We start from the raw sequence: 124,053 nt of genomic DNA on the forward strand, positions 1-124,053 counted from the left end.
TTCACAAGACTGCAAGTGCAGGCTGTTCCTAAGAATTTTGCAAGTCAGGACAACTACAGTGCACGCGAACACACACACACACACACACACACAAACTTAATGAGCTGTCGTTTAGTCCTCCTGTTGGTTAGAGGAGGTACTGCAAACTCAAACGTTTACAGAGCTGTGACAGTGACATCTGACCTTCTCTGCTCTGGGAGGCAGCCAATGATCTGCTTTGCCAACATCAGAGACATTGTTTTTTTTTTTTTACTGCACCTTCAGACAAGAAACTCAGAATTAAGTCATCAATAGGGTTTGTTACACATTTTTTTTGTATGTTTCTCCAGCCATAGAAAATAAACTATTATTGTAACTCGTGAGATAATTAAAATATGGTTTGAAAGCAATTGTTTTCCAATCTGTGACCTTGTTCTTCAATAAGTGTGTGAAAAAAATAAACATTTTGTGCTTTCAAACTCGGAAAGGGTCAAAAACTAAATCACAAACACCTGTGCGATTTCACAATGAATGTTTTATCTATAATAATGAGAACACATGGTCACAAGGAGGAGAATCTCATTCAGGCATAAATTAGCTCAGACAAAAACGCTGTGGAGACCTAAGCCATGCGAGTGATCGTTCAAATTCCACAGACATCTGTAATGTATGAATGGACGTTGTGTGCACAGCTTTCCTGCATTTTGGTCACTTGGATAAATAAAGCATGCACAGTTTTAAAAAGTCAAAGAGCAGATCCAAATATTAAATTGTCTGCGCCTGGAGGACTTGACTGGCTCGACTGTACTGCTGCCATCTCACTTATCCTTTGCAAATCTTTGGAGGAAATATGATAGATGGACTGGAAGTCTTCACAATTTCACTCCCTAATCTCGAAGACAAGATGGAGTGAATTTTTACTGCCCTATTTATCAGTTTTATTGTCAGTCGTCATGATGAATGATACGGTGAGGTGAAGGCTTGGCCATTATTGCCGCCAAAGTGGCAAGCACTTCCTTCTTTAATGTATGTCCCACAACAGAAGCGATGACACATCAAAAGTGTAGAAAATTTATCTGGACCCTAAACCCAAAGTAGGCTTTTAACCAAGAGACAACTCACCATGACTTCACCCATTGGTTTAAGGAGTGTTGTTGTTTTTTAAAACAGTAACCATGTTTGAAAGAGCTGGGGTTTGACTCGACTGAGCGTTGGTCCACTGCACGTCCGTCCACACCTGCAACCAGACACGTCTTGGACGGTAATAGCTGCCAATAACAAAGTCGACTGTTGTGCCCCAGTCTGAAGGACATGAATTTGTAAGATTAAAAGAGGAGGACAAAGACGTCAATGCAAGCAATTTCTTTTCACTAAAGAAATGTGTATGTTTACTCAAAATAGACAGGAAATGAAAAGTGACTTTGGGGGGGGGAACCTTGAAAAAAATAACAAAAGACCCAATCCTCCCCGACCATGACCAACAAAATGAACTGGAAAAAAGCGGTTTTCAAGAGAAAGGCAGTTAAACCACAGAGCTCTTCTGTAAATACAAAGCAAACACATCTACAACTTCTTCACAGGTCAAAGCTGTAGTGTGTAACTTTTACTCCTAAACACAAACTATTGTCAAATGAGTTCACACAATTCTGATTAAAACTCTCAGTATAGCAGCGTTTACATCTTATTCAGATTTAGTTGGTCAGTGACATTCCTGTGCTGCAGACAGGAAGTGAGTGATTTTATTCCAAGCCAGGCAGAGGCAACAGCAACATTGTGCTATGGTTAAGTAAAGAAAGGTTTCAAATGTTGATAATATAAAACATGTCCAGGAGATGCACCTTATAATTTATCTGTATGGGTTTCTAACTAAGTAATTAGAGATTATAAAACAGGCTTTACTAATTTATAGTGAGGAGGACAATACCACTGCCAGCACTAGGTTCTCAGCTTCCTCTGGGCAGCAGAGTCTCCGAGGGAAAGTCAATCCTCCACATACTCCAATTAGGAGATGGTCCATCTATCCATCCTGTCAGTGTAGGACCCTCAGACGGCAGCTTCCATCGTCTATGGCAACAGGAGCGCTCACACCAGCACACAAATCACACACACGTACAGTATATGCTCTGCATCATCCTCTGCTTTACGCACAACACGCTGCGTCTTGCAAACCAGCGCAATCGCCCCCCGATGGCCACTCAGAAAAATACAGGTTCCAGGAAATTCCACGTAAGCTTCACTCCAGTTTTTACATAATACAGTCAATGTTCTTACTGTCACATCACGTCTGTTTCCAAGCATTTCATTTCCCCCATGTTCCTCTCGTGAGAATGTGCAAAGCAAGAGTCGTGGAATTGATCCAAAAAGGTTCAAAATGATTCTAGAAAAGAAGAATAAAATCATTTTCAAGCAGGACATGTTATCAGAAGTGGGAGTGCTGGAAACGATGTGTGTGTGTGTGTGTGTGTGTGTGTGTGTGTGTGTGTGTGTGTGTGTGTGTCAACTCTTCGGCAATCTGACACGAAAGAAATCTCTCTTTCGCTCTCTCTCTCCCTCTCTTTCTGTCTCACCCTCGCTCTCTCAGTTCCTCGTTCCCACAGCAGGAGCACAAAAGGTTCACACATTCATAAACCTTGTGCTTTGTGTGTATGAACGGCCCCTCCCCAGTTAATACATGACTGTACGTCCCAGAAATAGACTGTAGGTTTTGTTTAAAGTGGAACTAATGCACGAGTGAGGAGTTTCCAGTGGGCCTCGACGTGATGGAGACCGGCTTGTGCTTCTCACAGGCAGGACTGTGCTTGTAGCCGAGCCCGTCCTCAAAGATGTTTATGCTTCAGCAAACTGGCACATTCAATTTCCCACGCCTCGCTGTGTATGCAGACATTTCAGATCTGCATGTATACACAAACACACCCAGAGACACACACACACACACACACAGAGAGAGAGAGAGAGGTGAGGGCCGTGTGACGTAAGCTATTCACGTCAGTCTGACAGCTACAACACAACACTGGATTGGTGTTACCTTTTCAACAGGTTGGTCAACAGATTACTGCTTTCCCTTTCTCTCGCTGGCTTAGGGGTGAGAACACACACTTTTAACACCCGTTTTAAACAACAACACACCTCCCTCAGGTTCATTTATGTTTCGTTTTAAAACTGGGATATCACCGCAGCAGCACTACCCAGTCATTGCGCGAAGCATCCCCACCATTTGCCCCCTGTTGCATGTTCAGTGTTTCCAGAACCACGTCAATAAGACGGAGGAGTCACAATTATAAGTGTCTGCAACTATTAATGATACACTTTAAAATGATGGACAAAGAACATGTGTCACAAAATGTACAATTCATTTGTGGTGCTCAGCCTTTTCAGGGAAGTCAAGAAATTGACCAAATCCTCCTGCTCTACCTGTCACCACCACAAGAGGGTGTGAGATCTGTTCTTTGCCTTTACCTTGGAGAGCTGCCATGTTCATAGCAAACACTTCATCACATACAGTAGGTGGATAAATAAAAAAGAATGAAAGAGAGAGAGAATGTAAACATGATAGTAGGTTTCAGCACTTCCCACAGATAAAGAAAAGCTGTATTTGCATATGGATCAGACAAAAGCCTGGTCTAATAATTCATGGTGAAACACCTCCTCCTTCATGTTGCTCCACAGAGGGAAACACAGGCCGTAAAGTTACACAGTCGTGAGCATTGCCAAGGTGCAGTTATGGGGTTTTCTATCGGTGCAATTATAATGGAATAAGGCATTAACACTGGGTAATGCTGGAGAATAATTGCCCTCTCAAACTGCTTGCAGACTTTGTGAGCACACACTGCAGGAGCTTTGGATTAGTCTCACACACACACACACACAGAGAGACAGAGAGAGAGAGAGAGAGGGGCCAGATGGGAGACAGATGTTTAACAGACAGGGTCAAAGAGTCCATACAGCAATTGTCTGCTCCACAATTTTAAGTATTCCTTGCATTGTTCAGATCACCACATCCACATAAATCCAGGAAATGTCCTCTAGAATGACCTTTCTGTGTTCCTCCTCTCTCTCTCACACACACATAGGTTTGTGCAGCTATTCTTCTCAGGACACTGGATTGACTTTCATTCATTTGGACATTATCCCGAACCTTAACCTAACCAGAATACATCTACGTCTACAATAGACCTAAACTTAATCATCCATCCGTCCTCTACCACTTTATCTTCCACATGAAGCTCGAGGGGGGGGTGCTCTGCCAATCTCAGCCGACATAGGGCGACAGGTACACACTGGAGACAAACAACCATCTTCTCTCTACGGTCATTTTAGAGCGTCCAATACCTAATCCCCATAGTGCATGATTTTGGACTGTGGGAGGAAACCAGAGAACCCGGAGAAAACCCACGCACACACGGGGAGAACATGCAAACTCTATGCAAAAAGAACCTTGTTTCAACCGTGTGGCCCCTAAACTCAAAAACTAGGTCCTCATTAAGACCAGGTTTTTGTGTCCAAGAGAACTACTGGTTAGTGTTCATGCCAGAAAATGACAAATACAAGTAGCTACACGTGCACAGACTGTTAGTTATGCTCCCAATACACATTCCTCTCGTCATATATAGTTGATAGAGAATCCATCCAAAATCTGGCCTCGCTTTATCTTTCCCCGCAATGTCTCTCCTCCTTTTCGGGACGTTTCAGAGTATTAAGAGAAAGTGCTGATGATGGGCAAACGAACGCGAGAAGAAACAGATACGCAGATTATGAAACATGAGGAGGGGAGGAGAAGATTCCATAATCTCATTATCCCTGCCCGAGGTAATCCTCGAGGAACAACACCTCCAACACTTTACCCATACCCCCTCGTGTTGCATGATACCTGCAGGGTTATATGCGAGGTAATAACAGGTGAGCCGTTCCAACAAACAAAGATATGTCAGACATGCAGGAGACGCTGCTGCTGGGATCAGAGGGAATTAAGAAGACAATCCTTCATGGAGGAACAGGAGAAATTCCAAAACTCATCACTGGAGCAAAGGTAAAGTCAGCCTTCAGTGCTTTAGCGACACGTTTACACGAGTCCACAACGTCGAATACGTCTTTACTCAGAGGCTTTTTAAACAGCTGCAGATTCCGTCGCTATTATCTAATCACATATAATCACATCATATTCCAGATAATTACTGCGTATCTATGAAACAGGATGAGTGTAAATATAACTCACGTAATGAGTTTCATTATTCTCAATCGAATTACTCCAACATATGCACTTAATTATCATACTATGCAGTGTCGAGAAGTGCTTAATACAAACGCAGCCTCTATTTTTATGAAACGCTATTCTGTTTTATTGGTTATAAACACGGCAGACTTTTCCAAGAAAGGACGACACCAGCTGTGTGACAAATTTCCCCAAGGATGCTGCTTGATAAGCACTATGGTAAAGAGGAAATAAGGAAGGCTTTTATCGAGCAGAGGAAAGGAACCGTGATAAATTTGCAAAGGTTTGACAGGACCATTGTTCAGGGTGGCTGACGGCTTCATTACCTGTGATTCATGGGTTTTTAATTTTCTCGGGCCAATTTTACACGGGTCAACGGGATGATTGAGGGGAGGCGTGTTTATGGTTCTTTTTTTTACTGTTCACACAGGCGGCCAGCAGAGGATGACAGAGGACATATATCAGCCACAGCCGCTTTAATGAGAACTAAAACAGAAAGAACGCACTTTGAATCAGCTGTGTCTGGTGCGACACTTGTGTAACATTACCATGTTCACACATCATATACTGCATATCTTATTTCCTATGAGGGTTTATTTATTTATTTATTTATATATTGAGGGTATCATTTTTCTCCAAACAGCCGCTGGTGTTTCCCAAAATGTGTTTACAACCTATGACCCCATGAGTCACCAAAGGCACAACATCATCCCTCCATTTTTTGTGTCCGATACAGATATATTTTAAATTAATTAATTAACGAGGAAAATCCCATTTACAACGTTGAAACACAAGCAGAAAAACAAACAAAAAGAATCCAGATTAAATTCACAAGCACATTATGAAAAACGAGTGCATGTTGTGGAGTCACTTTGGATTTGAAAGCGTTCAATGAAATGAACTCAGTTAGTTTCCAGTCTTTCTGCAACATGTTCCATGCAAAAGGTGCAGAATTTTTAGCCCAATTCAGTACTGACATATGGAACAGAAAGCAACAAACGATCTTGTGAACGAAAAATCACAAACTCCGATACAGTCATTTATGAACTATGAAGCCATGAACAACGCATTTGTGCTGAGTCATATCAAAGACACCATTCTCCAACTGTGTAACAAATATTCTTCTCCCAAAAAGAGGAAATACAGCCCAAACATGACTCAGCTAAAATGCTTTTACATTATTATAGTCTGTATAAGATTTTCGAATTGTATCAGATTTTCCATTTGTATCTGTTCGATATCCAATCCAGTGATTGAATGCGCTGTAAGCAGCTCATGATGCTCTTCTTAGCTCTTCTTTAGTGTGATGCTTTGCTTTCAACAAAATACGGTATCTGTTCCAGTCAGTGAGTTGCGATATGTGACAAATCTCCCTCTTACCATTCAAATTCATGGTATTTCAGATTATCTTTCTGTGTTATGTCACATAATAGGCTGCATTACTACCTTTCCTCCACATTGTATAGTTTTAACAATTAAAAGAACCTCCATATATATATATTTTTTTTTTGATGGGTCTTTTTCCTACAGGTGACTTTCCATTTCCGCACCCAGCTGTGTGACGATGAACGTACAGTGATCGATGACAGCAAAGTGGTGGGGACGCCCATGGAGATTGTGATCGGCAACATGTTTAAACTGGACATTTGGGAGACCCTGCTGTCCTCCATGAGGATCTGCGAGGTGGCCGAGTTTTGGTGTGACACCATTGTGAGTACTATAAAATAAAATAAATAAATCCAAGCAGTAGCTCCGTGGATAATCTCTTTTAACAATCTTTCAACACAATAAGACAAGTTTTCCATGTGCTCCCATGGTCATTAGCAGAGCTTGAAGAGCTGCTTTACACTACAGTTTTCAGGAAATGAACACACAACCTTCCAGTTGAAAGACAACTCACCCTACCACTGCGCCACCATGGCTCAATCAATCAATACTTTTACTTCTAAAACGTACGTACATTTTATATCAGAAAGCTACTTTTGATACTTTAAGACTTTTACGTAAGTAATATTATAATAGAAAGTGACTTCAAATTGTACCAAAGTCATTTTCTGGTAAGATAAAGATGTACTTATACTCAAGTATCTCTTTTAGGTACTTCATAAAGGACTGTGTGGTACACAAAGCAAACAGATAACACATGACTTTTTTTTTTAAACTGCCGTATCCATGTATATTTGTCCTTGTGAGTAAGTCTTTGTATTCATCCATGTTGTTTGTGTGGAGCCACTTCCTGTTCTAAAAGCCATACTATACTCCCCTATATAACAGATGTGTGCACATGTGTTAGGATGTGCACGTGGTTATGCATGTGTGTATATCATTTGTGATGTGTGTGCGTGTGTGGGTGAGAGAGAGAGACAGATGGATGGATGGATTGAGACACGCAGTCATTAATCTGCAGCTGCTTCACTTTCCACTTAATCAGCTCTGATTCCTGCTGAGTCAGCACTCCTGACTCCTCTCCACTTTGATTAGATTTGATTGGGCTTAGAACATTTATTCACTCCTCGGAACAGCATGGCTGCTCCACACACATGCCACTGGATTTGTTTTACACCACCGCTCCTGTCCAGCAGAGGGCACACCTGCTACACTGAACTGAGACTATAATGTGGAGCAAATTGAATTCATTGAATTTTAATTTCATATAGCAGTTAATCTTTAATCAGTTCAAAGTAAAAAATGGATTTCATTTGTTATGTGTGTGTAGGTAGAGCATGGCCTTTGTGTCACTGTGCATATAAGTAATTATTCTTAAGTTTCCACCAGGGTGATTCACAATTAATAATAAATGCAATCATTCAGTGCTTTGAAGCCTCTGTTATACTTGGCAACTAATGCAACAAAATACATTTTATGAGTGACAAATTAGAAAAACCTGTGATGGATTGTCCTGTCCAGGGTGTACGCTGTGATTTATTATTAGAAAATAGATGGATGACAACAGACTGTCTGAATCTGTATGCATGTATGCTCTGAATCCAGACAAAAGATTCACTTCTTTGTCCTGCACATGAGGGTCACAGGGGGGACAGAGCAAATCCCAGCTGACAGGTGGGCAGAGGTGGATAGTAATGAATTACATTTGCTCGCTTTACTGTAGTTACTGAGTAAAAATGTTGAATTTAAAAAAAAATAAAAACTTCACGCACCAGAAATTTTGAGGACAGGTGAATTGGCGCTAATCAAGGTTCCTGAGTGACCTTTGACCCATTTTGACTGATAAATTATGTGTTTACATATTTTATTTTGTCTGCACTTTAATTTGTAAAGGTTTGCCTTGAAATAAAAAACAATTAATGTGAGATGTGTGTCCCAAAAGAACCCCAACCGAAGTAACTTTTACTCTGAGTTAATTTTAAACTATTTTTTTTAACTTTACCAATACCTACATTTTTCCATGAGTGGGGTCAAAAATGACCCCAATAGAATCAATGCATTTTTGCAATAAACTTTAGAAATGTCTTTAATTTTGGTTAAAGATGATGGTTTTCATTATATTTTGGTCAACAAAAGAGTGATTTATACTTAGGGTAACCCTTTATACTGACAGCCAGAGTTGAGATAAGAATCAAAGGTTCCTAGGAGACTCCATTGGAAATGCTTGGGGTCATTTTTGACCCCGCTTATGGAAAAGTGGAGTAGTGATGCAAAAACTGCAATTTCTCAAAATTAATGAAAAAACTTTGAAAATGCAAATGGCCTCTGTCACAAACATGTTTTATGAGGAATACCAGGAAAATGAAAATACAAAAACCTTTAATGTAAAGATTTTCAAGCATAACAACCCATGGGGTCATTTTTGACCCCACTTACGCATCTAAGGGTTAACTTGAGTAGAAAATAGTGGTACACCCTGGAAAGTCCATCGCAGGGTCAACATACGAAGAGGAACAGCCATTCACACTTACATTCACACCTGTGGTCAATTTGGAGTGTCCAACTAACCTCTGCATGTTTTTGGACTGTGGGAGGATATCTGAGAACCCATGCATCCATGGGGCAGAACAGAGAGTTAGTCGAACCGGGATACTTTAGCCACCGCACCACAGAGTAGCCCCTAAACAAAAGATTATTCATTATAATTCAGATATATACAGAGTTATTTACTAATTTGGATTGTAATGTTGTCATTTGTTCACTGCCTTCTTCTTCTCTAGCACACTGGCGTTTATCCACTTGTGGCCAAGAGTATGCGACGTATTGCAGAGGGCAAAGACCCCGTCGACTGGCACATCCACACGTGTGGTATGGCTAACATGTTTGCCTACAGCAGCCTGGGCTACGACGACCTGGATGAGTTGATGAAGGAACCCAAACCGCTCTTTTTTGTCCTGGAGCTGCTCATGGTGGGGACAGCATGCAGGTTTAGGGGGGGGGGGAGTCATTAGTGTGACATGTTGTAAAGTAAAGTAAACGTCTTTGTATGGCGTAGGTGCAGCAGCCCAGTGAGTACAACCGGGAGTCGTGGGCTCTGAGTGATTCGGAGAGGCTGAAGGTGGTTCCTGTGCTGCATGGCCAAGGGAACAAGTTCTACAAACAGGGACGTTACCAAGAGGCCACACAAAAGTACAAGGAGGCCATCATCTGCATCAAAAATGTTCAGACTAAGGTGATTACATTTAAAAATAAAAATAAAAATAAAAGAATCAGAATACCACAATGCTTCTATAAAACATGATTCCATGCACAGAATCTATACTATTATGTTTCCCCTACAGGAGAAAGCGTGGGAGGTTCCCTGGCTGAAGCTGGAGAAAATGGCCAACACCTTAACCCTCAACTACTGCCAGTGTTTGTTACGCATGGAGGAATACTACGAGGTCATCGAGCACACCAGTGACATCATCAATCAGCACCCAGGTTTGTTGCCGGTGTGATTCTCCTACGATGCTTGTTTTTCATTACTTTCCACACTTTAAAAAAGGCAGGGTCACAGTGTCTGTTTATGTTCGTTGTTATGCAACTGTAAATTCACAGTTTGTCTATACGTGTCTGACCTCCTAAAAATGTTTGGTGCCTCTAATTCAATGCTAGCATGCACAACCTGATATTGTAGAAGCATAATGATTAAATGTATAAGAAGTGTAAAATGTTGTTGCCAGGACTCTGTCCCTCACCGTGTAAAGTATTGTGTATTTATGACCTGCAGGCGCAGTGAAGGCCTTCTTCCTGCGAGGGAAGGCCCACGTGGAGGTTTGGAACGAGGCAGAGGCGCGGCAGGACTTCACCAGGGTGTTGGACCTGGACCCAGGCATGAAGAAGGCTGTCAAGAAGGAGCTGGCTGTACTTAACATGCGCATGGAAGAGAAGAACCGTGAGGACAGGGACAAGTACAAGGGCATGTTTTGACCAGTCTGAGATAATTCAGTGATGGCATGTAATGAGGCAGATGGGGGTATGTGGCACTGTGAGGGGGTCAGTGAAAGATTAATCCAATAAAATGACTATGAAAGGCCAGTAATTGTACTTTTTACAAATGTTTCATGTAATATGAAGTAGTAAAACAACATTTAATGACAAATCCCGGACAAATTGAATAAAGTTCTTACATATTCAGTCCTGTGCAAAAGCACTCCCAGCTTAGTTGTTCTTATTTCTGTTAAATTCTGTAATCACTGGCTTTTGGATTATAAGCGTGTGTCTAATGCTCAAGCATGTCTTGAATAATGCTGACATAATAGACCTTTTTCACAGCAGATGTTTTTGGACATGAAATCGTAGAACACAGGTTTTACCAGTAACATTATTTAGGGTTTCACTCCAGATTTACGAGAGCCAGGGTCGTGCTTTTGTTCAAGTAGGTCACAATAAAGTGAGCACTGTATATGGTCATATGGAAATAACAAATGTGGCCCTAGACTTTAATTACTTTCCAATCAGACAAATTATAGTCAAATCATTCCACGGGAAACAGACATCCGCCCGAAGTGGTGATTAATGTGAAAACAAATTAAAACCAAGTCCCGTCTCTTGGTCTTGTGAGGGTCATGCCTTTCCACACGGCGGCGCTGTAACCACAGCTATTCCTCAGTTTCAGTGTGAACCCTGCAGGAGAAATGATCCTGAGCAGCGTCACAACTTCATGAGGAGTCTGGGGGCCTATAAATGTAAACGATCTGGCTCATATGTGCTGTTTGTCTCCCTGCAGTCTTTTGCTTTTTGTGCAAGTGTTTACCGCAGAGCCTTCATCCCAAAGTGGTGAGACAAAAAAAAGAGAGAGAGAGACGATGTTATAGGAAACAAAGGAGGACAGACTATAGTACATCTGTGCCGAGGTTTCTAAAAACCACACGAAGAGGAAAAACAAATAATACATGGATAAAATATTGGATCAATGGTTTTACAACAGCTTTGTTTCATTCAAAGAATCACTGACTGTACTGTTTGTTACCCATCACCACCAAAGGTCACAGTGTAGCCATCACTCTGGGAAATGAGGCAGACGCTAATGCACCAGTCTAACAACAGGGGGAAATCAATGGGAGTGGATTCAAGTGAAAAAAGAAAATCGGCATTTAACATCATAAATAAATGGGATCATTTATAGAATAATAGACTAAGAAAATGGCTCATATATGTGAAGTCTGACTGGACCTTGTTCCAGAACATAATCACTGACTGAGCTCCAGTAAATTCTGCATAGCAGCACAATCTGCTACTGGCTTTCCTCCATTAACTTCTGGTGCTGATGTTGAGGAGAGGGGGAAAAAGGGATTGGCGGTGGTGGGAGGAGGAGGAAGAGAAGGAGGAGAAGGAGGAGGAAGAGGAGGGGGTTCCAAGATGGGATATGTCAAGTTATTTGAAGGAGGTGGAAGTAGGAAAGGTGAGAATTTAAGAAAATAAGATGCAAATATCATAGACGTAACATAGCTCTCCCCCTACAAATATCAAACACATGCTCTGTTTGATGTTCCTAGTATTATAATTATTATTATTATTATACTATTGTATAATATATTCACACAGGGAGATGTGTGACCCTATATTATACTCAAGGGGGCGCTGGATCTCAACAGTTTCTCTGGTTGTGTTTTGTACTTTTTTTAAAATTGCATTAATGTTGTTTAGGACAGAAAATTTGGGGTAATAAAACTATTTTTTTTTATTTTTTAAACACATAATCTCATCCCAGAGAGCTGAATCTAAAACAATCAAATACTTCAATTAAAAAAATGTAATTGGTTATTACAATAATCACTTTTGTTATTATTATTGTTAAAATATGAAAACAAAATTTAAAAATAAAACACATAAAAGTCAAAGCAAAACGTAGAAATTTAAGGAATAAGAAGTAAGTAAGAAGAAGGGAGTAAAATAAACAAGTACATACATCATAAAACTAAGTTTTTTTTAATACACAAATTAGTGTATGTTCTAAGCTTTTATTTTGTGTTTCGTCAGCGGAAGTCTTTTGTTCACATCTGGCTACTTGACTGGTCCCAAGTTGAGTCCAGTGTTTCTGCTGCAGCAGCGTGGAGAGAGGGGGGGAGGTGGAAAGAGAGAGAGAGAGAGAGAGAGAGAGAGAGAGAGAGAGAGAGAGAGAGAGAGAGAGTGAGAGAGAGAGAGAGAGAGACTATTTGTAATTGAAAATTGAAAGAGAGAGAGACTCTCAGTGTGGAGTGTGTCTGCTGTGAGAGACGCTGCATCTTCATCTTCATCTGCTCCATCAGTGGGAAGAAAAGAAGCAGCAGTCGGTGAAGCGACAGACTGAGTGAGAGGAGACAGTGGTGGGACTGGATGATCATCACTGCGGGACGTTGGTCCGGATGCTGCAGAGAGGAGGAGGAGAAGGAGGAGGAGGTTTTCTCATCGCATCCTCTTTGGAAATTGCAACTGTGAAGGAAAGTGATTGAAGAAGAAGAAGGAGGAGAAGAAGAAGAATGGTGTTCAGAGGAGCACCTCCTCTCTGATTTCATTTACATAATTTCTTCTGATCACACTCGTGGAAAAAAGAAACTTCAGCTGACGTCTTTTATTATGGAATACCAGCGCCTCATCACTAGTCAAACATTTTGAGGCAGTTTAAATAAAAAAAATAAAAAGATCTTTCTTCTTTCTTTCCTTTTTCATTTTTGAAGTAGTAGAATTGTAACTCACAGTTGAACATATGGCCGTCAACACGGACACCGACTTCCTCAAGTCCAACTTGGGTGAAGGTGGAGGAGGAGTAGGACGCGTACCGCCTGCTGCGGACTTCCTGGAGACAGAGAAGCTGCTCACGGTGACCACCGAGCCCGGGGGCAACGGCATGAAGATGTCCACCTCCTTCCCGGTCAGTGTGGGCAGCGATAAGGGCCTGGAGGCCGACCAGAACGGCCACAGCGTCAGTATGAGGTCGGGCTCCGTCGGGCAGCTGTCCGCCGCCGCTCCACTCTCCCCATCCAAGGCCAGTCTGAGCCGCTCCTCCACCGGGAACGCCACCGTGCAGGAGAGCCCCAAACCCAGGGATTACCTGTTCCTGGTCATCTTCTCCTGCTTCTGCCCCGTGTGGCCTGTCAGCATTGTTGCACTGGTCTACTCCGTCATGGTGAGTGATCACTTTACTAAACTTCACCCATGCACAGATCGACAGGTGGGGCTTAAACACCTGCCCTTTTACCTTAAAAAAATGAATTATTTATGAACGTTTTCATATTTTTCCTATTTTGTATGTGGTCCAATGCAGCGGGTTTAAATTGAAAGTGTTTACCAATGACCTCATTTAAACTTTAGTTGTAATTTCTGCAGAACAGCACTATCACATCCATCCAAGCATGTGTGTAGTGTGTGCATAACATGTTAGTGAATAAACGGTCAATGAATAAATGTAATATCTGTGCACATTTTTGCCCTGTGCATCTAAATCTCAGATTAGTAGGCGATTGAATATAGAAAAATGTGCCAAATGTTGACTTGTAGGCTTTAATTGTCAAGCTTGACAAGCATTAACAAAATGACATCATTTGAAAATAGGTCCTCCCATCAACATGCCAGGCTTCAGACATGTGATCAACTTGATTAATAAGTCAGCAAACTATGAAAAAACAGCTGAGTCTGCTTTTCTGCAGGAATCACTTCAAGTTTTATCACAGTGTTAACACTATGTATATTATATAATATCATGGTAATATTATGGTAATACCGTGTTATCGCTAATGGAATTCCCAGCTTGGTAATAACAACTGTAAGAGGAAAAGAGTTGCTATAACAATAATTTATTAATTATTTTAAAGGTAATATCTAAGGAATAGCTTGTAATAGAATGTCTGTAGGGTACAATCAGAGTAATACCTTCACATCATGATGTCTGTGAATCAAAATTGCTAGTTAAATATTAGAATGTCTAACTATTAACTGTACATTTATTATTACTAAATGATTACCGTCCCATTACCATTGTTGATTACTGTACTGTAATGTAAAGTTCTACACTGTAATGTATCAAATACAGAGGTCCTGAGACTAAAGGGGGAATACTCATTATATATCAATCAATCAATATGTGAAGAAATAAAGAAATAAACCCACCAGCCACTTTAATAGGTAAACTGGACATCTGTCAGGAGTTGTCCTGAACTGGTCCTCTGCTGCTGCCTCTAAGCTGCCGACATGAGAATTAGAATTTTAATCATAATGGGGAAAACAGGCGTTTAGCCTTGTGAGTGAAAGTGCATATGTGCTCTAAACAATGAACTGAAGCCACAACAGGCTGCTACTGCCGAATACTTTCTGATTGGTTTGTGTCTCACAGGGACAAAAAAAAAAAATACAAATCAGAAAAGTTTGTTGCCAACACTGTATACAGCCCGGCTGTAGATCATGAGAAGCGGTCAATGTCAGCCTCAGCCATCATTATGCTCTCCGGGTCTGAAAAGCGGCACTGTCCTGGTGTCACCCTCTGCAGTGAGAGGTCTGCAGCAAAAATGGTGGCCTGATGATCAGGGGAACGTGTCACTCTATGTGTCTCCTTTTGGGATAACAAAAAAAAAAAAAAAAATTGCAGTTACTCTGCAGCGTTGATAATGCGACGCCTTTTCATTTCACTGATGATGCTAAAAGTTTTTATAAAAATCCACCTGTCATGACGCAGGAAAAGCTGGAAACATAATAATGCCATTATTATACATTTGTCTTCACAATGATTCCAAGTTGACATGTAAGAAGTGCCTTAAAAAGACAGAAGCTGTGTTAGTTATAAGTTATGGACTTAACTATGTCAGAATATGACCCCCCCTTCCCTTATTTCTGACCTTGAAAGTCCTCCATCCTGTTATACTCATCCAAGGTGTGATGAGAAAAGGTCTACAAATGCAAATGACTTGTCTGCTGGGAAAAGGGAATCAGGGATATTTACATGACAAGGCACCGTTTTGTTCAGTGCAGTAAAAGTCCCGCACTTTCTATTTCGTCCAATCTCGTCTCCTCACCACAGATGCCAATAAACCAGGTGTTTCTGTGCTTGTGTGAGAAGGGTTCCAAAAAAAAGTGGGACGATATGGATGGGTTATTTTGGTGGAAATCTATTTCATAAGGGAGGCCTGGCCAAAACAGAGCACCGGTTACAGTTTGGTTAGAATACAGAGCAGAATACACGGACATCAGACCAACATATTAAAAATGTGATGCCATTTTAAAAGAGCAGGTGCAATATTTTTACGGTGTATATTTCAATATTAGCGTGGAGGTGATAAAAATCATGACACAAATATGCTTACAGAGGCAGTAATAGGTGAAATATGTAGTTAATGAAGAGAATCTAAAATTGGGGAGCATTAAAAATAAAATAAAAAACAGCCATGCAAACAAAGATGTCAGAAAGGTTGTAAACTATAGGATGTTATTTGGACTTTATAATGTATCTTCCCTTTTATTTCCCCCCCGAAACACAATAGAGGCTTCACAGTGAGGTGAAAAATGACTTGTTTCCATTTGGCACAAACACTGAGTCATAAATTTCTGTAACCACTAAAACAAAACAGATCCTTCTGCGTGTGTTTTTTGCCGAGAACGCAATCAGCTCATGCGGCTAAATCAGGCTTTTTGACAGATGTTTGCATTAGGTGTCGTATCTCCTGCAGTATTCTAGCAGGAGTTCCTTTAACACCATCAGCGGCTCCTCTGTTGTATCAGGATATGACTGTAACTCCTGGTGGCTGACGCCTGCTTAGTTGCGATATGGACCGAGCCATTTCTGTTTACTACTGACACTGTACGGCCGCCAACACTCAGACCCACTGAGAAACAAGGCAAAGAGGCAATGCAGTAAAAGCCATTAGTTCTGTAATATCACTCCTTGTGGGCACTACACACCAAAGGGAATATCAGGAAGTGTCCACAAGACAGCCTGTACTTCACCGAGCCGTCATCATGAACCCACTGACATTCACAAGTCAGCCACTTGGCTAATGGCACCCGGACCACGTGCCAATCTTAGAGAGAGCGGCAGAGAGAGAGAAGCAGAGAGAGAGGTTTTGACAGAGGGCAGAAGAAAGAAGAGTAAAGGAGGGAGAAACTAGAGCTGGCCACTAACTCAATAGAAGGCGAGAGAAGTCAATTTAGTTTCTCTGCAGAGGGCAGATTGCAGCAGTTAGGAAACTCTGTGGCGGCGATCAACGTCCTCTCTCTTTCCTGAGGGTATAGAAATGGGATATGCGCCTTCCAAAGAAGATCAAAACATCTTTCCCTACAAGGGCAGATGAGTGTGTGAGAGAGAGAGAGAAAATGGCCATAAAGTAGTTCCTATCACTGGATTAGAAAAGAATTGAATCAGATACCACATGATGTCGGATAAGTGCAAGTGAGTCAGACCAGGAAAACAGAGGTTTACACCTGCTGTGAACAAATGAATCAAAAGTAATGTGGTTGATACCACAGGATACAGCCCCGGAGCTGCTAAGTGCTAATATTCTCCATTCCTATGTGAAATGGATGCTTCTGGAAAGTTGAATAATAAAAAGAACCAAACCCTTCAACTGCTGTTGAGATGGTATTATGATGCTGTGTTCAAAGGAAACACCACCAACTTCAGAAAAAGGGATGTGTATAAAGCTGCCTTCAATTGGAATATAACAAGGTTTAATCTTCTTTTGGTGTCTTTAACTTTTGTGTCATAAATAAGACATTAGTTTGAAACTCCTGTAAACGTAACGCAAAGATTGTGTGTAAACCGAAAGCAAAAATACACAACGTTTTTGGCTTAAATTTGGGAAGCAATTTCTTGTGGCAAAATGGTTCCTTGATTTTCAACACAAAGGAATTGCGTTATTATAGAAAATGACATTCATTCTTTATGTTCTTCCATATTAACATCTTGCTCCTGCTGCTTCTTTATAACAGTGAACAGACCATGACACGCCTAGAATAGGGATAGGAAAGTTGCCTGTTGCCTCCTTATAAGGAACCTGAAAGCTGCTTTTCATATACGAATATATGGAGATGTTTTCATCATACCTTTATACAGATTCCATACAGTGCTGCACAGCCTTTTAGTATATTCTAGGTCAACATTGTTTAGCCTTTAATCTCTACCCTGAGGTAACTATTCCATGTGGAACAAAAAGATTAAATGAACCCCTGTACACTACCTGCTCAACATCAAACAGCAGGCAAAGTTATTAACTAGCTGCATCAAGGGCCAAATATTACTCCGAAAAAGTGCACAAACACACACACACAGGACTTCAAAGAAATGCTACTATGATTACCATTAGACCTTCATGTTCACAGATCCATATGAACTTCTTATGATGCGTTGCTAAAGTCAGCAAATACAGAAAGGGACAACAACAGTGGTAACGCACGTTGACGATAGAGGTGCCGGTAGCTCAGTGGTAGAGCGAGTCATCTTTCAACTCAAAGGTTGTGGGTTAGATTCCCGGCTCCGCTAGTCTACATGCCGATGTGTCCTTGGGCAAGACATGACTGAGTATGAAAGAATGAATGGCAAAAACTGTAGTGCAAACACCACTCATCTAGTTTGAGTGGTCATCAAGACTAGCAAAGTGCTATACAAATACAGACCATGTTCCATGTTCAGACAGGAAACAGCAGGCAAAGAAACTGTTTTCAGTTTCATCCCCTGAAAGACCAAAATTGGCTCAACGTATAGCCAAATCTGTTGAGGCCTCATGGAGTCTTGTGAGAGAGTCAGCATCTATCTGCACTAGCATGTGATGCACTGTGACAGCCAGAAGTTACATCCATCCATCATCCTCCACCACCACCACCACCACTTCCAGCAGCGGGACCACCTCTAACGCAACTTCCAGCTGGCTGCTGCCACAGATCTCTGACAGATGCAGCATGGTGGGAAGGCTTGCGGCTGGCAAACGCTGAGGATGTGCAGTCAATTGAGGTGACTGGAGAGGCAGGGGTAATAGGTTTTTACTGCCTTCTCCAGCCTATCCCAGTAATGGGAAGGTCCAAACTGCATGAGCTTTATTGCAATCTCAGCAGATTTGCCTGTGAAATATGGACTCACTATGCCTCACTGGATAGAGGATTGTATGTATGTGTGTGTGTGTGTGTATACTACAGGTGAAATATTCTAATTAGCAATCTAATACTGCAGCAGGCTTAAGTTTCCTTCATACTGCTGTTACTAATAATATAATACCTGTCACAGTGCTACAGCCAGAAAACCTGAGACTGCTTAGTAAGTTAGTGCAAGTAATGACACGAACACTAACCCAGGGATGGATGAAACTGAGAATATGGAAAGCAAACACTGTCACAAGTGATATAATGACACGAGTGGCGCTTTTCTAGGGCTGTAATCAACCCAAGAAATTCTTGGTCGACTGAAGCCCTGAAATTTCGACTCAAAATCGACGAGTGGGAAAAGCGCCATAGAGCACCTACTGTATGGTACTACTTTTAGAATGAAGATAAGAGACAGCTACTTTGAACTTTAATATCCAAAGTAAAAACATTTTAGCTACAGTTGAGGTCACCAAAAGACAGATATTATTCAGTGATACAACGTGATTACATTGCTGTTTTTTCCATTACACTCCAGAGTAATGGTGCCAGAGATAAAGTCATAATTGAATGTAGAAATGATAACTCTATAAGTGCACATAAATCCCTCATGCCATTTGCTTGTTAGTGGCTTTTCTTGTCAATTAGCTATCGGGACAGCAGTACAATTCATCAACGTTTTGTTTTTTAATCAACAGCTACTGAAATGATCACTACATGTCGTAAATGAACCGTCGTTGTGTAATCAACTTTACCTGAGCTGTGATAATTGTTTCCCCTACATTCAGTCAACATAATCCTGCTGCCTACACCCCCAGCACCCACTCACCAGTATGTACATGGTGATGCCTCCAAACTACTGGCTGCAAAACGTCAACATGGCACCAGACAAATTGTGATTCTAGAGGCTTTAAATAAATGTTAGTTCAGATTCGTATGGCTAACGTCCCAACCAGTTGTTTTATACATCAAGTAAAAGCTCAAATCAAAGTCGTATGGTGTGCTGCACATTGTAGATGTTCTAATTAGTGATAGTGTTTTGATGCTTCCTTCTCCCGGGGTGTGCTATGAACTCCACAGTAAAGGTTCATTATCTACACAAGTGGTTGATGTGCTAAATGGAATAAGGCACTTGTCATTGTGACCTTGTGTTTTTCTTGTTTTTCTCACACTTAGTTCATTTTAACTGCAAGTTCAAAAACTAACCAAGATATACTGTAAATCTAATAAAACTTTATGAAAGGCATTTTATTGCTCCAAGAATGGGAGTAGTGCCATCATGGGTCCGACAGATTTGATCATCTGAGCGCAGTGAGTGGTTTGCAATTTTAATGGCGAATGAAATGTAACAAGCTGTAGTCTTAAAGTCTTACTTGCGCCCCCTAAAGGCTGAGATGCCTGTCACACCCAAACAGACCAAAGAGTTTCGACAAACAGACGATAAGAGATGGACCGCCAAAAGTAACCCCTCAGTGTAAGAGCCTAGTTCTAACTCAACCTTCTGATAAACATTCTCTATCTATATGGTTTGTGAGTGTTTTAGTAAAGAATGATCAAAATGAATAAAATACATAAGAGAGTCAAAAAAGAAAATAAGGGGGATGAACAAAACCAGGAAATCCAGGAAATATTTGATCAAAATACATACAGTAAGTAAACACTCCTTGCTCCTGGTTGCACGGTCCCTCTGTACCACACTGCTGCTGCTGCTGCTGCTGCTTCTGGCTCTCCATTATTCATGACAAGAGGGAGAGGGAGCACTTACTGACTTACTACCCTCCACCTCCTTCTGTTGGAAGGTAGAGAGAGAGAGAGTTAGGACAATGGACAAGACCCTTCGAGGAGAGAATTTCCCATTCATAAAACAAATATGACTGAGCTTACTCTCACTGTGGATCAATAGAGTCATCAGTCAGGAGAAGCCCCCTCACCCACCTACACACACACTTAATGCTGTGTTAAATCTACTTATATTCTCTAAGCAGATTAAGTGGGCAATGTTTCCTGGAAGGGGCCACACGGTTGGTGTAGTGGTTAGCATTCTTGTCTTTGCAGAGAGAAGACCCGGGTTTGAGCCCCAGTTGGAACAAGGGCCTTTCTGCATGTTCTCCCTGTGCGTGCGTGGGTTTTTCTCCGGCTTCCTCCCACAATCCAAAAACATGGAATAAACATGGTAAAATTGGACACTCCAAATTGACCATATGTGTGAGAGTGAATGGTTGAATGGTTGTTTGTCTCTATTTGTGGCCCTGCGATGGACTGGCGCACAGTCCAGGGTGTACCCTGCCTATCGCCCTATGTCAGCTGAGATTGGCACAGCATCCCTTGGAGGATAAAGCGGTAGAAACTGGATGGATGCATGGGTGTTTTCTGAAAGAGGGTGTGCACTGATTTAGGGTGCTGATGTTTCCCTGTGATTGATAAAGGCTCAAATCCAACTGTGTTTGTACCACAACTTCATATTGTATGGTACAGCGGGCAGTCATTCATTGGAGCTGATGTGTTCTTGACATCTGTGTGACAGAAAATGGCATTTGTATGTGAATGGCAAAAATGTGGTGTAAGGCAGCTTTAAGTGGTCTTGAAAAATGCTTTATAAATACAGACCATTTACTATTGCACTCCTGAAAGTAAGAGGCTGAACCCGATCCCTATGTGTGGGAGATAAATATCTAGTATTGCTTTCAGGAACTAAGAGTGATATGTGCATTGATTTACTTTTTGCCATTGATTTTTTATAATTTAATTAGGTTTTATTCAACAAATTAGCCATTAGAGGATGGTAAATTGTGGCCATTAGTGACAATACTTACAAATCCAAATAGTGATTGGTCAGTACTAAAGGCTTCATGTTCTTGATGCAAAATTAAATGTTTTTTCAGTCTTGACTTGACTATGTCCATGTGAGTCAAGGTGGATTAGAAATGAACATTCCAGTGATGGTGAGTTGGTGTCTTCTGCAGCCTCAGATTTCTATGTTCACCTGACAGCAGGGGAAACAAACACACAGTAGATGTTTGCTGTTGTAGTTCACACTCCTTGAGCATGGGCAAGTTGTCATCTGAGTTAATGTCAAGTCAGGTCTGTCAGGTCCAACCAGTGTGGTCAGTCTCTCGTCACATGCAGCTGTACAGGTATTAAAATGGTTGGTTAAAACCTATAACAAAACCCTCATGCATACTTTCAAAGGATACACAAGCAACTATTAGCATTTATATATCAGTGTGATTATTGCTCTTGAAAGTTGTTCCCCATGTCACTGCACTGTCCCCACCCACCTCCACCCATTACACCAGAGACAACATGGAGACAGAGGTGCTCATGGGAACAAGGATGAAGTAACTAGTAAGAGAGATGGAGGATAGAGGGAGGCTAGTCTCTCTTTGTCTCTCTCCCTCTCTCTCTCTCTCTCCGCAGTGTAATCTTATCTGACACCGAGGCAACCCCTCAGAGTACTGACTGATCAACTGAAGCAAAAAGACAAACAATGTATTATGAGTTAAAGGTCCGGTGTGTAACATGTTGGAGGATATATGAGTATGTTTGTATAAGTGTATAATTACATTGAAAAAACTTGGTTTTGGTTGCAAAAGCAGCGCCAAGATCCTTGACTCCCATACGCAATTAACCTCCTGCTCGATTTTCTCATCGACACAGTTACTTTAGAATACACAGTGGTGAGTAAATCATTCTCAGCGCCCTGTGGTACACACTCTCCAGTATGTGAAGACAATGAGCAGAGGCATTCTGATCCAACACATCCCATAGTCAATAAAAATCTGTCCATGGAATGAAGCTATATATTTATATGACACTATATTTATGGGGAAAAGGTTTAATAAGACATGAGCCTAAAATGTATAATGTAAAGAAAAATGTAGACTGTAATAATCCCATATATCGCATGCTTCACTATGCACAGAAATCATCAACAGCATTTTAGCTGAGTCATGTTGTGGAGCTGTTTATTTCTTCTTTATGGGAGAAGAATATTTGTGACACAGCTGGAGAATTGTGTCCCTGAGACAGCTACGGCCCAAAAGCGTTGTTAACAGCTTCATAGTTTAGATATCGGCCCCAAAAATTGGTATTGTGTCATCCTTAGTATTAATGACATTTTTACTGTGCATATGTGAATGTGAAAACATGATGTTTGGCCTGTGTCCGAGCATGTTGGCATCATAAATGCTGACTGCAGTTTACCTGATGGCAGCTGTTGTCATTAATAGCAACAGTTTTCCTTATGTTACTCATCTCCGACTGCTTTATCCTCCACATGAGGGTCTCGGGGGGGCAACCGGTGCCAATCCAAGCTCCAAGCTCATAGATTGAAAGGCGGGGTACATCCTGGACAGGACACCAGTCCATCACAGGGCCACATAGAGACAAACAGCTATTCACTCTCACAGTCAAACCTACAGTTGATTTAGAGTGTCCTATTTGCCTAATCCTGAAATCTGCATGTTTTTGAACTGTGGGAGGAAACCTGAGAACCCGGAGAAAACCCACACACACACAGGGCGAACATGCAAACTACATGCAGAAAGGCCCTTATGTAACTACACTTCTAAAATAGATTGGAAGAAAGAGAGAGATCATGTTTCTGTTGTGCTGTGCAGACTCTGAATTCAGCACCACAGACAGCTCCTGAAACATTTATCAGGCTTAAAAAGTGAAAGATGGTGCCATAACAAATGCAAGAGCATCGTTTTGCTGCACGGCATTTTTAAATTTAGAGCAAAAGATTTGTTAAGTGGGATTTCTTCCCCCGTATCTCTTTGCTGCAGCTATCAACTCAACACAGTTACAGACACTTTTCCCCCCAACGAGTACGAGTTTGTCAGGAATGTGACCCAAAAAGTAGATGGAACCAACCAACCCACAGGGACACCGACTCAGGCTGCCATCAGTGATGCACAGAAGCTGCATTTATCCACATGCTGCTGCTCTAGATTTCAATATTGCGGGCAGACGCCACACTGTGTAACTTTGCTTTCTTTCTTGACTGGTGTGAGCGTGTGGTGAGAAGCGTTGTGTCATAAAAAAGACACCGCAACATTCATTCACACAGCCACCGCCTGCAGTGTTTTCATGCTGCATGCAGTCGCATGGACTCTAGGGTGAGTCAGCGGAAAGTTGCCGTAGATCAATGCAACGCTCATCTCCAAAGCTCCAGTGTCCGGAACTGTTTTCAAACACTCGACGTGCTCATGTGTGGACAGCGTAATAAAGCAGCACATGAACACATCATTTGCATATACATGGGTATGTGCATGGATAAATTCTCTTAAACCTTAGAGATCTGTTTCTGTAGTGCTCTACTGATTTGTGTGTGTTGAATTTGATTTGACGGGTTAATTTAAAAAAAGGTTTACAGCTTCCATTCTCACTCGCATCCATTTGGTAATATTCACAAAATGAGTAATTGCCAATTAGTGATATATAGAAAAAACTGATGTGTGTGCGTCTATGTGTACATGTATTTGTACATTTTCTGGCATAAACACTGACCATGTCCTGGTCCTAATGAGGCAGAAGCTCATTTCTGCGTTAAGGGCTAAGATTTGAAATGTGGTCAGGTTAAGGTTAGGATTAGTCTAGATCTGAAACAATTACTTGATTAATCGATTATTAATCATTTGTATTTCATCCCATGTGTCTAATCTTGATTGTGCAGTTTCATTAACGAGTGTTTCACACATTTCAAAGCAAAAACAAAGCTGAGTGGACGACAGTGATATCAGTGATATGTGTGCCATTCGTCATTTCAGGGACTCACATGTGAAAAAACAATTACTCACCCCCACATGCATCATCCTGTCTCTGCATCTGCAGCCTGCATAAAAACAGTATACAGTATATACAACATTAGGATGATGTACAAGTCACACCCCTCCATCAATCACAATCTGCCAATCTGAAATAGACAATTCCACCGCACTCTGCTGGGAATAAATTGTTGTTGGCTTTTTACCTCATTGGACTTTATAGCGTTGCGAAGACGAGTCCACATTACTGCACATTTGTGTCCTTTCACATGTGACAAGATGGAGTGCTTCTCGTCTGTAACGAGAACGTGAAGCTGTTTTGTGATACTAGTAACTCGTATTGGTATATTGAAGCTGACTTGTGAGGTGTATTCATCATACATGTCAGCAGATGCAGCCTAAAAACAGAACAGTGTTGAGGCAGATATAGCGTAAATTGTCACTTACTCTAGCTTGTTTCTTGCTAGCACTTGATTGTTTTTCGATGCAACATTTTTCATACAGCATAACAATATCAACTAATGACCTTTTGTGTTCCTCCAGTCCAGAAACAGTCTGCAGTCAGGGGACATAGACGGGGCCAGGAGGCTGGGTCGACTCGCTCGTCTGCTCAGTATCGTCTCCATCGTCCTGGGTGTGGTGATCACCATCGTCTTCTCAGTTTCAGGTACAAAAATTGGAGACATTTTAAGATGCAGTATTGTTTCGGAGTGACCTGCCAAATCTCAACCCAACAAACTGATACTGTTGGAAAATGTCTGACAAAAGAATTGGTGTAACCTCTTCTTATGCTACATAGGAAGGAAAGTCACTTTCAGATAATGTGCTATATGTGCGTCACCACAACATACACAAGACTCAAAACTGTAGTGCTTAACTTTTTGAATATAAACAGATTGTACTGTACATTACATTCAAACATTGTGTTTCACAGTACAGTGGTGTTTAGATCTTGAGTTGTCCAGCGCTACACACATAAAATGATTATGTCAAGACGGACAGAGGCAAAAGCAATATTGCACTCGTAAAGTGAGACAGACAACTGCAAACCGCTTTGAGTATGACTGAAAACACAAAGACCCTGCTCACACAATCATGTCCACTGTCAGCCTGTTTGTGTGTTGCTCAGGAACGCGGACAAAATGTGTCCTCAAACTACCTCTGAATGTGGTTTCTGTGATAGGATCTGAGGATATCATGTGTCTTATTCAGGCCTGTACTTAGCACGAGCTGGCCCCAATCAGACCAGGGTCTAGAACTAATATTACTCCATTACTGTTACGGGGTGATATATGACACTACCGCACAAGCATGAGATGTGTGTATCTCTATGCCCAAACTCAGCAAATTTCCAGGCCATGTATGTGTGTTAGTGTGCGCGTGTGTGCATTGATCTACTGTAGTACTGCAACACATGTAATGGGCTGACTGTGCAGTGAGGGCAGCAACAGTTCAGCTCAAAGCCTCAGCTGCACGAGCTTCACCAGTCAAAATATGAGAGTGATGGTTAATGTGATGTCTGAGCTGACTTCCTGCCTCTGATCTCTGTTTTACAGTAACCCACTGACATGGAGGACTTGAGGGGGGAGAAAACCTGTCAAACCACAAAGCCATACCATGGCTGCAACAAGAAGAAACATTTCCTTACTTAAAAGATACATCATAAATACATCATGACCATCCTAAGAAAGCAAAACAAACAAACAAAAAAAAAACCTCAGACAATTCCTGAGAGTAGGTATTGCAACAAATAAAAGAAAAAACTTATCTTTCAGAGATGCATGCATGCATTAGAATCCAGTAAAATTTGCTTGACAAAAATAACCAAGAACCTGATGTAAAATTGTTGAGGTTAAAAAAAAAAAAAAAAAAAAAAGAGGGAGGGGAGGAAATGCCTGTTAATATGTGGATATGAGAAATCCTACACAATTCCTTTTTGGAATAATGGACTTCATGAAATGAAGCTGATAATCACATGTTTGAGGAGAGAGTCGACGATGAGACTTTTCCTGAACGTTTGAGAAGGGGCTCCTTTGAAAAACGGCAGTTTGGAAGTCAGACTGAGCGGTTGCATATAATCCTCACATACTCCTTAGTGAAATCTCTTGCATTCAAAGCATATACAGCTACAAATATATTTGACATATAGATATATGAACATACAAATATATATATATATATATACATATGTACATTTTATAAAAAATGTTTGTATGCCATGTGGTGCTGGGTTTGCTAAGACTGTCACTACGGCTGCTTGGTCAGCACTTGGAAACTGGAAATCCAAGGGTTTGTTTAAAGGGGCCACAGGGAACACTTTTATTATTTTTATTTATTATATTTTTGGAACTATAAAAAAAACAAGACCAACTGCATGCCTGAATGTAGATAACCAATCCCTATGCCATCATTTCGACTGTTGTTGTCTCTTTTATTATCACGGGCAGGTTTGCACACGGAAGAGTGATTAGTGTACATTATGAGTGCAGCCACTGTTTGAGGACTGTGACCTTGGCTTGTTCTGGTAGGAACAGAAACACATGCCAAACCTTCCTAGATGTTTGAAATCCCTTTCCTTTCATACGCTCATCTTTCAAGTGGCTACTGTCGTTCGGTTTTGTGTCTCTTGTCCATCTTCTGCCCCCAACCACCCGTCTGCACCACCGATCCCCATTTCCTGAAACATTCTTACATTGTTATACATTTACTGTTACATATCAGTGATGCTTTTTTCTCACTCCTTGTATTGGTATGAAATGTATTTATATGGGAAAATATATATGCAATATGTACGCATGCTGTGGGCCACACTGCCTCACACATTTATTTTTTTGTATATGAGCAAGCCTGTGAGTTTGACTGAGTAGCAAAAAGCATTTAAAGAATCCTTCTTTAAAATCCAAGCACGACAGAATTGCCTGTATTCTTCATTTTGTCAGAGAGAGGCCGTGTCTAGTCTCTTGTGGATGCACATGACTGTTATATCGACATGTTCCGGGCTTATGCTACAAGCACAGGTAACATCACTAACAGATCACGTAGCATCATTTGAAGCCACCATGTTCCTTAGGGCATTAGGGCTTTTCTCTCTCTCTCCGAGTTAACCAGGAAACTGTTGAACCAAGTCTCAATGACAGTTGATCCTTGTTAAAGGCCTCACACACGTAATACAAGAGAAAACGTCAGCTACTTAGCACTTTTCAGAAATCAAATTAGTCAGACTATGCACCTGAAGTGGGTCTAACGTGCTTCAAACTGCATATCATCATTGCAAGGCCGATCAACCGCAATACTATGTCAAGTGTTAACACTATAAGGTACACGCTTTTTATGCAAAATGGGCTCCTATCAATTCCATTCCATCTCACAGCTGTACATAATAAGTACATTATTTATCCAAACATCTGAAAAGCAGCAAAATCCAAAGATTCCTCATGTTTACTGACAAACTCAAGACAAAAAAATTGTACATCACACTGCTACCAAAGGGCAACCTGTCATTTTTGTGTGGTAGAGTTGTTCTTTAACATTCAACATATGTGTGAACCTCGTAGCCAGGAGTCAACTGTCTATAAGCCTATAAGCACTGTTCTGTCAGCAAAGGTTCACAAACTTCATTTCTTTATATTGCCCTGTTTCCTTTGCAGTACACTGTATGTGATGTGCCACTTTTTAACTCTGTAGTGTACATTTTTGCATGTGTGGAATAAATGTTACCATGCATGGTCCAAGTGTTGTCTCGGGACATTACTCTACGAGTTGTTGTGCACTGACGGACAGAAATACACGAGTAATCCAAGCCGCTTTAAAGGAAATGCTCTTGAAATGAGTGTTAATGCTTTACCATGGCAACATCTCAGCTTTGTATTTGTCATTTAGCACTAAATATAAAATACAACTAAGTTTGAGGGGAGTGGCAATAATGCAAGTATTATGTCATGGACAAATGTGTTTGGATAGGAACATGAATTGTAGATTTGTAACTTAAAACTGCCATCTGCAATTTTGTGTTTTGGCTAACTATAACTAACTTCCTGTCCAGTGTTTCAAAATGTGTTTGCTGAGGGGAGGCATTTATTTACTCATTAATGAGCAAAGCTCCCTCTGTGGGGCTCTGGCTCCTGATTGATAACGTTTTACTATACAGAGAAACTGTACTCGAAATGTTAAACACACATATTATGTTGAACAAACACGATATTTAACACGTTTGGAACTTCTAGTATTTCACGAACAGCAACTTAAATTTCCCTTACTCGCCATGTATACGTTTCATTCTGCGGCGGATACTATCAGAGCTACAATTTTACAGAATAATACTTTTTATAATACTTAATTTGTAAAATGTAGTATTAATAACAAGTAAAATTCAGCTTCCTTGAGACTGAATGAAATGCAGTGGTTTAACTCTACTGCACTCTGTTGTACTGGGATTGCACTACAATGAAAAGCTGTTGCTTTTATTATTATCTAAACCCTGTACATGCAACAGTGCACAAAATCCCAATTTATCATGGCTGCCGCAACTACAGGCTACCCATGGGTGATATTTTATAGCCAGCTCCCCACACACCTACACCTAGTACATAGGCCTGATGCAATCCTGAAAATACATCAACCCTGTCTGTCATGGATTGGATTGGATTTTTTCTAGAAAAAAAAAATGGTTGCCACCTTTCAGCCTTTTTGTCAAAGCATCAACTTCAAAACACATGAACCCAAGCTGCCAAGACAAGCGTTCGAAGCCAAATGGAGGAGAGAGCCGGGAGGACAGCTTTAGGGGCCTTTTCCATGCAGCGTCTTTTGATTACAGAAATACAAAAGTATTTGGCCAAACCTGTTAGGTATTGAATTCAGGTTGTTTCAACCCTTATCTCCAATGAAGGGCAATCTCTCAGCGTATCAAGACATTTTGGACAATGCTATGTTTCCAACTTTGTGGCAACAGTTTGAGGAAGACCCTTTTTTCTATTCCAACAAGACTGTGCCCCAGTGCGCAAAGCAAAGACTAATAAGACATGGTTTGACGAGTTTGGTGTGGAAGAACTTGACTGGCTCGCACAGAGCCCTGACCTCAACCCCATCCAACACCTTGGGATGAACTGGAACAAAGATTGTGAGCCATGCCTGCTCGTCAAACATCAGAGGGTAGAGAATAATATGTAGGGCTACCATATTAACATTTTATGCAATTTACCATTTAAATGCTGAATATTATGCATTCAATTGCATACACATTAATTCCAGTGCTTACTCCTAATGATTATCACAGTTTTTATAAATAATATGAAGGACATTTTACTAAGTGATCATATGGACACATGCAAGTGAGGTGAAGTGAAATAAGCTTGCGGGCTACCAGGTGCCCATGGGCACCACGTTGGTGACCACTGCTCTACAGAATGAATGGGCACAAAATCTCATAGAAACACTTCAAAATCTTGAGGAAAGATTTCCAAGAAGTATGGAAGCTGTTATAGCCGCAAAAGGGGCACCAACTTCATATTAAAGTACTGTATATGTAATTGAATACGTCATTACAGGCCTTGTTGGTGTAATGGTCAGGCGTCTGAATACTTTATCCATATACATATAGTATATTAATTTCAATGGAGACACACTTTCAGATGCACACGCAACCGAGAGGCTACTGTTTAGACGACTATTATGGCAAGAACGACTCAACTAAGTAAAGACAGTCCATCGTTACTTTAAGACAGGAAAGTAATTTAATCCGAAAGATTTCAAGAACTTTGAACATATCCCCAAGAGCAGTCGAGAAAAAAGCAGACACATTGTTCAGTGTGTCTGTGAGCGTAACTACAGACAATCTTGATCCTCTCAGACATGTTTTCTGCTAAAGCTGGGGGCCAACTACACAACTTTCACAGTCGTTCCAGATTTTGAAAAGAGAGACTGGTGTCAGTCGATTTTTTTTAAAGACTGGGGATCACACGTTCAACAACTGGGCCAGAGGAGGGATCACAGACTACACGATTTGCCAAACCAAGTGAAGCCACCTGAATGCATCAAACTCCCTATGAGAGTGACAGTTTAAAGGGTACACAAACCTCGCCATTGTTGATTTGACATTCCTGCTTCTTCCTGTTGTCTTCTGATGCCATTTTCTCCACTTTTTTCTCACCATTGACCGTTGGCAACATGTGTTTGCAGTTGGTATTGAAAATGAGTACACACAAAAAGGTAAGTACCTCATGTCAGTGGCTACTCTGAAGAATCTTAAGAGTGTGTTTACGCCTAATAGTCCATTTTGCTGGTCCACACCTGATGGAAATTTGAAATATTGTTAAATTTTTGCTTCATGTTCACAAAGGCAAGTCTCAAACACACTAAATTGTAAACAAAAGTCATACAATTAGAAATACCGTTCAGTTCTTCTCAAATATGTACGCCGGTAAAAAGACCAGATAATGGATCATTGGCAGGTCCATCTGTCCTGCTGCACTGGTGATAAGCAGCGCACTGAAGGTCAGCCGGAGGCTGGTGAGTCGGGCATGGTGGAGCAACTGCTCCCTCCGTGTTCTCATCCACATTTCCCAGTGAAGAGCGGAGAGGACCTAGAGGGGAATCACCGATAGTCAGAGTGGACTTATGCCACTAAACAGCCTTCATCCTCGGTGTCTGGGAGTACCCAACTCTTTCTCCTCCACAGGTAAGATTAAGATAAAATGCAATTAGCCCAGCTAGCATCACAGTGGCAGGAAGATCCTGACCCGCAGATGTTGCCCTCATCCTCCTGCTTGCGGCCAAGAATCAATGGAGAGTTGGCCGCTCCATGCTGCTTTGGGCTGATAATACTGCAGAGAAAGAAATGTTGAGACCTGCAAGACATGAAAGATGGACGTACCATTTTCATTTCTGTCCATTTGTGGCTCTCATCCTTGTTCACCCTTCTCCTCACTTGCGGTATAGATGAGAACGCTGAGGATGCAGCTGTAAATACTACGCTTTCCAATGAAAGGTGCAGAAAACTGCAACAAAATTCACTTGCAAGTGGTCCGAGACCACTGGACCACACTAAATGAGGCTGGTGTGAATGTACACTGAAATATACTTATTTTGACTTGGTTTTTTTTTACTACATAAGTCCACAAGTGTTCCTTCATTGTTTCGATGTCTCCTAGAAAATTATATAAATAAAGAAAAACATTAAATGAGAAGGTGTGTCCAAAACTTTGACTGGTAGATTTCCCAAAAAACAAATAAAATGTAATTGTTAACAGGCATGGTTTAGTTTCTTAATGTTTAATTCCACTAAAAAAAATGGAGGGATAATTACACATTTGAAATCATGGATTTTGAAATATAAAATGTATTTAATGCATGGATATATTAGTGTCAAATACTTTTGCACATATTGATATGAATAATTTATTAATTCACATTTTACAGCCCACAATGAAATATTCATCCCACTTGATCAATTAAAAATGACTAAAAAAAAAGAAAAAAATAATTATGCATCACAGTCTCTTCACGGTTTCAACAACACTGCCTCTCGTTCCAAGTGAGTTATTAATATGATTCTTTAAAATCTAGTCTTATCTGTACTTTTGGTCTCCATTGCCTTCATTGCAGAAGAGTACCCAATCACCAGGTCCCTATTTGTCCACTGCTAAATACAAGTTCAGTAGTTCATGCTGGACACATTTTTTTTCAGGTCTAAGAACCTAGACCTAGAGAAAGTCCTTTGGCTCAGTGTCATCTAGCCTCCTCCTACCACTGAGCTTAGTCTCCTGGGGGTCTCGCACCATTAAAAGCACATCAGTCCAGCTCCTTTTCACTGGGCCTGGATTTCAGTGAAAAGCATAAAGGAGAAGGAGAATGGTGCAGACACCAATCACCGAGCCAAGGATGAGAGAGTCTCGTCGCTTCCGCAGGTTGATTCGTTGGATGAGATTGTTAATGGTAGGGAAACGGTCTATGAGAGTCAGAAGTCAAGGAAGTTCTCATATATTTGCATTATATTTCTTTTATGTGATTAGAAATAACATATAAAAACAATCGGTGTGCTTTCTTCTAATCTACTCCCTGCACACGCACTAACTGTATGCAGCACAAAGGATACTGGCCAGTGTGTTGACCCTGCTCTGTATGGATTTCAGCATGCCCCTTTGGGAGGTCATGTTCTCCTTGGTTGCCATGGCAATACTAAAAAGACAAAGCAAAATTAGTTGAGAGGTGACAATACTACATGTACTACAGTATCCAGTTTCAAGGGTCAAGAGGTGAAGAACTGTCAAATGGGACAACAGAATCAGTGCATTTAGAAAATATTCAGACCCGTTTATGTATATAAGACAAATATAACCCCTTCCATCTGTACATGGTAACACATAAAGATAGTGAAACCAGTGAAATATCACATTGACATAAGTGTTCAGACCATGTGCTTTGATACTTCAAATTTAATGTACCTCATTTTATTTTGATTATTTTTCCACATTTTGACACATGCATTAAACTCAAATGACAGGATGATTTAGAAAACAGTATGTCTGCACAAAGAACAAAAATAAAACCTAAAGACAAATTTAATGGTGCTTTGTAATAGCCTGGCCAGCTTTGGCAGTTTTTCCACTGGGACCTGTAAGTATTAAATCCAATCACCAACAATGAAATTGTGCCATAATATTCGGACAGAAGATCAATAACATCTACAACCTCCACACATCAATCTATCCAACAATAGAGGATATAAGCATTGTTCCCAACTACATTCATAGTCAAGACAAGCACAGAGACACATCTAAGCATTGAAATATAGAAATGCTATATAGCATACAGTATTTTCAGGCAAAAGAGGAAAATAGAGGGACACATTTTTGCTAATATTTCATTTAAAATCTACTGTTAAGCATTTAACTATTGCCATTAATTACATACAACACATACAGGTCAATCTGCCAAGCAAATGAATCCCAATCAAGTAATCAGTCATTCACACACACTTCATTTTAGGATGGGAAACACAATGAATATCCTCCTGCATGGATTACATTGGGCCTGGGCTTTTAGAGGGAGGGTATAGAATAGCTGCGATATTCTATCTTCTTGCTCTCAAACTGGGGCCTCAGCAACTTTCAGAGCAAGAAAGTACAGCTGTGCAGTTGGCAAGAAAAGTTTAAGGCTCTACGTTTGCCTTCTGTGGCATCTATTACACACAGTAATCGATAAGAGGTGCCAAGCAGACATATGGGTCCGTCCCTCCTACAAAGAGAGATACTGAATCACACACACTTTTCCTTATTACTTAATTAATCTCCACCTTAAGACGTTCTGAAGCTATCTAGACATTTAAGATTTTCAGATCCTGTTTACATCCTGACAAATAATGGATTTTTGAGTAGAATTTTATATTTAAAATATTTGATTACTCAGATAAAAGCAGTATCTTAACATAAACACTAAATACATTTTAAGTGTTGATATAACTCCGTAGCCACATTACAGTCCAAAAAAATAAACGCGTGATGGACAAACTTGTCTCAGACCTAGTCCATCCTGTTGTTTCTTGTCACATATCAATTGTCGCAATACTGATACATCTGATCTATCGACCTATACAGTTTTTTCAATCTTGTTCCAATCACTACACCTCTTCTGTGACGTGAAGCAGATGTTGATGTGCCACAGCATAGAAAACAAGGAAAACACCATATTTCATTAAACTGTCAATGCACGGTGCTGTAAACTTCACAGAGTTAATTTGCTCAACAGACAATTAGTACAACAGTTGTTTTCTTCACTGATTACGTAACACTTCAGTGTCCACAGGGAATACACTACTCCCACTCATCCCATAGAGACAGAGCCCCAGAAGAGGCAGGACAAAACAAAGTTATCGAAATCAACACAGTTGTTTTGCTGACTGGTGATGGGGCTCTGTGTGTGTGTGTTGCATGTCCCTGATTTCATTATTACAGGTAGAATGTTGACAGTGGTCAGGTTTAATGTCAAAGAAATGCAATTTAATGACATTAACCCAAAGTAACCAGTGTTAATGTGCTTTGTCTGTGTTTTCCTATTACAGGCTATGTTACAGGACAACGTTTGCAACCAAAAAAACAGAAGACTGAATTGAGAGCACGTTTTTGAGCATGTGAGGTCAGAACCTGCAGTGTCTAAGTTTGAGTGTGTGATAGGTGGGGTGTGTGGGTGCTGGTGAGGTCATGGGATCTCTTGCGGTTGGAGTTTGCTGAGGGGACGGTCCGCAGTCTTGGCCTGGATCTGTGTTTTGGGATCATGTTCTCCTCAGTCAGGAAGAAACTCTTTGCTGACTTCAGCAACCTGGACAAGCCTTTATCTCAATATTAACCAGCTCATGAAAATCAGAGCTGGACGATGACCATTTCTTTCACACTCTATGTGATCAGTAGGGGATTTTAATCGGGCTGAAAAGGGAAAAGGCAACGGCTGGGAGGAGCTCAGGGGAAAGAAGGACCGGTAGAGATGGATTACACACTTGAGCAAGTCTCGTGTAATGCACATCAAGCCCTTGATGTGTATAATCCTTTTATCATTGAAATGTTTATTGATACAAACTCAAGGTCCAAAACATTACACATAAAAAGGCTAAGGTGAAAAAGCCAATGAAAATAAAACATTTTTGCTGGATTGCAAATGATGGGTTGTGAGTGAGTATACAACAATAAATTGACTTGATTTTAGATTTGGATGAATTCTTGATAAATTCAAACTGTGTTTAAGAAAACATTGTGAATTTGTTAGCTCTTGCAGGCTAGCTTGTCTTTTCTATAACAATCCAATGTACACAGCTGTACTTGGAGACATTTGTCCTGCCAAACTGACACAAACTCACTAGCCATTACTGCATTATGTCATTATTAAATTATCCCAAGCCACCTATGCGTTAATCTGTTTTCAGAAAACAGATTTATAGTTTGTTGTGACCAGGACAAAATAACAGCCCCATTTCATTTACATTTTCTTTCTTCATTTTCATTTTCTAGGACTACAGAAAAAAAAATGTCTTCTACGCATCTAGACGAAGAATGAAGAACAATAAACCCAAGCCATGTTAAATATGAGGTTGTGGGCTTTTTTGAGTCGGGTTTTCAGGTAAATAAGACAATGAAAGAGGGTTGATGGCTGTCACATATTAATATATGTCCTCCAATAAGTGCAAGCCAAAGCAGGTCTTACCTTATTGTGTCATCCATCAATCTGTCCGAACTGTAGACATGAGAGGGAGAGGGGGAGGAGAGGTAGTTAGTTACTGTTCTGAGGCAGTGGAGCAAAACATAGACTAGCATTTAACATCATGGGGACAGTTACCAAATTTAGGTCTGGAATGATGAATACTGAGCTTATTGGTACTGGTGGTGCAAGGGACAGTGGCCATCACAATGATTTATGCAACTTATCTGCAATGTGTGCCAGACAAACACACATTGTTCTCTCTCCCAAGACCCATTCATACTTAAAAATAACGTCAACTATATACTGTACATTAAAGATTGCATTGAGATTGCACTGTTGTACCTGTAAGTGTTGTTTTAACTTTCCCAATCTGTAATATGCAGGCCCAAGCACCAGGGAATTTAAGTTTTCTGTGAAGCTTCTGCATTAAACAATATTGGTCTTCTCCTCATGGGTTTAATGAGACTAAGTAGACCCAGAGAGGAATCCACCTCAGAGACATAGAGCTTAACCTTCTGCTTAACCATCAGGGAGGGAGGGAGTGTCAGATGTTTGCGCTAGACCAACCGGGAATCCTGGGAGAGAAACACACCCACCCACCCACACAACCACACGCACAAAAACAGTTTTGTGTCTCGGGTTGCTCATAAACAACAATGCTCTCAGCAGTTTATGTCCAAATTGGAATCAATTTATGATAATGTTCCTGAGTAATAAAGCAAACCAAACACACAAAACTGCTGGGATTGTATTTCATGGTTCAATGTCCATTCAATAGCTCCACATTACCGGTGAAATCCTCAGTATGTAGTTTCAGCCGAGATCTTAATGTTCTTTATCCCACACACAAATTACAAGAACATCAAACTCATACCAAACCACAGCCATCGCAAACATTTACACCATCTCAAAGGTCATTTTTAATATCGCACCTCATTCCGTTTTCTGGCTTGTTGACCAACCATAGTGCTGAAGTTAAGAAGCAGCATAATTCTGCGTCTGTCGTGTATCTCTTCTTTTGGGACACTTCTGTACTAGTCACCAGCCAAGCTGTACTGCACCCTCTTATTTACTTTTTTGGCACAGTTATAAATGTAAAGCTCTAACTATTCTATTTAATTTGGCAAAAAATAAACATTTTGCAATTCTCGAATGCTGAATAACACAAATATCCTAAATATTGTCTGAAATTGATGTGAGAGGGTTTAATGGAACGTTTATACATTATTTTTGTTTTTATTAAAAAAAAGGGAAAATTTAATGTTAATTAACATGCTCATTTCACAAGTCATGTAAATGTACCAGATGTAGCTATTGAAGCTCATTTTCATCTGCAGTCCCTGGCAGGTTGATAAACCTTCAAGAAAAAGCCTCTTTTTAATCACATCGAAACATTTCATTTGTTTGTTAACATGTTAAACATACAGAGAAAGATGGATGAGTGAGAAGGTCTTGTATGACTCCTCTTGAGTGGTTTACTTTGTAAGCAAGAGGGAAACATACGACACCTGCATATGCACATGAACTGTAAGCAAGTGTTTTTGCTGAGACAAAAAGTTTTTTTTCTTAATCCGACTGATGCTAGACAACATGTAGAGTATAGCTATCCCATATGACTGTCCCCACATTTCTACAGTTGGGTATTGTTTGTTACTGATAGATTCAAAACGGTGCTGGTGCTTAGCAGGTGCCTAAACCAGGACTTTTTATTTGGACAAATTTGAAAATGGCCTTTATTAACACAATTTGGTCAGGTAGATACTGGGATGGGCATGGATATTTGATTATTTGTTGGGAGTATTAGTCATTACATTAAAACAGATGTTTCGTCAGAGATTGCAGTCATAAAAAAATATTTCTACTCCACACAGAATTTGTGGTACATCTATTATCACAAGGCAGTGGCAGCAGCAAGCATTTGGTCAATAGACCAAATGTGTAATGTGCTGTGAAATTTAAGACGTTTCATGAATACATCTAGAAGTAGCTCCTCTAAGTTTAATACGCCTAATATGCTGCAGAAGTGATTCAATTTACCAGGGTCTTTGAATGCAATAGCTCAATCAATCAATAGCTGCCCCTCTTAGTGCAACACCCTTAATTATTAGAAAAAAAAGGCCACCAACTATGTAAATTTCTCGGTCTTAAACAAACTGACCTGAAAAGATTATTTTTCTATTATTAGGAGCAACAATGCCCTAAACATGAAGCAGAATGTGCTTATATGAAGACCAGACAGGTTAAAATAACACAGTAGCAGACAGAAGGACAGAGAAAACAAAACCTTCAACTGTCTCTCGATATTGTTCAGCTTTTAAAACATGAGCTGAGAAGCAAAAGAGAGAGAGTTTGTGTGAGCCGAGGTGAACTTTGATTCATGGAGATTTATATGCAGGGTGGGGACGGAAGAAAGATTTATGTTTTGTTCTCTCCATCATCAAGCTGCAGCAGTAGTGGTAAGATATCTCGGGCAATCACATTCATGTATATGGGAACGAGTGGGCTCCTGCTGTTTTCCCTAGCCAATAGAGTTTTGCTGCAGTCATTAAATTGCTAATTAGCTCCAAGCTAATTGCCTCCTCCAATATGATTTATACACCCACCCTGCCAAAATGGGGAACTACTGAAAGTAAATTACAGAAGGAACTTAACAGGCTTTGACCTAAGCTGTTAAAGCATAAACAAGCATAGACCAAAAAAAAAAAACACAAGGAAATAATCTACTGTAAGGCGTAAATTTCCCTAGTTTCATTGTGTCAAAAGACATCCTATTTGACAGGAAGTCCTTAACAGGGTGACCACTGCCATTAGAGTTGGACCAGCATGAACTTTTAATGGTCTTGCCCCTCCCTCCCTCTAGTTTATTCATGAACATGGACCTTTAAGACCCAAGAGATGGAAATTTAGATACTGAGATGTAAAAAGACACAGAGCTAAAAAGAAAGGTCACATATATAATAAACAAGTGTCAAATTACAGTTTACAATTGCAATTTTATATTTCACCAGATCCATTATTTGATTTCATGAAATGAAATTAAAAATGATCTTGTGCATGCAAGATGATTATTTTGTTGGAACACACTGAACACATCCGATTCCTGCTTATGACAACCCTGTGTCTAAGAGCTAAAAGGAGCAGAAATGTCTTTATAAATCTTTAATAACTGAGTTGTCTCCAACTCTGAGCTGTTAAAGTTAAGCAATTTATAAATTTGCATACAAAAAAAGATCCTGTGCGCACAAGAAAATTGCAATACAATATAAAATAATTTAAGAATAAAACAAGTGCTCAGTGGATAGTTGCTTTATCTGAGAGATCAGAGGCTTAAGTGATAATCACTTGTGTGCACAAGATAGAGCAAATAACACTTTGTGGGACTTTATGCAGTCTGTAAGATTATTTTTATTGGACATGATGTATTCTTCTATTTTACAGGTTTATGTAGTTGAGTTCACTCACTGTACAGGACATGAGGCACTAGACTATAATTAGTTAGTGTTTGTTTTTTTAAGTTGAAGCAAACATTAACCCACAGAGAAAATTAATCAGACTGCTTTGTAAGTATAGACAATGATGTTAAAAGTTCTTCAGAGGTCTGGTTTGTTTTTGTGGTGCATGTGAATAACCTGCTGATATCCAATTTTACCTTCCACATAGGGTGCCAGTCACACACAGGTACACACATACATATTTCACAAACTTTGCAACCTCGTGCTGTTCTGCAGTACTTGAGAGTCATCCAAATGACAGAAGGACACTAATTAGGTTGCTGGCAGATCATGGTTTTTACCAACTGTGTCAGTATGCCTAACTTTAAAATGCAAAATCAAACAACTATAAAAGGTGTGCTTTATAAGACCCCCAATATACACATGCCCACGCTTCAGTCTAAATCTGTTCCTTCTTGAACAAAGCATTAGGCAAAGCACAAAGAGGGTTTATTATAACCAGCCAGGAAAGCACTCAAATACAGTCTACTCCACTTTCTCTATCCTGAATTATACATCAAATTCTAGATAAATGGCTGCAACATAATGAAAACATCTCATCTGTTAGAAAGTAAAAGCATTCAGAGATAAAGTACGAGTGCGAGTGCTTAAGAAGCAGGCCTCAGCAATAGCAACGATTTCCTAATGTTATCCCCAATGACTGTGCTGCATCATCAAAATGAATTCAAGATGAATCATTAAGCCAGATTATTATTAAGTTCAAATACGGTAAAGGAAAATGTGCAGGAATCTTACTTTCTCAGATGCTCGTGCTCCTTTAGAAACAGCTCTGTTCTTCTGTTGTTGACCCCAGAGCCGCTCTTGAACGTCCTGAAAGGAACATTAAAATACCTTTGTAAAAACAACAGGATCTCGTGAGAGCAATGTCAGACATATTTTTTGATTCATGTGACAAATATTCTTCAAAATACTGTATCTGTGAGAATCTGAATCATTTTGTCAGATAAATAACTACTATGTCATCCATTTATTGAAACGTGTCACCACGACCACATCTCAAGATAAAGAATCACTGACCAGTTTGCAAATTGAGGTGACTTATTGATAGTCTACCAACATTAAACCATTTTCATGTTCATCAGTCTGAACATTAGGTAATGAAATAATGTACTTCAGCTGTATTTGCATTTTTTCTTCTCTTTATGTTAGCGTCTCCGCTAAATTCATTCAAACAATACATACTTCATAATTTCAGTTCACAAAAATCAAACAGAGGCAGAATAATATCTATGACAATGTAAATCCCCAAAAATGAAGATGGAATTTTAGTGGCAACTGGGTATTTTGCAGCAAATAATCTCACCTAAAGCCAGAAGCCATGAAGTTTCTTCTGTGTAGACAGTTTTCCTAATGAAGTATCAGACGGCGCCAATGTCACTACAATCCCTGTACCTATTTTTCAGTAAAAGCCTTCTTGTGGTTCACCAGCAGAAAGCCTTTAATGTGAAGCAGCAGGAAATATTCATTTTGCATAAGCAATAACTTAACATGGCAAACACAGCACCAGTGTGATTGCTATAGAAGAAAACCCCAAAACAAATCAAGCAAGAAGAAGATGGCAAGCAAGAAAAACACAGCTTCTACCACAATTACAACATCTTATTTCTACAGCAATAATACACTTACAGCTAAAACATGACAGAGATGGGGATCCTGCTGATGAGGCCATAGGGAGGCAGACTGGTTCTCCCTTGCCGAGTAGCAGGAGTTAAAATGCCTAGAATCACAGCTCAGCATGCCACAGCCTGGCAAATGTCACGGCCTGAACGCCTCCTGTTCAGTTGTCAACAAACTGGGTTAGGCTTATTTACACTATAATCCTCCATCAAACTCACACCCATCCTTGTCCTTCTTTATCTATTCTTTGGTGTTTTATGGCACTTGGCATCTGTAATGTTGCATTACTGCCTTCTTCTCTTCTAAGCCATCACCTTCTCCTCACAACTACCCACTTCCAACTGAAGAATTAAAACATAAATAATATATGTGCAGAACAGAAAGGCAGTCATTAAATCATCGAAGAACCACTGAATTATCAATGACTCAGTTTAGGAGAATTGTCAAATTCTTTTGATTTTGTGAATGGGTAGCCAATGAAAATGGTTCAAAAAGAGTTGGTCATTGATAAACTATTTCTTTCTGTAAGCTTTATCCACATACTGTGAGAGAGCTCTGGCTCCATCTTCAAACTGAAAACAATAGTACAGTACAATCCCAGATTAATAAAAGAACACTGAGCTATTTGGAAGCAAAGCAGTCAAAGATAATGGACGGCTTGTTATACCACTTCCAGAGTAAACACATCACGCCACCCATTCTCTTTGGCTTCATGCAACTCTGGCTTTCAGCATCCGCAAACAGCTGACTCTCACTTCTCTCCTGCATTTCTGGTCATTTAACAGCCCCACCCTACAGATAAAAAGCAGGGGAAGGAGGGTGGGGGGGACCTGTGTAACATGAGTCTGCACACATATATACAGTACCATAAACATCCTACCCCACCCAGCTAAGCAGTCCGAGAGCAAATGTGCCTACTTAATCCCCACTGCACCCTCCAAATCCACTGAATGGAAATACTATATTCAGTGCACACACAGCACACTCCACAGCGGCTGCTCTCAGCCCTGACTGGTTGCCTCGCCGACAGGGCTGATGCCTTTCTGTAGGTGCTGGAATTGCCTGTACTGACAGCCAGCTTCCTCACTACATTAAAGCTTTTTTAAAAGGGCACAAATGTAAATCACAGGCCAGCTGTCATTTTTGTTGCCGACATTTAAAATCAAAGCATGAGCAGAGGGAGCGTTAGGTCTGAGCTCAGCTCTTTTCCATGCTGTTGTTGTGAATGGACCAGCTGTGAAAATGTAAATGTATGTATGCGTACATGTGAAGGCGTTTTGTTTTTTTTGTCCACAGTCTGCATGCAGCTACTGATTCGATTAAATATCATACTGCCCATTCAGGTGTTTGTACAAATCAAAAGGATGTGCACTATTTCTTTTAATTAGAATTACTATGGATTTTTTTTTTGGTGCATGCATTGTAAACTTGAATAAGCATTAAAAAAAAAAATCTACAGTGAACAGCATCCTGACCGGGTCTACTCTAAGATCTAGTCCAAGATCTCTACTGCCCTCTACCTGACAAAAAGGACAAAACATTTAGTGGCAGCAGACACATCTGGCATAATGTATTTCAAAACTACACAAAATTCTACAATTCTACAAGTAATTGACAAAATCAAAACTGTATTATTGTTGCTGTTGTTATGATAGATTGAATGCTGGTTTGATAAAACCAAGTGATAAGGTATCTGGAAGATTTGGGTAAAATCTCTTTAACCAAGGGCTTCCTGGATTTGGAAAATTGCAATTCAAACTATGTCTGCGATGGAACATTACTTCAAGAGATACAATTTAAAAAATAAATACTGTACTCTAATGCAAGAATGAAAACCTAATGATTTAACATGTATGCACTGCATTTCTAAATTGGCATAGAACAAAGAACAACCCAAAGTAGAATGATTCAACTGCAGCCTCCACAATTTGCTAACTGTGTTTCAAATTGCAATTTTGATTTGATGAACAATTAATTGCTTAGCCCTGGTCTATGCCTTTATAATTTGGAGAAATTAATGTCATTTTGCCCATTTATTAATTAACACAAACACAACTGAGATAATTAATCTTCTCTGTGCACCCCTCTGAAACTCAACCTCATCTTCCCACATGAAAGGTCAATGAGAGAGTTAAAGACTTTTCAAAACAAATTATCTCACCTCAACTCATTGCACTTTGCCATAACAGCAGCAATTGTTAATCCCCCCACGTTGAGTTCAGACGGCTCCTGCACTAACAGCCCCCGAACACATTAGTCATCATTAGCCTGAGCACCGGGTCAACAACACTGACTCATTTCTATGCATTAGATTCATCAGCACTGAGCCTATTAGAGGGGTCAGTGAAACTCCTCAGCAGTGTAATTTAAAAAGAAGATCGAGTGAACTGTTGCATGTAGTGCTGACCTCATGGGATGTTGCCAAGTAGCTTTATAGTTAATTTTGCACCGGTGCAGTGTACCTTAATTACGGCTGCTCCTAATGATTATTTTCATTATCTATTATCTGTCGATTTGTTTTTTTAAATTATTTGTTTGGTCCATAACATGACAAAACATTTAGAAAAATGTTGATCAGTGTTTTCAAAACCTCGAAATGTCGTTTTGTCCACAAACCAAGATCATTAAATTGATTTCTATAATGATTTCTTAATATTCACATTTAAGAAACTGAACAATCAGAGAACTTGTATTAATTGTAAAAAAAAACAAAAAAACGATAATTGAACATTAATCTAACTATTTTGATAAAGTGATTAACCGTTGCAGCCCTAGACTCAATTTACAATTGGGTAATAGTGGCTTGGTAGGGCATTTACAAAAGTGTTTTGTTATTTATTATTATTTTTTACTTAAAGATATAATTATCACAAACAACTAAACTTTGTGTATTTTACAAATTAAGAATAGAAGCTGACATTTCTCCTCCAAACAAGATGCTAAAAAATATACTTACATCACCTCTTCTGAGTGTTTTTGCAGCACATTACGATATCACAGTAAATCTGGCCTTTGTCTAGTTAGACCTACAGCGTTATTACTTTGACATTTGTTTTATTTTTTGTCATAATTAGCAAATTATTAATTCTCAGGGTTAATACACACTTTCTGGGTTGACTTTCCCACTTTTCCAGCACCTTACTGCTGTGAAACATTCATATGTACTCAAAATTATTATTTCAGTCTTTTTAATCATAATAAAAGACATGGTCTGAAGCTTAAAACTACTGAATTACTATTACTATTATTATTATTATTATTATTATTATGAATAATAATAATTTGTGAAAGAAATACAGTCAGAATTTAGTTTAGTTTATCAAAAATTCCCCACCCATAGGAACCCTGTATTCAGTTCAATTGTTTAGTGAGGTCACAATGACCTTGACCACTGGCCACCAAATTCTGATCAGTTCCTCCTAGAATCCAATGTTGGTGCAAAGCATAAAGACATTCTCACCACAGTTTCTTAAATACCTAATTTACAAGAACAAGAAGACCAGAATATATGATGAAATCGGCCAAAGCTTTTATCAATACACCAGCTTTTCCTTCGTCTTCAAGCGTAAAAAATTCAGGTGTTTTAAATGTACAAAAATGTGCATAAAATAAAACTGATGGAAATACACCTAATACCAGTATTAATTTAAGACAGAGACAATAGTCACCGAAGTGGCAGTGTTTATATCCATTAAATATGGCATGTGCAAATTCTTCTATGACCACATATGATTATTGCTTTTAACCTGTAAGAAACATAATCAAATAGCAATATGGCTGAAAACATACTAGGAAACAGGCATGCCAGTGGCTTAATGCTATTTTAGCATTACAACACGATACCCTGATAACAAAGAATTACTGTATCTGAGGCCTATAGAATATGCATGCCAGCATGAGGCAGCTGTAAACTATCTGCATACAAGATGGATGAGTTCATGAGGTAAATCAATAGGAATCCTGCAGTGCTCACCGTATACTCACCACTGCATCTTACAGATCAATAAGCCATAAAAAACGACAAGAGTCATGGTCTGGGGGAGCCTCCATCTTACTTCAATACACTGACTCACAACTGAGCCAATCTGAGGAAAGGACACACTTTCTCAATACAAGGCCAGAGAGGCAATGAATTGTCTTAGGTTTTAATGGCCAACATTTTTCAAGAGTGTGCCAAGTGGAAGTCAAGGTTCAACTATTGGAATAAGGAATAAGGGCTACAACATAGGAGAACCATGAATGATTGTTTGTGCTTTTTTATTTCTCCATGGCCACTCACAATGTTTTCCCTGCCTTTGTAAGATTTAGGTCCCGTTCCTAAGCACTTTAGTGCAGTGCCAGAACAGAAGACTCTGCTGAGAGTTTTGAAGGGCTGTGGAGGGAGGCAACATTATATTGTCCCTGATAAAAGACACCATTATATTTTTTTTTATTTTAAAAAGAGTTAAAAAAAAACAGCCGTATTTTATCAAAGGTTGAATGTGTGCCATGCCCATGTGTGCCATGCCCATGTTCCCAAATGGAGCAATTACCAGGGCAACTACTGTCTTACAGAGAGTTTTCACAATTAGTTTGTTTCCATAGTGTTGCTTGGTGAGAACATCTTTTAGCAAGTCTTTCAGAGTTTATCAGCCTGTGTTTGGTTAGTCCAGTTTAACCTGTTGCAGCAAAGCATCTTCTGACACTTTACAGCAGAAAACCAGTACATGGGAAGAAAAACTGCCAAACAGCTAAGATACAGATGCAGAGTGACAAATGATAATTGTCAGAGTGAGAGTGAGAGAGAGGAAATGACTTGCAACAGTTTATCAGTCAGGTGACCAGTGGCAAATGTGAGCTGCCAACATACATCCACCTAAACACAAGTGTTGGTAAGCATTGATGCAGTTACACTCCAAAATGGTTATGGTATAGACTGAGTATCTCTGGGTCACTGTGCTGTCTGTAAGCAGGGCGTAGCCTTCATTCACGCTGCAGTGTTTGTGCCTGCTCCACCTGAGATAAAGAGTGAAATTCTCCGACTATGACAAAAGTGTGGTTTGTGCATCAAGATAAGATAGATTTATAGTTTGGCAGTGATGATGTCGGAGGTGAATGGCTCCGCTAATGCAAATGCACGGCGTTCACAGTGTACGCTACAGAGCAGTGGTACCTCAGCATGTCCTGTTAAATTCAAACGCTGACTCAGAACTTGAAATAAAACATTTTATGTGTCCCGGAATGCAGCTTTAAAAACATTTGAGGGGAGAAATTAGTCATTTAGAATTTAAAAATGTGGTTTATGTGTCAAGATAGGACATATTTATAGTTTGGCAGCGATGACCGAGGTAAACTGCCCCAGGGAACTGCTGCTCACAGTGCCAAACACAGAGCAGCATTTGCCTTGGCCTGTTCTATTGAAATTACCTGCTGGCTCTGGATCAGGAACTGATTTTTCGATGATGATAATAATAACTTTCGAATTGTGTTTTTGCATGGAATGCCCATCCCTAAATTTAAGCTTTAGTTTTCTCTCAGGATTGTTGCAGACTTCTCCACAACCTAAGTGGATGGATTAAAAAACGCTAAATATTGTGACTAAGACACTACAAAGACCATAATGTGACAGACCAAAACTGTGACTCATGCAGTGTGAGGTACTTACTCAATATCTTTCCTGACAGACCCTAGCAGGTCTTCTCTCTCCCGTATGGCCAAAAAGTTGCTTTTGGTTTTGTGGAATTCATGTGTGTAATCCTGAGAGGAGAAACAAGTAAAAATGTGAAGAAAAGACCAAGAGCTGGAAAAAAAATGCATGCTCCAAAAAAATAAATAATAATAATAATATAGAAGAGGTAATAAACAGAGTGCTTTTATAAAATATGTTTGAAATACAACACATGCATGTAATTAAGAGGGCAAACCTGTAAGATGTCTCTATGTCTCTGAAGCGTGTGCATGAGTGCAGCATTAAGAGAAGCTGCTCCTGGTGCATTGGTGTATTCAGCCATCTTGTCATTTACTGCAGTCAACTGGCAGAGAGGTGGACATGGAATGGACGGACGCACAGTTAAAAAAAGACAACAATAAAGCATTTAGAATGGTAAAAGAAACAGAGCATTTATTCACTTCACATATTTACACACAAATGTACACATGTCTTTTTAAATGTCTGTGAAAATTACACAATAATTAAAAAGGTTCTTCTGGACTTCTGCATCTCTTCTACTACTATACTTTAACATTTAAGTCTACATTCAAGTTGAACTTTTGTTGTTTGCAAAGTCTGCCACTGAATTGCCCCAAGAGTAATTAGATTTTTTTTTAAATTACATTTAATCATTCAAGGGTCAGTGCTTGCTAATCAAATTAAGACATTTGCCTCCACCGTTTACTGACCGTCTGTTCAATCATCAACTCCATTACACTGCGCACAGGATAAAAAAAAATGCACCGACATTAAAAATGCATTTAACTGAGTAGGAGGCGTGCTGAGGCGCATCCTTGTGTGGGACACAAATTCTGAACACACTGTTGGCACTTTTAATGCCTCACATCATAAGCATGAAAATACTGCACAATGGTTTCCTGCTGCCTTACGATAGCAATGCGCCAACATCTCATTTTAAAACACCCACGGGTGCACTGATGAGCATTTGCTATCAGCACCGGTTAGAAATTAGCAATGACAATTGCGCTGCGGTTTGAACCGGGCCTAAGATAGGGTCCATGGAGTCTGCAGTGTGGACTTTTCCCCTAATGAAAGAAGGGCTTTTCTCCCACAGGCCACTGACCCATGAGAGTTTACTTACTTTAGCCAGCAGCTGTTCAATCTCTACCGACATGGTATCAAACATCCTGTCCTGTGTAGAGTTGTTTAGTAGAGGAGTAGTGTCTGACCTTGGGGAGCAAACAAAAAAATTAAGATAACAATTAAGATACCATTGTAAAATACATATTGATTCAAGTTATTTCATAGAATAAAAGAAAAGGTTCAAAAACATGATATAAAATGGATGCTTGTGAAGGATTTTCTTTGATTTTATAATAATTCTTCCGTTGCTTATCTATTTAAATAATAATTTATTCTTTCAAGTTATTGTATAACCTATTTCTACTTCCATATTGTTCACCTACTGCCACTGTACATCACTTTACATGACATAAACTGACAATGATTTTTCTATTTACAATGCTTTTTTTTAAATGCTTTTTGGTTTCTGGTTCAGTGTGGTAGACGTATCGTTGTTGTTTTCTTAATTTTGTCTGCAACAAACCAAATTTCTGTTGGGATAAAGGTAATGTCAAAGATGAATTTAACATTATGTGTACTTTGGTCAACATCAACCAGATTATAAGACATATCTGTGGAAAACATGAAATTATGTCTACATACTAGGGCTGCTTGATTATGGAAAAAAATAATTATCACGATTATTTGGGTCAAATTTTAAATCACAGTTATTTCAAACGATGACTCAAACGATGACTTGGAATTGAATGGAAATGGAATTTATTGCACGTAAAAAAGCTTTAAAAACATAACATTTTGAATGAATCTGAATGAAACATTAAATGTATTATGTATGAGTATGAAAATAAACCCACCTATTTTTTTTCTGAATGAAACATTAAATGTATTATGTATGAGTATGAAAATAAACCCCCCTATTTTGTAATAATAGTTTTGTTTCAATTATTTTGTTTTTGTAATCGTTTGGGGGCCATAATCAAAAATGAAACACAATTTCAATTAATTGCACAGCCCTACTACATACAAGATGGTATAGTTAGTCATGATATCTTGCTTGCCTCCCCTCCTGTCCTGGGATGTTCACTTCATTCATACAGACAACAATTCAATGTGCTGGAAGGCTTCCACCATTACAAATCCAGATTTTAAAGAATCCCACTACTTTTAAATATTTCAATGCCAGTATCAATGATAACCTATTTTGACATTTAAACATAAGAAAACTAGATCTTACGTTTCTCCTCGACGTCCATCCCTTGGGCTGCTGTAGCTGGTGCACAGTTTACTGAAGGAGACCAACTTCAGGTCAAGTTCATTCTCTAATTGTCTGGCCTGCTTTCGCAGATCTGAGATAGACAAACAAACATAAACCAAGACAAAATATTTCAACAAATGAATTTAAATAATGACATGAAGTATGAAATAAGAGGCAGCAGTAGACCAGTAGCTCCAGTGGTCCTGTGAGCTAAAAATGCTTATTTCCTAAGAAAATTAGATTAACATATCACAGATATTAGAAGGGATACATTTAAAAAACAGCCATGTTATCAGTTTATGGCCTGTGCAATTACTTAACAACAAACAATTGTTATGTATGTTTTGTGCAGAGATGTAAAACCCACGTTTAAGTAGTGTCAGGAACTCAGTCTTTAAATTGTCTCATTGATGTATATATATATATATATATATATATATATATATATATATATATATATATATATATATATATATATATATGTGTGTGTGTGTGTGTGTGTGTGTGTGTGTGTGTGTGTGTGTATATAGATAGATAGATAATTAATCTTTCTTGACATTCCTTAAAGCTAGATCAGCAACAAAGTATGTCCACATTTTATAAGATGAACAAGCTCACTTATTTTATTCAACCACACAGGAGAAAACGTTTTCTGATGATTACCAACTGATAGAGCTGTTTCAACACAGAGTTGATAAAGCGTTTACACAGGCGACACCGATATCACCATCGAGAATAACAACCGACAACTTACACGGCGACGTGTTAGCCACTGTTAGCTTAGCCAGTCGCTGTGGACATGTATGTGTTCAAACTATGAATGTGTGAACTAAACACAGCGGCAGCGACACTGGTAAAATGACGGTTGACCTGGTGAATGTTGCTCTGAGTGTTGTTGTAAAACAGTATTCTGTGTCAATCCAGTCAAACGCTGCCCCCTTACCTTCCCAGTAGTTGCTGCTCCCTATCCCTGCCATCTTTGTTGTCCTACGACGTCACCGAGTTCCGTGTCACGTGTCACTTGAAGAAGCTCCACTCAAAAAAAAGAAAAGGGAAGTGAAATGTTTTTGTCGCCCTCTGCTGGGACACTTGGGAAGCACATTGCACACGTGTTTTATGAGTGAGCATTAATTAACTTCACTACATGATGTAAGTTCACGCCTAATTGTTGACACCAATTGCGCATCACGCAAAACAGGTAAGACAACCTTCACTAATAAGGTCATTTAATTTTTCATCAGGAAAATGATTGTAATTGATTGGATGTAACTCGGTGAGCGTAAATGACTCGTGGCGTTATAGAACCATCATCAACATCATTTATTTTAATTAGCGAGGGACTATTTTAAAGGTTGTTCTGCTACATTGCACGAGTGTCTGTGTGCACCTGCCTCCCAGAAAACATCTTGAATTAAATGAAATTATTTCTCTGCAACTGTTCTGCCACCACAGCTACGAGGCCTAGACACACTGGTCCCTAGACACACAAGTCTAAATGTGTTTGAGGGAGATTGAGTTATATTATTGTTTTTGAAGAGAATATTCCATACAGAACCATGGCCGTACAGCCATGGTTCTCAAACTGTGGTACATGTACCACCAGTGGCATGCAACCTTCCTCTGGTGGTACTTGGAGGAAAATCTAAAAAACTGTTCTACTCTATATCACAGGGTATGTGATCGGAGTGGAGCTCAGGAACTTTGACCGGAGTGCGTATAAAATGAAACAAAAAATATAAATCCATCTTGATCTAATTTAGCTACATCAGTGTCTGATGTACAGTATATATGAGGAGGATAAGAGAGCAAATTATCTTATTGGAAATAAATATGCCTCCTGTTAAAAGTCTGTAGCTGATTTAAGTTTTATAATGAATATTTACAGTAAAAGTAGGCCAGATTTAAGAACAGGTAGGAACCAACTTTTTTTATTTCATTTTGTCCTAAATGTCAAGATAATTTTTTTTCCCTAAACATCATAAATATGCATGGACTTTCATGATCAATTTTGCCTCCAATCTTGATTATTAAAGCGTAAAGCAAAATGTTCTAAAACGTTTAAAAGTAAACAGCATTAGGAGTAGACTTCATTAAAGAAAATAGGGAACATTTTCTGCCATAATAAAACTGTTCTGAGAATGCCACAAGGAATATTTACCAATTGTAGTGAATGGTAATTTGTGTTGGTAAACACACTTTGTTACAAATTCTCATGGTCTACTACAAAAACGTTTCAGATAAACATTAGTAACAATGATGGTTAAAATAAAGATCCCCAGAGCTGAAACTGAAACAAAATATGTCAATGTCCAAATAACAGCAGTAACCACAGAACGGACCACAAAAACACATTGTGAAAGGATTTATTTTGAAGGTGTCTTTATGTTTGTTAGCATGTCATGATCACACAGAGATTCTTATGAAATGTTTTGTTGTGTGTAGATTCACGGTTCCCCCCCCCCCCGTCACAATTGCCAAACACTATTTACAGTTGATTCCTGTTGATATAAAATCTTCACACCAAGTCTGCAAAGACACCGACATGCGCTCAACTTTCAAAGTTCATTCACAAATATTCACAGACATAGAAAATAAAAATATACAAAAGTCTCCACACAGGTACTGGGTCTGACTTGACTGACAGCTGTGGCTGTTTAAAAAAGAAAAAAAAAAAGATCTTCTTAAGTAACAGGGAACCAAGGCAGTTTTGTTAGAGAAAAATGAGTATGAATGGAGAACAATGTGCACAGCATTTCCAGTATAAGAGCCACTTGATATCTAAATAACCATGTGCAAAATTGCAAAAACACGCAGAGGTTAATTGGACACTCGAAAATGACTGTAGGTGTGAGAGTGGACGGTTGTTTCTCTGTGTGTTGGCCCGATGATGGACTGGCAAATTGTCCAGGGTGTCCCCACCTTTTGTCCTATGTCCTATGTTTTTCTCCAATTCTTTAAGCTGTCAAGTTGCACTTTGAAATTAAAACATGATCTTAGATGCATGTTAAAATCATGTAATACGGGTGGCTCTGAAGACACTAATCATGAATGGATGGAAAAGGCTGCGATGACTTGTTTTCAAAGCATAGTGAAGTGGGAAATCACACAAAAACAGCCCCAAGACAAGAAAACATGAGATTATAGAAACAGTAAAAATTAACATTCAAAACAGGTCACAGACTCAATGTGATATTCATTCATCTCAATCAGTCCAGAATGAAGTTGTCCAATCATAAAGAAAAATCATTTTGTATTAGAGATTCAGTTTTTTTTTTTCTTGGCCAATGATGACATCCTTGCTTTCCAATTAGTGCATGTGACCATCTAAAAAGCTTTTGAGAGGATCGCATTACACAAACCTACTGATATCAGGTCAGTCAACCTGGAGTCATGTGTGCAGAAACAGTGCAACAGTGGAAATGTGCAGTCTTTTCAAATCCTAATTTCTCTATATTCCTACCACCTGAGTATTGGAAGGATCAAACTCCCACACGGACTGGGTATTATCTATTCACTAGGACGCTATTTTCCTATGTTGCTACTTTCCGTCACATACTGCCGCCAGAATGGTCTGTAAACTTTACAAAAGCCAAGGCACAGTACTGGATTAAGTCTCCCCAAAGGCTCGGACACTTTAATGTAGCTTGAAAATGATCCAAATTAATGTTCAACTTTGTAGCTCAAAGCAGTAGTAAGAGAAAGGCATGGCGAGAATAAGCACTTTCATCAAGAGTTCATTACACATCCACTAAACAAGGACTTTATTTGGACTTCACGGCTTGACCTCCTCAGAATGGCAGGACAGGTGTGGGTCTTCAAGAGCACTCAGCGGCGCAGGGACAAAAAAAAATAAGCAGGACCCAAGAACCAGTCAAAAGGACGGATAACAGGTACAGGACTGACTCTTTCTTTGACCCCTTTATCACTCTCTCCCTATCGCTTCGTTGAGAGTCTGGCAGAGATCCAGAAACACAATTTAAATAAAAACAAGCTCTTCAGTCTCGATACAATCATGTTCTGTGAAATATTAATTTAGACGCACTAATAACTGTGCTCAGAGCTTGTTGCCTCAACAAAAATAAGTGTATCACTTGTGTATCTGTCGTAAAAAAACAGAGAGGGACACTCCTCAAAGTTCAAGTAATTGACTTGAGAGGGAAACCAAAATGGCAAAAAGGACGCCAGCCGGTCTCAGAGTTTGTTGGCGTACAGCGTCTCCTCGTCGCTTTCGCTCTCGTCCTGAAACTCGTGGGCGAGCAGCGACTTCTTGGAGCCCATAGACGTGAGCCGGATTTCGTCGTCGTATTCCTCCCGGTGCTGTCGCAAGCGGTGGAAACCGTCCTTCTGACGATTAGACTTGGCTGCGCACACACACCAGATGATGCACGCGGTCACCACCAGTGCCGTCATGGAGGCCGCTGCACACAGAAAGACACAGCTCAGTATATCTGTATATAGCGAGTGCTGTTGTTGCTGATGTATATCTTTGTTTGTGTGATCACGGCCAAACATGTTATCTTAGGGATGATACCACTTTTTAGCGTCCGATATCACAAACTAGGGTACCTACCAATACCGTCATTTTAGTCATTATAGACCATTTATGAACTATGAAGCTGTTGACACATTTGTGCCGGTCCGGTGATTTGACCAGTATCAGACAAATAGCCATCCCCATTATCAATCATGATTAAGTTTCAAATCAATCCATATCAATAATAATCACAAAAAATGTCATAATTAAAAATAAGTTTTAAACTTAAATGTGTGGGTTTTAACTTCTTTGTGGACCGAAAACACACTTAAAACAGAGAAACATTTCACATCACATTTCAACAGTATGTTTAGATTCAATTTCATTGATTTATACTTTGTTATATTGTTACTGCTGTAAAATATATCACAACAATACAGTGCTAATAAATGACCACCAGCCCTAATCTCACTGAATTTGACAATAAAGTAAAAGTTCCCATAGGAAGTTTCCCAATTGTTGACAATTTTTAACAGTCAAATCCGTTTAAACTGTTCAGGAGATGCTGTTGTCATCGCCATCATCTGTGTTACAGATCACAGCATCAACACCCCAGATCTATTTAATGACTATTTAAGAGTAACAGATACATTTTCAGCATGAAATCACTGTAGCCAAAATGCAAAATGGCATATGGTAACAGGCTTTGTTGATGCATATAATCAACGCTTACCTGCACTGGCCACCACAAACTCTCTGGGCAGTCCAAAGATACTGTTGTCCATGTCAAACTCGATGTTAATGGTGCTTGCAGCTTCATAAGAAGAAACCACCACCTGGAAAACAACAAACAATACATTATTATATACATTATATTGCTGTACTCAAAAGACGAATCCTGTACATCAATATGCCTCTGAGTTTCTACATGTTGAGATGAGTTACATTTCCAATATAACTATGTTGAAGATCATAATATTGTTTTATGCTCTTATGTGATGAGGTAGCTTTTAAATATACATTTGGGTCCACAAACATTCACCGGCTTAAAAAGTACATTGGTGGCATGCAAATGTCAATCGGATCAAGGTTTTGCGTTTGATCCGATTTTTCCACCAATTTCAATTCTCTACGATATTTTCACAAACATAGAAAACTGAAATGAAACTAAAAAAACGCATCAACAAAAGCAACGTAAGCTCAGCCACATGTTCTTATCCATCCTGGCTGTTTCCCCACTGAAGCACACCACACACACACACACTAGTGGGTTTGTTAATGACTTAATCAGCACTTCTCATCTGCAGGTGTGACTGCTTGGTATAATGAGCTGCAGGTTTGCGACTAAAATGGGATTTGTAGACTGGCTCAAAAATAGTTTTGAGGTAAATTACGAGAATCTCAGTGCAGTTTTAAAAACATGGGAAAAGGGAAATCCAAGCTCGGGAAAGAAGTATTTCAAACCCTGTGGTTTAAGACCTGATTCAGTAATGTGGTCTGAACACACACCTAAAGAGTAAGTGCAATCTTTAAATGTGTCTTACTATCACTGTGGGTTGCTGACAGAGGTACAAGTGAAACTAATGTCTCCTTTACTTTGCAGAGGTGTGAGATGCGTCCGTATGGCCTAAGACGAAGTATTCGATGTCCTAAGAAATATGGGGAAGCTATTAAGGAGAGGACATCAATGTTGGCCCCAAGTCAGGATCTGGACTTAGTGAGTGAGCAGAGTGAAGCACCCCCCCAGAAAAAAACACTGGATGACCGATATATAAGGAATGCTGCTGTTGTTCCAGATCTGAAACAGACCTGTGATGAAGAAGCCCTCTCCACTGAAGATAAAACCTGCAGCTGTGCGTCAACTAGCCAGCCGTGTTCTCTGATGATCCACGGCTTCACGGTACCAGAGTACCAGCAGATGTATCATTCAGTGGTGGATCCCCTGCTCCTAAGTCACTGCGGGAAGCTCACAGCCTACAGTTTGCAGCTGGGACGCAATATTAAGGAGCAGCTGTTTACAGAGCTGGCTTACCCAACGCTTCAAATTTCAGAGCAGCCAAACGGGAGAGTGGAGGTGATGGAGAGATTCTGCGTGCTCCGCCCGACACCTTTCATAGACGTTGACAGTTGAGGGGAACAACTGTAATATTCCCACAGACTTTCTGCATGCTGGATTTGTAGTTCTTGATACTTTATTTGGTTAATTGTAATTCTACTGTTTCCTTTGTACAAAATAATGTGGAAAACAGATCCGCATTTCAAATGTTTTCTGAACAAAATCTGTTGAACTTTAATTTCTTCTCTAATTCCCTCAATCTGTGAATGTTGGACTTAAAGTGGCGTTTAAATCCGTTATGTCCACTGTGCTCAATCCATATCTTTTTTCTTTTTTTTATCTTGCGAGCATCAAACTCTGACATAATGTAATGCGCTGTCTGTTCGTATAACAGAGCGTATTTGTCTACAACAGGGACAGAGCTGATTTCTACCTTTCATCAGTTGTCGTCATAAAACTCTATTCAGTAACAGCAGCATCGTACTAGCAAACTAGTTCATGTTCCTGAGCATAAATATGAGAAGCACATAACAAATGAATTACGCTGTCAAGTTCATTAAACATCTGTGATGTAAACAAACCATGAGTAAGATGAATTGTGATTGTGAATTGCCCTGCACTTTTGTGGAAATCCACTATACATACATATGCGTGTGTGTGTGTGTGTGTGTATATGTATGTGTGTGTGTATATATATATATATATATATATATGCATATATGTACGTGTGTGTATATGTATATATATATATATATATATATATATCTATCTCTATCTATCTATCTATCTATCTATATGTGTATATATATCTATATCTATATCTATGTGTGTGTGTATGTATAGTGGATTTCCACAAAAGTGCAGGGCAATTCACAATCACAATTAATCTGACTCATGGTTTGTTTACATATATACACACACATACATACATATATGTATATGTATATGCTACTTGACAAATGGTAAGTGATTCACTCTGCTCTTTTTGCCCACTCATGTCCCTCGTAATGAAGAATAGTACATTCCTAACTCGCATAAAAACCAAAATGTGTACCTCTTGACGTTGTTGTTGGTAGCCGTCGGCAACGGCTTCAATAATGTGGTTGCCAGGAGCCAGCAGCGCGTGGAAGTAGCCGTCCTCCATAGTAAACACTCTCACACCCCCGTTGAGTACAATGACTGCCCCAACAATAGGCTTCCCACTCTTGTCCCTCACGGTGCCACGCACCCCTTTATGCACCTAGATGGGGCAGAAATGGAGGATACGTTGAGGCTGACGAAAATGATATTCTGTTCAGGTAACTAGGGAAATAATTCAATATATTTTATGATGCAATTGTCTTCAAAATCAATATAACCAAAGGTACAGTATATAATGTTCAGACAACACAATTGCTCTAAATGTTTTGCCACAGATTTGTAAAATGTTTCTGCGTTTATCAGTTGTTTGATGTTTTTCGTCTTTTTAGAAGTTTCAAACCACATTGTTCACCACATACCTCCACCAACATGCTAAGGAGAGACTTCTTGTTCTCAGCCCAGAGTGTGGCCAGCTGCTCAGCAGGAGGGAACAGACAGCAGCCAGTGTACACGGTGATTTCTGGACAGTGGCCAAAGTCCATACTGAAATCCTAGGAGGAGACGGAAACAACAGATGACTAATGGCGAGTCATAGAGCAGAGTGACGCATTTCGTATCTTTATTTTGCTTCCTGTTTGATTGGACGTTTACTGGAACACTTTAACAACAGTCAGGAAATCAACATTCTGTTCAACGCCGCAGACAAATGAACAGCTTGAACTGCACTGCTTTCACAGTCAGCGGAGTGGAGAAACTGACCTTCATGCTTCCCATGTGGCTTTGTCTCTCTGCTGCCCTCATTACTCCATCAGGGATGTTGCCCGCTGAGTGACAGAAAAGTTACCATCTTATTAATGGCTGACATTCAGCACCAGCATGGCGGTGTTTGGTTATAGTATTTGGTTAAGTACATACTCTGCCCATTACTTGAACATCCAGTGACCCCAAGGTGCATCTTGGGGTGGTTGTTGGCGTAAACACTCGCCAAGTACTTCAATGTGCCCTCATTTTCAACTGAAAATGAATGGAATACAAACACACAGATACATTCAGAGCTAATAAAATGTGTTTAAAGGCAATAATGTGTTCACGATGAACTAAATGTGTGATATTATGTTAAAAATGGATTTACTAAAGCCTCATGAATAAAATATCTGGTGCAAGGGCTAGACAATAATTTAATAACAACATATATATTGCAGTATGATTTTCTTCAAAATTCAACAAAGTTTATAATATATGAGGTTTATACAACAAATTTATTGTAACAAAATATAAATATTTCAGAAATTGTTCAAAAACGTATTTTAAACTAAAACTTTATTGATATTTATTTGGCGAATACCTAACTAAATTCATCTTTTTATTCCCTAATTTGAGGCGGTTCACTGGGCTTTTCTGAGAAGTCAGAAATGAATCAAACATAAAATTCAACCACTAAAACTATTTTTTCTGATGGAAGTAAATAACTATAATTTGACATCTTAATCAATAAATAATCCTGTGCTTTACTATTTCTTCTGTTTTTTTTGTAAAACAGCACATTTGAAAATGAATAATGACAACCCCTTCTCGTTTTCTGTCGATTAAGTCTTGGCCCTAATGCCCAGTCCAAACTGGGCATTAAAGAAAAGGCCAAGAAAAGGCCCCAATGTCTTTAAAATCAAGATGGCTTAGGACGTACATGTCATGTTAGTCCTCAGTACATGTTCAGTACATGTTAGAAACAAACCAGTTAGTCTTTGTTGTCTCTTAAATAGATCTGAGGATTTTGCCTGAATATGGTGTTTTATGAAAGAAAATAGGTGGATTCTATTGTGACTTAATGCTAAAAAAAAAATGAATATTTTTGCAAACATGACACCTTAGAAAAAACAGAAAGCGGTAGTGACGTTACCAGACTGGACAGGCTTGTCATAAGGGTAGGTGGCAACAAGGGCGCCTCCATCGAGGGCGACAGAGAGAGTGTAGCTTTTCTCTCGAATCAAGTCCATCATCGCTCTGGTCTCTGGTTGAGCCTCCTCCCCATGCTGTGAAGCGTTGCCTTCAACAGAAACCCAATGACAACACACATCAGAACCGCCTTTGCACTACATGGCAAGTGTACAATACATACGAGCAGTGGCATTAATCTATTACATTAATAACAAAGTGAAAGCTGACCAAAAAAGTCTGTGTCTAGGTCCTTTCCGCGAGCGTTGGTCAAGCCCTTGGTAGAAGTGCACTGCTTCTCAACAGCCTGTTCTCTTCCATCTGGGTTGACAGAGGGCACGATGATGATCCGGGTCTCATTGACTAACTAGGAACAGGAAATCACAAGCAAATGATTACAGCGAGCAAGAGAGAATTTTGTGTGTGTTTTTTTTTTTTTAAAAGAAGAAAAAGGTACAACTTTGCTGCATGCGATAGACTGTTGAGACATACTGTATACAGTACAATTTGAGAGTGCCCAAAAACTCACCTTGGTGATGGCTGGGTTCTTGCCATAATTGATGCACAGAAGGGTCGCAAACTCAAGCAGGAGCTCTGAGCCCACTGGGGCGTTGCCATGGATCCCTGCTACAAAGCGGATCTTTGGTTTAGATAGTCCAGTTTCCCCTGGTTTGTTAGAAATCTCCAGAGCCCAAATTGTTCGAAACTCCACACTTTGGCCCAAACTGGTCACACGCGGTAGATGTGGACAGTAGTAACAGCATTAGAGGTATGACGTCAATAATGTACTCTCATTGGGAAATAATACATGTTGGTTCAAATGAGAATGCCGGCATACCTGCGTAAAGATGTGATTTTTGGAAAATTAAGAGTGAGGCCCCTCATGAATTCAGACAATTCTTTGTAGCGTTGGTAGCGGAAGCTGCTTTCTGTGGCTGTGCTCGTGACCAACTGCTCCAAACCCTGGTCAAGTGACAGTTCCTTGATTAAGCTCTGCAGCTCCTTCTCGGACGGGTTCTGAGTGGGTTGGGGTCCGTTTTGATTCTGGCCTTTGGAGTCCAAGTGTAAACGGGTCAGCCGGAAGTCTACCACCTCCACTCCCGCTTTTGAGACTGTGGCATAGATTCTCACAGGAATATACCTGGACAGCATAGAAATCTCATCTTTGTCAGTCTGACTCTACTGTTTCCATTTGCTCTCCACTTTCCTTCTCATATTTAAATCTTACCCATGTGCAGAGGCCGTGATAGAGTAGGTGTTTGGGGCCAGGAGTCTCCAGTAGTCTCCAGTACGGGCTGTGGTGATGTTGTGGTTTATGTCCTCCACAGAAATGGTGGCATTGGGGATTCCTGTGCCGTCTTCACTGTCAGAGACTGTGCCTTTTACTCCAGTGTGGACCTAAACAGACACATGAACACAGTATAAATGACTGACAGACCTGATTGTGGGTGACAAGATGGGGCAAAGTTGAGAGTTGTGTTCTTACCTGGTGTATAAACTGAAGCAAGGATCTTTGGTTTTGTTCCCAGTAATTAGGCAGGTCCTTGGCCTTGGGATACTTCACACAACCCAATTCAATGGTCACCTCAAAACAGTTGGTGTTTAAGTAGTTCCAGTCCTGCATTCCACCTGAACAAATCACTCATTTTAAGGCAATCTCAAATCTTAAAGGTTTTAGTTAAGGTTATGCAATCTTAATGTCACATATGCTTTATATATTGAGTCAAGTGCTGTTTTCAGCCCTTCAAATTCTACATGTAGTGCCTTAAATTTCATTGAATTTTACACTTCAAATCTCCAATGCCCGACTGCTAAATAATGCAACAAAGACAAAAAAAGCAAATAGCTAATATAAAATATTCATTTATCTTTGGTGTGCGGCTAAACAAAGTGGAAGTGGAAACACCATTTGTCTAAATCAAAATGTAACGTGTGAGAGAGAACGAGAGATGAAGGCATACCAGGAACATTGTACCAGTTTGCACCATTGGTGATGCCATCATCAAAATATTCATCAGGGTACAGGTCCTTACAAGGGTGTCCATTGTGCATCAGAGGATTCTCCTGCACACACACAAAAAAAACCACAAACCCACAGAGAGAGCTTAACAGAGAGTGCTGTTGTTGTCGAGTTTTCTAACCTTTTCTGTCCCCAGATTTGACAAAAATCACATGACTTCTTGTCAGTGCTCTTCAACGCCACAGTTTGTGTTCCATTACAACCTGAAACCGCAGGCAGACGTTATCTCAGCCTGAAACAGATCCTACACGACCAGCGTCCAGTTACCTGTGCGTACACTCTGGACAGCTGCTGAAAGACCTTGTCGTCAGGGGACTGACTATACCGACTTATTCCTTCTTTGTCATCATCATAGGGGTAGTTGACCACCAAGGAACCTGAATTACACAACACAATGAGAACACAGATGGGGAAAAAAAACGTTAATATGATGCGGCAAGGTGCAGCTGAGGTGTCTGCTGTGTGTCTGTAGTTCACCAAGTTTGATTTCGACAATCATAAACATATTGTTAAATACTACATCTCTTCTCTTATGAATGGCAGGACTCCTTAGTATGAAGCCGTGCATTCACCTGCACATATTTCCAAATAAAACGTGTATGTTTGTGACATATGTGACAGATACAGATGCTGAAACTGTGAAGGAACATGATTTACACTGTATAACACCTTACCTCCATGGAGGTTGGCTGACAGGACAAAGGGAATGCTCTTCATCCAGTTCATCACAGCTATAGTTTCTGGCTGTCTGGGCTCTGTGATGGTTGTAAACTGGTCAGGGAAGTTACGGTTCAAGTCAAGATTGTTGCTGTTGTTGCGCCCTTTGTAGCCCTTGACATCACCTGTGAGGAAACAATTAAGACATAATTATTTTATTCTGTTACCAAAGCATGTTCCTTCGGCCTTCCTGTTCCATGTAGTGTAAGATAAACAGAGCATCTCCACCGCTTCCTCTGCACTTCCTGTTAAAGCAACTAACAGCTAAAAGATGGTGGTGCAAAGTACTTTGTGAGACTTTCTCCTCCTTAAGGGGAAGCCTGATGTTGCAGATCTGCCATTGGTAGATACAGTATATTCATAAAGAAGTCTTTTTCTATGTCAATCACATACAGAACAGTATGTATATGATCTAATTATCTTTGCAAGCTCCTCTTCATTCACAGTGGATATATATAGCAATCATTCCAAGAAACTAGGTCGAGACACACAGATCTGTCACGGACAGTTTTTTTCCAGGTTGCCAAATCATTTATGCAGAATTTTTATCAGACTTTAACATAAGATTTAAGGGTTTATGTTGTTAATATCATGCATAAAGTGGCATAAAAAACGTTAAATGTTATATAATGCACTTACATGCTCACATTATTATTATTAAATTATAGTGTGAAGTGGATCCCGATATAACAGTTTGGGAAATACTGGCATACAGTGTTAGCAACATACACTACAGCGAGGTCAGTCAAAAGATCAAATTCCTCGTCCGGTAATATTACACCTATACTCTAAACCAGCACATATAATTCCGGTGTGACCTGCATACTCAAATATTTTCCATAATATTTGGGATATTAGCCACAGCACCATTGCTGCCACTTATTATTGTGTATCCATATACTGTATGTCACCATCTCTTACCTTCAACAGCTACCTCATAGCCATCAGGGTTCATAGAGGGCATGATGTGAATGCGGGTGTTGTTGACCAACCGCGTGACCTCCGGGTCGGTCCCATAGTTAAGGCATAGGTACTCAATGAGATTGAGCATCAGCTCTCGGCCCACCACCTCATTACCATGCATGTTGGCCACATACTTGAACTCTGGCTCACCTGGCATGGAAATAAAAGAGCAAGACACCATATTCAAAATCCATATTAATAAAAAAATAAATGACATTAAATCCACAATAACTCTATTCTGCTGCCAGCTAAGACATACCATGCTCATGAACAGTGGGGTTGTCTGAGATCACCATCACATAGAGCTCGCGCTCTTCAACAGAGCGGCCAACAGAGTAAAGATGGGCAATAGAGGGAAACTCGCTGTTGTACTTCCGTAAGAAGAGTTCCATGTCTGCATAGTTGTGATGTCGAAATATCTGGGGCTGGATGGGCTGGTTTTCAGGTGTAGGTGTTAGCAGCTTGTCCTTGTTCTCTTCAGCAGCAGTTCCTCCCATCTGGGTGGAGTCGGAAGGTTTAGTGGTAGTGGTGGTGGTGGTGGTAGAATCACGGCTGGTTGTCGTGGAGGATGTAGGCACTGCAATGGTACCTGAAGGCTCACTGACCACAGGTGCCAAGGTAAAGTTAACTTCGGTGGCTTTGTCCTCCAAGACCTGGACACTTTGGATGGTCATTGGCGTGTACCTGTGAACCCAAAAACCACACATGCATAAGGACATAAATGCACTGCCAACTTCATTGACAAACATAAAAGTGCACTTTATAATACATAGAGCACTTTCATGGGTCTATTTGTGAAACAAAATGTTGGGGTTGGTGATGTGTGGGTGGTAGTATTGTTGTTGTTTGTACAAGTTAAATGTCAATATCTAGGATGTTAAATGTTTCTTTCTTTGTCTGACATTTGCTGTATGCAAATGATGGATTAGTCCCAGAAGGACTAATCCATCAATCTGTCTGCCTATCTACATTTCACTACTTAAATAACAAAGAATGACTTATTTATAGCACCACAGGTGGCTAAGTCTGTCTGAGACTGAGCTTCCTTGTTTGATAAGTCTGAAAGAGCCACATGACAAATGCTTCATTTCACTGCGACGTGGCAGCAGTAAACAGGAAATAAGCCAAGAGTCACTAGTTGACATTGGCACTTGTACAGACATTTGAAAACAAACTAGAGAGTCTTGCAATGCATAACCTTTGTATTTGTAAATATACTGTGCAGTGGAAGTTATGGTTTGGCTCACCCTGGGGTCACAGCTGTAATGTTGTATATTCCTGGGAGCAGTAGGCGATAGTAGTCCCCATATGTCCTGGTGGTCAGGTTGTGGTGAATGCCTGCCACCACAATGTTAACATTGGAGAGGGCAGCACCACTAATGGCCTCTGTCACATATCCACGAACACCCATATGTATCTGGAAGACAAAATTGTTTTAATACCAAAGACACCACGCTGACCCGGTACTGTCCTTAAACAACAAGCTCTACCTTTTCCATGTAGGCAAGTAGGGATTCCCTATTGAAATCCCATTCCTTCTGGAGCTCAGTAGCAGGGGGATATTTACAGCAGCTCAGCTCAACAGTGATCTCCAGACAGTTTCCATGGAGGTAGTTGTAGTCCTGCATCCCTCCTGGATAATAATAATAATAATAGAACAGGCATATTACAAATGGCTTTAAAACATTCACTTGCACATACAGAATACCAAGCTACGCAGGTCGAAATCCAGGAATTTAACTGGTGTGCACAACACGTGAAAAACAGTAGGAATAAATGAAATTCTAAAACATCTGTGCTTCCTGACTCCTACTGATGCCAGAACAGGACCGAGTCTGTCCTTGTCTCTTCAATGTCACTGTTTAAAGAGGGTGTTTAACGTGGCAAAAGGCCATGACATCTGCAGTTTGCCAATCGACCTAGCATGTGAGTAAGGCAAACAGACAAGAAACACAGGAGGGGAGGCTGTTTAGTGGGCCATCCCTCTGGAGCGACGGCAGGCAGCCAGACGCTCCCTGGCAGGAGGGTTGCCATGACCGCCTGCTGTGTGACCACAACAACCCAATAAAGCAGCCGCTATTTGCCACTTTGCAGAAGTCAAAAGTGAAAAGGCTGATACGAGCAGCAGCCAGCGACACATGACCTGAACAAATCAGAAAACGTAAATGAGAAAGACGTAGGAAACAAAGAAAGCTGGACTGTCAAATTTTGGAAGAAACTGAAGATACGAGAATTATACTGTACAATCGCCTCATTGTATGAAGTGTTGCTCTTCATTACCCCAGAATGAGCCATTTATATTTTATCAGCCGGGTCGCTCTACAGAGGCCACCATTTTGGACCAGCGTGTTGTTACAATACCCCACAATAGACCAAGTAAACATGCTTTGATGCTGAATGAAGGCTATATATATTGTCCAACACATTTGGAATATCTGAAGCACAACAAAGACACTCTATGTGGCTCTTACTGGGGGTGCATTGTGTTCAAAAATGTACTCATGAAACACATTTCTATCCAAGACGTTATGATACTTAAACAACACTGTTTCTACACACGTACACGTACTGATCATTTAGTAAAAACATTTTCAAAACATGATCTGGCCGACTACATCTTCCTGAAAGTCATATTGCAGACCAACTTTAAAAACTGGTGATGATGCTGTAAAGAAAATTACAATTCATCTCTTACGAACTAGGAGAAAAACCCACAGGCTGCGGTGTGGTACATGCCTTGGCTCTAAGAGAAGACATACCAAAAATATACACCACAAACCACAAAGACCTTCCGAGTCATTCCAGGTCAAACGAGGAGGTTGTTTAACTGAAAACTAGAATATGGTTCTTCACAAGATGTAATAAACACAGCCACCGTTTAATCAGAAACTTTTGACGTAAATACACAGTGGAGGCATCCCCTTTTTCAATTCCTTTCCTGATCATTATTTAGGCTCTTGGTTTAACCTTTCACTATCACTCCTTAATCAAATACACTCCTCTCACTCACTCTTTGTCACATTTGCAAAGGGAGGTAGTTCTGGTAAGAGCTCATCATGCACGATGCTTCCCCTTTTCTGACGTTAGTTTAACTAAGAGCTGTATTTATCCATATTACATCAAGGCAGACACGGATCCAATAGTCTCCTGATCGTCTCTTGAGTCACCACGTAGCCAGCCTGAATGCATTTCAAATGCATCCTCTTGTATCCGTGGAGCATGCCATATCTGTCCAACTCATCCTTGAGAAACATTGCTATGTTTAAATCCAGATCAAAGTAAAACTTGATTAACAAGCCGTCCATGTAGTTACTATTAAATTGAGCTCTCAATAAAGGAATGAATGTGTTTGAATTGTTTCAAATGCACTTTAAACTAAACACTGTAAAAAAAATTATTCAGTAATTCAGAAAAAAATACTCTGAAAAACAGAAAAAAATAAATTACTCCACAAAACAAACCAAAAAATAAATTACTCAGAAAAACCAACCAAAAATATATTTTTCAAGTGAATGCAACCCGCTTCCATAGATCAGTGTTTCCCATACCTCAAAGTAATAATGTTCACTAATGTCATATTTTGCACACAAACCAGTATTAATCAGTTTTAATGATTTCTTTGTTATGTGGTGCAAAGTAAACAGAGAATATTTACATTCAAGAAAGAAACTGAAAACTCACTCAAACTGAATCAATTATCAAAATAGCCGACAATGAACTTAGTAATCGATTAATAATTGATTATTTGTTGCATCCCTATAATAAAGCACTTTATTCTTGATTAATTCATAAAATCTGACCACTGATCAACCAAACAGGGCATTCAACTACCACCAACTAATTGCCAATTATTTTGATAAGTGATTAATTGGTTTGAGTTAAAAAATAATTAAATGAAAGTAAATATTTTCTGGTTTCTTTGCTCCAAATAACAAAGAAATCATTCAATCTAAATCATTTTGGTTGGGGAATGTGACAAGATAGCGGAGCTCCTCATCATTACATGGTCTGAGAAACATCGATCAACATTTTGTGCACCAAACAACTAATCAACTAATCACGGAAACAATCACTGGTTGCAACCCTACTCACCCCCGCCTGCCATTCATACCCTTAATAACCAGATCCTTTTGTCCTCTGTCTTTGTAAAGAATTACTAAAGTAAACATCCTCCAAATGTTGATAGAGTAGAACAAACACAGCCCCAAACTTAAATATCATGCCTGTGAAAAACATCAGTGACACACCCTCAAACTACTTCTAGTCAGACAATGGTGCCAAAGTGCCAAAAGCCAGTCGGCTCAATGGAACTTGGAAATGATGACGGAACACAAAAATATCCAGTATCCCATTTTGGTCAAACAATAAGAGGACACTTCCAGGGAACTGACATTATCAAAGCAATAGAACTGTATAATTACAGAATAAAACTAAACTCTGGACTCTTTTATGTCTGAAAGCAGTGGTATCTAATCCAGCCACTGGAGGCGCATACATGTACTCCGAGGTCCGTACATCTGGCATTAAAAAAATATTAATAAAAAAATCAATGCCAAACAACAGGGATATGAAAGATAAATGCCAAACAACCCGCTATGGTGACCCCAATCAGGAGCTGCTGGAAGAGGAGGAAGACTCTCTAGGCCAAGCAAATGAAGCATAACGATTTTCAATAACCTGCTCATAACAGATTACGAGTCAAGATAACATGCTATGTTGGAGCGAGCCCTGATGGCCTCACAAAAAGCCCTCCTGTTCTTGACTTCAGGTCCTGGCACTCATGACTACTCATTATGTCTCCTCGCTGTTCTTATCATCTACCATGAGCCCAATTCATCCACTGAGGTGAGTCAGACAAATACAAGCATTGTCTAAGCGACAGATTTACACCTGTTGTCGTTATCACCATCATCGTCTTCATCATCATAATAAGATATGAACATCACTGTTGCTGCTGGGAGGTTTAATTAACAGTATACAACATAACTTTTGTGTGTTGACCTACTGGCTGTTTCAAACAAGAAACCACCAAACTGGCTTGCTGTCATACCAGAGCATGTGCTTTCTTCTCAGAGTTTTTTGCTAATAATTTATTTCCTTGAGATGGCAAATGCACAATGTGTGACAGGACATCCAGCTAAGAACAGACGTCTGTTTGCTTTTTTTTGCCTTTTTCTCTACGGAGCTTCACATGCAGTTTCAGAGTAAGTATTTTAATGACACCACCGTACCCCCATCCATCCATCCGTCCATCCAGTGTCTACCCCTTTATCCTCACCCTTGTAAAAAAAAAGTCACCGCTGACACTCCCCCCTCCCATCCTGTAATCCTGGTTTACAAAATGAGTGGAGTGTTATTTTACTTTCACACTGACTAGAGATGTAACGATATGAAAATTTCATATCACGGTTATTGTGACCAAAATTATCACGGTTATCAATATTATCACGGTATTGTTAGATGTGTTCAAAATGTTCCAAAAGTACTGAACACACACACTGAAATCTTTTAACCAAGTTTTATTTAAAAAAAGATATTTTATATTATATTATTATTATTATTATTATTATTATTATTATTATTAATAATAATAATAATAATTATCATCTGACTGACTGACACACACACACACACACAGGTCCTCACTCTGTGTCGGATAACAATTAAGCAGCAGCGGTCGTACACAGCATAAAAATTAAATAAAAAAACACAGAAACAAACACATTTTGGTCTGCTACGGTATGTGTCGTCTGCACACTACTCGCTTTCGCGAGACAAACCATGACGTTTCCCACTATTCCGAAATCCCGTTTTTGTTGACTTACTCGCTGAAAAGTTGTGTGTGGTGGTCACGGAGATGGCTCATCATATTGGAAGTGGCTTCGCGGAGATTTTTTTTTTGCATTTTCTGCACAAGGATTGATTGTCTTCAATTATTTTACCCTCAACATCCTTTAAAAATACAAAATATGCCCAGATTTCTGATTTTACGGGGGGTAATCTCTGGAGCGCAGGTGGATTCAGCCGTGTTGTCGCTGGACAGACAGTGCAAACTGCGCATGCGCTTGAGCGAGTGCCGTTCAGGTGCTGCTGCTTCTCCAGGAAATGAGCAGTATCACTGTGAGTTTTTCGGTAATCAGTTGCGGTAATCAATCACGGTTTTAACGATAATTAAAATTTGAAACGGGAATTTTACCACGGTTTATCGTCATACCGGTAATCGTTACATCCCTAACACTGACATTGATAAGATGTCCACACATCAGCCACAACAGTGACCCAAATATGGGGCTCAATGAAGATTTGAATTTTAAACGAATCAATGGGACCGAGGCATGTGCATGCCAATACATCGGAATTCAGTTTAGAAGATTGTTACATGAAACTGTACATAACAAAGCAGATCTGCAGTGCAGTAACCTAAAATCACCGAACTTAGGAGCTTTCAGTTGTCTTTCTGCTGCAAACAATGGCACATTCTTTTAGATGAGAAGATAGGTAGACAAAGAATGTCATCTTAGACTACAACAGGTTTTCACAATAATAACAACACAATTACTATCCTTAGCATTAAAATCATTGGAAACTGGATAATCTTACCTGGCACATCATACCACAGTGCCCCATTGGTGATGCCATCTTTAAATGTTTCTCCCACGGCATCAGGACAGTTGGGCTCACCAGTCTTCATCACAGGGTGATTCCGGGAATACACCAGTGCCAAGTACCGAAACAGACTGTCCTCCTCTGATTGGCTATAGTGGCCCTGTTGCTTGTGGACAGCTGAGTCATCATAAGGGTAACTGGCAACCACAGTGCCACCATGCAGGTTCGCTGACAGCACAAATCTGGACAGAAAAAAAACAGGTTTGGGCTACATGAAGGAATTTCTTTTCAAATGTATGTAACGACAAAACAGACATTTCTGGATGCGTGTGTTAAAACAAAACTGTCAGTGTTCCTCCAGTCTATAGTTGATGTGAAGTCATGAGGAGTTTAGCACTAAAACAATTGGCATATTCTTGGTGTATTAATCAATTCCGACCACCTGAAGTCTCAGAGTATAGTATATTACTGGGTTGCTGAATAGCTGAGTTGGTAGAGCTAACATCAACTGCAGCGACCCAGGTTCAATTCCACCCTTTTGGCCCTTTGTCGCATGTCTGGCCCTGATATGCCTTCATGCTATACTAGCATTAAAGGTAAAAATGCCCTGGAAAATATCTTTTTATTAAAGGTCAGAAACCAGCAGCCGTGGATTCAGCAGTGGTGCTTTAACTATATTAATACGGGTGTACTTGGCAGGAGTGGATTCTTCAAGTTCTTTCAAATGAACATTCAGTTTACACATCATGACATCTGGTGTCCCGGGACAGCAGTCCTTGTTCGCATTGTTACGAGTCCCTCTATTGCTGTCCTGAGGCTCGAACAAAAATGGAAATTAGGTGGAAAACTGAGTTACTCATTGACAACAATGTTGATTATTCTTCAAACTAGGGCCTTGGGCAAAGATAAGAATATGGTAATATCTGTCTCAACTTCCCGAAGCCCAAAGATTTTGACCGTCATGCTTTCATGCATCAGTGAATGTATGGGCATGTACTGTATTGTATTAACATACAGTTTTGAGGAGAGAGCTGAGCTATAGGTGAGCTATAGGTGTGTAAAGCTATATTTGAATGAAATGGAGCTTCTTTGAGGAAAACTTGGGTTTAAATGTAAAGTGAACCAAAGGCTCTAAATAGATCTTTGATTCTCAAAATAGTTTTGACCAAGAAGTTTAAGTAGCTTTTATCTAGTTTCTAAGAACTGATCAGCCAATCAATGAAATAACATCTTCCAAATCTTGTTACCAAAACATGGCAAATCCATTAACAAGTCTACCTCTATCTTCAAGTCACTCATGTAAATAATGAACAATGTTCTCAATTAAGTAGCCCAGAAATGGAAATTCACCAAGATCATCTTATTCTGTGTGATTCTTCTCACAGTTGCGTCTGTTTCCCCATCACTAGAACCGAGTTTGGACTCATGAGGAAACTTTTTGTGTTTCACAAAACAAGCAAAAAAAAAACTCACTTTTCATTCTGGATCCATCTGATCATGGCCTGGACCTCGGGTACGTTATCTGGAGAGGCAGTTGTGCCGTCGAACTGGTCGGGGAAGCTTCTGTTGAGGTCTTCATCTTTGGCATTGTGTCGCCCGCCGTAGTCGCCATTGCAGTCTCCCTCTCTGGACTTCTCGAATCCGTCCGGGTTCATGCTGGGCATGATGTAGATATCCGTTGTGTTTACAAGCTCGGTGACGCGCGGTTCCTCGCCGTACTTCGTCAGCAGGTATTCTATCAGGTACACCAACACCTGCCGGGACACCGTCTCGTCGCCGTGCATGTTACCCACGTATTTAAATTTAGGTTTCCCCGGTATGTCTGCGTTAGGGTCCGTGGTGATCCGCATCACCCACAGCTCCCTCCCCTCCACAGACTGACCTATGCTCGACAGGTTGGCAATGTGAGGATATTTCTGCGACAAAGACTGCAAAAGTCCCGTTAGGCTTACATAATTGTAGTATCTGTCGTAAGTTTCTGCCGTTTCCTCGGTGGCGGCGCTGAGGCGTCGTGCCCGTTCAAGCCTGGCGTCACCGGAGGAGACAACAAGAGCGAGAAGAAAGGCGAAAAGTGACAGTCGTACTTTGAGCAGCTTTGACAGACGATCCCATGTGTTCACCATGTTGATGTGTCTTCTGTTACTGCACCATCGGGACTCTGAAATTTAAGAACTAAGACCAGGTTCGGAGGTTCAGGGAGTGATTTTTGGGACCCAGCTGTTGTGTGACTGTCTTTTCGGCCCGTCTATTTCCATCTACTTCCTCTTACCTCACCGACGGCGGGGCTACAATGATGACGTCGAGTTTTTAAGGTGGACCGGCAGAGTTCCAATTCATTCAACAATAGTATGTGTTAGTACCATATTTATGAGTCCCAATGTAGTCACTCAAAACCTTCATTTAAAGCATTCGAAAAGGATACTAAACAATACGTCAGAAGCATATCTGACTCCAAAAACAAGAAAGCTGCTCATTTGTGCTCATTATTTGATGTTTTTCTTTGAAAACTCCCCCTGGCTCCTGTTTCTTGGTTGTGTATGAACAACTGCATTTGTACTTCTGTCTATGTATGACGAAAACTTACAAATCTATCATTAAAGAAATACATAAATGAATACAATTATCATTGTGTATTATTTATATAAATAAATAATATAGATATTTAAAGAGTAGAATTGAATAGAAACCCCCTAACTGTTAAATTGTCATGTGTTACTTTTACACTTGTTGTAGCTATCTTAAATTTCCAAGTAACATTGTAGGTTACTATGGCAATGAAGCTATAGCTTATCTCTACATGATACTCATGATTGAGTGTTTCAATGTCAAAAGCAGTATTTCCTCTGCTGTACAGTACATACAGTACATGGAATCACATCCATTGTACAAAAGAGTGGCACAAAAGCACGAAACACTTTTTGTTTTGTTTAGTTTGTTCAGTTTAAAGATTAATGATGTGGTTATTGAGTTAACTGATTAATTGCTCTTTGTTTACTCGGATTAAGCATTCGGCTTCTAAGTGACTTTCAGTGTTTAGTTTCCTTGTTGCTGTTAGGTGATATCCTGGCAGCTTTGTTGTTACCCTGTATGCAGTGGCTTTCATTGTGTGAATAGGTGTAGAACACGTCCTGTTTGCATTTTGATTCTCATGACTTGTAAAACTAACTTTATGCGTGGCTTCACACGGATTTATAAGCCCCTTTCTACAGTATGTGATGGTAGGGCCTACAGTTTTTAATAAACAATCATGGTCACGTGAACGCAACATCTTTTCACATAAACGTTTACAACCAAATGGAGAAACATTGTTGTGAATGTATTTCGACACAAAATGTCCCCAAAGCAAAGAAAATGAGCACCTTGGAGTTCAGCAGCACACTACTGTGTTTCTGTTTATTTCAACGTCCCCATTCCTTCAATATTAATCACGGTTTGCATCAAATGTGAAAAGCATTGACTCAGTGGGATGCCAGCCTTTCTTCATTGGCCTTTTTTCTTTTCCTAATTATGTTCCTAAATGCTCTTCATTATCATTTGATAACAGAACAAAACAAAAGTGCTGTAAATATCTTGATGGTTAAGCACCAGAAGGTGCTGGAATGACTGGGTGAAGGTAGGAAGAGGAGGTGATGGAGGAGGTAAAGAGTGAGTAGTTGGGGGAGGAGGCTGCACGTCTCATTGCTGGATTCGACGCACCGACTGTACCTGGAAGGACTGGGCATGGGAGCCCCACTCTCTGTAGTGTTTGTACTCGCCACCATGATGATCACACTCTATGATGTACTGGTAACCACGGTAACCTGGAAACTGCTGGCACACCCAGCTGGAGGGAGAAGAGCAGGTGGGTGAAGCATTAGAGCAAAGTCGAGATTTATGGTAAATGTGTGACCTACAGGCTTTGAAATGCTCCACTCACACCATTCAAACTAAATAAAATTAGACTTCATTTTATATGGATTTAACAAGACAGACATCCTCTTTTAATGAAAATGATCATTATTACAAAATCAGAAGCTTGTTTGTGTATTTCTACATTAGTCAGGTGTTTAAAATGAACACATTTATAGAATAGAATAAAATATGGGTATCGACTACGTGCAATATAAAATTTGGAAGATACAAAAATGTAAAGGGCTGTTTGTTGAATGGACCCTGATTTTATTGTTCATGTTAGAATTATTGTGGCCTATGAGTGAAGCAGGCTACATTTACTATCCTGTTCATGTGAGTCAGTATTCATTTGTCACACAGGTCGAGACTTACGCGCCGCTCTGAACTTGCATGGATCCAATTTCGTTGTTGGCCCAGCCCATGGCCTGCAGCGAAGGGTAGTCTTCACTTATCTCCCACTGACGTCCCATGAAGTTTTCCTTCTCAAACAGCACCATCTTGGACTCCTTGTGGTTCTGTTTCCACATGGTGTATGTGAAAATGTAGTCATCAAGTTAGAAACACAGAGAAACAACAGCTGTACCCTGTTGGTTTTGCAGAAGACGGCGTGAGTGTATAATGATGACGCTTTAGGGTGATGTAGCACCATGGAAATCAAATCTGTATTTGTAACCAAACACTTTGAAATGCTCATTTATAGACTGACGCTGAACACAAAACCAAGTGTGCTTGAAATGTTAGTTCTAATGTGTAAATTTAACCATGAACATAATATGGTGGGGTGTTTCAATAGAACAACACACAACATTACAGTGTATTTTAAGCCATAAAAATGAGCTGGCATAAGTCATTCCGTAGGCTTGAAACACAAGAAAACCATTTTGTAATGAACCAATATGATCAGTCCAGACAGAGGGACACAGTAGATGTTAAATGGGAGCAGACACTCACAGCAGAGCAGATGGGGCGGAAGGACATCATCCTCTCAATGTGGTAGGCGTTGCTGCCACTCCATGACTCCCAGTGAGGATATTCTCCTCGCTCCAACACAAACTGCTGTCCACAGAAACTGGAATGCTCATATGCTGCCCAACTGTCCCCAGCAAGCATACACACACACACACACACACACAAACATGTAAATATACTGCTCTGATGCACCATTGTGGCACTTATAAAACATACAAATTGCATGATATTAGCGAGAGGTGATGCCAACACACAACATACAGAGGTTTATCTGCACTGAAGGTACATTTTTTTTCAGCTTTTTGTTTGACTTACGCTCCACACGCCACCTTCAAGGAGCGGACGTTGTCAATACCACCCTCCATGATGTTCTGGCAGGCTGATGTAAACTCCAGATGCTTCCCCTGGAAGTTCTCCTGGTCGTACACTGTGATCTGCAGAACACACAAAGGCAGACATACAACATGCACATGCATCAACAAAAAAAAGACCAGATATGAAACAATAGAATGTGCTTTTTTGTAGTTACCCATGACAAGTCTCACCTTCCATGGTCCCACTGGGTTGGGATTATTCAGAGCCATACTCTACTGTGTTTCTCAGTGTTGATCCACCTTCAGAGTAGAGAGAAGTGAGAAACATTACACAAAGACAACCTGTTACCTTCGTCACCCAAACTTCTGTGTTTCTGCTGATTCAGAATTATGATCAGCATTAGTAAACAGATCAGGTAAGTAGTGAAATTCTTGTACTACAGTGTACACCACAATATATGCATACAGGCCTACATGCACAGAGTCAGCTGTTGATCAGCTGTTGATCCAGGAACAATAGATATTTGTTCTCTCAGTGTGAGGTCAGTATGTCTACGCCTTCACATGTTTGCCCTCAGTCCATAGATGTGTGTGCATCTGCAGAATCACCCAAGACCAAAGATGTTGAGTGACAATGGTGCACTCAGCAGAAGACTGAATGGATTGAGATGGACGGCTTACCTGACTGGCCCCAAAGAATAGCTGTACTGTGCATGCAGAGGGACTCCACAGAATCAAATCAATGTCCTGACCCCCCCTTCCCTGAGTAAACTGGCCTATATATACATGCTGGTGCCGAGATGTATCAGGTCCAGTGGGTTGGGGCAGTTGTCAGCACATTGTTGGTCCAGTCATTGGTCCCTCACTGAGCTGCTGGGCTTTAGTTTGTTGCAGTGGTACTGGATGCAGGGCACCTTGCCCAGTGCAGATAAGCAGACTTTACAAATGGCCCTTGAGCAGTGGGCCGGACCAAGTCCTGGCACGGCCTGATGCAGGAAACTGATCTTCACTCAGAAATGTGAAGAATCCTGCCAGAGAGTGTGGAGAAAAACAGGGGGGAAAAAAAGCCAATGATAGAGTCTGAATTCAAAAATAGGGAGAGAAACAGAATATTTTGGATCCAAATCAGGTCAAGCTTACTTTAGGGCCTAGCAGGCCACTGTCAGGTGGAAGGAAATTGGGCTTGCAACTGAAAGGTCATCAGTTCAAATACTGGGAAGGACAAGGGCTGAGGTGCCTCTGAGCAAGGTACCTGACCCCTGTTGCTCCCTGGGTGCATAGAAATAATTGTAATTGATTTGTATTTCACAAAGTGCACTCTTTAAATTCCCCTCACATTGTCTCCAGTGTCATGTCCATCTCGTCTGACCTGACATCTGACCTGGTTCTCTCACCTATTCAGTCCCATGTACACACACATGCTCAGCAATGCATGGACATGAACAAAGACAGAAACGCAAAGGGACATTCTTTGCACACAAAGGAACCAACACATAGTCTTTTGTCTTCATGTGAACACCATGTGACATCACAAATGTTTGATTGAATGTATTGAAGTGACACAAAAAGAGGCATTTCATATGTTCCTCTCTGCAGGTAAACACAATCCAATTTTTTCATCTTAAAATAACAACTTCAAAATTATTTGCCTTTGTACTCGGTAAATTTGGTCAGGGGAAAGTGGTAGAATCAGGCCTGGGATGTTCAAGAGTATTGCCAAACAGTGGTCAAGGATTTTGAAATCATCAAAAATCCTTATCACCATGCCATGTGTGGTTCTGCAACAGCTCACCCAGCTCCTACAACAAAAGCAGCACTACATGACTGTGCCATTTGTAAAAATGTAATGTTCTAAATATAATGTATGCATTTTATCAGAAGAGATCTATATAGAAAGATCCCACAATTCCGTCATCATTCTCTAAAAACTACATTAAAACTATTAAGATGATCTAATAGGATCTATCTGAAGGCATTGTCAATATCATATTTCCCCCAAATATCCATAAACACTCAATTTAAAATCAATTATTAGAACACAGAAAGCAGATGTTTACACAATAAGAAAATAATCTGTTTTATTGGCATATAAGTGACAAGGCATGAGATGCATATATGGAAACAGTTTATAATGCACCAGTGAGTGTCCAACACTTGCCTTTCTCGACAATAGAGAGGTGGCCGTTGTTTTTTGCAGTCAGCACATTACATGCATCGGGCTCAAAGGCTCAGAGCAGCTGCACAAAGGATCAAGAGGAAAGAGAGAAAATGTGGCAGAATGAGAGAAACTGCAGAATAAAACACAGGAGAAAGGAGACAAAAAAAAACCTTGAAAAAAGGTTATTAAAGTAAGAAAGAAAGTAAGGAACTGACCATGAGAACAGTGGCTGTGTAAAACCATGTGTGTGAGCATGCGAAGGTAAGCAAACTTTCTGCTGATGGCAGTGACTGTCCTCCGTCCCCCACAATGGTGCTGGACAACAAAACAGGCAGCCGAGTCAGCATGTGGATTAGGGAGTGTGACTTTTGGCCCTGCACTGTCCCCAAAAAAGCTCGCAGCCAATGGGGAGTCAGAGTGTTGCCTCAACAGACGTGGGTTTGGATGTGAATGTATATATATACCATCTCTCACAAGGTCTGCGTCAATCACTTTTCTCCAAAGGTCGGTGCATTTCAACCTGCGGCTCTACTGTAAGTCTAAGTGTTTTCGAGTGTAAGTGCTGGAATAGTTGAATATTTAGTGTATTATTGTGGTTTGCCGTGTCTGCTCAGACTTCCGCCTCAACTTATTGTAGACCTTGAGTAGAGATAGTACGAATATAAAATGCAGCAGGGGGGTAAATTATGGTTTGGAGCTGCTCTCATGTTCAGTAGTTTTTCCTTGTGGTAAATTAGATGAGTAAATCACGGGTTGGGTTTAATCCATTATGGAGTTTTGTAAGAGAACATGGGGAGATGAATTGCTTTCCAGATGGTTATTGATTGTTCTTGTTCTGTGGTATTGACACATGTCAGAGGAGGTGGTGAGAAACTCACTTTTACTGAACACATAATAATGTCCAAACAGCAGATTTGTACTACAATACCTGCCTGTGTATTATTACAGAAATACTAACTTTCTATTCTCTTTATTTGGCCTTTCAAACGTTAATGTAGATAAAAAAAAAAATGCTTACCTTCAGCAATTTTAGTGAATCTAGTGAAGTACACTCCAGGGTGTAACACTACACCGTGACATCATTGTTGGGTGTAATAACACCATTAGTGATGCTGAGTGTGATCATAGGGGAAATAGGCTTGAACCTATAGGATGAACATTTAAAAAAACACAGATTTTCATCCACGTACTGAAGCTGCACATGAGGAAATACATTTAGCCCAATTTCCTCTTTCCTAAATGTCAAATTTCCCCCAAAAAAATCACTTCCTTTTAACTTATACACCTGTTGTTCATGTCACATATTCCAGTCTGTGACATTTGCCTTTAGACAGCTATGATATTGATGAATGAAAATAAATTAACATACATGGTGTATATAAGAGTGGCTACCTCATCCACAGTCCCATGCTGACCTCTGACTTTGTGTCTTTCTTCTTTCGAGAAGTGATCATGTCTCACTCAGGTGCTCAGGGCAGCATTGGCAGCCATTCTGCCATGGGGATGCGCAATTTCAAGGTACTTCTTTATTTATTATATTTAAATCTGATACAACAACAAAACTAATGATGAATTCCAAAACAAACACTTGACTGCACTTGTTTTCCTCCTCAGATATACTTCTATGAATTTGAGAACTTCCAGGGCCGTAGGATGGACCTGTTTGGTGAGTGCCGCAACCTTTGCGAAAAGGGCTTCGAAAGAATTGGCTCCATCAGGGTGGAGTGTGGACCGTGAGTCTTTCAAACTTTCCATCCAAATATGTGATGACAGCAGTGTGTCCTCTCCTTGATCAGTTAATATTTATTTGCTCTTTGTAGTTGGGTGGGTTATGAGCAGCAGAACATGACTGGTGAGATGTTCATTCTGGAGAAGGGAGAGTACCCACGCTGGGACACCTGGTCCAACAGCTACAGGTGTGACCGCTTCATGTCCGTCAGGCCCATCCGCATGGTGAGTTGGGTTCAGTCTACAATTGTTTTGTTTGTCTAAGAAAGTGAAAAAAAAATTATGGGCAGCCCTTGTCCAAGCGGAAGGGAAATGGGCTTGCAACCAGAGGGTTGCCGGCTAAAATCTGAAAAGGTCGAGGGCTGTGTGTCCCTGAGCAAGGTACCCAACCCCCATTGTTCCCCAGGCACAGAAAAGTGCTGCCCACTGCTGTGCCTGGTTTGTGTGTGTTCACTGCTGGTGTGTAAATAGGATGGGTTAAATTCACTAATCACTAATTGGTGCGTGTGCAAATAAATTCACTCTAATTCCAGTTCAAATTCTGCACACCCACTGTTCCTGTATGAAAAAGTGGAAACAATCACTAATTGAAATGTCATTTTCTTATAGGACCCACAGGACCACAAGATCTGCCTGTATGAAAGTACAAACTTTGAGGGTCGGAAGATGGAAGTGTGCGACGAGGATATTCCAAGCCTGTGGTCTTATGGTTTCCAGGACCGTGTTGCCAGCATTCAGGTCACCGGTGGAACGTAAGCCACATCCACCCGTTTCTCTTTGGTTGTTTTTGATAAAGCTGTGTGGGCTGAAAAGCAACTGATTTATGGAAGTCAAACAAGCAGAATTGTGTTATTTCATCGAGGAGAGATGTTATAGTCGCGTATAATAAATCCAGGGTAGCGACAAAAATGAATAACGGTAACATTATCTTAAGCGCCCTGCTCTTGATGAATGTCAGTAGACATTTTATGTTAATGATTACCATTGACTATGATCAAGGACATACTGCACATATATTATGCATGACTGTTTTTTCATATCCTATACATATCATCCTATTTCTATATATTTAAGTTTTAAAATGTATTTTTATATTTTGCCAATTGTTTCATAATAATGGATTTTCTTAACTTTATCCTGATACTTCTTTAATCCTTTCTTCTTGTCACTTTGTCTGAACTTACTTCAACATAAAACAGACTGATTTGTGGTTCACATCCGTTTCCTCTCCACTTCTCCACACAGCTGGGTGGGTTACCAGTACCCTGGCTACCGTGGCTACCAGTATGTGTTTGAATGTGGCCCTTACAAACAGTGGAACGAGTGGGGGGCCCACAATCCCCAGATCCAGTCCATCCGCAGGGTGAGAGACATGCAGACACATCGCAGGGGCTGCTTTGAGATGACCGCATAGAGGAGTCCAGCACACCGTGGGCTAACAGGAGGGATCGTCGAGGGAATGCCAAACATGCCTTGGAGATTCTTCAACAGCCACACAAGCGAACGGCTTTGGAATATTGTTACTGCTTTTACTGGTAGGATTTGGGAGAATGTGCCATCATGAAGGAATTCTGATTGCCACAGGCTTTCAGAGTAACTGTGGTTAAAGCAGTATCAGTGCCCTCTGTCTACAAACCTCATACAAAGATAATATGACTTATTATATTTATGAAATTGGGGAATAAAGGGGATTAGTCAATTTAAGTACATAGTTTGTGTTCATTAGTTTGTTTCAAGGCTATTTACAACTATACCAAAACAAAGTTTGAATTTATTTTGTTTTATTTCACCTGCCTATGTGTTTCAAGCTGAAATGATGCCAATAAGCACGTTCATCCGCAGTGATAGACAGTCATACTGTGTCACTCCTCACTACTTGTATTATTACCATGGACAGCACATGCCCTGCACTGAGTTTACCAGGCAGAGGGAGGCGCTATCGCCTCACCTCAGAGACTGAAGGAGGGCACTGGCCAGTCTGTGATTAAACACGAGAGATGTGGCAGTGCAGGGTTGTTTTTAATGCAGATATCTTGTGGCTGAATGACCTGTTTCCAGCTCACTGATGGGGCTGTTCAGAAGATGAGTATGTTACTCTTTCTCAGGGATGCTGGCATCTGGAAAGCAACTTTCCAATGGAAAAAAAAAAGAAATAAAAATATAACACCTGACAACAGTCTGATCTCCTTTGTGTTTGAATAGAACACATAGACAGCCTTTATTTTCATTATACACTGAACGAGCTTCACCTTTTAAAGTGCAGTGCGGTGATGACGAAGCAGCAGTAAAAAAAAACACCAGTAAAGACAAAGGTAAATTCAGCCATCATTTGTATAAAAACTTATAAAAAAGTACTTTTTGGAAAGAAGTGTCTGCCAAATGACTACATGTAAATATATTTCAGCCTTGACGTTAAATTAGTACCAAATTGTTGAGTGTCAGCGCTAACCAGCCCATGTTCAAGACCTACTGTTCTGCTGCCCCCATGTGGCCAAAAACAGTTCAGGTTAATACGGATCAAGAGGTCCAGTATGTCAGAATTGGTGACATCTAATGGTGAGACTGCTGACTTCAACAAACGGAGGACTGTGCCACTCAACTGTCCCTTTTCCAAGCATGTCAGAGATCATTCTACCTCAGTTCTGTGACAAGGCAAAACACATGCTCTGTGCAAGATGGCTGCCTCCATAACGCAAGGCCCTCGCCCAAAGCACATATTAACAGATTATTTAAAGTCTACGAAACTCAAATAATTTAATAAACGATGTACTAAAATACTTATAACAGGAAGACCCTTCTAGATGTTACACACTGGACCTTTAATTGTTCTGTGTCACGTGAAACTATCTGATTGTTTGCGTTTAAATAGCAACTTTACACTTTACTGCTTTATATTAAATCAGGAGCTACGATGACACCTGTTGAGTTTAAACACAAAAAGATATGAAATTCTAGCTTTGGGTTTTCTAAACTAGGTGAGGCAGTGAGACATCTACACTATGCTCATTACCTCCTCCAGTGTGTAACATTTATTTATTAAATAATTTATTATTTATTTACCTCTGTGTATTTTTTCATATATATATATATATATGTAAATATATAAATGTACAATCTTTATCATTTTTATCCTTCATTTTATCCTACATTTTAAATGTCAATGCAAGTCAGCGAGGTGCACAGAGAGATGTGTTTGCGATGCACATCCACCGAGGAGTGCCTGATATTTTGGTTTGGTTTCTTTTGTTTTTTTTGGCACGTCCACATCGTACCAAGATGAAAATATCTCAGCTTTTTGGGATGAGTGAGTGCTTTTAATGTGTCTTTTGATACCAGGGCCAAAGAAGTGGGTCAAACTGGTCTTTGATGAAATAAGCTCTGAACACCCACAGATGCTGCCAGTTCTGTTTTGTTTGTTTTTTTTGTGTCTTTTTTTTTCTCCATACACATATCGAACAGCAAAGCTGGGGTAAGAGAAGAGCGGTGCTGGGAATATATTGTCTCTGTTTTGAGCGTCGCTGTCACTTCATTGTCATCTTTGGAGCTCCCAGATTGTGTGGCATGTTTCTACCCAGTGGAACGGTTCAGTTTGGTACAGAACGGTACCATTTTATTTTCGTTACCAAAATAACTGGCCCCAACTGTTCCATTTTTCAGTACCCCTCCCTTGGGGTACCAGAGTAATGGTATGGTATCAGTGGAGCTAGACACATGACAGTAAGTTGATTGGGGCGACAGAGAAGCGTCACTCAAGGGAAAATGGTGTTTCTTCAACGCCTGTGGCCTATTCTACTAAAAACACAAGCCTGACCCAGGGCTTTACCCTTCCAAACCGTACCATACTGTACCATGATGTCATTGGTTGCACAGGTAACAACAGATGCAACAGAAGCACAACCCAACAAGCCACAAGCTCCTTGCTTAAAAACGTCTCCGGCATCTTCCATGAGTTCTTCAAGCTTTGTTAGATGTTGTAGTTGTAGATTTAGTTTAGGCAAGGGCCTTTGTTTACAGAGGCCACCATCTTATTCCTTCTGCAGACCAAATGACAAACCAACCACAGGATGTATTTGAAGTGGATGCTTGCAACACAAACTCCTTTCATCCTTTCTGGTACTTGAAGACCAAAATTAAGGGTTTAGGAGGAGAATCCCTTGCCTCATTATTAGATGTTGCAAATACACAGTTACACACTGGACCTTTAACACGATTTACTGACACATACACCGTTTGAAGGGGTTATTCGTGACTTCTTTTGACTACTGAGAAATGGTCCTGCGTGGCCACGCAGGTGGAGGTGCACGAGCTGATGACGAGGAGCGTAGTCTGTCAGCCACGAACCACTGGTCGGTTTAAAGCCACGGGATTTGGATTAAATAGCTTGTGGGGGAGAAGGAGAGCCGATGAGCCTTGAGCAGGGGAGGAGGGAGAGAGAGCCAAGGGCTGATTTTTATCTTTTACCGGATCGTGAGAGGGAGGAGGAGGAGGACGGGGGGCGGGGGGGAGGATGAGTTATTCTTGTAGCAACACAGAAGCCTGTTTGCTGTGCGGTGTATAAGCCAGCGCGTCACTAACGGCTCCGACCGACGCAAGTAAATCTGCTCCTGCGGCGGCGACGTCGAGCGCATCAAAGAGACAGACAGAAACCTCAGTTGCCGTCAGGTCGCTCCGCCAACAGCCTTCTTCTGCTGGACATGAAAGTGCAGCAGGGCTGCAACTCATCAGACATGGGGATCCCGGTCAGAACCGAAGAAGAGCTGCGCAGAAATACCGTAATAACGCCCGAGGATGTGTTGGGGCTGCAGAAGATCACCAAGGGTAGGTGACCTGCTGCTGCTGCTGCTGCTGCTGCCGCTGCTGCTTCGACTGCAGCTCCATGAGAAGAATAGTTGAAGCCTTACACAGTTACTGAAAGACAAATGTTGCTGCTGCTTCCCATTATGTCAGCCACGCTCCTCTGTGTTTACACTGAAGCTCAACATTATCACAGTTTGTCTCGAGGAAGTAGACTGGTACCATGGACAGCGCACAGACTGAAAAGGTCACCAGTGAGTCTCCGTAGCTTCAAAGAAGACAAATCACTTATAGTCAGTGAGCAGATGTACAGTACAGGTTTGATGTCTCGTGCAAGCACAGTTACTATTTGACACCGGAAAGCTATACGACTCTGTTAATGAGAGAAAACAGCTTCATGGATCATGCTACTTTTGCTACTAATATATTCATTCTATCCTTTTTCGTGTGTTCACGTTAGTGGATATGTGCATTTCTTCAAGACTATTACGTCTGATTAAATACATTTAAAAAACAAGCAAAACAAGGCTCTGACAGATTCTCACCTCATGGCACCTGTGGCACTGAGGTAACAGGTGGCCAGAGATGTGATCTGCTGATTATGGCTCTTCATAAACAGTAGTCAGCTGCAAAGAACACAGGAGCATAATACCACCAGTCTGCTGTTTAATGCATTATTGGCACTGTTTTGTAGTGTATTTATAGTCTGATGTTGTACTTTGGAAAGTCTGTCTCAAAGCTACTACATAATATTTTACAGTGTTGCATGATTTTGATTCAGATTAAATTATGACTTTGCCTTATGAGCGTGGTTTAGGTCATCTTTTACTCTAAATTCAGTCGGGTTTGGGTTTGTGGAGGTGACATTAAGTAAAAACACATCATTGAATCCATATCTATGGCCTGTAGACTTTAGTCAAATGAACAAAAGAAATGTGATTCGTATGATCTTGTTTGAAATTGACAAAAGCAACCTTGGCTAAACATTTAAATACAAGCTTTCTTGGAGCTTTTCACCTCACAAGATCACCTAATGTGAGCCAGTGAACAGTGACTGCAAGAGCCAAAATACATTTTTCTGTTTACATTTTTCAATTCTAAACCCTACCCATTCTCCTTCCGTAACCAAATTTCTGAATGTATATCGTGCAATAAAGTCCAGTCAGATTAAAATCAGTTAATATTATAATATCATGATGGTGTAGTAATCTATGCTCGCCACTGACAAGTAATCTGGATTATGTCAGGAGTGTTGTAGCGCTGCATTCTGCAGAGACAACATATTCTTCAGGTAATTAATGACCCTGCAGTCAAAGTGTGAGTGTAAATATCTTACTGAGCCACATATTTACTGGCTTTTGGGGGGAAAAAGGGACTTGATCAAAGATGGCTCCTTTATTCTACCCGAAACCACATCTGGTTGATATTTGCGTCTGTATAAATGCACTAATGTTAAATCTGCCTCCTTGATTCCTGTTCAATTTATTCCCCAAGGCCCAAACATTTTAAATGGCAGACCATAAAAAAGATCCACACGAAAGAGATAAGCACAGAGTGTGGTACAATTCAGACTCATCATTTTCTGCTGCAAGAGAAAGAAAATTGCAGCTGGAAAAGGAGGGAACAGAAAATGCCTCTTCCTGCGGTGTAAATGACTTTTCCAGTTGTGCTTTGGGGAGGTAAATACCACCATTTTGGGGCAGCCAAGCTCCAGTCTGTCACGGTGGTTCAGAACTGATAAGCGAGGCACAGCACATCATTGTCACACAGGCGGAGAGGAGAAGAAATATAATCCAGGCAGATGAGAAGCGCTGCTGTGATATGAAAAATGGCACATTATCTATCACTTTACTGTGTACATGAGGGATGATTTATGATACGCTGGCCAAAAATAACACCGATAAACTGCCACTGACAAATAACTCTTACATGTGTGTCATTTTGTGACCTTATAATAACAATATTTACTGGTGGACAATAGAAGTGGGAAACAGAATTGTCCTCGGTTACAATCATCAGTTGCAATATTTTTTTTTTACATTATCGTTTCATCACATCACACATCGTGTTGAAACCATTTTATGGTGAAACTGTTTCTGTCTCTGTTGTGGCCAATTGTGACTCCACATTATGTAGGTGGACTGGAGAGAACACTCAGCATAAAAGAGTCTGAATTTCCGGCTGATAAAATAGCAAAATCCATGCTTCTAAAGATGCTCTTTGATCATTTACATTTAAACAGTCCTAAAAACACAGAGAGTGTAGTATTGTTGAGCTCCATAGTGTTTTTAAATCCGTCATATCCAAATATTGAATAATTTGTTATAACTGTGTAGTCATTCACTTTCATACCCCATCCTTTTCCCTCCTAGTGTTCAAAAGTAGGCCAAGTTTTAATATTCAAATTTTCCTTTTCAATAATTTGCAAAAGTTGCAGCTCCCAAAAAAACGATATACCAAACTCCAGCATGGTTGACTTTTATTTTTTAATAATAATAAATATAAATCATAAACAACTATAATATATAAATAATTATATACATATATGTATATAATTATTTTATTTATATAGATATATACATATATATGTATACATACATACATACATATACATACATATATGTATATATATATATATATATATATACATACATATCAGCATTTCATTCTAAAGAAGCTGTGGTTCGTGGCTTGATTAAGTGAAGTTTATTTGGCACAATTATATGCAGCTTTATGTAATCCCTTATCCATGGGGGTTTATGTTTTTGACTGGGATTGTCTGTCTGTCTGTTTGTGAGCAACATAACTCTTATTTTTTTTTTACTTCAGTTTGTAGCTTATTAGCTCCAGCACCTTGGCTAAGTCTTTGTACTAGATGAGAGGTGCTTGTCTCTGTGATTGAGCAGCATAACTCAAAATGTTAAGGAAGATTAAGGGTTCGATTTTGGTGGTGATAGTTATGAGTTGGGATTTGAGTTTGTATGTTTTTTTAAACAGTTGTTAATGTTTCAAGATCGGTGATTGTATTGATACTGTGGTGAACTGAGCGACCTTGGTGGAAGTTTATGCTCTCTGAGCATGGGATTTTTAAACCCAGGTGAAGCTGCTAAAAATAAAGGGATTAACACCATTCCCAATGCCAGCAGTTACTCTGTCCTGTGGTGTTTTTGTCTCACCCCTGCATCACAAGTGCACTGTAAGCCAAGCGAGTCAGAGAAAGAAAAACACCGCCATTGGAGCTCAGTGACAATGTTACAGTGGTTACTATTTTGTGTCATTTACCTCAGTCCCTTTCGCACTCGATCATGCATTTGTTCAGACTGATTCAAAGATTCAAAGACTTTTATTGGCAATTTTCTCTACGTATGTACAGGACATAGAGAAAAAGCGAAATATCGTTACTCTTGTTTAAATATAAAAGAATAATTTAAAAACATCCACCAATGATGAAGAAGACATTAGCATGTTCACCTGGGTCATGAGTTCCCTCCCAGGATAATGCAGATCACAGTCTAAGCTGATAAAACCAATGTGCATTGCAGTCATTTGACACACGAGTGAATGCTGATAAAACACATTTCGATTTCAGTCCGAGTTTAAACGGGTTTTCTGACCATTGGTATTGGCGTGCGAGTGATTTCTCTAGTTCTGCATATCTTAAATGAAATAAAGGAATAGCACATATTTCACAAAACTAATCCTCAGATGTATAGATGTTCATGTTGCTTACACTTGAAGATGCCGGGGGGCAAAAGACTGCGGTTACAGACAGACAGGTTCAATCAACAGCAGTCATACAAAAACATCACAGTCGGATCTCAAAGGTCTTCGGTGTTGCATTAAGTTGTACTTACAAAAATAGTCAGTATAGTCGTAAAGAGATGTTCAAACTCTGCAGATATTTTCCACTCTAACGCATGTGTTACCTTTCTTTGTGTACTGTAGATAATTGACGCAGGACAACACATGCCCTGCTGCCTGCACATAACGATCCTGACTTCCTCGTACAATGCCACAGTTCCTCTCTTGGCATCCGATAATGAGCTTTCTCCAGATCCACAAAGACACAGTGCAACTGATTCTGGCCTCTTTCCCCATATCTTCATGTTGTGGCCCTCTTTCTCGCATTTTCCACATTCATCAGCTCAAATCACTCACTCCATCTTCTCAACACACTCTGTTCACTTGTTAGTATGTTTCCATCTCTAACCTGCTGTACATTCTCTCCAGCTCTGTCTCTCTGTCGAGCCGATCGATACAAGTCCTTCTCTCCTTCCTTAGTGTCTAGCCTTCCACACACCTCACTATAAGCCTTTTCCACGTCTAGACTCCCAGTACTCCTGCTTCCTTTCTTCATCTCACCGGCTTCCTTTGGATGCCTTCCTGTACATCATCATTCCACTACAACGTTTCCTTGTCTTATTTCCCCTGTCCAGACGCTAAACACCTTTTGAACTTGTGTCCTTCACCACTTTAGCTGTACGTCATCTGGGAACTCTTCACTGCCTCTCAGAGCCTGTTGCAACTCCTCCCTAAATTCAGTGCAGCCTTTTTCCCACCTTTTGTTAATCAGTTGATATTCAGGGAAATGACAGCTAAGAATTGAGAGCATACAGTACATGTTTGAGAGGAGATAAAAACAGGAATTGTGAAAATAAAACTATGAATGAAGCAACAAAGTGTCGTCGTCCTCCCTAAACTTAAAGAGCCCCAGGGGAGATAGTGCCTCTAATAGAGCTTTAACTGAACTTTCATGTGCATTTTCAAAATTATATTAAACAGCAATGATACTGAAGAGAGAGCAGTACACTCAATTCCGATTGCTGTTTCCTGCACATCCTTGTGCACAAGACTTCATTAATGTTCACATAATAATGTGAATAAACATATGCTTTCTTTACTCCAGCTCTGGATTCACTTTGACTTGGTTCCCGCTACAGAGAAAGAAATAAGAGCATCTGAATTACTGCCGTTGCCTTTAGTCACTTGATATACTAAGAGGTTTTAAGTGAGACCTTGGATAAGCAGTAAAATCACGAAGCACACATTTATTTATTTGCTTGCAGAGTTCCATAGAAAATATTTAAAAGTCGCAATTTATTATTCTGTTCCACTGTATTTTTTGTTAATAATTAATATTAAATATTCCAACTGTACTATGCGAGTGATTTGCTCAAATAAATGCGCAAAGATTGTGCATTTAGTGTGCTGCAATTCTTCCTCAGAATGTCCCAGTATAAACTGTGTAAACTTGTATTTGTTACCTCTTTAGGACATTTTTCTGGCATACACTTAAACCTGGTCCTAATGAGGCAGAACCCTTACATTTAGGGCTATGGTTTGAATTGTGCTTAGGTTTATAGTGAGGGTCAGACATTAACTAGTTATGGTCAGGCTTTGGTAAAGCTGTCCAAATGAATGAAAAGTCCTTAAAAGGATAGCTGCATAAACATGTGTGTGTGTTCTTGTATTTGTGGCTTTGTGAGGACCACAAATCATATAAACTGTACAGAGTGAGGACATTTTGTCAAAGAGATAGACATTTTGGCTGGTCCTCACTTCTTTAAAGGGCTATTTTGGGTTAAGACCTGGTTTTAGAGTTAGAATTGGGTTTAGGTTAGAGTTAAGGTTAGGGTTACGCAGTTAGCTGTGATGGTTAAGATTAGGGTAAGGGGCTAGGGAATGCATTATGTCTATGAGGGGTCCTCACTATGAATGAAGCACAAACGTGTGTGTGTGTATGTGTGTGTGTTAAAGATTAGATCATACTCTGTAATGAAGTGTTGTCATGTGTGTCACCTGAACAACAGACACAACACACTGTCAGTGACTGTGCTCGTATATTGTGTGCAGTACAGTGAAGCTGATATATGTAAGAAATGTTCACTATATTCAGATTGAAACGTGAAAAGATAATGAGGTTTAAAGGCGTTTGGAGGTTGCAGCCTTTTTAACCGTGGTGAATTTGATGTTGAGCGTCACAGGTCAAAAAGAAGGTGAATCACATCTGTCTGTCCTGTCCTGGGTTAATTTAAGCATGAGGCCTCTTTTTTTATGGCTGTGATGGCTCAGATCATATGTACGTCACAATATAGCACTATATGTCTTCATAAAACCAGATATGTTGTGATGCAGGCCAGAGAGAGATAAGAGGTAAGAATCTCATCTGCATTCAGCTGCTCAACCTCTTTGTGAACCTCACCGTTTGCCAGTTTGCCTACAGGTACTATGGAGTGAGAGACATGAAACAGCCTGTCATACACAGGTGCACTCCATATTACAGTTTAATGTGAATGTCATCGGCTGCCTCGGGGTGTGGATTATTTCAATGTGAAGTAAACATGTCTGCATTGTTCTCCCTCGTGTCGTGGCGTTAATTCAACACATACAGTAGGCAGTGAGAGGAGACCACGGAGTCAAAAGGAAAGATGAAGACATGTGAAGTCAATCTCCTGTGGCTGAAAGTCTGTAACTCTGGGCTAATCTTGGGGATTAAGGCACTATAAGTGGCAGCTTGCTTGCTCCTCGTGTATGCCACTTTGGTGTCTGACAACCTCCATGTATCTGAATACAGGAGCACAGCGTGACTCACAGGCAGTTGCTAATTTTATTCCCAGAGTGGCTGCTGCCGACGGGATCTTTTCAAGACTGTACCGATTTATTTTTACAGTGAAGAAATAAAAAAAATTTATACACAACACATGTTCACCCTGCAGCCACAAATAGACGCAAAACACAATAAAAAACAATGACATAAGTGCCCAAGAGGATTGCACATTGCCCTATGTAGTGCAGTGGGAATCATAGTGTCTGTAATTTTACTGTATAAAGTCCTGATATCTTACATATCATGCGGCTTGAAAAGTAAGAGCGGGAGAAGAACATGTGGTGAATGATTGTGGCAGATCCTCTGTGCGGAGGGTTTATTTCCTGCGGTAAATCATATAGTAATCCGTCATCTGTTTTGCTGTTTAACCCTAATATTCTGCATCACACTGCTTTTGCCTCAGCACCTCAGGTTGTTGAGATGAGGAGCGAGGTATATAGGCCCTAGCTCGGAGGAAGCCTCAGGTTTTCCTGCGTCAGATCCCAGACGTGGAGGAACATTTCATTTGCATACCACTCATGTCAAAACCCAAGACGCGCCGCTTTGATGCGACGCTGCACATTGTCGTCGCAGAGCAGCCAGGTGGATGAGGGGAAGGAAAAAGACAGGCTAATCGAGCTGGCATGCTATCACAAGGAGCGTTGCTAGGTGACAGTGTTGAAGGAAGTGAAGTGGAGCACTTTGTGTGTGTGTGTGTGTGTGTAGGTGAAAGAAAGACCAAAGATTTTACAGAACATAATGAGATATGAACAGGAATACTGTCGTGTTTTTCGATTATATTGTACAGGAATGAATCTACGCTCATAGAGTCAAGACATTGTGCCTGATTTTATCCAAATTTGAATTGTGTGGTGAGATAAATGTTGAGTAAGAGCAGGAATCATTTCTCTCAGCACTATATTTTCTCAAGAGTCACGGGGTCACGGGGTCCTCACATCACAATCATCAGAGAACAAATGATTGAAGACAGCAATTTCTTCCTGGTGGAACAATATGGCATCATTTTTGAATACCTGCAGCTAAAATCTCTAATTTAGGTTTAGAACTAACCAACTGGACCTAGTGCTTCCTCCAGGGATTAGAAAATCTCGGAAAACATCTCATCTCCAAAACTCTTGTTTAAAATATGTGTATTATTAACAAAAAAATATGGTTTTGCAAACTCTCTTCCAATCACAAACTGGGAGAACCCTCTGGACCCTACCTATGCTTGAAGGGTTTGCTCTTCCTCCTAAGAGGGCTGTCTGGGGGGGCTCTGCTCCTGCTGGTGGGTGGTGGTCCTCGTACTGGGGACATGGATGGGTCCTGAGTGTGTGCGGCCTCTGGGCCTCCGTGCCTGAGTTGATTGTTTGTTGTGTGGTCGTTGTGGTGTTTTGCTTGTTATTCATATTATTCTTAACATTGATGTTGTCTTGTCCATCGTTGCTCATATGTTTATTTATCTGCAGCCAGAATATTAACACTATCACCATATGGTTAAAACATAATTTCATGCTACAGCAGCGTGAGTGGGGCTTTAAGTCACTGGGGGTTCTTTAGTCTTCCTCTGTTATTCGTACGCATGCACACACACTGACAGTAGACACATGTGTACAGTGAGACTCGTTCAAAACATCATTTTGTTGTTGTGTACAGTCCTGACATCGGTGTGTGTTCGCATAAGGGGGCGGGAACACCAGATCCTATGACATGTGCCAACAGGAGATGCACCCAGGACACATTTTAATGTCAGGTGTTGCCAACAGCTGTTGGCTACTGAAGACGGTCCACATGTGACCGGATCACTGTGGACGGATGTTCATACCAGGTTTAAATGGGTTCTTATTTTGTCAGAGCACAAAATGTCAAATGTGTTGGCATCAAATGGCTGCTCTCTATCCCTCTTAACGTAGTTTGAATGAGGCGTTAACAGTGTTTTTGAGCCAAAGCAGCTTTACATGGAAATCTCTTGGCCAGTCTTTGCGACGTTTACCACCTCTACAGTGTGTTAATATGAAAAACAGAAAAAAAGAAACAACAGTTGCAAGTAGCATATGCAAGCCGGTCTCTTCAGTTATTTCCGAATCGGCCCATTAGTCTTTGAAGTAATCGTGGGATTACCTTCAATATCAGTGTTAATCTGCGTTAATACAATATTTTCTTTATGCATGAGTGACCATCCAGGCATTTGTGTTTTATGGCCCAAGGAAAAAATTTGATTTGCGCACTGTGGCGCTTTCTCTTTAGTTTTCTGTGCGGCGCTATATGTATATATATATATATATATATATGTGTACATACACACATATATGTATATATATATGTGTGTACATACATATATTCACATATATATATATACATATATGTACATATGTGTACATATATATGTATATAGATAAATAAAATATAATATAAAACCATTTTAAAGTGATAGGTATTGTGACCTGCATGTCACGAAAAAAAAAGTCTATAAATACCTTCAAGCAGGTGGCTAAAGCTTATGTGGACCATCTGCTTCCTAACCCTCAGAAATCTTAGCGAAGATGCAACAGTGTGAAAGTGTTTATGAGTGAACACACACAAATGTGTGTGTGTGTGTGTGTGTTCAGATTAGTTTGTGTTGCCGTTGACCCCTGCCGTTTGTGCAATGCTTATGCAAGATACAGACTGCCAATAATAACTCTGCCCTAACAATAACCCTAACAAGATATACTGTGTGTGTGTGTGTGTGTGTGTGTGTGTGTGTGTGTGTGTGTGTGTGTTTCACAACCAGTCTGTCCATGTGATGGTAAGATACAATAAGCCTCTTAGGTCTAAATCTGTCCTACACACACACACACACACACACACACACACACACACACACACACAGTGCCAGCATGCACAAATGTGTCCCCCTGCTCTGGATAGTGAGGACACTCTTACACATTGCGTTTGACAAACTCTATAAACTGAAATTACAGATATGAAGCAAACCAACCGATAAAGAATCACGAGGCTCCGGGGTTTACTTTGTGTCGACATATTATGTTTTTCCCTCTGTGATATCTATGTACAGGATTATAATCACAGTTTAGTTCAAAAGGTTAATAATGTCGTACTCTACTGTGGAGCTTCAGTTTCGTTCAGTCAGACACAAAAATAAATCGGGTTTTTTTTTTTTCGGATTACCTTGACATGTTCCCACCACTTCCTGTGGTCGTCCTCACAAGGGTCACGTGACATTACATGTGACAATGTCTTGCTTCCTGTTTTATACAGGTTTGTCAGACAGCAGATGGTGACTACGCCCCCTGCTGTCTGATGTCCTGTTGGGGGACAGCATCCCATGGGTGTAATAGGATGTAAGATCCCAAATCCCAGGTTGACGGTTTTCTTTCAGAGCAGATGACTTTGGCCTTTTCCTAGTCCATGATGTGATTTTCCCCCTTTTGTAGTCGTCAGATATGGCTGATTTCAAGTGTTCTCGTTCCGCTTTTTCTTTTTGTTGATCGTGCGTGTGTGTGTGTCTATTGTTTCTTTTCCACATTCATTCCTTGTACACAGGACAAACACTTAAGTGATAGGCAGGACATTTCGTACATTACTTCACTATTTGGTCTTTTGCTTCAGTACTAGTAAAGATACAGTATGAAAATGTGGCCACCGTACGTCATATTACTGCACCAGCGAGAAAATCAATAGGAAATAAAATGAAATGAAAAATATGTGACCGCATGTGAAATAATATATACAACCTGCATTCTCCACACAGTAAGGTGCACTATCACCACCTTAAATACAAGAATACTGCACAGTGTTTAGCACTGAGCTCAAATAAATCAATTAAAATTGTAATATGTAGTAAAAGACAGTGAGGAAGCAGTGCAGACAACAATGCACTTCTTTCTTTGTGCAGAAAGGAAGCAAAATCACCAGTGAATGAATCAATGACTTTTTTAGTGAGGTTTCATTTGTAGAAACTGTCACGCTTTCAAAGAATGGGAGAATTTTTGTTTCCAGAAAACAAAGAGAGTGTTTTTCTGTGTGTCCTGGCAGAAGAGTCCCTCCTCTGTGGCTCTTTTGAGTTTCTTCCTTGTTTTACATGATACAGTTTACTAAAAAAGAAAGAAAATCATTAAATTTATTGATAGAGCAAATTAATACATGTATGACATAAACAGTAAATAAACAAGTAAATAATAACGGCAATTAAATCAGGTCACAATATAATAAAACAATAGCACCAGCATAAAATGGTTAAACTTAATTAAAATCCATATTAAAAACATGAATTAAGTTTTTCCTTTTTTTTCTTATTTTAACAATAATATATTCACTGCAAAGCCATCCGAGGAATATGTGTTTGGGAGGGTCTTTTGGCAGAAACTGAGTATAAAATCCTAATATGTTTTTTAAAGTGTACGTGAAATAAAAATAATTTAGTTTTATAGAATAAGCTTTTTATATGTACTATGTGTGAATGCCATGATTCAAAGTCTAAAGACTGCTGTCTGTCTCCTTTCAGATTATCTTTGTTCTCCAGAGGAAAACGTACACATGATCGACTTCACCAGGTTTAAGATCCGTGACATGGAGACAGGGACAGTCCTGTTTGAGATCACTAAGCCTCCAACACCAGGTCAACTCCAAACCCTCACACATGAGAAAGCTAAATCTATATGTATATTACTCATGCAGAATATTATGCAAGCTGTTCTTCATGTCCCTTTCTCTCTCTCTTTAGCAGGCGGTAAAAAGAATTGTGACCCTAACGCCGGCCGCTTCGTCCGATACCAGTTCACCCCAGCCTTCCTGCAGTTGCGGCAGGTCGGCGCCACGTAAGTTCAGCGTGACTGTGTCTCCCCATGAACTAAAAACAAAAAAATATATATGATGATGCAAAGATGTCTACGTCACAGAAGACACACACCACATGTAGGAGGGTGTGTGTGTGAGTGTGAACATGCATGGACAGAGCAGAGCAGAATAACTGTCAGTGCTCCTGAGCAGAGATCATTATCATCAGACTCCCACTCAGACTGCATATTTCAATCCATCCTACATCTATCTATGTATTTTTTTTCTATTTTTTTCTATTTGTCAAATGTTTTCTTTAAATTTTCCCATTTCATTCTTTAACCCTTAAAGCTCACGTGGCACGGATCTGTGTTGCAGGTGCACCCATGGTAATGTCCTTATATGGGCATATGAGGGACATATTCAGGCTTTAAAAAAATGCGTTGTTATTTTTTTCTTAAAGGCGACATAGAATGCTTGTATCACACATATATGTTAGTTATGGAGGTCTACTTACATATGTTAACTTGTTTTCATGATTAAAAACCTCCTAATCGCTGCAAACGAGCCGATCAAAATATCTCCTCACTGACGCTGTCGTCAGCCGCGCTGTTTCAGACCAAACAGTTGCTGTGATTGGCCAGCCAACGAGAGCTGTCCTACTGTCCTGTGATTGGCCAGGTACCTGGAAGTGACGTAATAGATAGGCCAGCTCTCAGATACACAGCTCCCCCTCTGGCACGGTGGATGCTCTGCATCTCAGCAGCTACAACGAGAGTAGTTCTTCTTCTTCTTCTGCGGTTGAATGTACGCAACCGGATGTGCCCGGACTAGTGCCCGCACCGGGAGGCGCTACGGTGGTGAGGATTTCTGATGACGACATCAAATTAAGGAAGTGTCGATCCGCTTCGCAGAGCCCAGGAAAACAATACAACACTATTTTCTCAGCAGTGGCTGAACTGTTTGTTCTGAAACTTTAGGGTTTCATAAACGAGGTAATGACGCAGATACACACACAAACGCAGAGTTAATTGGAGCTTCCGGTCTATGTCACCTTTAATATGAACGAAGTTTTTGGCTCGTTTAAAAACTGTGTTATGATCTGACTAACTCTCATTGTCACCGCTTCACTGGACTTTGTCGTAACCATGCCAAAAACATAAATGAACCTGTTGAATTTTACATCATCGTCATCTTCTACCGCTTTATCCTCCACATGAGGGTCGCAAGGGCCGCTGGTGCCAATCTCAGCTGACATAGGGTGACAGGCGGGGGTCACACCCTGGACAGGTCGCCAGTCCATCACAGGGACACATATATAGAGACGGACAACCAAAAAGTGTGTATTTCCATGTGGCCTCTTGGTTGGTGAATTGTTTTTTTGTCGCCCGTGTCTCCGCAGGGTGGAGTTCACAGTGGGCAACACCCCCATCAACAACTTCCGCATGATTGAGAGACACTACTTCCGCGACCAGTTGCTCAAGAGCTTTGATTTTGAGTTTGGCTTCTGTATGCCCAGCAGCAAGAACACATGCGAGCACATCTACGAGTTCCCCGCACTGTCAGAAGACATCAGTGAGCGTCTCACACACAAACACACACACACACACACACACACACAAGTTAATGTCTTATTAGCTCTAACGGGATTTGACGTTGCTGTATATTTTTTATTTTTCTAGTGCGCGAGATGATCCTGCATCCGTACGAGACGCAGTCTGACAGCTTCTACTTTGTGGACAACAAGTTGGTGATGCACAACAAGGCAGATTACTCCTACAGTGGAGGGCCATAGGAAGACCTCCACCCCTTAACTCTTCCCTGTTGTAGACATTTTTTTCATGACCAAGGCTTTAACTTCAGGAGCAGAAGCAGAACACGAACTGATGGACAGATCGCCGGCATTACACGCTCTAGTCTCACTGTCCAAATCCATGTATTTCCATTAAAGCACTCTGCCGTCTGACCAGTCTCTCTCAGCGTCTTTGCAGGAACATTGAATTCTGCCACTCTGTATCTGTGTGTGTGTGTGTGTGTGAAAGAGACAGCGCGCGTGTGTGTGTGTGTGTGTGTGTGGGCAGTAAACACATGCAGTGTCTGTACATACTGTTTTTTCAGATCGGACATGTTTGATTCACTTGGTCTTCAGGAAAACCCTGAATCATTTACATCACAGACTGCGTGTTTTCACGGATGTTAAAGAAGACCGTGAGTCCCGTTTGTCCCGAACCACACCATGAGACACAGAGAAATTTAGCTACCCTAAAAAAAAAACATAAAGTTTAATAATTAATCCATTTGTATGTATATTTATATAGTTTGTATAAGAATCTCATTACATTTCTACTTGGATTTGTAGTAGCACACATCTGAATGATTCTGTCCTCCTCGTACCAGCTTTGTCACTTGTTTTATGTTTTCATGTCGATAGTACTACTACACATCAGGAGTATTTTTTAATGAATAGCCATTTTGAAGCGTCAGATAACCATCATTAGTCACGTGTCAAAAAAAAAAACACCGTCAGATACCAATTTTGATATCCAGTATGTTCTCTGTAGTACTGAGCATGACGTGTACTTTATGATGTATGTTTTGAATATAAAAGGTATGTAAAGTTTCAAAAGCTGAAATACTTTGACTGCAATAAATATGTTTGGGTTTTTCTTTTTTTGAAATCTTGGTATTGTGTGTTGTTTTTCATTAAGGATTTAATATTACATTGAACAAGAAAAAGAAAAATGGGACTATTAAAGTCAGATTTAAGGTGGAAAAAGAAAAATGTGCCTTCTTCTGCAGCCTCTGAGGGTAAAACATCATCCTGGAGTGAATGTCAAACATCCACATGAAGTATACTCACCAGGTTCACTGATAAGAGAGCACGCTGTAGGTCACAGTGTCTCTGCTGCCATCTTCTGTGACAACAGCGTTACTACACTGATGCCACAACCACGCCACCTACAGCATCATTATTATATCACAGCACAGCCAATAGCTGCAATGTTTAAATACATCAACATATGACATCATATTGAACACATTCAGTGTTGTGTTTAAGAGACTGTTTTGTGTTGCAGTTTGTGTATAGTAAGGCACATAACAGAGAATATTCTCTAATATTGTGCCCGTTTACACTCTTGTATGAAAAACTTGGAAATATATACGTACATCCACAAATGATCAGAGGTTTAAAAATGTTTTTAAAAAAGTGATTTTACAAAAGACAACACAGAATGTTTTATTAACTTTAACCACAAAGGATTATTATTGATATTAGTCAACACATTTTTAGTTTTTAGCAGATAAATAAATATGTATAGAAATTGACAAAAGATATAAAAAGAGTGGTGTATTTTTTTTCTCAGTTGAACTCACTTGATGACAGTGGATGTTATCACACACTGAGTTAGTGGTAAACACAGGATCACTGGGCTTAAACTAATACTTTGGTACAAGCTTCAAATGTCATATGGAGGAGTGTTTGTCAACCGTCACATCTTTAGATTAAGGAGATGGATGTGCTACAGGAGGTCAGATACCCGGGGAAGTTGTCCATCCCTGAGTACACGACAGGATGCAGTCCGTTCAAACAGCCGTGCTGCTCTACATTTTGTCCCCAGCACGCGTCTTTGTCGTCGTCATCCTGTTCTTTACATTGGCCGACAGTGGTGTCCTCTGACGTATGACTGACCGGCGGCAGGCAGCCGGTCTGCATGTGAGGGTCCTGCAGGGCAGAGGGGCTGGACAGGTGAGGGTCAGACACAAGGCTGTCCTCCCTCAACTCCTCCCATATGTTACCTGAAACCAGAAGGCAGACTTCAGGCGTGTTCTGGAGAGTATTGGTAGTCAGCAGTGAACAGAATAATGATGAAATCATGCAAAAACATTCAAATTATTACATTGTCTTAATATTTTTGCACAAATAGATGCTCAAGGTGAGAATTTAGGTTAGCAATAGAGTAATCTATCGGTAGATTTTTTTTTACCAATATCTCTTGCATTTTTTTATCCAAACAATGTCCAAATCACCTTGTTAAGTCACGTTAGTAATAATATCAATAAGTCTCCTGTGGCTGTTTCCTTCTCTCCACCACTATCGTACCTTGCAGCTGCAGGTCAGTCAGACTGGGGTTGAACGTGTCAATGTCATAAATGGCATCTCCCTCTAACAGCAGGTCCTGCATGCTCCTGATCCCAACTCTGCACTTAGTCTGCAGAGCAGAGGTATAAACTTGTGGCATCTTCCCAGCGGTGGACGAGTTTAGGCCTCCTGGAGCCGACGGGACACCAGGTGCCAGCAGATGTCCACAGGGTGAGCACAGGGAAAATGAGTTGCTGGGGTGAGCTATGGTGGGGGGGAGGTAGCAGGGTGTCTGAGGCAGCATATGGGTGAACTCTGAATGGTGAACGGTTTGGCATGACGCTCGAAGCGGCGCTGGGCTGCAGGGCGACAAGGAGGTGCCGTAACATGAGGTCACTCTGGATAAGAGGGATGAGCCGGTGTAAGGTGGCAAAGACCTGAGCTTGTCTGGTCTCTCTCCCACAAGAGTCTCAAGGTCTTCTGTAGAAAAAAAAAAAAGGGGTGTCATTCTGCATCAAATAGTAGTTCAGCCAGTTCAGATTTTACGAAGTGTGATGTAATGATACGGTGTCAACACTGACTTGGGTTAGGACACTCGCTCTCACTGATACAGCCAATGTGAACAGAGGGGAAAACAGATTCATCCACTAAAATCTATACCCGTTTAAGTCTATGACATCTTAAGAATACGTTTTTCTTGACATGAAACAGTCATGACGTTTATAAAGAAGAAAATCAGTGATTTTTTACATCCCAGCACACAGGAGTTGTTAGTCCGCTGCTTCTTCCATCATGTCTTATCTTGTGAATTCCTTTGTTCAGATGTTTCTAAGTGACACAACAGTAGACCAGCAGCTCCTGTGTCCCTGCATGTTAAAAACTCAGATTGATTCCTTGTGTGAAGTTGCTTAAAATCTGTTCTGAGGAAGTTTTAGGCTAAAAATTAGGTGAGATTAAGGTTAGGGTTTGGTATTAACTCGTTATGGTTAAAGTTAGGGATGATACCTTGCTTAAGCTGTCCAAATGAATGGAAGTAAATGAAGAAGACCAAGTCTGATTTATGTTCTTAATTCTGTGAATCTGAATTCATTTTTCTAAACCCTTATGTTCCAGTATCCATTTGTTGAAGGAGCCCACCTGGCCTCGCCATGCTCCTGCGCACCATGATGGGGTCTTTCCGGCGCCACTTGTGCAGCTCCTCCTGCATCTTCCCCACCTTGGCTGGGTTGAGCGCCCACAGGCAGCCTTTTCGAGATGAGTTCCCATTTTTGTTCTCCACCTTCTCGAAGCACTTGTTCAGGGAGAGGTTGTGCCGCACGGAGTTCTTCCACCCGTCCGGGGCTGTCTGAACACAGAGAGTGAGGGAGAAAGGGGAGGAAGAGGGAGGCGATCAAGCTTTTTGATGCCACGTGAAGAGAATTCAGTGAACAAGAGGAAACGTATTCCAACTTTTGCACATTCCCATGTACGAAAGTAAATGCATTTGTGAGAACTGATTAAATTAAATTCTAACTTCAAATATAAATGATTTAACACTGAACACATTGATGACGACTCATTAACACAGTAGGGTTTTGGTATTTTTAATAATATGAGGCCTGCCCTCTCTGTGGTGCGTGCATGCGTGTGTGGCTGTAAGTAAAAGTTTATCTCAAAGAACATCTGAGATACCTGATATTAATTACTCTTACTATTGTATAGTATACCTGTAATGATTAATGACACAGCAGATAGCAGTGTTCTTCACCTTCAGGCTGGGCGGGCATTTTGTGTCCGTTTGTATATGTTTGTTATCTGAATCAGTCATAAACTTAAATCTGAATTACAAACCGCAGCTAAATAACCATATAAGTAGAGATCTAATCGCTTAATTATGTTGAGACGTGACACCGCAACACAAAATGTGATTTAGTATTAATGAAGAATGCACCTGCACGGTCGCACCTCAGTTTGAACCCTCTGTCGTCACAAACGCTGCAGATTTCGCAGAAGTATTCAAGATATCTACAAATCAAATAACTTCAGAGTCACTTCTGGAAGGAGCTCAAAGACAAGAAGGCACTGTATAGATGGCTGCTTTCCAAACAGCTGCCTATAACACTGAACAGGCTGCAGGGCGATAAAAAAAAACACACACGAGACAGTTGGGACGGTGATGATACTGAAGGAGAAGCAAGTGTGTTTTTGCAAAAGCTGTGTTTTTTTCTGAGATACATCGAAAGGACTTCCCTAATATTGTCGAGTGTCTTTTGAGTTCGTTTAAGTTCGTCAGACACTTGCTATGGCACGCACATATAAATCATCGCAAGACTGTACGATGAACACATATTTTAATATTGCCTCGAGGGAGGAGATTGACAGATTTCAAAAGTTTTTCTTTGACATCTGAACTCCACGCTTACACTTAGACACACAGTCGGTGGGTGAGTCAGAGTTTCAAAATCATTTTGATACATAAATTCAAAGTAGACTTGAGTTTTCTTATGGTCTTGACTACATTACTGACTAACACTAGAGAGAATGATGACTCTTTTTTCCCCCACTTTGCTCCCTGAACATATGTTCCAGCAAGTTGCATGTGTTACTTAAAGCAGAACTATGCAGGTTTTGTACCCCGATTTAACAGAGTCTGTGGAATCATTGTGATGGTTAAATCGCTTGTTGTAGGGGGATTGGGGGCTATCTCCACATCCACTACTCTCTGTTAGCAGAAAACCAGCCTTGTAAGATCAAGGCTGCCGACCAAGAGTCCTCAGAATCCTACACTACACACTCTCACCCTACACAGAGAAAACCACTGTCAGAGGAAGCGGGGAAAATGAAGGGAGGCATCAGTAGACGATGGATGAATGATGGATGTTTACGTTGGTTAGTTTAAAAAAAACTCTTTGGCATGTTTGAAGCTACCATGTGATCAGGAGGAAGGAAAAGAAATAATTTTGTTGTGTTTTAGTTCACAAGTAGGACTAATGTATACAATCGCAACTCTAATTAACAGATTAACGTTTTCTTTTGTTTTTTGAGACAGTTTAAGAGCTTGGATTAGCTGCTCATCTGAAATGTTGCAAACTAGGTCCAATGTATAACATTTAGCAGAGTTTATTAGCAGAAATTAAACATAGTCTTATAGCCGCCATGTTTCCACAGCAGCCCGAATGGACAAACCAGCCAGAGCATGCATTTCATGTTTGGAAGTGTCAGCTTTTCATACTAACTTTTCAAAAAAATGGATCTGCACACATGAACCAGCAACAAAAAGAGAGTGGGAGAGTGAAGAGAGCTACAAAACATGTTTACATCCATTTAAGCATTCAAAGGTTATCGTTATCAGGCTTGTGCAAGAAGACGGCAGGTTAATCAGCTAAACAGGTGTGTGTATGTGTGTGTGTGTGTGTGTGTGTGTGTGCATTGTGGTACCTTAAAATATGGGAAGTGCTCAGTCATGAAGCTGTAGATCTCACTGACAGGCAGACTTCCTGTTTTACTGCTCTTCAGAGCCATGAAGATCAAGATACTGCAATGATGAATGACAAAATAGCATGTACGGTCATGGCACCAGTGAGTCAGTGTTCTGACATTACATAAAAAAAAATACTGTGATGTGATGTGATGTGATGCTCTGTTACCTGTATGAGTAAATGGGTTTTGGGAAGAGAGGTTCTGTGGTGGTGTCCTGGTGAGAGTGCGTTGAGAGGTTTGAGAGAGTGTACTTTGGGGTTTTGGATCGGTCATTATTAGAGTAGAGTCTGGACGAGACCTGGAGAGAAAACACAGACATAAATAACAATTAACAATAACGATCTAGTGGAGTCCAAGTCGTCCAAGCTATTCGATTAATTGTCAAAACATCACTATGCCTGGTATTAACCTAACCAAACCTCACCAAATGTCTTCATGAGGTGACGTAAGGAGGAGGAACGGCAGAAGCAAGAGAAGTTATCCAACGGATGATATCGCTGACAGCAGCTTTAAGTTTCTGCTATCTATCACACACATCATCTTCTGCAGCATAGCCTTATACTCACTCACCTGATTTAGAGAGCTTGATGAGCTGTACGATGGATAACTTTGAGATAGGAAGCAGGTTGGCTCCACCAGCACAGCCGGTGGCTCTGGGTATGAAGTCTGCATTGATAAGGAATATTAAAGGAATGGCTCAATAACATGATGTGCATTTGTGTGTTTATATAACAGTCATAACAAGGGATGAACAAAGAGTAGTGCATCTTAAACACATTTGTTGTGTTTGTGAGCAGCATAACTCAAAAAAGCTGACAACGGATATTGCTGATAGAAACAGTAAGGAGGGATGAAATGAGTGTAGTGTAACGTTATAAACCTGTATGCTGCCGTTGTATTGGTCCCAGGAGTGTGGTGCCTCACTGCTGGAGCTTTGTAAACTTGTGTCTGGACTGAAGCCTTCCTGCATACAGCTGAAGGAGGAGGAGGAGGAGGAGGAGGAGCACTGCTGTAGGCAATCTGCAGCTCCATCTCTGAACTGTCGGTGGTACGGGTGGAAGCGTTCTGGGTCAACGGTGCCTCGTCCCGGTAATGATCCGGACCTGGAACCGACAGCATCATCGGCGCTGTGTCTCCTGTTCACAGCTGCAGTCCTCAGGCTGAAGGTGTCCTGCTGGGAGAAGCAGACACACCTGACCTCAGTTTGTGGTTGGATCATTACCGCAATGGTTACAAGTGATCATTTATAGGTACACCAGAAAAGCTACTGCCAAGATAATGCTACTGTAAGGAAAGAACTAGTGCATTTACAAGCAAATGTCTTTCGAGTGTGAGCCGAACTGGAGATGATGGTAGGTGGACCTCTGTTTACATTCCATGTGCCTCAAATGTAGTTCATTTACCTCACAAAGAAATCCACATCAATATTTGATTCGGTTTTAAAACCTAAGTCTTAACATGGTGGAGCACAAGCAGCAGCTTGACTCAGAGTAAAATCAGAGCTGTTTTCATCTGCAATGCTATTACAAAAGAGTCTTGAGGGTTAAAAGCACAGAAAAGCCAGCTCCGTACCGGGGATTCTGCCATCTGCTGGCAGGACCCACAGGGTTCACAGGTGTGTAGTTTGGCCTGAAGGGAGGATGTTTGAGACTTGCCGCCTGTCGAGGAGTCTGACATCCTGCACCTGAATCAGCTCCTGTGAAGAAACGGGGGGGGGGGGGGGGGGGATCAGTGTGAGAAAAACCTTTCTTTTCTTTATCGTCATTCCTGAATGGCATTTTCTGATCTTGCATTTTAAAGAACCTGCCTCGTCCTACAAGGGTCTGTATAAACTGCATGAGTGTTGAAGTAATAGATCAACATTTGGTGATAAATTCCACCTATCATTTAAACACATACTTGGTTGAGACTGTCCTCCAACGCAACATAATTATGGGTCGCACCTTGGGTGTGATCATCAAGTAGCTTCGATGAGGCAGTTCGCTTAATGGTTAAAGCATTGTACCTTTGGTGTGATCCATGTGACCTTTACACATTTTTTACGACAGTGTCTTTAATTGTAGCACTAACTCGTGGGCAGCCTGTGGACAAGTGGAAAGGGAACTTGACTTGTCGCCGGTTCAAATCCCGGGCGCTACTCAGTGTGGCAGCCCACTGCTCCTAATTCTAGGATGGGTCAAATGCAGAGGAATACTTTCCCTAAGGGGATTAATAAAACTTTAACCCTAACTCTTGCGCGTAGTTTAGTTAAAAAATACCGGTGCACTAAAATGGTAGCTATGGTTCGTGTTCAATTCACGCTTTCACGGGTTGACTTGGTTGGTTGGTAGTGGTGTAATGCATCTAACATCCATAATGTTGGTTTACTGCCTTCTTTTGGATTCTTCCCCATCATCCCAAAACATGTAATGCTCACTAATTAAGAAATTCTCTTAACATATTGAATGGCATTATGCATTAATTATTCATTCCTGACTTGATTTGGAGACATAGGTCTGATCCAAACGCAATAAGAACTTCCCCTATATGATCTTTTTTTCCTTTTTTATTGTAGAAAAAAAAAATTCTGAAGCACAGTTTTGTTTCAAGAAATGTCTTTATCCACACAAAACCCTCCAAAACTACTCCAAACGCTGCCAGGCCTGGTCTTGTATAAAGTACTTAAAAGAGATAATTGAGTAAAAGTACAAGTGTCTTACCCGGAAAATGAAGTTGAAGTCATTTTTTATAATATTAATTAAGTAAAGGTCTTAAAGTATATGACATGTACTGTACTGCCGTATCAAAAGTAATTTTATAAATGTACTTAAGTTTTAGAAGTAAAAGTAACAAAGATAGTTCGAGGAAATGTAGTGGAGTAAAAGTTACATTTGCTAGAAAAACAAAATATTTGTACTACATTACAATACTATTATTCCGGAAAAAAAAAAAATATATATATATATATATATATATATAGTCTCCTGCTGTTGAGAATGTGTCTCACACAAATTTGCGAGCAATAAACACCAGAGGTTGTGCACATATTATTATTTTAAATTGTGTCCAAATCAGATAAGAGAGAATACAACTGATAAAAAAAGGTTGCTCTTTAATCTTTAGTCTTGTTTGATCTACATGTGGCTGTTGCCACACAACAGGGAGCAACAGATTTTTCAGATGATATCTACCAAGTCATTAGTCTTCAATCAATAAATCTCTGACAGTGTGAATTCATGCGTGGGAAACAGGATTTCATTTTCAGTATCGCGACTCCAAACATTAACATACACAGCATATGGGACAGAGGTTTGAATGTGGACGTGTTATCTGATCCCAGCAGAGATGAGAGACACGTGGCACAGGTTTCAGTGAAGGTAACCTCAACCCCGACGTGAACCACGCTCATTAAAACTGTCAACAAACCGTGGCTGCTGGGTCATACAAAGCCTGATAACGCTGAGGCACAGAAAGTGTGAGCGACCCAGTGCGTGCATATGTGGGGGGGGGGTTCGATTTGAGAGATTGCCTTTCAACACTGTGGCAACAAATCCTCTCATCTGCTTGACAGACACACTGACAGCAGCCAGAACGGATGCACTTACTTACAGGTACATGCACTTACAGAAAGAAAAGTAGAAACTGTGCATGTGTGTGTGTGTGTGTGTGTGTGTTGAACCTTGACTGCACAGGGTCAACAGATTTGTTGTAATATGTAACCGTTAAAAGGTAAGATACAGAGCTAAGCATCAGTTACTCTGAAAAAACGATTCAGGTGAAAAGGTTTTAAGTCCAGATTAAGTGCACAAGGTTAGGAATTATTATACTGTGCGGTTATTGGAGAATTGGGTTTGGGTTACGGTCAGAGTCCACACCTGTAGGTTTTCAGTGAACGTGAATGTGTCCTATAAACATTTGAAAGTCTATGGTATTGGCATTCGTTGACTTGGGCTGGTTGGGGCTTGAATTGTATTAAGGTGAAGCTTTAATGTACGCCATGATGTAACTTCAAGTTGAAACCAATAGTTCATGGTTTAAATTATGAAGCTTTACTTCACTGTGGATAGTGTGATCTCAGTGTCCCCAGCTTTGGATGTGCTTGTCTATAAGAACAGGCTTCCCGTCCTGCCTCATAGGTCTTAACATTAAGAATATGGGAGATTGTTGTCACATGTAGGAGCAACTTTACCTGCCAGAAATTCCTGTAGATACTTCATTGTTCCCCGCAGGCCTCTTTTTTTTTTTTTTTTCTTTTTTTTTCTTTATCAATTCTGAATTAACATCCTGTTCTTGGAAATGTCACGAGCATATTTTCTCCACGGTTTCACGATTGTCTTCACTGTATACGAGACGCCTTAGAGAATCTCTTTGCACCCCAGTCCTGATCCGAATGGGGTCCAAAGATAGGACCCCATTCATTGTTGATACCTCTCTGTGAACTCTGGCTTTTGCAATGCAGGAGAAAATCCAGCAGCTGAACTTTATCTGGGGTTTTATTAGTGTCACCAATTGATGACAGGCAGCTGTTTGTCTTAGGTCTGAACGTGATTGGTCGAAGCCGAGCACATGGTGACACCTCCCATCTTTCATATCTGTAAAGTCTTTCTGTTTGATGCAAGGTTAAAACTAACTGACACTGAATTGTGTGTTTACAAAATCAACTAAACTTGTTGTGAAATGGGCTTCGTTTTCGTCTTTGTAAACTTATTTCATCCAGAAAGGTTTTATTAGAGACAGCCTTTTCATTCATTCATATTAAAAAACAAAACAAAAGGCAAGTTATGCGAGTTAAACATAACATTCATTATGTGGTTAGTAGATGTGTCTCATGAGTGTTATTTATAATTATTAGTATCTATGTTGTTATGTTCATGTGTGTCTTTAGTCTGTTGGCTATTGGATTGAATATTAACTGTATGAAGCACATTTTGAACTGTAGACTGTTTTGATTCAGAGATGGTTGGTCATGTGTCCTGATACATTTTTAAAATGGCATCTTTTGTTGGGTTTTTATGACACAAAACTTGTTATGACCTTGTTTGCATCTTGCAAAAAAAACAAAAACGAATTAAAGCTAACTCGTTTTAAAAACAAAACATCAAAACTAAATTTAAAAAAATAAAACTAACGAAAAATGCTAAGCTTTTATAACCTTGGTTTCCCGCAGGTCTATTACCAAACACATTTCATTGTCTGTACCTGTATTCAGACTTTCATTTGCCAACAACTAAGGTTGTTGTGAGGTTGTGTGAGAAGTAAACATCCATAACATACTCAAGTAAATTACTTCCCTGGGTTCATCTTTTTTCTACTATTTATACATGTATATACATATATATATATGGAGTGTGTTCTGTAAATTTCCACCCCCTGCAGGACTAACAAAGGACAATCCTATCTAATCTTATCTTACATGGTCCTGCAAAGAATAAGTGTATGTATGGCATACTGCTTATCACTCTTTTTATCTATCACCCAGATGTCAATATAATAACGTAAGACTTCTGGGTCTCCCAAACCTTCATGTCTTCACCAGGTTTGTATTAGACATTGGTGTGACACAGGCAACATGATTTCTATGTATATATCCACTCCTGAGGATACAATGACATCTAAAGGAATTATTTAGGATGCATCTCCTTTACTGTCTCTTTATGAAGATGCATCGGAGAGTCTTATGGTTCAAATGATGCACGTAAATGCAGCAACTGAGGTTGAGGTAGTTCCACAGTGTCCCGAGGTGTAGGTGTCTTTAAATTGAATTGTATTTCATTTGAGGGTTTTTTGTCTCACTTGTAGAATGTGATTGAGTAAGAATGAAATAACACCGAAAAAGCCGTGTTCGTATGTAAAGAGGAGGGAGTGTCATTCCGTGATGTTTGTTGACAGGTTGAATTGACTGAAAAGTAATTGCTCTCCATCTTATTTCCAGAAGTTACTGAGTAATAGTAAGAAAAGGTTGTAATGATCAAAATAAACACTAGAAAAGAGAGGAATGACAAAGGCATGTGTTCACATTAATACAGTATACATGCTCTGTAGAGTAAATGCAGTGTTTTATTTCAATTTCAAGATCATTTTTAATGTTGGGGTTAGGGTTAATGTTATTTTTAACCATATCAGAACCGTGACTTTTGGATGTTTTGAAATGAAAAGATGAGCTTAAATTGAAATGAGGTTACTAAGGAAATATTGTTAGATTCTTAAAAGACTATTTATATTAAAAAAATATTTTCAGCTTGAACGTGAATTTAAATCATGTCATATGAGCTCTACATAATGTTACAAGTTTACTTTAAGCTAATGAACTTCAGATGTAAGTCACATTTTAAAGTGCCTCGTCTCTCAAATGTTTAAAAAATACATATATAAAGTACTGTCAGCTAATGCTACATGAGCTTTGTCCGGCGTGAATTGAATGTCAAATATTACATTTTCTGTTATAAAAGTGCAGAGCCGATCTCATCAGTGCAGCGTTAGTTAAACACACATTTTAACTGCGCTCATTATCATTTATGTCGATTACAATGAAAGCGAGGCTACACCAGGACAAGAACAAGTCTGTTCACCTGAAGCATAATCATCACAGTTACACACTAACAGTGACATGAGAATGTTGACATGCCCATAGAGGTTAACCAACAATTTGCAGCAGTGCCAACACTTTCACTGACATACAGTTGAGCACTGCAGCAGCGTGTCTGTTAGATGATGTACAGCACAAAAAAGTAAGTTGTTATTATGGACAAAGTATAATAAGTTGTTGGACTCACCTAACCTTTAACTCTGCCTCCTCTCTGTTTGGTTGGATTGTGTAGTTTCAGCCAAGTCTTTCTCATTCAAACCTAAACAACAATCTGTGTCCACATCCAGAGTCACTTCTCCTCACGGACGCATGCACCTCAAACTGCCTTCACCCTAACAGTGAAGCATGTCGATTAGATTGACTGTCTAAATATGTACAGAACTGCTTGATGGGCTGGTTTCACATTTTGGCAGCTCAGAATATCATCCTAATTGTGTGTGTGTGCGCATGTGCGCGTGTGTGTGTGTGTGTGTGTGTGGCACTCGTCCAGGCTAGCCCAGCAATAAGATATACAGAAAGAAAAACCTGTTTCTACAGGTTGCTAAAGATCTGCCGGTACAGTCATTGGCAGCTGGCAGCACTCCCTTCCTCCTTCCATCACTCTTTCTTTGCCTGACTGAATGGTTACTTGTTTGAGTGACATAAGATACACTGCTGATTACAGCCGGTGGCAGGGAGCGAGTGGGCGCCGTGCCCTGTTTTCGGAGATCTAAAATGGGATTTAGATGCTCCTTTCACCGATGCACATTCAAACCAACATATGTGCACGTAAAATAGGATCGTCAGAGCGTTTTGGGTCATGCACGCAGGCGTTTACTTCGCAACTGATGGACGTCCATCAAGTTGTGGTCTGTAGGCTGGGGAATGACACTCACCTCAGAGCCACCAGACACTTCCTACAAGTGCTTTAAGACGCTCTGTGGTGGTGACATCTCTTGGTTTGTTTGGTTTTTTTGGTCAATTTCAACGTGTATTCTCCTCTGAAAAGTTCGAGGTGAAAGTGTGAGAGAGGTAGAGCAGTAAAGAGAAAGTGAGAGAGGGAGAGAGAAGGAGAAGGAGAAGGAGAGGGAGCAGAGGTATGTCAATACAGGTAGATTCCTATCCTATCCTCCCGATGAACCAGAAAAACATCAGCACCCTTAGCTCGTAGCAATACCTTGAACAAACCCTGTCCTCATAGAGAGGGCGAGGCAGAATGACAGAGAGACTGAGGATTAATTACATATTGAATAAACTCTTGTGTTACAGTGCAGGGCCTCTGCAGAGCGAGGCCATCGCCGAAGGCTTTTTCTGCCAAAGACGGAGTTCTTGAGGAGGGTGTGATGTGGGAAGAGATTCCAGGGGGGCACTTGGGTGAAAGTGCCATTGTCTTCTGGGAAATAATTGCTCCAGTGCTCGAGTGTTCTCAGTTGCAGTATCGTGTTTTGTGTGTTACGGAGCCTTTTTTAGGATTTAAACGTCGTCGATGAAGTTGAAGTGGTCAGGAGTGTTTGTCAAGCATGAGTTAAAAATGCCGGGCTCATATGTCACGATATGTCGATGCTTGTTAAAGACAAAGAATTATGAAATTGACGGTGACGGCAAACTGTCAGTGGAAATGGAACCAGGCTAATGACTCATACTTTGTATATGTGTGTGTGTGTGTGTGTTCTTGTTTTCTGTTTTGTTTTTTTATTTAGAATGATCAGTCATCAGATGAATCAGTTAAAGTTATATGTGACACATTGTCAGGGATTCCCAGGTGAGATTTGACCATTTGAGTGCGAACAAATGTCATTTAGCGGTGAAAAAAACACCGTATGTGTGAGAATATTGGATCCGTGCTAATGTAAATGTCAGTTTATGGACATATACTACCTGCAAAACTGGTGTGTGGAGTGTGATAATGACATTGTTAAACAGTGGAAAAACCTCTGGCGCTGGTTTTCAGTGCCAGAGGTTATGTGGAGTACCTGACATGCAAACACAGGTAAAGCACACACGGAGATAATCTCACTCACTCATCTTCTACCACTTTATTCTCCACGCGAGGGTCACAAACAACCAGTCAATTTAGAGTGTCCAATTTACCTAATCCCCATATTGCATGTTTTTGGACTGTGGGAGGAAACCGGAGAAAAACCACACACACACACACACACACGGGGAGAACATGCAAATTCCATGCAGAAAAACCTGGATCTTCTTGCAAAGGTAAGAGTGCTACGGAGATAATCTGCACTTTCCAATATTTAGTTCATTTAAAATGAAACAATATGTGTGCATGGTAGAGAAAAGGTGAGAAAACTGTTGTCACATAGTCTGGTGTTACGCTCACCAACACTTAAAACACACAAGTGCTGACTTTGCCTTATTTCATTCATAATATGCCGTGCTTTGGCTCCCTCGTTGACCCTCGAGTGGAGGTTCAGGGGTTGCAACATGACGGCAATGAACGGATGGAAAATGAAACAATCACACACACAATGCGCTCAGCTGATTATAAATCAACTCCACCCGTTACCTGAGCGGTAAACAAAACAGTTTAGCTGTTTCCCGTCAGAAGCAGCTGACAGCTGAAAAACACAGCTTGTATGTTCATACTTGAGGTAAACTTGCACATGCAGCTGTGTCTAACTGTCACCCTTTGTCACAGGTTGTGTAATTTCCTTTAATCACTGGAGGCAGTTTATAGCACATGTGTCCACTGATTCACAAGCAATAAACATAAAAAAATAAAGACAATAAACCTGAATACAATAAAGACCTGGTGCAGGATTGTGCTTTCTCATGTATGTGTGTGTGTGTGTGTTGTCAGTCCACTGTAATTGTTTCCATTAGATTTTTCTCCAAAAAACCTATTCATAAAATGGAGAGCTAATTAGAAAGAGGGATTTATGAGTTTCTTTTGAAAACTCTGAAGAAAACATTCCTCCGTCCCTGAGGCAAAGAGAGGCACTGAGATTTATCACTGAATACCTCACTGTTTGGCTCCGAGTGAGGTTGCCTATATCATATGATAAATATCTACCTGTCCTTCATTCTTTCATCTCAGTGCTTTTCAACAAACATTCAGATCATCAACTTCAAACTTGTCCCTCTTTTTATTTGTTTTTGGCTGTTTTAAGGTTTTCCGATCAACCTTTCCGGCTGGACATTTTCTGCAGGCCCACGAAAAAAGGAGATCCTGATCCTTTTTCGTTGGAGAGCCACAAATGAAATTTGATAATAACCTAATTTAAACACCAGTTGTGTTCATTGTATTAAGACACAAGCAAGTACTGGGTTTCCATTGTATGTTACATTACACTCAGTAAATGTATTTATTTCAAATAAAAGTCAACAGATAAATGAAACCCTGTGACAGGTCACAGAGGCCGCACTTTAATCCTGCTTTTGAGGCTGTGGCTGTAGAGGAGGACATTTTGTCCAGACTTTGCCTTTGTTTAATTGCATTGTTTATAGTTTGTTGCATTGGTGATGTCAGCGTTTCCAACCCTTTGACGATTAGGTAACACATTTTAACAGCACTGCCCCTTTGTTCACAAGTTAAGATAAATATCAGTGATCAACTTAAATGACTTAAAGGGCCCAGAGATCGCGTGACAGATTTGGACTTTCCTGTCGTGAAACGTTAAGAGGCTTGTTTAAATAGAGAATAAAGCAAAATGACAAATGATTTGTGACAATAATTCCAGTGATTGTTTAACCACCGCTTTATAACTATCTTTTTCGCGCCTGAAGAACGACCGTCTTACAGCTCCGATCGTCTCAAGGCGGCGTGAATCAGAACTCAGAGGCCTGCACAAGTTTTTATCACACACAGACTCTTAAATTACACAACAGCCATAAACACACGACTGTATAAACTCACCTTTTGTGTCCCAGGGATATTTCATTATAATGCTATCTTCACAAATGACTATTCTCTGTATCACAATTACCCTTCACTGTAATCGCTGATCCAAGTCCCTTATTTAAAAAAAAAAAAAAAAAAAAAAAAAAAATACAAGTACAGTCAAGTGGTGAAGTATGATAATTACAGGCGATACTTACGTCACATACAGTTAAATATCTACAGGAATCGACAGTGAGGCAGAGGATAATGTAATGTATACATGACTTAGCTGCGAGAGGAAAGGACACCCAACGTGCAAACAAAAGAGAGAGTGACAGCTTTGTGTGATGCCGCTTTTCAGTCTTTACCGGAGGAACGGTCTCTGCATTCAACAGAAACCTTTTTGATTTTATATCTGCTTACTCTTTTGACCTCCTGTGGAATGTAGCAGATATACCAACCCCAACCAAAGACTTTAATCAATATCAAAAAACACTTCATGTACCTGTCCAAAAGTTTAAAGGGTCGGTTTGGGGTTTTTGAGGTGTGCTTGTGTAAAATACTGACATATTATCAGCACTGACTTCACCGAGCACACCAAGGAAGACAAGGAGATTCTAGCTTATCCAGAACCAAAGTTCATTTTGCATGACTGTAAGTTCAAATGTGTTATTTTATGACTTCTGTGTTTCAAATCCTTAATTCTGAGGGCATGCACAGTGCAGTCAGCTGTGTATAAGACCTCATAGAACTATTCTTCAAAAGACAGAAATATCCCTTTAATATCATCACAACCATTTTTTTGATAACATTTATTATATTAGTAAAGAGTAACGCTTTATTACAAATGCTATGAACTCACAACACCAAACAACATTTTTTTTTTTTTTTATACAGAAAGCTAAGTTTTTTTTTTTCATGTAAGAACAATTGTTTTAACGTCTTGAGAGTGAATAAAAATCACAAGTTCTGGTCTGTTGTTTTTTTGACTCCACGAGATGATTTATCAAAAAAGAAACTTAACCTCAGTTCAGTCAACACATGAACAGGAGGTGCTCCTTTGTCTGCAGCTGGTTTTCTGAGCCCTGTCACATTGTGAGGCACGATGTAAGACAGAAAGCTGCAGAGAAGAAGCTTGTATCAGCCTTCAAGGACAGGCCTAGGTGAACATCAGGCTACACTGGCTGAAATATAAATGGGAGCATCTAATATAAAATAGTAAAACACCTGCTAGCCAAGTCCTCCAGTGGTGGAATCCTGATAAATAAGCAGATATTGTTCATTTCCCTATTTTCCTCCTGCGTTTTCAGGGAGTTGCAGTGCCATTAATCCAAGAGGGAACGGTGTTGAGATCGAACATCGCCACACCCCATGTGTTAATGGCAATGTTGACGGTTATGACTCCAACAAAGTTCAGAATGAATCCAGTCTTGGCCTAAAACAGACAAGTACATTTGTAATTTGACCAATTATAATATAATAAATATAATTTGTGTTGTGTGCACAAAACACAGAATAGGTATGATGATTATCATATAATATTAATACAATATTATATGATAATACAGCTATTGAGCTACATATACAATGGGTTTGCTGCGCAGCTGTGTTTGCATGGTCATTCTCGGAATATTATCAGTATACAAATACATAATAACGATCAGATGACTACTTGTCTAAAAGTTGGACATGCGCCTGTTTGTCTTACCATGTCAATAACTTTCAGGTTGCCATAAGAGAAGGCAATGGCATTAGGTGGAGTGGCCACGGGCAGCATAAAGGCCAGCGAGGCAGAGATGGTGCAGGGAAACATGACGTACAGCGGGTGGATCTGAATGGCAGTCGACTGAAAGAAAAAAAATTATTCACACAGACCAAAATTTGGCAGGTTAGAATATGAAAGGAGTCCAAAATACACAAACGTCTTTGAGTAGAGAAATTGAGAACCTTGCTGCACAGGTAAATATGATACAATTGAAAAAAAAACTCAGGTTACATGTGTTTTAATGCCCCTGGAAAAGCTTGCTCTAAAAACACAACATAGATTCATATTTGATTGAATTGTGTTGAAGTAAGAAGGTGCTTTGGAGTTATATCTTCAGTTTGGTTTCTCCACAACATCCACTGATCCGTTATCTAAAGCAGTGTTTTCCCAACATATGCCCACAAATAATGTCATGCTGGCCCAGTCTCTGGGAATGAATGACTGATCTGCAGCTTATTCTGTGAGGGTCAAAGGGGAGCTGACGAGAGTCAGGGACAACATGGACAGGTACGTGAGCCTATATATAAAGGGACAAACATCCACTCACACTCACACCAAAAACTTGATTCAAAATCTCCACGTAACCTAATCCCAATCTGCATGTCTTTGGACTGTAGGACAAAGAAAACCCACACCAAAATTGTACCATTACATGCATATACTGTGTAACATTGCATTTTATGCACTGGGTGTCGTATCCATCTCACCATGGAGGCCAGTATGGGCAGAAAGAGTGTGGTGGTGGCGGTGTTACTGGAACATTCGGTGAACATGGCCACCAGCAGACAAAGCACGATGGAGATGGCAAAAGGAGGGATGCTCTCCAGTGGCACCAGCATTTCCCCCATCCAACTAGAAAGTCCAGATTTCTACAAACAGGATGGGCAAAAACAAACGTCATCGTCCAAATATTTGCGGACAAAAAAAAAAAAAAAACAAGACCGTCATCTGTTAAAATGGGGATCAAATGAATTACCTCACTTCCGTGGGCCAATGCAAAACCTCCGCCCAGAAGTAAGAGGATGTTCCAAGGAAACTTTTCATGGACGACATCCCACGTAAGCAGAGCTGTAGGAGCTTCGGCGGGTGCATCTATGAAGAGGGAGGTGGTTTACTTTGGGCCGTTAGGTTAGGAAAGTCATACATTTTGATTGCGTGCAATCAAACTGTAAAAAAAAAAAAAAAGGTTTAACATTTATTGTCTACAGATAAGGTGCTGCAAATTTAAAGGCTCTCGGGCCAAGATAAGAAACACAATCAAGTGGTAAGCCATGAAAATCCTAATAAAATCTGGTTATGTAAATTGATTCATTCTCTTTTTTACAAGGTGGGAAACTGACTTTGGCACCCGAAAGTCTGCATCACACCTTTTAAGCGGAGTGTGTGTGAAACAGTGTCACCTCTCTGTGTACAAAACACTGCTCTCACATTTGGAGGAGAAGCAGAAACCTTGTTGCTACGAGGCAGGAGCTGGACATGCTCAGCTTAAGTTACAAAGGGAGGGGGGGGGGGGGGAACTATCATTGATACAAAAGCAGTTTTTCTAAGAAGCAGCGGAGCATGTGCTGTTGTACAGGCTTGACCTTCAGGCTATCAGGCTACAACACAGGAAAGAGTTTGGATAACATCTACTGAAAGCACTGAATCAGCGAGATGAGTTGTCACAGGCAGTAAAGTTTACCGACTGTACCTTTGCGATACAGATGCCGTTGTAAAACTGCACTCCTATCTTCTTGTGACTTTAAAGGGCTGCAAACACACGATGTGATGCAGTGGTCAACGCACTCTTCTCATTCTGTTGTCCGGACAACAAGCTTTTTTTTTTTTCTTTTCACGCCAGTGAACGTCAAAATAAAACGTGAAAATATCAGTGATACAGGTGATGCCACCTCATAGGAAATAACCTTTATTTTCAAACGTTTAAAACCCTCTTTCATACTATATACACGTTGACTCACCGTCCCGGGACCTCCCCGAGCATGTGGGTATTTTCGATGGGATGCAGAAGAACAGAGTTGACATAAATATGGCCACAGTTCCATCTGTAACATACCTGTTGTGAGCGATAAATATAGGTTACACACACTAATATTAGCATTACTAACAAAAACACCAATTTAATACTGATTTGTTTTCAAATCCAAATAACACGGTTTTCATAGCCTTTGTAAGCTTAGCCTTAAAATCCACCTCGCACTGTTTTGACTCTACCTGACCAAGCAGAGTGTGTGTTTTGTGTTTTAAAGCTTAAAGTTAACTGTGCACACAAAGAAGAATGACATCCTTTCTGGTCTTGAGTGTAACTAACTCTTTCATTCTGGACTGGCTAATACTCTGTCTCCTCAGCAGGGATCAATGTTTTGTGATTGATGAAATGGTTAAGTCATACTCACGTCTTTTCTTGGTTGAAGAGCACAGTTGCCCAGCCTGGAATGAACCCAGGCTCCCTTGTGAACCACAGAAGCACAAGCAACGTAAAGTTAAACAGCACGCAGCCCTCGGCGAAGCTCATCGGGCCCAAACTCTTGTACTCGTCCTTGATCACCTGATAAGCTTCCCTGTCACTGGCATTGTTTGTGCCACATCCAAACGACTTTTTCATGCTGCAATGACACAGAGCGAGAATATCTTTGAGTTTTTCCATAACGTGGACGCTTCGGTTTCACTGAGACAACGTGAACCGAGACTTACTTGAAACCCAAAAAGATGATCTGCAGCCACAGCCAAGACAGAATGAGCATTAGCAACATGTTGGGGAAGGCGAAACCGAACCAACTTGCAAAATTGATTATTCCTCCATTTCCTGGAAAGAGTCTGTTGATGATGAAAAAAATAGGATTAAAATCAGTAAAAAAAAATATATACTAAGAAGTTGTAAAAACCCAAAGAGCTGGCTCACATTTAGCAGTGTGTACTGCAACAACAATTGCATTGCTAAATCTACTTCTACAGAGTGGAAGTCTGGAAGTAAATGTCTATCACACACAAATGCATGTGTGCAACAAAAAGCACAAATAAAATAGACACTTCACCCTTTTGCCCTAATGTAATACTGTCATTCACTCCTGACGCAGAAGATAAATCTGGATCCAGGAGATTTGTACATGCATGTGTGATTTATTTCCATGTGCGCAGGTCGTACTCATTCATCTGGCCCATGAGGATGACATTGGGCGTGGTTCCGGTGAGGGTGGCCGTCCCGCCGATGCTGGCGGCATAACACACACACAGGCTCATGCCTTTCGACAGCTTCAGATATCGCTCCTCCCTCTTGAGTCGTCGCTGCTCATGCTCTGGACTCCTGTCACGGACCTCTGCAGGGTCAGAGCCGGGACCTTCGGCAAGGAGAAGGCATAGTCGTTAGTGTCAGTATATCCACGCTTTACTATTGCCTGTAGCCGTTGAACTCTCGAGACGCTGCTGGAGTTTGCTGTGTGATATTTCTTGACTGGGCAACAGCTATTTGCGAATGATTATTTGAAGATAAGAAATTGTATAAACACAAGAACTTTGTGAAAAATCTATAAAATCCTTCATGTCTATATTTTCGTTCGATAATTGTAAAATTCTTACTTTTAATGATCAACAAGCGTCTGTTTAAATTTTAACTTTGAGTTCACACAAGGCTAAGTCAATAAGCGCTCTCTTTAGATCTTGTGTTGCTAAGTGAAATTCCCACACTGCACACAGGAAGTGATTTGCTTCAATCAATAGAGACAGAGGCAACAGCAACAGAGGACTAGTAAAGTGAGAAGGCAGCAAACAGGTTGGAGTGTGACTGTAAAACGTCAAAGAAGCACCAATGACAAATTCCAGGAGTTTTATGGGATAACCAACTGTTGTCCCTGCCCACGCCTGCGCTGCTACTGTATACACAAACCCTCCATCATACAAATAACATTACATCATTTCTGCTTATGACGACTGAAAAGGGACAGAATAATAAACATAATAACATAATAAAGTTAGGTTCCACGCTGGAGCTTTAAAGAAGAAGTTAGAAAACCTACTTGAAGTGACATTATTCTCTTTGAACTCCTTTAAGTCTTTGGTGTAATCCTCATCTGGAAAACACAATTAGCACACAATTAAAAATGAAAAGCGAACAAAAAAAAACATTTTCACCCACAGGTTAAATGTCAGTTAAACAGCTGCCACTGTAACACACTCACCGGTGTTTCCTTTTACTTTGTCGTTAATTTCTACGTATTCGTTAATTTCAATGCCATGGTTGTCCACACCCTCGATCATTTCCCTCTCTTCCGATCTGGCTTCCGTGTCAGACAGCTGCTGCAGCACGGCGTTGGCGATGGGCAGCATCATGGCTGTAGACGCCGTGTTACTGATCCACATGGACAGAAAGGCTGTGGTGCTCATGAAGCCAATCATCAGCCTGGAGAGGACACAAAACAAACCATTCGTTTGAAGGAGTCAAGGCGGGATGTTTGAGATTTGACTAACAATAGGAGAGCATATAACCACATGTGAAGGGTTATAGTATAAAACCACAGGCATTAATATGCTGCTATAAAAGCCTCAAATCCTCTGGAAGGGTATTTTTTTTTTTTTTTTTTAGAAAATGGTGGATCCTGGCAACATGGATTAGCGATTTTAAATCCAGTTCATCCCAAATGTGTTGGATGAGGTTGAGGTCACACTCGACACGTTGAGATTATGGGCAGGAGAGCTCTGATGTCACAAATGTGACATATTACTTAGTCAATAAAGCTCAATTAAGATCCTTGTTTCCTGCGCACGAATATTGTCATAATAAAACAATAAAGAGAGCTTTATTACAGTGCCGTAAAAACACATTCAAAAAAACAAATCATAAGAGAGGCAAAGGTATGAGAATAGGATGTGTCCCCATGATTATTTGTATTGCTGCAGTACATACGTTTATGTGAACAATAAAGTTTCTTACAGCGATGGCTTCACCCCAACAATGAGCAGGACTTTTAGGGCGATTCTCTTGTGTAGGTTCCAGTGCTCAACAGCTATAGCCACCAGCAGGCCACCGATGAAGAGCATGTTGGAGTCTTTCAGGTACTGGATACAAACCTGGATAAAGCAAGAATAGAGCGACAGTGACATTCAACTGATATTCAAACGTAAGAAAACGCTAAAGAAATGTTTGTGACTAACAGTGTACAGTTGGAAATACCTCGCTTGCTTCCATGATGCCCATCATGGGGTAGAGGATGACGGGCAGGAGGGCGGTCACAGCCAGGGGGATACACTCTGTGCACCAGTACAGTGCCATGAGGATTATCACATAGCCACATTTTGCTTCCTGTCGTGACAAACAAAGACTGCGATGCTTACTCATGCGACCACACAGGCTCTGGTGAACTTTGACACGTGTGGATGTATGTGCATGGGAAATGGACCATTGACGTCTAAGCGTGGAAGTGAAGTACAACAGGCCGGAGAGGTCCTGACCTCAACGGACCTCGGTTACTACAAATGTTTACTGCGTGAGATTTTTGTAGTTGAATCTCCTTTGTAATGGACTACTTAAGGCCTGTCCCCAAGGAGGAACATCAAAATTAGCCACAGATTGATTCACGTATGTGACGGACAACTAAAGCACCATGAGAAGTTCATATCCACTCACATTTTAAGGAATTGTGACGAGCCGAAAACAACAAAGGTATTGTCTCGGATTGAATAAGCCATATAACGTGATCCGGTCACTTCAGTTTATTGTGATCAAAGATTACATGGTGCAAAAGGTCACTGACGGAGCCTTTTTCCTGGTCATGTTATAGTGTAAAACAATAAATGCACCCTTCAAATGATGGCCCTGATCCTTTTGTTGATAATAAAAGAATTAAAAGGTGTTGCAGGCTGAGGCTTAACATAAAATATGCCGCGAGTTAAACTGCAAGTACTAGCAATAACAGCAAAATACATTCGTTTAGAAAATGTGAAGATTTCATCTGCGTCAGTTCTTGACAGATCAATCGGATTCTTTTGTGATAGATAGGTGATCACCCAAGTATGTTCCCATTCCAATTTGGTAAGAATCTACCAACTGAGCACATCACAAAAACTCCTATCTCTTATAATGGGCAAAACTGTATAACAAAATCTAATAAAAAATAATGTCTCACTCCGTCTAAATATCATACACATTACAGATTAGGTGGCACTTTAAATTTAACATGGGAAGTCCAAGTTCAGGTGCGTATATTTTTGTGGATCAGGATTCATTTTGTCATGCTTATGTAAGATGGAAAGAGCTGTAAGCAGATAAAGTTCTGAGCATTTCCAGAATGTCGTCTGGAACCAGTGGATTAAAATGTACAAATTTCAGGTGCCGGTTTATCAACGCAGGAGACAAAGAGGTGTAAACCTCAGCAGAAGTCTCCACTGAGTGGTAGGTTTGTAAATATAACTTTTAATCTCCAATATGTGTGTGGTCTGTGTCATTTCACAATGAAATGTGATGTTTCATATGACCTGCACAAGTTAAGGTTTGAGAATAAAGGGCACCATGCAGATATATGTGGATAACCAGGTGAACCCTGACCTGAAACGAACCTGGTATGGTCAATAGTTTCTGGCCTTTCACAGGAATCTCTAGTAGAAAGGCTTCACTTGTTGGTTGGTGTTTAACATTAATCCACAGCTCACTGCTGCTTTATTAGGCATCGATGAATGAGCACTGTGCTTGAAGTAGTCCATAAAACTTTATTTTTTTGGTATCATAACATCTTTGGCCAAAGGTCAAAGATAAGATATAATGAAACACTTTTATTGTGATGTCAGCAGATCTGCTCTTCGATGTTCTTTCAGTGTTTTGGTAGAAGCAGGGACAGACTTTTAAAGTCCATCTGATTAGCTCACAGAAGAGACCCTGTAAATGTAGAGAGGTTACCCACAGATGCCATGTTTAAGGCCTTTAGCAGCATATCAAGGTGATACTAGCTTTGATTTTTCATTTATTTTAGTTTTTTTTTTTTTAATTCGTTTTTAGAGCGGGTTTGCTAGTTTTAATTATTTGTAAATGCTCAGTTTTAGTTTAGGTTTCATTAGGGTTCGTGCAACAAGGTTGCAAGAACCCTATTGAAACTGGAAGGATTATTATTAGTTTTAGTGTTCGTTTTAGTTTTTTTTGTAATATTTTGTAGCATTTGCCAAGTGCAAGATTCAAAAAGGTGTGATAATAAGTATCATGTCTCAAATATAACAGAGAAAAATAATAACATTTTTTTAGATTAATTTACAAAGACGAAAACTAACTGAGTTAGTTTAGTAGTTAGTTTTGCAAACACACAATTCAGTTTTAGTTAGTTATCGGCTTTTAGTTTTTAGTTAGTTTTTATTTTTAATACAGTTAACGAAAATGTTTTTTTCAATTTTAGTATAACTGTAGTAAATTTTAACCTTGTAATAACCTTGATGCATATCCCATGCTGCATTGGTACAACACAAAAAAATCCTGTACTGTAGCTTTTGTTGCACTTAATTATTTTACATTTTTAATTAATTATATTATTGTAACTGGGCAACTTGATACCAGGGATGAGGGTATAAATTATACCAAATCAGTGCTGGAGCTCGATGAGCCGCAATTGTCCTTACTTTAATTTTGGAGTAATTACAACTTATAGCTGAATACAGAGAAGATTCTTCAAAAAAAAAACATTTTTGTCAATTATACTCTTTTGTGGATGTTTTTATGTTTCTTTTTTCCTCATATTTGTATCACTGGTTTAATTTATTTAGACCTGAACTGAACATAGTTCACACACTTCATGCATAAACTATGCATTAAGTTCAAAGGTTCCCCCGACAGTGTTGGTTTTCAGAAGCTCAAAACATGTGTGCAGATATGTCACACGACAAGAAAAATACACATAAATGTGTTGATGCTCTTACTGAAGTCGGGATGACCAGTGGCAGCGGCAGAAGCAGGATAGGCGTCAGAACAATCACGATGTAATCCCTATACCTCCACAGCGATCTGAAAAATCCAGCCATGATGAAGCAGGTGTGATAGACATCCAAGGCACGCGAGCATCAATGAGAAAAAAATATTAGTGACACCGTGATATCATGTAAGAGGCAGTTACGTATGATGTCAGTTTATATACTGTAGAATGATTAAAGATTAACTTTAGAGTGAGGGGCCTGCATGTTGAGGGTGTGTGTTCCATGTGTTTGGAAATGAGCAGATAAGGGTGAGCAACCCGGAACAGTCAAAAGAAAAAAACATTTACTCTTAACTGTAAAATGACTGCGACAGGTCTACGCGATAAATAAAAAAAAAACAGATTACAGATAACAAGACTTGTCAAAGGGTTGACGCATCTAAACAAATACATCTACCATGAGGTAATGGGATATGGTGGGAGACTAGAAGTAGACTAGTCTCTAAGACTAAGAGATTATGATCAAATTCAGCAAGCCATGGCAGTTTTATTAATTGTGCTGTACACAAACATTAAAAACAGCACATTTAAAAAAACAAAACAAAAAACAGAATTGTAGGAAATCAGTACAAAGATTTAAAAAAAAAAAACAATATCAAATTGTTTATAAGGAGTGTAAGAAAAAGAAAATGTTTAAGAATATTAAAATGTTTAAAGTAAAAAGAATCAAATAAAAAAAGGTAAAGGTAGTAATTAATTAAATATTTTTACTTTTAGTAGAGTGAAAATAGAGTGACTATCGAAATGAATACAAAACATAACAGTATAAAAAACAGAGAAGTATATTTTTTAATGACCTCCAATGGTTATACTTACATACTGTAATTCAAAGCACTATCAAATAAAAGTTTTAGTGTATATTTAAAAACTACAATAAGTCATTTCAAAGACCATCAGGCAGCTGGTTCCAGCCACTGAGATAGTAAAACAAAAATATTCTATGACTCATTGTAAAAAGTAAACAAGATGCATTAAATCTAGTTCTTTTAATACGTTTTGACCCAAAACAAACCAAATCAAAACAGTGAATATGACTGAAGAGCAACTACAAACGTGGGTTTGTTTAGTTCCTGACACAGGGAGCAGGAAAGAACAATCTATAAAAAACAAAGTTCCATTAGATAAGAGAGTTAAAGGTCTTGCGCCTCACTCATATGGGTGTTAACTCTTGAATAACAATGCTGCTGTTCCAATGACAAGTCTCCCACAGTAGCTGAAATGTAGATAAACCAGACTGTCCTCCTGCAGCATGTGTGTGGGGAGTGAGGACTGCTGTTTTATCACTTCAGACAACCTTGGGCTTGTATTTAATTACGCTATAAAAGGCAAAAGTCCCTAACTTACTGCAGTGGAAAAATACTTACACCACTGGGGGATGTGGGGGATGATACATTTGTAATTTAACTTTTCTGGAAAGATTGTTGTAGTGGACATCCAAAAACAATGGATTTTATATTTTGCAAATATAAAATCAACAAAAATCTGCAGTTTGAGGACATGTTTTAAGATTCAAGATACTCCCAGCATACATGAGAACGAAACTGTGTTAAAAATAAATAGAAATAAGAGTAATAAATGTAGAACAAACACAAGAGATATACAATAAACGAGTGCACCTGTTGCACTTCCACTTCACAACAAGCCAACAGCAGTTCTCCCTGCAGTGAACCCTAACCCTGTTCTCTCTAACAAATCAACAATAAGCAACCATGGTGTAACCACCGTTAAAGGCAAATGGGGACAGAACTCTTGATTGGTTTATTCCATTTTATGCCCTAAACATACCCATAATTAAGGGACTAAGTTCAACCCTTCAGACCATAAACTTGGTAGTTGACCTTTTTTCCCCACTTAAGTTGCAAAAGTGGCTTCAAACACTCCCTGCCCTTGAGGCTCTATTTTCAACCTTTCAAACAAAAAACATTTTAACTGTACCACTGTACTTGCTTTCTTGTTTAAACACTGTTTTTAAGTGTTTGCAAGTTGGCCTCATTCCATAATAACAAGCTTCCAATGCGTTTAACTCGCTCAACGTGTTTATGTCACAATACGCAAGCGTTAAATAAACCCGAGTAATAGACATTTTTCACAGTGGCCATTTTAACCATGAAAGAGTACGACAAATGCAGATCAAGGCATTACAGCATTGCCAAAACAACCACATCAAATTGTAGGCAGAAATCCTCAGAGATCCTCATCGGATCAGGATCTGCAGGACATTTACACCAGACGCTGCCGGAGTAGAGCCATTAAAATCATTAAGGACACTTCCCACCACAGTAACTGCCTGTTTCGACAGCTCGGACCGAAAACTCAAGAGGAGCTTTTATCCGCCGAGCATAAGGCTCATCAATTGGGACATACCACTTGACAATATGGACAATACACAACATAACACAATATAGACACTAATCAATACAGATAGCACAATGTCACTTTAACTCACTTCAATTTTCAGTTTTGCTACTCACTGTTGGTTATTATGTTTAGATAGATACTTACATATTTATATTCATAGTCTGTACATACTAGAGTATTCAACATAGTTTCTTAATATACATTTCCTTATTTCTTTATATTCTTGTATATTTCCAGTCTTAGAGCGACTCAGGATCTCATTTCACTGTGGGTTGTA

At 40.1% G+C, this 124,053-nt stretch overlaps 10 protein-coding genes and 1 long non-coding RNA gene across 14 annotated transcripts; 5 read left to right on the plus strand and 6 right to left on the minus strand.

The window, feature by feature from the left end:
* The first annotated feature begins 4,833 nt into the window (after positions 1-4,833).
* On the plus strand, positions 4,834-10,815 carry aipl1 (aryl hydrocarbon receptor interacting protein-like 1). Its single transcript, XM_058634373.1, has 6 exons — positions 4,834-5,005; positions 6,719-6,898; positions 9,355-9,543; positions 9,630-9,806; positions 9,916-10,057; positions 10,347-10,815. Exons 1-6 carry the CDS (start codon positions 4,901-4,903, stop codon positions 10,544-10,546), a joined length of 993 nt encoding a protein of 330 aa, XP_058490356.1. The 5' UTR covers positions 4,834-4,900; the 3' UTR covers positions 10,547-10,815.
* A 1,930-nt stretch (positions 10,816-12,745) lies between these two features.
* On the plus strand, positions 12,746-28,154 carry trarg1a (trafficking regulator of GLUT4 (SLC2A4) 1a). Its single transcript, XM_058634896.1, has 3 exons — positions 12,746-13,724; positions 24,967-25,090; positions 25,980-28,154. Exons 1-3 carry the CDS (start codon positions 13,305-13,307, stop codon positions 25,988-25,990), a joined length of 555 nt encoding a protein of 184 aa, XP_058490879.1. The 5' UTR covers positions 12,746-13,304; the 3' UTR covers positions 25,991-28,154.
* LOC131463167 (uncharacterized) lies at positions 19,194-24,718 on the minus strand. Its single transcript, XR_009240958.1, has 3 exons — positions 24,630-24,718; positions 24,457-24,491; positions 19,194-20,444 (listed from the first exon to the last, which is right to left on the minus strand). It is a non-coding gene; the product is annotated as an uncharacterized LOC131463167 (long non-coding RNA).
* A 3,584-nt stretch (positions 28,155-31,738) lies between the features above and the next one.
* On the minus strand, positions 31,739-49,751 carry gosr1 (golgi SNAP receptor complex member 1). Its single transcript, XM_058634874.1, has 9 exons — positions 49,668-49,751; positions 48,704-48,815; positions 47,528-47,615; positions 46,640-46,747; positions 46,381-46,472; positions 39,855-39,929; positions 35,611-35,640; positions 32,513-32,595; positions 31,739-32,365 (listed from the first exon to the last, which is right to left on the minus strand). Exons 1-9 carry the CDS (start codon positions 49,699-49,701, stop codon positions 32,241-32,243), a joined length of 747 nt encoding a protein of 248 aa, XP_058490857.1. The 5' UTR covers positions 49,702-49,751; the 3' UTR covers positions 31,739-32,240.
* A 1,320-nt stretch (positions 49,752-51,071) lies between these two features.
* Positions 51,072-70,838, minus strand: cpda (carboxypeptidase D, a). Its single transcript, XM_058633887.1, has 21 exons — positions 70,046-70,838; positions 68,567-68,814; positions 63,457-63,599; positions 63,214-63,383; positions 62,226-62,650; positions 61,925-62,116; positions 60,961-61,128; positions 60,554-60,663; positions 60,228-60,330; positions 59,753-59,895; positions 59,495-59,664; positions 59,105-59,407; positions 58,796-58,991; positions 58,498-58,633; positions 58,232-58,378; positions 57,250-57,348; positions 57,094-57,158; positions 56,754-56,885; positions 56,309-56,494; positions 53,932-54,034; positions 51,072-53,142 (listed from the first exon to the last, which is right to left on the minus strand). Exons 1-21 carry the CDS (start codon positions 70,693-70,695, stop codon positions 52,916-52,918), a joined length of 4,116 nt encoding a protein of 1,371 aa, XP_058489870.1. The 5' UTR covers positions 70,696-70,838; the 3' UTR covers positions 51,072-52,915.
* On the plus strand, positions 54,481-55,857 carry LOC131462579 (uncharacterized protein C22orf31-like). The gene is made up of 2 exons (XM_058633888.1): positions 54,481-54,714; positions 54,802-55,857. Exon 2 carries the CDS (start codon positions 54,811-54,813, stop codon positions 55,327-55,329), a length of 519 nt encoding a protein of 172 aa, XP_058489871.1. The 5' UTR covers positions 54,481-54,714; positions 54,802-54,810; the 3' UTR covers positions 55,330-55,857.
* Positions 70,839-71,943: 1,105 nt separating the features above from the next.
* On the minus strand, positions 71,944-74,624 carry cryba1a (crystallin, beta A1a). The gene is made up of 6 exons (XM_058634436.1): positions 74,428-74,624; positions 73,978-74,046; positions 73,748-73,866; positions 73,415-73,556; positions 72,836-72,978; positions 71,944-72,395 (listed from the first exon to the last, which is right to left on the minus strand). The coding sequence occupies exons 2-6, from the start codon at positions 74,014-74,016 to the stop codon at positions 72,248-72,250; spliced, it is 591 nt and encodes a 196-aa protein (XP_058490419.1). The 5' UTR covers positions 74,017-74,046; positions 74,428-74,624; the 3' UTR covers positions 71,944-72,247.
* A 1,718-nt stretch (positions 74,625-76,342) lies between these two features.
* crybb1l3 (crystallin, beta B1, like 3) lies at positions 76,343-79,808 on the plus strand. The gene is made up of 6 exons (XM_058634128.1): positions 76,343-76,437; positions 77,352-77,422; positions 77,519-77,637; positions 77,725-77,857; positions 78,242-78,384; positions 78,878-79,808. Exons 2-6 carry the CDS (start codon positions 77,357-77,359, stop codon positions 79,044-79,046), a joined length of 630 nt encoding a protein of 209 aa, XP_058490111.1. The 5' UTR covers positions 76,343-76,437; positions 77,352-77,356; the 3' UTR covers positions 79,047-79,808.
* Positions 79,809-82,163: 2,355 nt separating this feature from the next.
* Positions 82,164-96,469, plus strand: unc119a (unc-119 homolog a (C. elegans)). 2 transcript variants are annotated; one of them, XM_058633243.1, is made up of 5 exons: positions 82,164-82,450; positions 93,520-93,633; positions 93,739-93,832; positions 95,194-95,366; positions 95,474-96,469. In XM_058633243.1, exons 1-5 carry the CDS (start codon positions 82,327-82,329, stop codon positions 95,584-95,586), a joined length of 618 nt encoding a protein of 205 aa, XP_058489226.1. In that variant the 5' UTR covers positions 82,164-82,326; the 3' UTR covers positions 95,587-96,469. The 2 variants fall into 2 exon arrangements, with proteins under 2 accessions (XP_058489226.1, XP_058489227.1); XM_058633244.1 differs by having other exon boundaries at positions 82,165-82,450; positions 93,742-93,832.
* Positions 96,470-97,143: 674 nt separating this feature from the next.
* On the minus strand, positions 97,144-108,269 carry foxn1 (forkhead box N1). 3 transcript variants are annotated; one of them, XM_058633214.1, is made up of 9 exons: positions 108,089-108,269; positions 102,904-103,027; positions 102,212-102,505; positions 101,902-101,997; positions 101,499-101,629; positions 101,290-101,386; positions 99,010-99,217; positions 97,894-98,352; positions 97,144-97,589 (listed from the first exon to the last, which is right to left on the minus strand). In XM_058633214.1, exons 2-9 carry the CDS (start codon positions 103,006-103,008, stop codon positions 97,291-97,293), a joined length of 1,689 nt encoding a protein of 562 aa, XP_058489197.1. In that variant the 5' UTR covers positions 103,009-103,027; positions 108,089-108,269; the 3' UTR covers positions 97,144-97,290. The 3 variants fall into 3 exon arrangements, with proteins under 3 accessions (XP_058489197.1, XP_058489198.1, XP_058489196.1); XM_058633215.1 differs by having other exon boundaries at positions 102,212-102,502; positions 108,084-108,269; XM_058633213.1 differs by having other exon boundaries at positions 108,084-108,269.
* A 3,629-nt stretch (positions 108,270-111,898) lies between these two features.
* Positions 111,899-121,549, minus strand: LOC131462378 (solute carrier family 13 member 2-like). Its single transcript, XM_058633537.1, has 13 exons — positions 121,366-121,549; positions 118,643-118,771; positions 118,403-118,539; positions 117,651-117,871; positions 117,489-117,542; positions 116,621-116,813; positions 116,170-116,292; positions 115,872-116,081; positions 115,437-115,531; positions 114,455-114,570; positions 114,186-114,347; positions 113,422-113,559; positions 111,899-113,148 (listed from the first exon to the last, which is right to left on the minus strand). Exons 1-13 carry the CDS (start codon positions 121,465-121,467, stop codon positions 113,020-113,022), a joined length of 1,809 nt encoding a protein of 602 aa, XP_058489520.1. The 5' UTR covers positions 121,468-121,549; the 3' UTR covers positions 111,899-113,019.
* Positions 121,550-124,053: the final 2,504 nt, after the last annotated feature.

The sequence above is a fragment of the Solea solea genome, chromosome 7 (assembly GCF_958295425.1).
Source record: "Solea solea chromosome 7, fSolSol10.1, whole genome shotgun sequence".
NCBI classification, from domain to species: domain Eukaryota; kingdom Metazoa; phylum Chordata; class Actinopteri; order Pleuronectiformes; family Soleidae; genus Solea; species Solea solea.

Coding starts and splice junctions, on each gene's coding strand:
- aipl1 (XM_058634373.1), top strand. CDS start 4,901: ATGTCAGACATGCAGGAGACGCTGCTGCTGGGATCAGAGGGAATTAAG. Junction 5,006..6,718: donor AACTCATCACTGGAGCAAAG/GTAAAGTCAGCC, acceptor TTTTTCCTACAG/GTGACTTTCCATTTCCGCAC. Junction 9,807..9,915: donor TCAAAAATGTTCAGACTAAG/GTGATTACATTT, acceptor TTTCCCCTACAG/GAGAAAGCGTGGGAGGTTCC.
- gosr1 (XM_058634874.1), bottom strand. CDS start 49,701: ATGGCAGGGATAGGGAGCAGCAACTACTGGGAAG. Junction 48,816..49,667: donor GAGCAGCAACTACTGGGAAG/GTAAGGGGGCAG, acceptor TGTCTATCTCAG/ATCTGCGAAAGCAGGCCAGA. Junction 46,473..46,639: donor GACATAGAGACATCTTACAG/GTTTGCCCTCTT, acceptor TTCTCCTCTCAG/GATTACACACATGAATTCCA.
- unc119a (XM_058633243.1), top strand. CDS start 82,327: ATGAAAGTGCAGCAGGGCTGCAACTCATCAGACATGGGGATCCCGGTC. Junction 82,451..93,519: donor GCTGCAGAAGATCACCAAGG/GTAGGTGACCTG, acceptor GTCTCCTTTCAG/ATTATCTTTGTTCTCCAGAG. Junction 93,833..95,193: donor TTGCGGCAGGTCGGCGCCAC/GTAAGTTCAGCG, acceptor GTGTCTCCGCAG/GGTGGAGTTCACAGTGGGCA.
- trarg1a (XM_058634896.1), top strand. CDS start 13,305: ATGGCCGTCAACACGGACACCGACTTCCTCAAGTCCAACTTGGGTGAA. Junction 13,725..24,966: donor CACTGGTCTACTCCGTCATG/GTGAGTGATCAC, acceptor GTGTTCCTCCAG/TCCAGAAACAGTCTGCAGTC.
- foxn1 (XM_058633214.1), bottom strand. CDS start 103,008: ATGTCAGACTCCTCGACAGGCGGCAAGTCTCAAACATCCTCCCTTCAG. Junction 101,387..101,498: donor AAACCCATTTACTCATACAG/GTAACAGAGCAT, acceptor TCATCATTGCAG/TATCTTGATCTTCATGGCTC. Junction 99,218..101,289: donor AGCACTTCCCATATTTTAAG/GTACCACAATGC, acceptor CTCTGTGTTCAG/ACAGCCCCGGACGGGTGGAA.
- cpda (XM_058633887.1), bottom strand. CDS start 70,695: ATGGTGAACACATGGGATCGTCTGTCAAAGCTGCTCAAAGTACGACTG. Junction 63,600..68,566: donor ACTGTGGTATGATGTGCCAG/GTAAGATTATCC, acceptor ATTATTATCCAG/GAGGGATGCAGGACTACAAC. Junction 59,408..59,494: donor ATCACGGCCTCTGCACATGG/GTAAGATTTAAA, acceptor TATGCTGTCCAG/GTATATTCCTGTGAGAATCT.
- LOC131462579 (XM_058633888.1), top strand. CDS start 54,811: ATGCGTCCGTATGGCCTAAGACGAAGTATTCGATGTCCTAAGAAATAT.
- crybb1l3 (XM_058634128.1), top strand. CDS start 77,357: ATGTCTCACTCAGGTGCTCAGGGCAGCATTGGCAGCCATTCTGCCATG. Junction 77,638..77,724: donor ATCAGGGTGGAGTGTGGACC/GTGAGTCTTTCA, acceptor TGCTCTTTGTAG/TTGGGTGGGTTATGAGCAGC. Junction 78,385..78,877: donor ATTCAGGTCACCGGTGGAAC/GTAAGCCACATC, acceptor TTCTCCACACAG/CTGGGTGGGTTACCAGTACC.
- cryba1a (XM_058634436.1), bottom strand. CDS start 74,016: ATGGCTCTGAATAATCCCAACCCAGTGGGACCATGGAAG. Junction 72,979..73,414: donor TCCGCCCCATCTGCTCTGCT/GTGAGTGTCTGC, acceptor ATGTGGAAACAG/AACCACAAGGAGTCCAAGAT. Junction 72,396..72,835: donor ATGCAAGTTCAGAGCGGCGC/GTAAGTCTCGAC, acceptor TTCTCCCTCCAG/CTGGGTGTGCCAGCAGTTTC.
- LOC131462378 (XM_058633537.1), bottom strand. CDS start 121,467: ATGGCTGGATTTTTCAGATCGCTGTGGAGGTATAGGGATTACATCGTG. Junction 116,814..117,488: donor AGAGAATAATGTCACTTCAA/GTAGGTTTTCTA, acceptor TCCTTGCCGAAG/GTCCCGGCTCTGACCCTGCA. Junction 116,082..116,169: donor ATCATCTTTTTGGGTTTCAA/GTAAGTCTCGGT, acceptor GTGTCATTGCAG/CATGAAAAAGTCGTTTGGAT.